At 36.8% G+C, this 144,179-nt stretch overlaps 4 protein-coding genes across 5 annotated transcripts; 1 reads left to right on the top strand and 3 right to left on the bottom strand.

Annotated features, from left to right (window-relative positions):
* The first annotated feature begins 1,087 nt into the window (after window positions 1-1,087).
* LOC129757170 (biogenesis of lysosome-related organelles complex 1 subunit 4) lies at window positions 1,088-1,886 on the top strand. The gene is made up of 2 exons (XM_055754301.1): window positions 1,088-1,334; window positions 1,405-1,886. The coding sequence occupies exons 1-2, from the start codon at window positions 1,275-1,277 to the stop codon at window positions 1,873-1,875; spliced, it is 531 nt and encodes a 176-aa protein (XP_055610276.1). The 5' UTR covers window positions 1,088-1,274; the 3' UTR covers window positions 1,876-1,886.
* A 28-nt stretch (window positions 1,887-1,914) lies between these two features.
* LOC129755822 (zinc finger protein 700-like) lies at window positions 1,915-4,003 on the bottom strand. Of its 2 annotated transcripts, none has more exons than XM_055752497.1 (2): window positions 3,651-4,003; window positions 1,915-3,580 (listed from the first exon to the last, which is right to left on the bottom strand). In XM_055752497.1, exons 1-2 carry the CDS (start codon window positions 3,920-3,922, stop codon window positions 2,353-2,355), a joined length of 1,500 nt encoding a protein of 499 aa, XP_055608472.1. In that variant the 5' UTR covers window positions 3,923-4,003; the 3' UTR covers window positions 1,915-2,352. The 2 variants fall into 2 exon arrangements, with proteins under 2 accessions (XP_055608472.1, XP_055608473.1); XM_055752498.1 differs by having other exon boundaries at window positions 3,647-3,774.
* A 3,110-nt stretch (window positions 4,004-7,113) lies between these two features.
* On the bottom strand, window positions 7,114-12,654 carry LOC129752501 (uncharacterized). Its single transcript, XM_055748275.1, has one exon. The coding sequence runs from the start codon at window positions 12,652-12,654 to the stop codon at window positions 7,114-7,116; it is 5,541 nt and encodes a 1,846-aa protein (XP_055604250.1).
* Window positions 12,655-38,341: 25,687 nt separating this feature from the next.
* LOC129755605 (uncharacterized) lies at window positions 38,342-102,027 on the bottom strand. Its single transcript, XM_055752177.1, has 4 exons — window positions 101,671-102,027; window positions 84,610-86,457; window positions 84,160-84,549; window positions 38,342-44,462 (listed from the first exon to the last, which is right to left on the bottom strand). The coding sequence occupies exons 1-4, from the start codon at window positions 101,921-101,923 to the stop codon at window positions 44,446-44,448; spliced, it is 2,508 nt and encodes an 835-aa protein (XP_055608152.1). The 5' UTR covers window positions 101,924-102,027; the 3' UTR covers window positions 38,342-44,445.
* Window positions 102,028-144,179: the final 42,152 nt, after the last annotated feature.

The raw sequence follows: 144,179 nt of genomic DNA, 5'->3' as shown, positions 1-144,179 counted from the left end.
GTTCACCACGTCGTCATCGTCCGCTTCCACGACACTCCAGCTTCCTTCGCGAATCAATACCATTTTCATGGCAAACGCCCAGGAACTATAGTTCTCACGTCCTCGGAGCCTTTCTGTAACCGGCAGACTAACGTGACTTGCTCCGGCCCTCGGAACAACTGCCACTCGATGAGAACTCTGGTCACTGGAAGTCATCTCTGCTTCAATGTTCAACACGTTTTAACTTCTTCAAACTTGACTTGAAAAAAATTTTCACTGTTACTTCCAGCAAACAAACCGCTATAGCAACGGTTGTTAGGTAACGTGAACTGGGTCCATAACCTATTAGCAAACAGGTTTATTCGAAGGTTGAACAACTAGTGAAGTTTTTTTTTTTTTTTTTTTTTCAGGGATTTTTAGTGAAGTTTATTAGAAAGCTTACGTGCTATTTATACAATTCTAATGTTTCATAGCTTACTATAATTTAACAGATTAATAATTAATGAAATACTGGAATTATTTTCTTACGCTTTCACATATCAAAATTTAAATACTTTATTATCGGTACAAAATACAACAAGTCTCTTACTTACTTACAGTTACTAACCGACATAATCCTTTATAACGTTCACGTTCACCTTGATCTTGATCAAGCTTGCTTTACAATAAGCGCCTGAATGTACCATACGATTTTTATACCGAAAATTCTTGTTCTGTGCTGAAGGTAGATAAACGCCTGTATTTAGGCATTGTGTGGATATTGGACGAGAAAAAACGTTTGTCGTAGCACGTTAGAATTCTGTTGATGTGTGAATGATTGCGTAGGTACATGGATATTCTACAGAACAGAATTTTGCTTGCCAGTTATATACCTACATGTCTTTATTCAGTCTATAATTTTTTCATGAAACATTTAGGTACCTATTATATTCTCACTAGTACCTACCTAAACTTGAATGTTAAGTAAAATTATAAACGTTAAATTATCAAAGTATGAAGTTTTCTTCTATTTTTTTAAGTGAATATAACAAGTTTCTCAATCATATTGGAAAGGTAGAATTATTGAATGTTTTTGACATTTGAGAGAATGACATCAAAGTGAATTTTTCATCTTTTACTGTACTGTTTTTGTTTCATCCATTTGCTGTGTTTTGTTCTGTTTTCTTTGTTGTAAAAGCAACGGAACGAAACTACGTCCAATAGAGAAGACTTAAAAAATAATCATATACTGCTGCCATGTAGTTATAATTACTGATATACAGTTTGCTTTAAAAAGTTAAAAACCAGCTCACAAAATGACTGAAGAACATGTTAACTATACGCGATGGAACGATGCATCCAATCTGCAAGCGGAGGTGAGTAAGAGTTTAATATTATCAATTCCTCTTGAGATTAATGATATTTTTTCGCATGGGTATCGTCAAGATTCAACCGATAACGGCTCGCATCGAAGACATGTTACTGCGGCTAGAGGAATTCGAAGCTCTACTTGAGCTAACGAAGGCACAACGCTCGGTTGCGGTGCAGCAGAACATCGGAACGATCGTCGCAATGAAGCCGGAGTTTGATGAGCTGTGCAGCAGAATCGATCAGCTGGAGCGTTTCGTTGCGATGGTGTCCAAGAATCTGGAGGCTGTGGAGAAGCAGGTTCAGATTGCCGAAGAAGAACTGGACATTCCGGATAAGACTATCAATGTGCTGCTGAAATCGTTGAATATTTTTAGCAAACCGAAGACGCTGGAAAGGCAAACCAATCGGAATGCTAGTGGGGTCTATCAGGCACCCACTATTTTCAAAACTAGCGATTATTTTGGGTCAAAGGAGGTTAAGGTTGTTGATGCTGCTGGTGGTATCATAAATGAAGAAGGTCAAGAACGTGGTGATAAGGAAAAGTGATGCTTTGTTGTAGGATGTAGAAACTACTTACAGTTAATATATATTTGTAATTACTTAATTTATTCTTTTTCATCTCTTCAACAAGGGTATTTATATAGAACATGGCGAAAATTTCTTGCAGAACTTCGATCTCGCCTCTCTAAATTTTTCATAGGTATTTATGAACTGTTCGTAATAACAGTGAACTTGCACTAAGATGCTTCTTTAGAGATCTGAGATTTTTGATTGTTGAACGACAATTTAGTTACACGTATTATATTTGTCCTTGAAAAAGCATCTGCATTATTGCCGTTTGTTGAATGGATTTTGATAAATTTTGATCTTCGAATATTCAGATTTGATGGTATAAAATTGCTTGAAAACTTTTTAACTATAAAAAGTAATAACATGAAATCAAGGAAATTCGGAAGATGAAATCACCCTTTGTTTTGTTTTCCTACGATTTACTGTTAAATGTCGTCATTTTCATCACACGTACTACTCGTCCGAATCTGCGGTATCAGTACTACTATCTGCCGAAATGACCACTTCCCCGGCAACGGTCGCTTCCGGCGGATGGCGCTTTTCCAGGTGCTTTTGAAGCAGACAATTGTCTCGGAACGCCTTGTCACAGCTATGGCAAGCAAACGGAAAGTTTCTGGTATGGGTCAGGTGATGCTTTCGTAGCGAGGATCGACTTCGGAAACCTTTTCCACACAGCTTGCAGACTGCACCCGGAAGCTTCTGGTGTATGTAACGATCGTGGTCTTCCAAATCGTACTTGGAGCGGAATCCTCTGTCACAGTTCGTACATTGATACTTCAGAACCTGGGATTTAAACTTAGCGCGTACTTCATGCTGAGTACCGTGATTTTTATTTTCGTGATTCTGTAGAGCCTCTAAAGTTTTGAAGCCCACAGGACAGAAGCTGCACACCTTGGGACGTTCGGATGTATCATGTAGTCCTAGGTGACGATTATATGCCGTTAAGGTAGTGAACGATTTATCACACAGAGTACAGCACGATTGTCCCTTTTGGGTGTGTTTTTCTGTGAGGTGAGCCATGAGATCGTCTGGTGTTTCAAATAGTTGGTTACAAATGTTACACTTCCGCCTGATAGCATCTTGCAATTTAATTTGGTTTTTAGGCTTAGGTTTAGCCTCTCGACCACGCTTCCCTGGAATGTTTGGCGGATACCTAAAAATTTTGACAATGGCTGATTTTTCTTTGGGATTGTCTGTAGCCTTTTCCAACTGCTTTGATTCCTCTGTTAAATTAATAGCATTTTTATTATCAGATTCCATTTCATCAGCCGAATCAACTTCGAATTCCATTTTCAAATCTTCTTCTGGAAATCCCTCAAAATTTGGGGATAATGGTTCGACCTCAAAGTTTAAGGTCAGAGACTGCTGACTATCCTTTTGCTCAAGCGGATTATCTTTTACTTCCGGTACCTTCTTTCCTATCGCATCGACTAGAAATTGGTACTCATATTCTGAGACGCGAACATCTTCAATCCAACTATCCAAAAGAGTCATTTTTTCGTGACATTCTTCGCAAATCCTGACGAATAGCTCGTCTTGGGAATACGTGGTTTTGCAAATATTTTGTAACATTTCTGACACTACGGAACCTTCCAAAAGGCCGTCATTCTTGGACATTTGGTCCCGAATTTCAAACCGGAGACACAGTCTACAGCAGTCAACATACTCAACTTTTCCTTTCCTGAAGGACACATATTTTAGAAAGATTAATAAAACGATTCAGATTATTCCAAAATCAATACATTACCAACCTGTGAAGAAAACGGTTCGGTTCGCAGTAGTTATCAAGAAGCACCATCTGGTACAGCTGCTTCCGGGAGGAAAGTTTTTTTGGTCGTGAGACTGAAGGTTTTTCCTTACCATCGAAATGCCACAAACAAATTTTTTCGCAAGTCTTGGCCTGAATGGTTATTCCGCTGCCCACTTCCAGGGCATTTTTCCACCGGGCTCGAAGGTTACCGTTCTCCGGAAAGGACACCAACTGGTTGCAGTTTCCCGCACAGGTCGGAACAGCACAGCGCATTTTGTCGAATGATTGTCCGCGCGATTTGGTCACCGCCGTGTTACGATGTGAGCAAACGTAAATAAACCCCCATCGCGAATATCGGTTCCGCCGCCCGTGCTTTGTTTACGAATGAAGCATGCAGGGAAGATTGCAAACACTGAACCAAATAGTCATCTTGAAATCAAATGAAAAACACCTATTTTCAAGCCAGGGCTGCGGAGAACAGAAAAGAAATTAAAAAAAAACGCTATTAAATCACCGACTATTGATCAGGTAACAAATTTTGTCTCTTTAGAATGATCATTGTTAACACTTTTTTAACACAGTGTTTAAGAGAGTTAAGCTTTGAACAGGTTTATAAATTTCATCAAACCGAGCCTTAGGGCTGTCCCAACGGTGTATGCAAAACACGGTTTTCGACCACGCTAAAACAGTCCGTCCGGCACCGGTGGCGTAAATTGCTGTTTTAGCACAGTTATCGATTTCAAAATTCCCAACAGTAGAGCACCTGCAACGGTTCAGGTCTAAATATTGGTTTTAGGTATACCAGTTTTAGCAAAATTTTAAATTTTGGAATCGGCTAAAACACGCCCTCCCCACCGGTGTGATAGCAAATTTAAAACGGGTACACTTTTATTGCAGACACTCAATATTGAGAAGAAAAAACTCGTTTTAATTGAAAAATTGCTAAGTTTTGAGTTTTACACCGTCATTATTCTACCAGGATTTCATTAACTTAAAGTCTTTTTAATAAAGTTTGTTCGAAACAAGTAGAAATGGATTGACGATTGAATACTTTTCTTTTTCCAATTGACTTCGACCGATTTCTTCCAGGCCGTAACGAAACCCCCTGTCGAACTGGATCGGTTTTGACCATTTTGACTAGTTTCAACTTGCTTCATTGACAACGTCCTGACTAGTTTCGACCAAAACATTGGCTCATTGAACAACTACCAGTTGGCAGAAACCAGTTGAAACCGATTTTTATCTATGATTGAACGAAGCTTAAAAAGCCAAAATAACTATACGCAGCGAGAAAAAAAGCTTAATTGAAACAAAAAAAACATTTTTCTTTTAAAAATGACTCATTTTGGGGTGCTGATTCCAAATATTAATTTAGTTTACCAGTTCTTGTTTATAGGTAAAAATTCATTAAACATATTTGTGCTTTTGTTTGGGCAAACTAAACAGATTGGCAAACATGCTTCTTTCAAGAATTCTTGAGTAAAATTTTCATGATTATCAGTAGCTTGTAATGTTGCAGACGGCCTTTTTAGCCAGAAATTGAAAAGAAGTCAGTTTAGTCAATGTTATCGAACAATATATGGGATTTTATATTAAAACCATATTTCACGGTTTTAATATTGTTTGTGTAGATTATAAATATTGTTAACAACTTTTGACAAAAATCGGTCATTACACTGATATTAAAATTTTTTTAAAGTTTATTGTTGTTTTGCGTTTATTTCATTAAGCCTAGTCCACACTAGGCAACATGAACTGCGATTTTTGTTATGAGACAAACTTTGTTGTCTGTTGTTGTTGTTGGAAACCTGAGACGGTCTCAGTGTCTCCCGAAGAAAATGGGAGACGCTGAGACCGTCTCGAGACGAACCGTCTCCTAGTGTGGACTAGGCTTTAGGATGCTTCGGTTATTTTCGTTTTCTTATTCATATAACGCTTTGAACTCGAGAAACGCTGACTGGGCTCACAGTTCGTTGAGGCCAAAAGCTATTAATTAAAATATAAAGTCAAGAATAGTGTGACATAAATTTTTTATACTTGATACGGTTTTTTGTTAACATGTTTTCTCAATTTGTGTTACGTATTGACCGGTTTTGGCGGGAAAAAACATTCAAATAATTTCTCAAAAAGAAACAATTATTACACCCAATGCTACCCAAACATGTGTGAAAATAATCATCATTGGCTTAAATTTTCTCACCGTGAACCCCAAAACGTCTAAATCGGTCTGTCGTATATTTTGAAATCCTGTTCCAAATTTGCATGAATTTGGAACAAAGGCGTATAAGGGCTGTCCCAACGGTAGGTGCAAAACACGGTTTTCGACCACGCTAAAACATTTCGGCTGGCACCGGTGGCGTAAATTGCTGTTTTAGCACAGTTATCGATTTCAAAATTCCCAACAGTTATACGCCTTTGTTCCAAATTCAAGCAAATTTGGAACAGGATTTCAAAATATACGACAGATCGATTTAGACGTTTGGGGCTCACGGTGAGAAAATTTTAGCCAATGATGATTATTTTCACACATGTTTGGGTAGCATTGGGTGTAATAATTGTTTCTTTTTGAGAAGTTATTTGAATGTTTTTTCTCGCCAAAACCGGTCAAGACGTAACACAAATTGAGAAAACATATTAACAAAAACCGTATCAAGTATAAATAATTTATGTCACACTATTCTTGACTTCATATTTCAATAAATAGCTTTTGGCCTCAACGAATTAGTGAGCCCAGTCAGCGTTTCTCGAGTTCAAACGTTATATGAACTTTCATTTTCAATAACAGAAACATTCTAATGAAATTAATGCAAAACAACAATAAACTTTTAAAAAAAATTAAAAAAATTGAATATCCATGTGTTGCGAAGGCAACCAAAAAACAATTTCCGTTTTCGTAACGCGATTTATTATCGGTTAAAAAAATCCTGGTGGATACAATTTAAACGTTAGTTTTTTTATAATAATAGAAAAGCCTTTAGAAGGACTTACGTTTGTGGGTTTAGTGGTCGCTTCAATGCTATTTTACCCAGAATAAGAGCTGATTTCCACTTTTGAGAGGCCTATAATTTCAAATTATTTCAAGGATTAATTTAATGTTTCTTTTTTTACAGGTGTATTATTACCTCGATTGGCTCAAGTGGTCACTGGATTAAGTCCAGATTGCACCGGTCGCATTCAATGCGTGGATGTAGGAACGATTCTAACCTAGAATAAATTTACGGTTCTATCATCCCGTCTCACAGTACAATAATTATACCTACAGTGGTTCACAAATCCCAGGCGAGTTCAACTCGTATAGTTTAACCACTTAAGAGAATCTTATTAAATCTTACTTTTAAACAAACTGACTAAGAAACTTTATCAAAAACCACGTTGGTAGCTATCGCAAAAGTATTCGTCTTTCTTCTCTGATCCCAAACTTCTATTCACGCACGTCATCAACGAAGTGAAGCTTACAGGTGCATCTAGTTGGATTTGTTGAGTTGTGTTGGTTCGCAAGGTGAATTGTCGCACAAGGTATGTACGCGACACTCCCCCGCAGTGGGTGGACCCTGGTCCACGTCATTACCGTTTGCACCGACGTCCAACACCGCTAACTTTACCGCTGGTCTCGTCAGGATCCCACCTACAGTTTGTACAACCGCTGAACGAATTTGCCCATCAGTCGATGGGTTGGTTGCGATGATGCGCCCTTTAGGCCAGCAGTTCCTAGGTGAATTTGGATCAGCTACTACAACGATGTCACCAATCTTCAAAGGATCGGTAGATGTAATCCATTTTGTTCTACGGGTTATCTCCGGAAGATATTCTGCTACAAAACGTTTCCAGAAGGAGTTGGCTATAATTTGAGAAGTCATCCAAGCCTTACGAACAGCCATTCCGGTGTCGTCGTTTAGTATTAACGGTTTGCATCCAGAAGAAGAGCTTTGAAGAAAACTGTTTGGTGTCAGCGCCGGGGAGGCTTCGTCATCAACTGGCACGTAAGTCAGCGGCCTCGAATTGAGAATATTCTCAATTTCTATAAGTGCGTTTCGCAATATTTCATCACTTGGAAGACGTTGCTTTGGAAGGACGTTTGCCAACACCCTCTTCACAGTCTGGATCAGCCGTTCCCAGCTTCCGCCCATATGGGGAGAGGCCGGAGGATTGAATGACCATTTTGTGTCTGCAGAAGTGAACGCAATAATCATCTGTTCCTGATTTACATTTGCATATGCCTGTTTCAGCTCCTTGCTAGCACCTACGAAATTAGTGCCACAGTCGCTTATTATTTCTATTGGAGTGCCCCGTCTAGCAATAATATTCCGAATGGCCATGATACATGAAGCGGTATTAAGTGTGTGGGCAACCTCGATATGTACACCACGAGTCGTCAGGCATGTTGCCAAAACGCCCCATCGTTTTTCTACACGTCGTCCAACAGAGACTTCCATTGGACCGAAATAGTCAACCCCCATGTAAGAAAATGGCCGGGTATACGCGGCAAGGCGAGTTGAAGGAAGGTCGGCCATACGAGGCGGTTTTGGTTTCGCAGATTGGTTTTTGCAAAATTGGCAATACTGTCTAACATGATAATAGGCTGATCGAATTTTAGGAATATAGAACTTAGTTCGTATTTCATTTATAACTGCTTGGTGCATTTGATGATGGTATTTTTCGTGGATGCCAAGAATTATCAATAATGTAACGCGGTGTTTTCTAGGGAGTATAATTGGGTGCTTACCTGATTCATCCAAGAATTCACAGGCACTCAAACGACCGCGTACACGCATTATGCTGAACTCATCCAAATATGGTTCAATTTTGTATAATGAACTCGATTTCGGGATTTTGCCATCGACCTTCAGGATACCCCATTCGTCAGCAAAAACCTCGCGTTGTGTATTTTGAATCAAATAATTCGAGGCAACTTGCAGCTCTTCAGAGTTTACGGGTCCAATATAACATGTTTTTCGAATATTAGAAGGAAACCGTTGAATGTATGCTGTCATTCGTAGCAATTTACTCCAGTTTGTGTATCTAGTAGGCGGTATGATCCACTTGACATCACCACAGCTATGATGCAGTACACTGGGACGCAGTTCTTCATTCGTAGTTGCGAGTTCCGGCATGATTGGCCATTTTTCTTCAGGTAGCAGTAGATATCGTGGCCCACAGAACCATTGGCTGGAATCTTCAAGACTAGGAGCGCGCTTCCACTTTGTGGCCTCGTCCGCGACATTTAGCTTAGTGGGAACCCACTTCCACTCGGCAACATTTGTATCTTCTAGAAGTTCACTTACGCGATTAGCGACAAACATGGAATAACGCCGATGATCGGAATTCAGCCAGCATAAAACATCGCGAGCATCCGTCCAGAAGAATCTTCTTGAAATTTTATAGCTGTGACCTTTTTCGATGCTTTTTGCCAAGCGTGAACCTATGATAGCTGCTTGCAGTTCGGAACGGGGTATCGATAGAAATTTCAAAGGAGCGACACGACTTTTCGCTCCGATCAATGAGCACTCCACGTTGCCATTCTCTTCGAACCGAAAGTAGCTGACAGCAGCGAAACCGTTCTCGCTCGCATCCACAAATGTATGCAGTTGTATTCTATTGCTGGATCGTTCAGATGTTTGGAGCCGATAGCATCGGGGAATTTTTAACGTTTCGAGTGTTGGAAGAAATTGTAGCCAGGTTTTCCATTTTTCGTACTCTTTATCACCAATTGGATCGTTCCAATCAATGCCGGATCTCCAGACATCCTGAAGCAGGATTTTTAAAAACATTAAAAAGTGTGCGATTAGTCCTAAAGGATCATAAATGGACATTAGAGTACTAAGGAGTTCTCGTTTAGAAGGACCTTTGCCACCTTGTAGAATTTCAATGTTCCTCTTGGTAAAGATTTTGTACGAGAATACGTCTAATGTGGTTGACCACCACATTCCAAGGACCTTCTCCCCAGCGATATCAGTTGCAATATCCATGTTTTTTTCTGGAACCAGCTCAGCACCCAGGGACTCAAGAACGTAGGCAGAATTCGAAATCCAGTTCCGCATTTCGAACCCAGCTTCGGAGTGAATGAGATGCACTTGTTTCGCCAATTTTGTGGCTTCCTCTTCGGTTTCCACGGAAAAAAACATATCGTCGACGTAATGGCTACTTTTGATTACCGCTACTGCTTTGGGGTAAGTTGTTTGAAAACGATCAGCGTGTTTGTTCTTGACGAACTGAGCGCAACTGGGAGAGCATGTTGCTCCGAATGACATAACCTGCAGCATGTACGTGTCGGGGTAAGTCTGGTTGTTGTCATCGCACCAAAAAAACCTCTGACAATGTTGGTCGTCTTCATTCATGAGCACCTGGTGGAACATCTCGCGGATGTCACCTCCTACTGCCACCAGGTGCTCCCGAAACTTAAATAGAACTCCAGGCAATTCTGTTAATTGATCGGGACCTTTCATCAGAACGGAATTTAAAGAGGTTCCATTGGCTGCCGCTGCTGCATCCCATACGATCCTTAACTTACCGGGTTTATTTGGATTAAACACCGGAAAAATCGGTAAGTACCACACTCGGGCTCGGTGAGTTTCAATCTCAGCAGGACCCAATTTACGGGCGTATCCTTTTTCAACGTAGTCTTGCATTTTTACCTTCAGTGCGTCCGCAAGTTTAGTATCTCGTGCTATTCTGCGCTTCAAACAATCGTAACGCCTAAGCGCCATACCACGGCTGTCCGGCAAACGAACATCGTCGTACTTCCAGAGTAAACTCATTTGATAGCGTCCGTTTCGAAATGTCATTGAAGATTCCATCATTTCCAGGGCGCGTTCATCTTCTCTAGACATGGGCAACTTTTTCAGTTCAACTATTTCCAAATTTTCGAGGGAAAAGAAATTTTTTACCGCATTTTGTAAACCACCAAGTGAATCGTCGGTAGAACAATTATGGAAACTCGAATGAGATGCATAAAGTGCTGATGGTTTTGTTGAACTGGTTCTGCCAAAGACAGACCAGCCTAAACGCGTTTTCGATGCTACGGGTTCGCCTTCTACACCTTCTCTGCTATCCAAAACGTGACTCGCTCTTATGTTGTTCAAACCAATTAATAGCCCGGGTCGAACGTTTAGGTATGAGTCAACCGGCAGGCCGGATAGGTAGTGATGTTGCAAGACTAGCTGATTGAAGTCAAGTGACTGTGGAGGAAGTTTGAGCTGCTTAACTGTATGAACATCCGAAAGCCGAAGTAATTTTTGTTCATTCCGAATACCTGATATTTGAACTGACACTAGGCGTGATGCATCCTCATACCGACTGGTACCTGCGGTCCAATACAAACACAGTGGACTAGAAGGTCCTTCCAAACGTAATTCCTGAGCCAAATCTTCCTCAAGGAGTGTCAAAGACGAGCCATCGTCTAGAAAGGCATGCGTTCGAATTCGGGTTCCGTTGTTGTGTAGTGTTACAGGTACATAGCGGAACAAAACTTGATCCACGGTGCTACTGTGTTTATTAAGATGAACGTTGGTGAAATCTTTTCGAGAATCATCTGGAGTGGTCGTTGATTTCGGTACCATTGTTTGGTTGGAGCGATCGTTATGGAGCAGATAATGGTGTTTGCATATGCATCCCTGTACACCGCATGGTGTGTTCCGTCGGCAAAATCCACTATGTTTTTTCAAGCATCGTCGACACAGGCTACCCTCCCGCACAGCGGTCCACCTGGAGGCCTTATCCATTTCTAGGAAAACTTGACACTTTTCTACTGACTGACACTCATCCGAACAGATTGTGCAGTAACTCGCGGGGGTTGGTTTCTTATGTTGATTCGGAATAGACTTTACATTTTGCTCTGGGGATGACTCACGGTGCGCGTGCAAATATCCATCTTCTTTACGATGCCTTCTAGACTTATCGGGAACACCAATGGGAAGTGTGACCGTAACTGTGCTTGCTGCCTCTCCTAATTTATACAACCACTCATTGAAGTCATGCAAAGTAACCCGTTCCATATTTTGGCGATAAACCGCCCAAGTTAGTTTTATCATTGGGGGTAGACGGTCTACCAACTCTTGAAGCAGGGTTACGTTGTATAGATGGTCATCGAGCTTACAAGCTTTAACTGTGGCTACCAAATTCCGTACTTCAATGGCTAAATCTACTAAAGTTTGCAATTTTTCTGCCTTTGGCGCTGGCAAAACTTGGATTTTCTGGATCAACGTTCGCACGATTATTTCTGGACGACCGTACAGCATTTTCAACGTAGAAATTATGCTGTTTAAGTTCGACGGATGCATCAATTGACTGCGAACGGATTCCCTTGCTTTTCCTCCTAAGCAACGTTGTAGGCGTGTGAGATTTTCTTCGGACGTGTAACCACACATTCTTGTGGTATTCTCGAATGTAGCCAAGAACAATGGCCATTCCTCCGGATCACCGTTGAACGATGGCAGTTCTTTAGGGATGGCTTGGCGTGCTGCGACTTGACTACGGTTGAGGAGCAACGGGTCGAAGCTGTGGCGATGCGTTTCTGGAGGAGCGACATCGTATGGAGAAGAATGGTGAGCCGGAGCCCCTGGATGTGAGATCGATATCTTTTCCGGGGGAGCACCGCCAGCCGCTTTCATTAGGATTTCAAATCGCTTTTGCAGGTACTTTTGCTCTAACCGCTGCTCTTCTTCGAGTAGCTGTAATTGTAGTTTGACTGCTTCCGAATTTCCCGACTGCTGGCTGGCTTTCGAATATATAGAAGAATCGTCATCTTCTTGCTCCACGTCAATCACTTCTTGAGTACTCGTACTCTGACTGGCACGCGCATTGCTGCTCGGTTTCAGCGTTGGATTTTCTCCGGTACAGGCTTGGCAGCTCCATGGGCGATTTTCGACATCCTGGGAAACACCTACGCACTCAAAGTGATTCCAGCTTTTGCAATGATCGCATTGCACCATTCTGCTGTTATCGGCGGATTTACATACGGCGCAGTTGTGTTTCTTCGATTTATTCCTCTTTCCATAACCGGGTGCCATCTTGCTCTTTTCCGGTAAACGATTTTTTTAATATGTTGCGAAGGCAACCAAAAAACAATTTCCGTTTTCGTAACGCGATTTATTATCGGTTAAAAAAATCCTGGTGGATACAATTTAAACGTTAGTTTTTTTATAATAATAGAAAAGCCTTTAGAAGGACTTACGTTTGTGGGTTTAGTGGTCGCTTCAATGCTATTTTACCCAGAATAAGAGCTGATTTCCACTTTTGAGTGGCCTATAATTTCAAATTATTTCAAGGATTAATTTAATGTTTCTTTTTTTACAGGTGTATTATTACCTCGATTGGCTCAAGTGGTCACTGGATTAAGTCCAGATTGCACCGGTCGCATTCAATGCGTGGATGTAGGAACGATTCTAACCTAGAATAAATTTACGGTTCTATCATCCCGTCTCACAGTACAATAATTATACCTACAGTGGTTCACAAATCCCTGGCGAGTTCAACTCGTATAGTTTAACCACTTAAGAGAATCTTATTAAATCTTACTTTTAAACAAACTGACTAAGAAACTTTATCAAAAACCACGTTGGTAGCTATCGCAAAAGTATTCGTCTTTCTTCTCTGATCCCAAACTTCTATTCACGCACGTCATCAACGAAGTGAAGCTTACAGGTGCATCTAGTTGGATTTGTTGAGTTGTGTTGGTTCGCAAGGTGAATTGTCGCACAAGGTATGTACGCGACACCATGTAATGACCGATTTTTGTCAAAACCATGAAATATGATATATTGTTCGATAACATTGACTAAACTGACATGATTCTTAGAAAAAACTCCTTTCAATTTCTGGCTAAAAAGCCGCGTCTGCTACATTACAAACAACTGATAATCATGAAAATTCTACTTAAGAATACATAAAAGGAGCATGTTTGCCAATCTGTTTAGTTGGCCCAAACAAAAGCACAAATATGTTGAATGAATTTTTACCTATAAACAAGAACTGGTAAACTAAATTAATATTTGGAATCAACACCCCAAAATGAGTCAATTTTTAAAAGAAAAAGGTTTTTTTTGTTTCAATGAAGCTTTTTTCTCGCTGCGTATAGGCATTTTGGCTTTTTAAGCTTCTTTCAATCATAGATAAAAATCGGTTTCAACTGGTTTCTGCCAACTGGTAGTTGTTCAATGAGCCAAAGTTTTGGTCGAAACTAGTCAGGTCGTTGTCAATGAAGCAAGCTGAAACTAGTCAAAATAGTAAAAACCGATTCAGCTCGACATGGGGTTTCGTTACGGCCTGGAAGAAATCGGTCGAAGTCAATTGGAAAAAGAAAGGTATTCAATCGTCAATCAATTTCTACTTGTTTCGAACAAACTTTATTAAAAAGACTTTAAGTTAATGAAATCCTGGTAGAATTATGACGGTGTAAAACTCAAAACTTAGCAATTTTTCAATTAAAATGAGTTTTTTCTTTTCAATTATTGAGTGTCTGCAATAAAAGTGTACCCGTTTTAAATTTGCTATCACACCGGTGGGGAGCCCGTGTTTTAGCCGATTCCTAAATTTAAAATTTTGCTAAAACTGGTATACCTAAAACCAATATTTAGACCTGAACCGTTGCAGGTGCTCTAACTGTTGGGAATTTTGAAATCGATAACTGTGCTAAAACAGCAATTTACGCCACCGGTGCCATCCGGACTGTTTTAGCGTAGTCGAAAACCGTGTTTTGCATCTACCGTTGGGACAGCCCTTAGGTATAATGTAGATTATCGTTTTTTTGGATTCAATTTTTTGCAGTCCTATGTTAACACATTTATGTTTATTTATTAAGGATATATGGGCCAAGCCCGTCATCCGAACTACGTAAACTGGATCGGTGTACTGCTTCGTGTAAAAGATATTGCTGCGCATTTTGAATTGTTTACTTTCAGCTTGGTTCTGATTATAAACTCAGAGAATACATTAAAAACATTCTGAAGTTTTCTACAATCTTCTATCCTTTTTACTGGCAAAAATAGTTTCACATCATCTGCGTAAATCAAAACGAAAGCATCCGAAAGGGAGTCCGGCAAATTATTCATAAGAAGAATGAAAAGCAAAGGTCCCAAGTGACTGCCTTGAGGCACTCCGGAAGACGTTTCAAAGGGTGCCGAGCACACAGAATTTACAGACACGTACTGTTGTCTATTCACCAAATAAGACTCGATCCAAGGTAGGATGTTACCTCCAATACCGATTCGCGCTGATGCATCCAAAATTTCGTTGATTCCTGCTACATCAAAGGCCTTCGACATGTCGGTGTAGATGCAGTCCACTTGGAATCCCTTGACCATCCAATCTAATACGCGAGTGGTGAACTCGCAAAGATTTGTGACCACCGATCTTTTTCTGAAGAATCCGTGCTGATGGGGCGAAATTCTATTCTCTACCGCTGGATATAGCCGATGATAAACCAACTTCTCAAAAAATTTTGGCAAAGCAGATAATATTGCTACACCCCTGTAATTTTCTGCAATATTTCTGGATCCCTTTTTGTGGATGGGAGTAACTCGCGACAATTTCCAAACAAACGGGAATAATCCCGAATGTAACGATGAATTGAACAGAAGAGCCAAAGGACGTGCCAACTCATTGCAGAAAGCCTTTAAAAATCTGTTTGGTATTCCGTCAGGACCAGATGATTTACCTGCATCTAGCCTTTTCAAACCTGCCTCTATTTCCTCTAAGTTCAAACAAATATCGTGTTTAACAGGATCGATGGGCATCATTATTCGACCGGAAGCTTCCGTTGTTTGATAGTTCGTTTTGAAAAACTCAGCAAAAAGCTGCGCTGTACTTTGTGAGTCCGTCGACATATTGTGTTGATACTTCACGTTCGTTAATTTTCTTTTATTCTTCTTTTTCGAGTTGACAAATTTCCAAAATTGCTTTGGGTTGGACTTAATTTCCCGTTCGACTCTCGCAATGTAAGCCGAGTAAGCCTCTCGGTGGGCCTCTTTGAAAAGGCCGAAGATCACTTTATAATTTTCATGATCATCCTGTAAATGGCTTCTCTTCATTCGATTGTATGACTTCTTTTTCTGTTTGTACAAAGCAATGAGATTTCTATCAAACCATTCGGGAAATTCCCGCTCTGAAAATGTGCGCAATGTTATGAAGATCAACACATTATAATCTTCAAAGCCTATCCCTGGCATACCATCAATGCAAATATTTTGAAAAGCACTGACTGATTTCAAATATTGAACGATATAAATCATTTCGTTAATATAATAGCCCATATTTCTGGCGTAAGTATCAGCCGTTATGAAAATTTCTTGCCATTCGATTCTGCTGAGTTCATGTGAAACAGCACTTTCATCAATTAATTTCCAATTTAATTGCTTGAGCATTCCTACCTCTTGTTCCATTGATGCCGTCACGTCCAGTGTTATCTCCATGGCGCTATGATGTCTTTCGTTTCTTAGTAGCGGTTCGGCAAGCGACATTTGACAGTTGGAGGTGTCGTTAACAAAAACAAGATCGAGAAATCGATTGTTTTCGTTCGGAAGATTACAAACTTGAAGAAGACCAGCAGCCGTGAGATCATCAACAAAGATTGACTCGAAATCGTTCAGGTTTTCCGGTAAGAGAAAAACATTGTCGTTACAAATAGTCCACTCATTCCAATCCAAATTTGGCAGGTTGAAATCGCCAACGAAAAAAAATGTGCTTTCGAGAAAAACGCGTTTGAAGTTTTTGCTCTTGCTTTCTTGAAGTATTAGATAGGATGAGATAAAGGCCTATAACTTCTACAGTTTTGCTTCAATGGGGTGAGTTTTTTTGAGAGCTAGTTGCAACTCCCACTAAGGGATGGCGCTTATCAAAATGGTTCCTTTCGATGAAATTTTGTATGGAAAAATTGAGAGTTACCTTTTTTAAATTTTTTTGACGATACTGGCACACTTTTTGAAAAGTTCCAAGGGTTCCTGCACATTTTCCGGATTTTATGCACCCGGTGCTGGTATCAAACGAGGTGGTGAAAGTTGTTTAAATCGCGAAAAACTATCGGTGAGAGCGTTATTTTTTTTTGTTTTGATTTTCTTTCCTAGGGCCAGCACGGCTGCCAGTTGTGAAATCTTTTTGTGTTTCGTGGAATTTCCTCAATTTAACACATCAACGTAACAATAAAAATGCATTTGAAAGCTTTGTATTTTGTTTGTAAATATTGTTTTTAGTTAATCGTAAAGGCTTATTTCAAGCTATATTTTGACAAATCTGTGGTAGTACTGTTAAGGGGGTTCGTAAATTGAGTATTCCCAATCGAAAGGTTTCATAATAAACAATTTATTTGCTGCCGATTTTACAAAACATCTCTTACAGGTAAATTTGACATTAACCAAAATATCTATCGGGAATTCTATGACTCCCAATTATAAATTTTATATTAACTTTTACGATGTGTCAAATTATAAACTCTTTAGGTTCTCTTAAAATTTACAGGTAGATCATATTAAAAGCTTCAAATCTATTTTGTATTAAAACCATTTATGTAATTTGCTTTAATAATATTAATTTTAAAAAAATGTATGGTTCAAAAAAATACATAATAATGCTAAAAAAATACCTTTAACATTACAAACTGATCACCAAGCCAATTCGATGTCAAAACGTAGTATTATTGTAATTTTTCCGATTTTTGGGTGTTTTTTATCGGTACTGTAATTGTTGTTATTAGGTCTGTAGGGCTAGGAGATGTTTGTTTGAGGTACTTTATAAATGTTTAAATGGTTTACGAGCAAAACGAGAGAGTTGGGATTAGTTGCAGCAACCCTTATTGATAAAACGCTATTTCGACTAACAAATTTACGAAAATATATTTCTCATATTTTTAAAAGGGTTTCAATAAATAATTTGGCAACCTTTTTGCTCCTATATCTGTTTTTTCGAGTTATGCTTTAAACCTCGCCCACACTTGGCAACTTGAACTGTGATCTCGGTTGCTAAGACTTGTTTATGTTTACATCTGAACTGATAGGTGCATGTCTCAAGTTTCCCGACATGTTTGGCAGATTTACTACTCCCTACAGAAATTGCAATTCATGTTGATGAGAGTGGACGAGGCTTAATTCTCCGACCGAGTATACTCTAACATTTTCGCGTGATTAATAAACAAGCAAAAAAAACTAAATTTTGGTTCGAAATACATTTCTTACTCTTATACAAATAATTATTTCTATTTATTTATTATTGAACTGATTTACTGTGTTTTTCACAAATCACAAAAAACGTTACACTAAATATCACCTGTATCATCACCTCCTTCGGCTCCGTTTGTTTTTACAGAGGTTATTTTTTTTCGTATCCTACCACTCGGCCACCTCTAGCGGATCGTTCACGAAATTCCGTGCATGCTGCTGCGACCGCGGTCGAATTGCAAAAGATTTGGCGACATATTGGAACCGGTCATCAGTAATTTGCAACTTCTTTCCCCTGTAGGAAGAGGGAAGGCCTGAAGCTGCATGGTATTCTTTCGAGCGGAAGTTCTTTGCCTGGATGCAATCGGGTGTAAATTGTTTTGCTTCCTCAGGGCCCGACCACGGAAGATACTTCAATCCATATGTTTGGTCTGAAAGGAGAAAAGCGCCTCAGTAAAGAGTTATATGTATTCTTTACTGGGGCTATTCCTTAAATGGTTACCTGGTTTAGTCGCTGGTCACTTGAAGATAACTTCCCCGAAGGCCCGGTAAAACCGTTCCAATTTTTCAAACGATCACGTTTTCTCGAGCCGCACTGATGTTTTTTTTTCCTTTCTATTTTATTATTGATCTTTATTGATGACGGATGACGGCGACAAGTGTCATTAATAAACACGTTTATTTAAATACACAATCATAATTGAGATAGCTAGACGAACACAAGAATGAGGAGTACCGTTAAAAGAAAGTAATGTGTTCATTTAAATATACCACTAAAATTTTAACCGAACTCTTGATAGATCTTCCGGGTTTTTCTGAAGGAGAACAATAATAACTATCTATTCTCTCGTACATTGCCTCTAATGAGACTGATATAAATATTAGCCGTTATTTTTTCAGCTGGGTTTTTCTTCTTGATGATTTCCATTCTGATAGATGAGCCATTTTAACACACTTTCTCTTCATCCACTAAATGTAATGTTCGAATAATGTGATAATTTTGAATTTGCGCGGATTGTAAAAATAATCATCCAGATCCAAATATTTGCCGATAATATGTGATACAATTTTGCAAAATTTGTGATACGATTTATCAGTGTAAACAGCTTTTTGGTTTTGAAGAAATCCAAGCTTCACTTCAAAACTACAAGAAAAAAAAGGTTTGAAGAACCTCTTGTATGATTTCAAAGTAGTTGATGAATTCCCAGCCACAGTACAACCACTGTGGCTAAGTTCAAAGGAATTCATCGATTACTCCGGTACGTGAGATTGTTTTTGACAATTTTTGAAAAATAAAAAATTATTCTAATATTTGTAACAATTCAGACTTTTTGTCAAAATAAAGATCTGAAAAATATATTAACTAAACGTTTTGTTAATACAATCCGATAAAATATTCCTTCGAGATATTGAGATTTAAACTTTACTTATATTTATTTTTACAAATTTTTGTAATATTCCGTCTCACGACATAAATTGATGAAAGTAATTCTTTCAAATAGCTCGGGCCATGGCAACCGTTTCTCCGGTTAAAGTTTAACTTTTTCGATGTATTTTTTTAACAAAAATATTTTATCATGAAAATTCCATGCAAATTGGATCCGTTCAGACGAAATGTGAAAAAACGGGTTGAAAACAAATGTAAAAAAAATCTTCTATTTTAAATTCTTAAACATTTAGCTTTCTGTGAATTTACGTTTAGGAAAGAAAATGCCCGTTAAATTTTTGGTTTCGAATTGGGATTTAAGTTTTTTTTACCTTCCTGAAACTGAATTTTGAGTTCAATTTCTTGACCTTGCAGCTTTGTGTAGCAGTTTGTAATTGTGTGGAGTGTTTCAAGGTAAGCGTGTAAAATTAAAACAGAAAATCAAGGTCATAACAAAAGGGAGAAAATTTTCTCTCTTCTGCAGATTCCCTCTCTTCACTGAGAGAGGGTACTAGTGGCGGTTCCAAGCGGTCGTAATTTGCAGGCGCTTGCCGACACAGGCCATTGATTTGAAAATTTGACACAACATTCTTGAAATGTTTTACAATAAGAAAATAAAAAAATAAAAAAAATCGATTTTTTGAAAATGTTAGACCCTACCCCCCCCCTTAAGCGAAAAAAAAAGAGATATCTCGCATTTGGTCCACAATGTGTTAATTTGATTGCGAAACTCATTTACGAGCTTAATTATATTCGGAACCTGAATTCACAGTTTGAAATTTGGATATGTAATCGAATTTCAACACGCTTTCTCGAAAATTTACAATGAAATACACTAATCTCGATTCAAGAATCGAAAAAAGGAGATAATTGGAATTTTTTTGTTCTTAGATTGCTTTCAAGCCATTTACGTTACAAATGAAGCCATCCTTAGCAAAAGTTTCAAAATTTTGACTTTTTTAGACAGTATAACTTTTTTTTTTCTTTTTTGATAGGAGTTTAAACCGTTAGGGTCATTCTTCCTCGCGTATTACTTAAGTAACTTTGGGCTGGAACAAATATTAATTTCTTCTTTTGTCACCACCCCCCTTCGAAATTTCCAAGAAAAAAACCCGAAGGGAGGAATAAATGAAGTTGAAGAATCTTATGTAAATTTAAAAAAATCAAACATCCGAAAGATTACAACACTAAAAATCAAATTTAGGATATTGGGTGTTATTTCCCTTTTTGTATTCTTGATTTTATTGAATTTTTCGATATAACATTACTTGATTTATGGGTTTTGTGCAATTTTAGAGTATGCAATTTTGTTGCTTACAAGCTTTCGTGTAACTTATTCCAATTTATTTGTTTTTCGCAAAAGTCCCCCAAAAAGTCTCAGCAAATTTTTAGTTTAAAACTTACTTTATAAAGAAAATTTTATTTCAAAATATTAGAGACACATGTTCGGTACTAGATCTGATATCTTTATGAGGAAAACCCGAAGAAAAAATGGTCTTTTTTCAAAAACCGAACCTATGTGCCACCTGTAAACATCATTTTTCTGAGCCGCTGCCATATAACAGTTTTTTTTTCTTACACCCTAAACTACTAGGTATTTAAAGGTTGCGTCCCCAGAATCCTAGACATAGTGCAATTTCGAGAATTTGATTCACATTTCTAGTTGCCGGATGTTCACTCGATGAACGATCAATATTAACTGGTTTTTCTAACAAATAATATTTGACAAATTTTAAAATATAAAGATGTCCACATGGAAATTGAAAAAACACCCTTCTCCCTCCTAAGTTGTCAAACTGGTATGTGGACGGCCCCTGATAATTATTAATAGTAAACACTTAAAGTGTTTAGTGGCTGATCCTCTCTGGAGCCACCATAAGTTAAATGTACGGAAAAAATGTTTTACTCCATAGATGCCAAGCTGCATAAACTTTTTTCGAGAACGCGCGTAAAACTTGCGTTAAAGTTTACTTTCATTTCGAAATTAATTTTAAAATATATAAACAAAAACAGGGACTATTTTCACAATATCACAGGCGTAGAGAAAAAAAAACTCACAGATTTGATTTTCAATGCTTTATTGCATCCAAGTTTCACACTCAGCCGGAATCGTTTTTTTGATTTTGCTTTTTTTACTTGTGTTTACTTTACTTCAATATTATACTTGATATTAGTTACAATAACAGTTACTGGTTTGATTTTGTTGTGTTCTCGGTTTGTTCATTATTTTTTGTTACTGTTCAATTTGTTCCATTTTGGTTTTTTTCTCTCTTGAATCAATAGAATCGGCTTATACATACACAATACGATTGGTTTTTTTCTGTTTGGATGTTTAGTTCTCATTCTCGATCTATATGGTACGATTTACTATTTATCTGTTTTTATTTTAGATTTTTCACCACCTAATTGTTTTTTGTTCTCTGTATTAGTCCTGCTTACCACCTATATATCTGTATGTATATATAGAACATTTAGGGTTTTCTTTGATTTTTTTTCTTCATTATTTTATGTTTCTCTCTTAGGTTCACAATTAATTACGCTTACAGTTTAGGTTGGTTGATTTGCGTCATTCGTCAACTACACATTTAAACTTCCTTTTTTGAGTTATATCCCACTCTCGGTTTTGATATTGTTTACAATGATTTTTTTTTTGTTTTTAATCATCTACGTTCTGTGTTTTATCGCCGCATTTGCCGAACTTGTTTCGAACTGGATTTACTTCCCAGGGGTGGTCCAACGATTTTTTTTTAATTTTAGATTTTTGCCTTCAATTGCATCATCAATTGTTTGGGGTGGAATTTTGAGCTTGTGATTGGGGCGGGCTTCGGGAGTTTTGGTTCGCTCTTTCTCTTTCTCGAAGTAAACCAGTTTCGAGTTTTACTTAATTCATCTAACGACTTATCGTGGTAATTTTTCTCAAATAAAAAAAACAAGCCGACCAGACCGGCTGGCGTTTCTTGTTTTCATCTTCTTAGCCATTGAATGTTCTTCCTTCTCTCTTTAATTTTTTATTCAATAATTTGATCATCTAATCAGTTGTTTGTAAATTTACTTGTTTGCCCTCCTTATCCGTACCATTTTTCATTTTTGTTTGTTTCTAGTAATAGATGTATAGATTCTATAGAAGTTAGTATAAACCTAGAGTGGTTAGTGTTTAGAGCTCATTGCTGAATTTTGTATCGCTTTTCGTAGTATTTTCGTTAATAAAATGTTGCATTTTTGTAAAGTTTGTTCTTATTTTTTTTTGTTTGGAAAAAATCAATCATAGCAAGAAGTGTTTGTTGTTTATTCTCTATGACCATTTTGTTTTGCTTTGTTTATCTTGAGAGATGATTGTATAAGACTGATCTCGAATCCTAGCATATCGATTCAATTAGTAGTTCACATAAACTTGTTTCTTTTATACATTCATGTGTAGAACAAGTAGTGGGGGGAAATTTTCTTGTTTGATTTTTAGTCGCTTATATTTTAATTTTCTTCTTCTTACAGACACCTTCATTCTCGATATACGTATTGTAATAATAATGTCAAGTCTTTTTCCTTTTTTATTTCACTGTTTTATCTCCCTCTAGGTAATTTTATATATTCTTATAGTGTTTCGACTTTCTTTGATACGATTCTCTAGTTCGGTTCGGTACTCGAATGAAATTATTATCCAGCTTAGTTGTACCACTAGGTTTTCCGGTTTTGATACTGCTTTAAACTATTCTACTACCACAGCTAATGGTATCCAGAAGTATATTGAGTTTGTTGCTCAGTTAGTTGCTTTTGCTTTTCCACCGGATAACGTTGACACTAAAGTACTTGAAATTCAGTTACACCAATACACAATTTTTTTGTTTCCTATACTGTTAGTTTCACCATTTCTACCAATAGATAATTGTTCTTAACTACCATTTTCTCCTTTTTTTTGTTTTATCTCATTTGTTTGTCTCGTCGCTAGTCTAAATAAAAACCTAATTGATTTAAGTTTCAATAATTTTGCTAACGGTTTTTTTGTATTAAAAAAATCTTTCACAATCGATTTTATTCCTTTGCCGATATATATTTTCTTTTATCACCTCAATACTTTAACCTAAACTTACTGGGTAAACATTCGAAAAAAGTGTGTGTTTGGGTGTGATTCTGTATCACGTTTTTTTTCTAATCGTAAACGACACCACCACTCTGGAATAAGATATCTCGAAAAATCATGGCCGAAAATAAACACTACGCTACACACATCTCTGTGTCACTGTTTGTTGTTGCTTAAGAATATACCTTGATTCCATTTCTTTTAGTTTGTTCTTATTTGCTCCAAATACAACCGCTAGTTGTAGGTTTTCTACTATTGTTTTCAACTTTTCTATTGGTTTTTGTTTGTTTTTTTTTTAAGATTTCAACTAGTTGTAACGTTTTACTTTGTTCCGATTTTTGGGATAAAGTTTTATGTTTGCTATCTTCTCTACATTTTTTCTACAACTTTTGATTTCAGTTCGTTTGGTTTGCTCTCTTTTGATTCGAATACTTTACCGTAATTTCTTTTTTTTTACTTTTTACGGTTTCTTGATTTCATTTTTCTATATTCGGTTAACATCGATTTCAATATTTTTTTCTACAAGATTTTACCACAGTTTACGCTCTAGAAGGGATGGGGCTGATTTTGGCATTAGGATGTTCAATATTGAATGTGGAACGTGATCGATTTTGCAAATATTTGAAATTTGAGGACTTGTCATCCTCAGCACAGCTGTGAAGGTGCTAACTAATCTCATCAACTTAGTAGGGTCAACAACCTCCTCAATTTGCAAAGGAATCATAGAGACTTAGATTTAGCCTCGTCAATTGATCAAGTTCCTGCGACTTTCTCATACCACAGTCAGAGTAGGAAATTTACGGTGTGGTAGATGTCATGTCTTGTCAATACTTCAAATTCGGCATCTGATATGAAATACTAGCACACTCTCATACCTACTAGTATCCTACCTTCGTCGTCAACATCAAAATTGTATATGTTAGCAATGAAGTTTTCATCGTTGAATATTACTTGAAGACCTCTTAAAGCGTCTTCAGACGGAGTTTACTAAAATCAGCCTAAAACTAAAACCAATGATTATTTTAGTTTGCTTTCTGCGGAAAATCTTTCATGTTAATCTAACAATACAACTTTTTGACAAGCAGCTCTAACAAGTTTGAGTCAGCCATACACTCTGACGGTTCTACCGGAAGTGTCGAGCAGAGCTGCAAGAGAACCGGTTCCAGTGAGCAAGGCTGAAGTCCTGGGAGGATATCACCGCAAGCCGTAAGGACTTCAACGACTAGCAAAGCTACCATCAACAGGGAACCCTTTTCGGAATCATTCCGTGGATCGAGCTCACCCTACAGATACAGCGGCGCGGAAGAATGTTTCAGCCAGAGGTGTCAACACCAATAGAGAAAGGCCACATATTGGGTAAGATCGTCGGTTGAGAAATGAAATTAAAGAACAAATAAAAATAATAAAATACATGTCGATGGTTTGAGTTGACATCCATATCTGAAAACCGCTCAGCACTAATGATGCGCGAGCGCTCAAGAGCCGCTCATTTGAACCGGCTCATTGATTTGAGCGAACGATTCGGAGCCGCTCATTGAAATGAACCGTTATGCCCATCTCTACTCAGCACGCATAACCTACCTTTTATACATTCAAATCCCTTCGCGTCCAAAGAGAAAAAACTCGTGCATTAAACTCCTTCCATTTCTCTCTCCCTCTCGGGCAGACGCTATAAAAACAGCGTACGCAATCCGATTGGATTCATCTCATGACGGATTCTGTGCTCGACCGTTGAGCAGACAAGTTCAGTCCTGCTTTTTGAGCTTCAAGTGGCATAAGTTGTGTTCCCCTACCGTCGCCCAAGATGGGCAAAATGAAGAAGAGTAATAACTCCATACGGAAGAAAGCGGATGATACCGAGGGTGGCAAGCAATCGTCGGACTGTGCCCCTCCGAAACGGAAGCTTCCTCCAAGCCATGCTCGCTCGAGAAGCGACCGCTCATCGCGTGGATCCGAGAGTATGGAATCTGCTAGTGAGACCAGTGCATCTCATTTCACTCCTAGCGTGGCCCATTCCTGTTCCTCAGCGACCAAGCCTGACGGAAACCCAACCGCATCAATCAACCAACCTGAAATCAAAGTGAAACTCCCGCCACTGGTAGTGAAGGATGTTTCACTTAACAAACTGGTTAGCTTGCTAGCCACCGTCAACGCCCAAGCTGAATACAAGCTCACGTCAATTGGCATCAAAGTTCTGCTACATGTCAAAGATGAATTTGATCGGGTCACAAAGGTTCTGAAGGATTCCAAAACGGAGTTCTTCACCCATGACATCCCCGGCGAAAAACCGTTCAAGGTGGTCATCAGGGGTCTTCCAAACATCGAAACCGAGGTGATTGCGGCTGAAATCAAGAATCGCTACAAGCTGGTTCCCATCGGAATTTTTCGTATAATACGGAAGAATGAAAGCTCCCGAAAACATCCGGATTGTCTCTTTCTGGTACATTTTCAGAAAGGGACAGTTACGCTGAACGCCCTACAAGCTGTCCGATCGCTTTTTTCGATCATCGTCCAGTGGAAACCGTACCGTGGTGGGCATCGTGATGTCACCCAGTGCCAGCGGTGCTTAAGTTTTGGTCATGGTACCCGAAACTGTTTCATCGCACCTAGATGCAGTATCTGTGCCCTAAAACACTCAACATCCACCTGGCCTGTGGCGGAAGCAGCTGAATTCAAGTGTGTTAACTGCGGAGGGGCTCATCAGGGTTCGGACCGCCAATGCCCAAAACGCGAGGAATACAAACAGATCCGAAAGTATGCATCAAACAACCACCAGCCAGGCCGAAACAGGATTCGAGCTCCCCCGGCGTTCACTGACGTGAATTTTCCTGCTCTGCCAACGAGTGGTTCGGTCCCCAAGCCATCTGCCCAACCTCTCGTTGGTTCATCTTCCCCCCCCCCTCCCTGGATTCCAATGGCAAGCAACTCCATCAAACAACCAATCCGATCTGTTCTCTGCGGACGAACTGATGGAAATCTTCGTCAACATGACTAGTGCCCTACGCAACTATCGAAGCAAACCCGAGCAGATCCAAGTGCTCGGAAAATTTATCATCAAATATGGCGTCTAAACCACTAACCATCTTTACTTGGAACGCTCGCTCTATAAGAGCGAAAACCATCGAGCTTGCCGATTTTCTTCGTAAGCATAACATCGATGTGGGCCTCTTGACAGAAACCCACCTGAAGTCAGGAGACAGCTTCTGGTTGCCAGAACACAACATCATCCGACTTGATCGCACCAGCTCCAGCGGGGGTGGTGTTGCGATCATCATAAGAAAAAGTATCCGGTACCTTATCCTGCCACACTTCCGCTCCACTGTGATAGAGTCCTTCGGTGTGGAACTACAGTCATCATCCGGTATTATTCAAGTCATCGTTGTGTACTGCCCCCGTCAGTGTACAGCCAGCAACGACTTAGCAGCCCAATTCAAGCGAGACTTGACGGCCATCACTCGCAACAGCTCCCGTTTCGTTGTGGGTGGCGATCTGAACGCTCGTCAAGAAGCATGGCGCAACTACCAGCAAAACCAAAACGGGCGACTGCTGTTCGACCACTCCCAGCACGGACTGTACACGGTGCAGTTCCCAGACGAGCCCACTTTCATCTCTCCGGCGGGAAATCCCTCCACGCTGGACTTTTTCCTAACGAACATCGAACTATCCAAGTCGGTGACCTACAACGACCTCAGCTCCGATCACCAACCGGTGGTGGCAGAAGTCGATTCTAACGTTACTCCGTCCCCGAGATCTCAGCGCAAGGACTACCATCATGTGAACTGGGTTCACTTCAGCCGTATGGTGGACCGAAACATCGACGAGAACCCACGGTTGAACTCCGAAGAGGACATCGACCTGGCAATCGCGGGACTACAACGAGCCATATCCGTGGCTGACGAGGCTCTGGTACGGCGTGTTCCTGTGAGGGGTAAGTTTGTAACCATTGATTCCCATACCCAGTTGCTTATTAGATTGCGGAATTTGCGTAGATCTTAATCTTAAACAACCTGAGGACCTGCGTACACTCGGAGTATTCGAGCGACGAGTGTTAAGAACCATCTTTGGCGGCGTACAGGAGAACGGAGTGTGGAGGCGAAGGATGAACCACGAGCTCGCGCGACTCTACGGCGAACCCAGTATCCAGAAGGTGGTTAAGGCTGGCCGGATACGCTGGGCGGGACATGTTGCGAGAATGCCGGACGACTGTCCTGCAAAACAGGTGTTCGCTACGAATCCGGTAGGAACAAGACGAGCGGGGGCGCAACGAGCGAGGTGGTTAGACCTAGTGGAGCGTGATCTGGCGAACGTGGGGTGCCCGAGAAATTGGAGAACGGTTGCTATGAACCGAGTGAATTTTAGGAATTATGTTCGTCAAGTTATGTCGTGAGACGGAATACTATGTAAATAAAAAAATAAAAATAAAATAAATAATCTATAACGACATATGACCGATCTTAATAGGCAAATATCCTCCAGGATGACTGCACTCCGAAACGATAGCAAATGCCATAGGCGACCATATTCTTACATCGCATTTGCTTGGCTCTAACGTCCAAAGCCCGCTAGAATCTCAGGTTGCGCAATGCGTCCACAATTCCGATTCCTTCCCTTGTGTCGTCCCTCTATCAGACAAAATATCTGCTGACCAGATTTGCTCAGCGCTGAAGTTTTCCAAAAATATGAAGGCCCCTGGGTTTGATGGTATCTTTAACCTAATTCTTAAAAAGCTCTGCAACAAAGTATACCAATGTACCAAACAAAGTATACTTTATGCGGATGACACCGCAATTGCCGTTAAGGGAAGAAAGCCCCGTGAAATCACAAACAAACTGCAACGATCCCTAAACACCTTTGCAAACTATGCCAAAACATGGAAAATCAAAATCAATGCCTCCAAGACCCCAAGCAATCATGTTTCTCCACAAACAATCCCCAAAACTTAAACCTCCATCCAATTGCACGGTAATCATGGACGGCACAAGGGTCCAATGGTCCACTGAGGTCGTTTACTTAGGACTAATGTTTGACGAAAAACTGCTGGGGAACCAGGATTTCAGGAAAAGACTCGCGCGCGAGTTTTCTGAATTTATGAAAGGTAGTGGGATTTCCGGATAAGTGGCGCCTCTGCATCTCCGTTGGTCATCCATATGGCCGCCAGCACATTGCATCCAGTATCCTGCGAAGCCGGCCGTACCTCGAGGACATAGGCTCACTCCAACCGCATCCTTTTTCGTCGAGCAAGCCGTTCCTCAGCAAAAAGGTACACGGAGCGAAGCCTGTTAGATTTCCTTTTGGGTCCGGATGTCCGGTGCTCGGACTCTCATGTGGTGTACTTTGAAGCGACAACCGACCAGCGACGATTCGCCAGACGGGCACCGCAAAGTTAAGTGGCGCTGATTGTTTCGCCTTAGCAAGTGCAACATCAGTTGATTTTGGATGTCCGGTGTCCGAGCCTGCTGGTAAATCTCAAGTTACCCTCACAACCAACGATGCTGCGGTGGATGGATAATGGCGTTAAAGAACTTGAGCGGGCAAGAAGAAGCGGGACACCCCGTGCGGTGTGCTTCAGATGATGACCGGACATGTGAGTTTTTCCGTTGCTATGATCCAGTTAATACATGCGAAATTAATATGCTAAGTTGTCTTGTTGTGGTCAGCCTTTCATTTATGTGGAGTCGATTTGAAGCCCTTTCACTCTGTCTATGTTTAGCTCGTTATCAGAAAACTTGTTACAGCTGGATCCGGAAGTCCAGTTGCAAGGAACCTGTCCGTCATTCGGAGGTGTAACAAGGAGAACAGGCACGTAGGCGCACACGATAACGATGACAGTTTAATCGTTAACGAATCATATTTTTCCATCACGTTGTGCTAAGAATAAACATATTCAGTTTGGAGTTTCATTAGTGGCGCATTCCAGTAAATTGAGCCTTTCTGTGTCTTACGCTCCGGATCCGAATTAAATAAAGAACTCAACATTGGCGCCCAACTTAAAAAACCCACATGTTATCTTTTTATGATGGAGTTAAGTTGATTTTGCTGCAATATCAGTTCAGTTTGATGCAGCTGTGTTTAAAGTTACACAATTATTTATTATTTTCCTTGGGCTTTTAAGACTTATACATCCTTAGATTCATTTAGTAACGAACCGTCTACGAACTACGGATTGTCATCATAAGGCATACATCCCATGCCAAGAGGATAGTTCCTACAAAAAACCTGCTGGAGAGCTTGTCTTGTATTCTGGTAGATGCGATTATGATTCAGTTGCTGCTGCGTTATATTCGACAGATTGGGAATCTCTGCAGGCTGCCGAAAACGTGGAATCTGCTTTTAATTCATTTTATGAACAACTATATTCTATTTTAAAACAAAATGTATCTTTAAACGTACACATCGTTTCAAAACAAACGAGAACGCATGGTGGAACTCTGATTTAAGGCGACTACGAAACCAGCTACGTAAAGTTCGCAAAAGTTTTAAAAAGGAACCGCACAGATGCTCTTAAATGCCACTTGAGGTACTTGGAAAATGAATTCAAACATCTAAATAGCCCGGCAACATATTTCTCGACTCAAAAAAAAAACCTTATACGAGATCCATAATCATTTTTGGAGCCATTGAATGCCAGAAAATGAAACGCCCCCTTGCCCGTAGATGTTAGCTTCAACGGTGGTGCTGCCTTGCACCATGCTGAATCGGTCAATCAATTGTTCGAGTACTTTTTCCAAAATGTGTATAGTTCTGCCGGTATTGATACAGACTGCAACTACCTCACATCGTTTCAATGAAAAGTCGATCCTTCTAAAGGTTCTGGTCCAGATACCATTGTGAAACATTGTGCTGCATCTTAATCCGTCCCGATCTGCAGTATCCTTAACCGATCGGTAACTGAAAGATAGTTTAATAATGCATGGAAAGTTGCAAACATTTCTCCGATTCACAAATCTGGAAATGCTCTCAGCGTGTGAAATTACCGACCAATATCGGTTTTAAATTCAATATCAAAGATCCTCGAAATTCTGATGCACGAGTGAGTGTATGCCGCTGTTAAACCTTTGATCTCGAAATATCAATATGGATTCGTCAAGAAAAGGTCAACAGTTACTAATTTGATGTGACTTTGTCAAAGCTTTCGACCGTGTGCCGCACAACATACTGGTTGGAAAGCTGAATCGACTAGGATTCCCGGCTTGGGCACTCGAGTGGATTGCGTCACTAACCGGCCGTCAGGCTTTCACCAGAATACGAAACACGCGCTCACGAATGTTTACCACAACGTCTGGAGTTCCTCAAGGGAACCATCTCAGACCCCCGCTGTTTATAATCTTCGTGAATGACCTATGCTCAACACTTCATTCCGATACACTCCGTTTTGCCGACGATCTGAAGATTTTCCGAAAGATCCGTAACACTGTTGGCTGACCGGCCCTTAAAGCTGACATCGCTAGGAATGCTAATAAACGTAAAAAAGTGCAAGATTATAAAAATTTCTCGTGCAAAAAGAACAATCCATTTTGACTTTAAACTATACGGAGTTAGGGTGGAGGATGTGAAATCTATTCTCGACCTAGGAGTGAAGATCGACAACAGGCTGACATTTACTGAACATGTCGCACTTACTACTGGATTCGCTGCTCTCGAATTCCTGCATCAGAACACCAACGATTATGATGATGTTCACACATTGAAAGCCATATAATGTGCTTCAGTATCATGGAGAACGTCGTCCAGGTGTGGGCTCCAGCTCAGACCACACAATGCCACCGTCTTGAACGAGTTCAACGATGTTTCTTAAGATATGCTCTACGTAGTCTTCTCTGGAATGATCTGATCCAACTCCCGCCGAGTGAGGAAAGGTGTGCTTTTATATGCCTAACCTACAATATACAACGTGTTCATATTTATGTACCAACGAGAATACTTCGACAACGCCAGTTGTTTAATTTTAATATGTGTAAACGTCGTTTTAAAATAGGTCTAAGCAGAATTTTGTAGTTTTGAAGTCATCAGTGTGTGCGGTAACTAAACCAAAGACGAAATTATTAAATATATAAAGTAGTACAGTTAGGAGTTAGGAGTTAGAGTAAGAGGTTCCGTACCTTGCAAAGAGATCTTCAAAGCTCCACAATCAACATTAAACACCTTCTGCTACATTTTCGCGGATTTGGGAAGTATTTGGAAGAAACAACCATAACAACGGGACAGTGGAGTAAGGGGACCATTTCACATTGGTGTGATCGTACACACAGGCACACACAAGACAAACATCCATCGAGGAGGTTTTCTAATTAGTATATGTTCGGTATTGTGTATGTGCTTCACCACGAACGGGGTTTTTCTTCTTCGATAAACATTAGCTTGCTTGTTTGCTTATTTGCTCATGAGTTTCAGTTTTTTTTCTTCAGAGAGATGAATAACGTGTGTATGTGTGTGTGACTTTTGCTTGTTTTTTCGGTGCATTTGTTTTCCTTTTTCAACGCACGAACTAGAGAGAAAGATGACATCCGATCAGTTTGCTTTCTGTTTACCATTTGGGGAACCTTGAGCAAGTTTGATTCGAGTTTCTTACTTATGTAGGGTGCACCGTTTCCGACTTATTTGTCTATTGTTTTTTTTATCTTCTTCATCTACTTCTGGTCAGCATAATTCCACAACACGTTAGCAAATCCTGATTTTATTCCCTACCAGTTTAGTTGTTACTTTGAACCCGGTTCTATTGGTTAGTTTATTTTCTACGGTGTTTAAACGCTTCTATTTATTAACTGCTAGTGTATGGGTGTGTGATTCTTCTATGCACGGTTGTTAGTAAGTACTCTAAACGGTAAAATTGTGTTAGTGAAAAGTGGTTCTGGTCATCAGTACTACTGCGCTTTGAATAGCATCAACCAACCCTAGTGTTTGTTAGTTCTGTTGTTTTTTTTCTGTTCTGTTCTGCATGCACTTTGTAAAAAGGTACAGATAGCCTAAGTAGAAGATCTAACACTATTCAGAAGGTGTGTATGTAATAGTGATAGAATATTGGTAGTTGGTATCAGTAATGTTAAACCTGTGTAGTTTTGTTTGTTTGTTGGTTTGTAGTTGTTGTTTCTTTCTTTCCTTCTTCTTGTTCAAAAGGGTGGTGCAAAAGTTGCTCCAAAGAGCGGAGCTTGGGGTTAAAGAGCCATCCAAAAGTGTTCGCTATTTTGTTCATCAGCTATATATTTATTAGAACGTTGTAGTTAAGTAGGTGTGTATGTGTGTATGTGTATTTTGTAAGGGTGAAACAATGTTAGTGAGAGTGCTTGTGGACTAAAAGTGAGTAGTGATTTCCTGTTGAAGGTTTATCATATTATACTGTGGTTTACGTTGCTATTGTAAATTCTTCTTGATACTGTAGTAGTGTAAAGTTGTGAGGTTTTACTAAAAAAAAACACTTGTTCTTGTAAGTTTGTTGCATTCAGTAATATCTTTTACCTAAAACAATTTCTTAAAATGGTAGTTATTGTCCGGGACTGAACGATAATCGTAAAATAATATTGAGATAAAAAAATGGATCAAACTTATTCTAAACATTTTCTACCCTTTCCAGATTAACAAATTGTTGTTAATGGACAATAAATAAATGATTATAAACTACCAAAAATACGTTTTAAATAATAACCAAACTGCTAGTGTTGTATCAAGTATGTTATCTGTTTTAAATTTATGTGGATGTTTTTCTTCTTCTACTATTTCGATCAAGCCTAGATACTGTATATGGTTTCGATATCAGCTGAGGTTTCTACTAACTTAATTTTTTGACCTTAAATTTTTTTCCTAAAGACTGGATCCAGCCAGATTCTTTTCTCCCGTCGACAATTTTTTTCTCTCTTTTCTTATTTTGTGAAGCGGACCGAAAATGTTTTATAAGGACTGGGACTACATTTCTGTATGCTATCAACTACGATTCGGTGCTATGTGAGTTTTAATTTTTTTAATCTTGCTTAATTTGACCCTTCTTTTTGATCTACCGAATCCATGAGAGAAAATGACACATGCTCCACATCTAAAAAAAATAAAAAATATCAAATAAAAGCTTAATACATTAAAAAGACATTTTTATCTTAAGGAAATAAATTCACACTTCATAAAAATGGAGTTAATGTTTTTCCATCCCAAATCTGACTGAACGACTTTCAGAATTCTGTATTGTATTTCAAACTTAAATGGCTGGAACAAATTCAAAATTCTCTAGCCACTCAAAGTTGAACAAGATTAGAGAATGATAAAAATTAATGCAAAAAACTAATAAATTGGACAAAAGCTTGCATGCAACAAATTTGTTTGAAAGTTCGATTTTAATATCCAAAACAAACTTTACACTTTATCTATTTCCCCTTTCGAAATTTTCGATTCAGGGGTGTTCATAAAAGAAGAACATCATTTTGCTCTGGCCTAATTTTGAAAAAAAAAAACGCAGAAATCTAACCAGAAACAACCGAAATAAGAGTCACTCTGACATTGAACTTAAATAAATAATCTATAAACACAACTTATTTAGATAAAAAAAAATCAAGTGTCGTAGTCAGAACTCAGATTCCAAATCAGATTCAGAAAATGAATTTAAAATAAAAATATCACTCACAATCAACATCAAAACCCATAACAAGTAATCGGGTTCGAACTTTATATTCAAAATTTAGATTAAAAAATCAGAGAATGTCAATTCAGAATTTAGAAAATTTAGAAATCAGAATTCAGTTTCAGTTAAGTTCAGTTATCAGGACTAAAAGACATCTTTTATCATTTCAAACCCAAAACTCAGAACTTGGATGAGGATTCAGAAAATCGAGTTCAGAATGCAGAATTTAAATTTGGGATACAGAACTGCAATCCAAAATCAGAATTTAGAACTTATATCCACTTATCAGACAGAATTATATTGAAATTTCCGAGCTTAGGTTAAGTTTTCAGAATTTTGAGATAAAATGAAGTTTAGATTTGAAATTCTTATTTTGTAATCGGAATTCGGATTTCAGAATTCATGATTCAAAATCAGATTGAGATATCCGAGTTCAGAAACCGAAATTCAATTTCAGTCATCAGAGTTGAGTTTTAGCATTCCAATTAAAAATTCCTATTTCATTATTCTGACTCAGAATTCAGATTTCAGAATTTAATGTTTTTATTCAGATTTCAGAATTCAAAACTCAGACTCACATTCAAAAATTCAGAGATCAGAGTTCAGGTTCAACATTCAGATGCTGAGCTTGGTTTCAGAATTAAGGAATTTGAGTTCAAGCCAAATTAATTGCCAAAAAAGTCAGACCAAGCAGCTAATTTTTTGCTTAACTCACAAATATCTCTAATAATTATAAATTCAATTCTTTAAGGCAGGCTTTAAGGCTTTCAGGTCATTTGAATAAAAATCACAGATAATAATTTAAACACCGATTTTCAATAGAACCCACTAAGGCCGGAACAAATATGAAGTCCTTCTTTTGTCACCCCCCTCCCCTTCGATTTTCTTTTTGAAAATTCCGGAGGGGGAATAAATGAATTATTTTATTGAAAAATTGATAAATTCTTTTATGAAAATATACTGCAAGCTTTTGTCCAACTTGTTCCAATTTATTGAAAATTTGAATTATTTTTTGTATCCTCCTCTTGTGCTGCGTCAACTTCAAGTGACAAAAGAAGGATTTGAAGTTTGTTCCGTCTTGAATTGAAAGATTCTAAGTTAAGGCTCCAGAATTCTTCTAGCACGTATCCGTGCCGGACAAATCCAGACAATTTTAAGTAAAAACTTGATTTGATTTTCAAATTTACGACCATAAATCTGGGCAATATCCGGGCAATTTTAGTCAAAAACAAGAAATTACACAACAAAATCAAAAAAGAAAATTGATAAAAAAAATTCTCTTCAAAATTCATCGACAGATTTTCAGTCGTATTTTAGGATCCTTTCCTGATTATTTTTATAAAAATTGCTGAAAAAATTCTTTTTGGATGCATAAATGAAAAAAAAACATCACAACTGTTTTTTTTTGTTCGATTCGCCAAAAAAGTGAATAAAGCCGGGCAAAATCTGGACATTTTCAATGAACTCTGGACAACCGGGCCGTGTCGGACTGTTCCCAAATTTTGCATTAAATATCCGGCAAACTCGGATAAAACCGGGCAATCTGGTAACCTTATCCTAAATGCTCTTGACACTTTAGGAACCACGAAGAAAATTTTGCCCGGAATCACTAAAATTAGAAACTCGATATCTCAGAAACCACTTGACTAAATTGTACTTATTGAGTATCACTTATTCACCCAAAATGTTGTGTTCTTTTTTGTCTAATAAAATTTCTTTTTCAATTTATAACATTTAAATTATTCTAGGTGTGTCACACTCGCGGCGAATTGAAAATCGAGATATCCCGGATTTGGTCCGCAATGAAATTTAAAAGGGGAAACAACGAAATTCGAAGTTTTGAATTGCCGTTTTTGATTTTGTACAATAAAGTTTTAATTTACAACTTAAGAGCTATTCTTCTAAATATCGCACACTCCCTGAAAGTTGGTGATAAAAACTCATCTTTGTTTTCGACTTTTTCGAATTATTTTTTGGAGTATCTGGAGACGAGAGATTGCCAGTTGCACCTGAAGAGTATCTTACTAAAATTCCATCCCCATTTATCCCCATTGCCTATTAGGACGTGGCCGGCGCCTTTATTGACCATTTTTCAAAAGGCAGAGCATCAGCACTGCTAATCTCAAGCACCATTCTTTGCACAAAATTGACGGCCTCTGATACGTCAGCGATCATTTGATTTGAGGGTTAACCCCCCTCATAATGGTCCAAAAACTGTTAAGGAAAATGTACTTGTACAAACTCAAAATTAAATTTTTAATCAAGTTTTGATGAACGACTAAAGTGAATCTAGAGTAACAATCTCGACTCAGAACTAAGGCCAAAACTTAAAAATGTTATCCCAGGCCCACAATTCTAGATAATAATAATAATAATAATATTTATTAGACCTTTTAACCTTGAGAGGTCATTCGGGTCTGATTTCGGTAATACATTTTTTTACAATTGTCTTAATAGTTGTGTTCGTTTTAGATAATCAATTAGGTTGGATTCACGATGTCGGTTGTTTGAAATTCTACTACAGAATTTCAAAAATTTTCTCACTTGCTGATAGATATTTAAAGACTGTATTCGAAAAACGCTGTCAGAAGTTATTCACAAATGAAGTTGGTGCATGAATTTAGGGGTTTAACCCCCCCCCCCCCCCCCCCATGAAGATTTAGTAAAATTTTCGAAGTAGTAAAGAGAAATTACTTGATCTTAAAAGGTGTTAGATAAGTGTTAACAAGAAAGTCAGAAATTTTTCTCGCTTCCGGCGGAAATTTGCCTTAAGTCACCCTGGGTTTGAGACATATTATTTTATGACATTCCTACATATGTCTATGCCGTTCATGAAAAGAAATTAATTTTTAATTGTAAATTTCGATTTGCAATTCAATCAACCTTTTGCATTGAAACCCTAAACTTGACATACAAAAACCCTATCTCGTGTTTAGAATGAGTTTTTAATCAGAAGTGTTATCAAACAAATGCAGAATTTGAAACATTTTAACTTCAAAATGAGTTCATCCCATACTAGTTTTATACATCAACAAGTTGGAAGCCATGTATCGTGGATCACGATGGTCATCAGAATAAGCAAATTAAAATTTCAAATCTAGTTCCCCTTTTTTTTTACTAAAAATTTTGATTTACAAAAAATTGTGCTGATATGAAATATACCTTAAGAGACTAATTTCAGGCTCAAATATGTTTTGAGTTTCTCTTCCTTCTAAATGCTCAACATCACATTCAAAACGTTTTGATAAATTACACAAGGCCACAAGGCAACTAAATTTTTAATAAGAAAAACATAATTTCCACCACCATGTTCCACCATGTCCTTTTCAGAACCCAATATTCCAATTGATAGCGACATAATATTCAGATCTTGAAATTTTTAACTTTCAAATCTTAGATTGAAGATTAATATAAATTTGTCAAATTTTCAATAAATTAAATAATGTTTTTAAATCGATCATGATTTTTTTATTTATCTTATCCGAAGTAGCAACTTTAAAGTTAAATTTTAATGCGCTATGTTAACTAAGTTTGTGTTATCGTTGTGCTTTGAATATTTACGACAAAATTTGGAATTCAATATTTTTATTTTTATTTTATAAGTTTCTTATTGATCATTTCCCACTCTGTTATTTGACAGCATAATTGAACATGTTGTACGGAAAATATATAAAGTTATTATTTTGAACTTCAAAACTTTTTTAACCTTTTCTTCTAAATACTGGACGAGTTTTAAGGCTTTTATCTTTGACTTTGATCACTGTCAGCCTTTAAATAAAATTAAAAAATTTCTTCTTTTTATCAAACAAAATTCAATTATCAACTATTGAATAGATTTTCTTAAATTCAAAATGTTTTTTTTCTAATCGAGAATTCACATTTCTTATCGTGATAATTTTTCACAAATTCAAGATACTACAGCGGATTTTCCATTGAAAATTAAAGGAAGCAATGTGAAATAAGATGAATAATAAATAACAATCATTATAATTCCTCTTACAATTTTTAACCATGGTTAATTTTTAACGTGATCTGAAATTTATTTGAGAACTCAGATATTTCTTTTCAAATCTGATGTTATATTTTATATATTCTAAATCTGTGCAATAAAAATTGATTCAGGAATATTGATTTCAAATTTGAAATCTAGACTAATTGGAATTTATTTTCAAGCAAATTTCTAGTTAAGAGTAAGTAACATCATTTTGAATGATTTTTCAATGACTTACCAAAAATAGCATTGATTTGAATCATTCATTCTTATTCGTTTTGAAAATGTTGATAAATTTTATTAGTAAAATTTATTATTTTTTGAATTTGTGTGATAATTATAAGTATGAAAATGGTTTAGAAATCAATTTCCTTATTTCTTGCGTATTTTTGGTATTGTTATTATTTTTGGCTAAATTTGAATTTCGAAACCCCCCCCCCCCCCCCATGGACGAGTCCTTCGCACGGGCCTGCTTTGAATTAGGAAAAAATGGTGAGATTGGTGATGTTAATTGATTTTTACCAACTAAAATGTAAAAAAGACCCAATCCATCATGGATTTTCGATGAAATTGAAGGAAATAGCTTTACAGAAAACCATCACAGAATTTTTCGGTAAAATCAATTTTTTTCTGAAAAACACAGAATTTTTTTCGGCAACCTTGCCTGTGACCGGATTGTGGAATCTGTATCCAGTTTATTATTCTTGATTTTCAGTTCGGCGTTCATCAATGGGACAAAATCCTGATTCGAATCTTGGTTTTGCGTTTAAAACTAAAATTAGATTCATTTTCCATCTTCGAAACTGATCATGCTGGAACTTTAAGTAAATATTTAAAATAACACACAAATTTTAAGATTTGGATTTGAAATTTTAATTTACTTTTTATTTTCATGAATTTTCATTCATATTCACAAAGTAGTTGAGTTAATGAATAATTGAAGAAAAACAGTCATATAGAAGATCAAAGATTCAAAATTAAAATAAGAGATTTCTAGCTAAGGACTGTCTTGTTCATGTTTCTGGAAACATTTTGTCACTAACCCCCCATGAGGCGGTTCCTCCTACAGCTCTGCCAGCGATTGTGAAATTTGAAGTGCATGGAAAATTATAGTTATTAAAAATTAATAATGATTTAAGGTGGATATGAATACTTAGTTTAACTGGCGAATGTGGGATGTCCAAGAAATTCGAGAACGGTTGCCATGGACCGAGTAAATTTAAGGAATTATTTTCGTCAAGTTATGTCGTGTGACGGAATAATACGAAATAATATGAACAGTCAAACAAGCTTATCTAAGCTGTGCTTAAAATCGTAAACTCTCCGAAAGAGGTCTTACGAGATTTTCGTATTTGGTCCAAAATGTGTAAAGCTACAAAAAAAATCGAGATTTGGAGCTCAAAAGTGCCATTCTGACCATGACAAGCGGGCACGAATTACAGGCAAGGTTTCCGAAATCACAGAAAAATCTATAATTTCTCAGATTTTTGAGCAAATTTTCATCACAGATTATGTGTTACAAAACATTGAATTTTTTAGGTATTCACAGATTTCACAGATTTTTTTAAATTTTGTACGTATTCCCAAAGTTATATTTTTTTTTTCATTAAAAATTTTGAATTTTTAACTTTGTTTTGAAAAAATATGATAAGATTGATAAAGTTTATTGATTTTTCTCATTTCTCTCAAATGTAAAAAACACTCAATTTTTCAAGACTTTCCAAAGGAATTTATACTATTTCCGTCTAAGAAAACCATCACAGGATTTCTGGGTAAAATCACAGAAATTCAGAATTTTTTTCGCAAAAACACAGAATTTTTTGATTACAGGGTCTGCAAGAAAAAGGTGAATTTGATTTGAATTGGATATATCTTTCTTCTGCTGACCCGTTAAACCCATTTGAGTATTGAGTCAACTTTCACAAATTTATAGACCTGCATGTTGAAGATACCCAAGTAACCAAAAGACATATAACGACTTTAACAGAAGCATTTAAAGTTCACATTTGGCTGAGTAAAGGGTGCCCTAAAGAATTGAAAATATTTTCCCTTCCAAAGCTTGTTCCGAACTCTCAACGAACTTTAAAAGTTAAAATTGGCAATTCAGCAACAGTTGGGCGTTTCATGTACTTTTGACAATTAGGAAGGACACCGGATTTTACGAGCCGTTATTCAGCTTTTATGTTCCATACGGTTTCCATTTGTAACTTTTTGGCACCTTGGGTGATGCAGATGAATTCAGTAAAGTAAGTGAAACATCTTTAAATTTATACTTTTATAATTCCTGCAGAAAAACTGAATAGCCTTTTTCAGCTTGATTGACTTTAAAAAGTATCCATAATCCAAGCAACCAAAAGCCACACATTTACTTGAATCAAGGCATTCAAAGTTACATATTGGCTGACAAAGAGAATCAACTGCCCAATTCTCTTGAGTGAACTTTATGTACTCATTAAAGAACTTAAAAGTTGCAGTAGAGATGGATATGTACATTGTATGCGGTCCAATTCCCTTAAGTGAACAATATGTACTCATTAACGAACTTGAAAGTTGCAAAAACGATTTATATGTACTTTGTAAGGGACTTAAGTCACATAATGGGCACAAAAGTACTCAAAACGGGATTTTTTAAGTCACAAAAAGTGCATTGAGGTGCTTTCTTCCTGACTGGCTGGCAGTCTGTTTGGGCGGGTGCGCCTGCAGATATGCTTCAAAATCATATCACCACTTCGAGTTTTAGTTTCAGTTAGAACAACATCTAGACGTGGTTTTCTGGTAGCGTGTTCAACTCTCACCACGAAGGTAGGGGATCGATCCCCAAGCCGGGCAAGTTTTTTTTTCAATCTGCGCAAATCCCTTAAGTGAACTTTATGTACTAATTAATGAACTTGAAAGCTGCAAAAGTAATTTATATGTACGTTGTATGGGACTTAAGTCGCGTAAAGGGCACAAAAGTGCTCAAAACGGGATTGACTAAGTCACATGAAGGGCACAAAAACTCAAAACAGGAGTTACTAAGTCCCAAAAAGTGCATTGAGGTGCTTTCAAGGACAAATCATCACATCGAGTTTTAGTTTAGTTAGAACAACATCTAGGCGTGGTCTTGTGGTAGCGTGTTCGATTCTCACCACGAAGGTCGGGGTTCGAATCCCAAGCCGGGCAAGTTTTTTATCAATAAGTAATTTGGTAATTGAGTGACCATTCTGATGCAATATATGTAGGAAATGTAGGAAAGAAGAAATTGCGCAATTTGTCGAGTTTGGAATCCGGTGCGTGGCATCATGGCGGAACCATGTACTGAACATAGTAAGTAATCAAGAGGAGGTGATATGAACCGATGCCAAGGATGCAATTGAGATAGAGAAAGGATTTTTTGCTCATTTTACGATTTTATGGAAGCTGAATTAAACGGCCCCTTGAAGCTGAATAGAAGGTCATTAAGACTTGTTTTGGAACTTGAGAGTATCAATAAGAACTTAAAGTTTGAGCTGTATAGAACGTACTTCATATTAATCATGGGGCTGAGTATCTGTTTTATGGGACTTTTCGTTGCTTGAGAAGAACTCAAATTTGCAGCTGTCTGCCATGCTAGAGATATCATTAAGAAGGGTGATAAAGCATCTTAAAGCTCGTTGTTTGAAGCTTTTAGTTACTTGGATACCTTTGTTAGGGTTTTCTGTTCAGTAAAAATATGATTTTTTTGTCCATTGAACATCAAGACAAAATTCAATTTTGTCTTTTTCAGAAATCTTGATTATTTTTTGAAACTGGAGGACACTCATCTTTGAATGCAACTCTCAATGATTGAACTTTTGCTCGCAATTTGCATTTCTCAATTCAAATTTCCAATTAAAAAAACGCTTAAGCCATTTCTTCGCTTGGCCCTCGTTGACAGAACCCTGATAAAATACCTATGATTCTAAAATTCTAGAATGATCTAAAATTCGAAATTTTAATATTAGAACCTTTTCCAACGTCAAAATAATAACGAACTAATCCACGTTTTCGTTTTGATGAATGAATCGAATCTCCAATATTCATAAACAAAAAATTCCACCATCTGCCGTAAATTCTTTCCAAGTCAACGTTCTCGTTTCCGGACTTCGACTTGTCCCAATCGGAGAAGAGCAAACCGGAAGATCGACCAGAAAGTTTTACACCCTCGAATAAATTTTCTCAAGCATTTGAATGGGCTTCAGCAAAGTTGAGAAGAACGATGAAACAAACCCAATGAAACTAGGCGAGCGAGCGTCATTTCTGTTTTTTTTTTGCTGTTTTCATTTCTGTGTCAGTCTTCCATCTGCCCGAGTCGAGTGTCGATTCGGTTCAAAACTACAAAAAAAGTTTTTCCTTTATCGGCATCATCTTGTGTCCAAAAGAAAGATTCGAAAGCTGTTCCCCCGAAACCGGAAGTGGAGCCCCGAGTTCGTTTCTTCTACGGTGTGTGTGGTCACCAGGTCACGCAAAATAGTTTTCCGTGCTTCCATTCAGGAAAATATATTTATCATTCCCCTGATGGCTGTGGGAGGAAATCGAGTTTCCTTTCTAAAGCACAACACTTGAGAAGCGAAGAAAAAAATAGAAAAGTTTCAACTCGACCACGAGAAGTTGAAGGAGGTCCGGGACACCGAAATTCGGAAAACACACAGTCCGCTTCACCAGGAAACTGTGTTTAATCAGTTTCCGGTAGGAAAACTGTTCAGTCACTCGAAGCGGCGAGAAGAAACTGAACGTCGTCGGTCGTTGGTTTCATGGTTGCCGAAAAAAAGCCAAACCAAGACCAAGTTTCGAATGTTGATAGTTCTTCTTGGAGAAAGAAAGAACTTTCGACTGTTTTCCCCCCATTTGCATGATGACTTGCTGTTTAGTCAAACGGTTTCGGTTGTTGGTTGCTGGCCGAATTCATTCAAAGATTCAGTGGCAAAGTTTGAGTGTCTTTTCCCCGCAGTTTTCGATTCGGTGAAACTGATAAAACTGTTGAGCAATTCAAATTGGAAGCATTTTTCTCTTGATACTTGACTGTGGCTTTTGTTTTCCTAATTTAAAATTTATGATTTTCCCTTGAACTGAACCTTAACTTGTGGCATATATATTTTTTTGTTTTTGTATTTAGTGGGTTCAGTTCTGATTTATGAGGTCCAAACCGAGTTGAGACTTGACTAAAAAGTCCGCCCATACTGCTTCACCATTATGTTTTCAAATAACTATGGTTTACATTTCTAGTTAAATTTTGCTTAGTAAAATTAAACATAGTCATTAAAAATCAAGCTATGCTTTGTCAATATTATAATTAAGAATCCTATTTGTTAACTGAAAAACCAGAATGTTCCAAATTCACCACAAATTCATGGCATTTGTTTGCCCTTCTAATTATTTTCCAACGCATGAGCAACCATCTAATTTACTCTAATTACAGAACTTTTTTTTTGAATGGTCGCTTAGAAACTTTCATATTTGTACCTTACCATCTGTGTGTAATTAGAGGCTGGTCGGGAAAAATACGCCCTTTTTGATCTTTGACTGTGTTACTAATTGAGGCCTATTTTGTCGAATCTAATTAAATCTAACTAAACATTCAAAGGGTTCCATATGACAATTTCTAATTACTCAAGGTTTCCATGCTCAATTCACATCAAGTGTAGACAACTGCGAATGCTACAGAATTTATAAAGCTTGAAAAAATCGCCTGAAGATAGGCAACGAACTGTCAATCCATTCGAATTAAAAGCTTCGGAAAAATGCATAGAATTTAATCATTGAAATTACTTTCAAAAGTTTGCCCCTATTTGATGTGCTGTGCTGTATCACATTTTCTCTCATGGAATAAGTTTTCATTTCAAAGCTGCAACCGGGAAAACATTCTGGATGAAATGACACATCAGCGATCTCTATACAGTTTCAGTTTCCGAATCAGATAATACAAATTAAAATAAAAACTCTCTCCTATCTCTCCTTTTCTGGTGGCACCGGGTTGTCCTTGCAGTAGCTAGTGAGCTCCTAAATAATTAACCATAAACCTGGACGTTCAAACTTTGCGCCAACTTCATCATCGCCATCATCATCACCATCATCGACATCAGCAAACAGCATCATCACTCTCGTTCAAATTAAAAGGGCTGCCCCACTTGTCCACGTGTAGTTCGGGAAGGATTTTTTTTCCTTCTGTTGATTCAACCTTAGGCACCGGAACTAAAAGCCTGCCGGCAGCTAGCTGCTGGAAATCGTTCCTCTCGGGGGTTTGTTTTTGCAAATGTTAGATCCTGCATCCTTGAATCGGTTAGGAAAAATTTTCCCTTCCATCTGCAACCCTGGAGTTAGGCAGCATTTTTTTGTTACTTTCGGAAAATTGCCGTTGTCGTTCCCGGATTTTTTTGTTGCAGAATAGTTTGTTGCTGATGATGCTGCTTGGCGATCTAAAAAATGACTTTTCACTCTTTCACTTTTTTTCTATCGAACTCTCTCTCTCTATGTGTGGGTTGGTGGGTGGTCGGTAAACTAGCCCTTTTGACCATCGTCATCGTCGTCATCATCCTCCATCAGCTGTTCGCGGTCCAGTTGATTCTTTAGTGCCGTAGCGTTCCTGTAATTAGAAAAAGGGTAGAAAGAGGGGAAAAAGTTGGTTAAAAATTTCTGAGATGTCGAGGTGAAGGAGAAAAAAAAAGTGGAACTGGAGCTTAATTAGTTCGTATTTATATGGTTGCTGGCTAGATTAATTGAGGAGAGCAGTGGTATAAAAATAGTTTGCTATAAGAGATTTTTTTTGCTTTCTATATGTAGGTAATTGAGGGGAAAATGTTTTGCAATTTACAAAGTTCAATTCATAAGGGATCCCGTAAAAACTCTTCTGTAATTATAAGTTATTAAATAAATGTCAAATTTAGGATTTTGACCATCGACAGTTCATCATTGCTTAAACATTTTCAATCTAAATTTTCATTAGAGTCAACTCCTGTAGTTAAACGAGCTTGTAGACGAAACAAGAGAGCCTGGACAAACTCCTAAGCCGATGAGGGAGAACGAGACAGACAGAACTGATCAGCTCAAACGTTGGACTGAGCATTTCGAACAACTCTTCCGAGTTGAGCGCATGGTATCGATTGCATCCCTGATGAAATGCTGAAAGCCGACCCTGCCTTGTCAGTACAAATGTTGCACCGTTTTTTCGCTGACATCTGGGATACTGCAGCATTTCCGGCCGACTGGATGCAGAGTATCCTCGTAAAGGTCCCGGAGAAAGGACCTAACAGAGTGTGGTAATCGGCGAGGTATAACGTTGGTCTGGGACAACCCGCAAAGTACTCTGCAAAGTGATCCTGAACAGGATCCAGGAGAAAATCGACTCTACCTTCCGACGGCAACAAGCTGGATTACTATCCGGACGATCATGTGTGGACCACATCACAACGCTACAAATCATACTGGAACAAATCGACGAATTCCATGACTCTCTTCTGTTGGTGTTCGTTGATTTCGAAAAAGCATTCGACCGACTGAACATGGATCATCTTAAATCTGGACGTACTGTTTATTATACCATAGCGCTCCTAGTTGTCGGATCTGGAATGTTTTGACAGTACTTTGTTTTGGAATGTTTCTTCTATCTGTGCTGAAAATTTCATCACAATTCGTTTTGTTTCAAAAAAGTTACACGTTATTGAAGCCGCGAGACGAAAATTGATTTTGGACACCCATGTTAAAAACCCTACGGGATTTCGAAATCCCGTGCTCAGCGTTTTCAAACGTTTCCGCGAGATGCATACTATCGATCGGCAGGTTCATACCAAGCTTCATAGAAGAACTAAGGTAAGCAACCAAACCGGACATTGAATCGAAATGTAGTAGCCAAAGGACGTGCCCGGAAATTATACAATAAGGTTCTAACGTAGTACGACGGAGGCATCATCATGGATGACGAAACGTACGTGAAGCCACTGATCGGGTTGATGTACCCAGCAAGTTAAAGTTCGTTTATGCTGATAAATTTGCAATAAAGTGTTTGATCAGGCAAGGTACTGGCAGCTGCGGACGGAAAACCTTGGTTTTTGTGACAAACAAGACCATGGACTCCAAGATGTACAAGAAGGAGTGCCTGAGAAAACGTATTCTTCCGAAAATTAGATCTCACAAAGGACCAATAAACTTTTGGCCAGATTTTGCAAGATGTCACAAAATCAAAAAGGTACTACAGTGGTATCGGGACAACGGGGTAGATTTCGTCGAAAAGGACGTCAACCCACCCAACTGCCCTCAATTTCGCCCTATCGAAAAATATTGGGCAATTTCCAAGCAGAAGATGAAGAAGAGTGGTAGGACGACTCGGGATGCAACAGAGATGAAGAGATGATGGAACAAAATGGCCGCTGAGGTCAGCGAACAGGATGTCCTAACTATGATGAGTGGTATTCGACGAAAAGTTCGAAATTTCATGAAAACCAATCTACCTTTTTAGTACAACACATTTTTATTTCGTTTGATCCATGCTTTATAGGTGGGGACGATAAAAAATTTTAGTATTAGTTCGTTGTATCCATCCCGTTGTTTATAAACGATTGTGACGTAACGCGAGGCCATCACGAAGTCAAGTATTAGGCTCCAAATGTAGCCATTGAAACTTATTAGGACGAATAAGCCTTATTACTGTTAAAGTCAGAAAACCTTGTAATTTAATGACCTTGGTTTATTATTTAGAACTCATAGCGACGCTGTGCTACGCGTCAGAATGGATAAGCGTAAATAAAAGGGTGCTTTGATTGTGATTTTTTAAATAAAATGAAACGTTGCATGTCGTCGATGAATGGCGACTTTAACGTAGAGAACAAAAAAGATATTTACTAATACCTACATATTAAATACACAGACATTTTTTTTTGACTATTACGTGTCACTGAAACTGCAACCTTTAAAATAAATCAACCTGTAACTAACAAAACCTATAATTTTAAATTGTTTTCCTTGAAAGTTAACGGAGATTCATTTATTATTACAGCTAATGTTTTGTAAAAAAAGTTGTACACTGAAAATTAAATGTCACGTAATTTGTTTTTCGACCTGTAAAATTACGGTAAATGTCCTGCTCCTTTTTGTTACAGGACATTTGCGTAATTTTACAGGAAATAATTTTTGCTGTGTACGGAAGTAACAAGCAATGATACCAAAAAAAAAAACGTCGAGACGCTCATGAATGTTTGTGACGTAGCAATCAAAACATTGATAAAACTGATTCTCACACTCGTGCAATGGTAGTCTTGTCCCCACCTGTAGCTAAACCACAAGGAGCCTGCATCAGTTACTCTATCAAAGATTTTGGAAGAAATTTCCTTGAAATCCAAACTGTATTTCCGTGCAATAGCTATTGGAAAATCGAACATTACACAGTGTAGCATTTTGCATCTCAAGTTACGCTTCTTGAGCATGAAACAGTAAACAAAAAACAATCAGTTAATAAGCATCAACCAACTACACAGCAAAAATTATTTGCTGTAAAATTACGGCAATATCCTGTAACAAAAGGAAGCAGGACATTTACTGTAATCTTGCAAGTCGAAAAAAAATCGCGTGATATTTATTTTTAAATAAACCGTTTATTTTACAGTAGGTACTGTAAAATTTTGGTGAATGGAATTGTTTAGGTGAATTGCTTGCTTGTTTAATTTTGATTATCCAGAAATATAACCAGAACCACCGGTCGAAAGGTGGCAAAACTCGTATGCAGGTCATCGAAGGAACACCATGGTGAAACAACTTTTTGGCCGGCCACGACGGATTTGTCTATCACCGGACCCGAACTAAACAAAATCGTTCGCGCGATTCTCTTGACGTTTCTTTTATAATACCTTAATGGAATGCACGTAATTTTCAGTTTATTGGTTTAAAATTAAACAGTAATTCATTGAAAATTACAGCAAATGCCCTGTAACAAAAAGGAGCATGACATCTACAGTAGTTTTACAGGTCACAAAAAAGGTACGTGTTTTCATTTACGTGACACGTAATTTTTTTTACCTGTAAAATTATGGCAAACGCCATTTTTTTTTGTTACAGGACATTTTCTGTAATATCAAATGATTTTCATTTAATTTTGAAAAAATTGTTGAAAATTATGTTTTTTTTAATTACAGGTTCTATTAATTTAGAAGAAATCATTTTCAAAGACACGTAATAGTCAATTTTTTCTGTGTAGTAACAATCGATCAATAAAGGCCCATTTTCACTTCTCGTGAAAACGAACGAAACGAATGAAAATTTTTATTTCATCAAAAACTCAACAACGCGACTTAACATGTTTTCGTAACATGGTGGGATCGATAAGGAATGGTTGAAATATGGAAATCCAACTGGTCTTGTTGAAATGATGAAATTTCCGCGGTGAAAACCGGGGGAAACGGAATAAGAACAGTTCTAGAAGGTTAGGGAATTGGCGGAATTTTGTTTTCATAACTCGTACTCGAATATACTTCCATGGTAAATTTGTTTCATTTCTGCTCGATTAGTTTTTTTTGCTTTTCAAATTCAAATTCAAAATTATAATTTATTTGTTCTAAATTACAAACATACATTTGAAAATTGTTCACAATATTACTATGTCACAAACTACATTTTCTTAGAAGTATCTTATCTGAACTAACTCGAAACTTTTCTAAACCTTGCTTAAAGTTTTGGAATCAGATTTTGTACGAACTCTAACTTTTGTGGAGATTGCTTGAAGTGTGTTCATTTTTGAGCGACGCACACAGGGGTAAAACATGAAAAAGGCGATCAAAACTATTTTCCGCCAGAACTGTGCGTTTTAGACCTATAGTGTCTTCGAAACAAATGACCAGCATTACAAGGGCTAAAAAATTAGTTTTTTGAAAAATTGATTAATCCACCTAGTAGTGAGTTAGAAAAACTAACTTTTTTAATATCCATTTTAGAGCTGTATTGTCTGAGAAAAGTTTTTAGCTTGTACCAATTCTAGCAACTTTGCTTAAGAAGTCATAGCTGTAACATTAATCGTTTCAAAGTTATGACAATTTTTAGAAAAATAACACCAATTTTCAGTTTTTTCAACATAACTTTTTTGTGCGTGATTTTTCATAAATAATATGTTCTAGAGAGTTTTGAAGACAGAAAAGTTGTACACTTTTGCTGAATATACTGTATAGAAATTTTGAAGTTTAAACGAGATATCTTAAAAATACTTAACAAAGATAGTCATTTTGAACTGGTTATATCTCCTGAGTTCGGACGAGTTCGGTTACATATTTTGCTGTTTTAGAATTAGACAAGTATAGCCTTTCAAACAATATACAATTCAAAGTGGCCAATTGTGACCTTTATAGTGTAAATGTCAATAGAAGTGAGCAGAAAGTGAAGTTTTTATACTAATTTGAGCATAACTATTACTATTAGGCTGCAACATGTAGGATTTCTAAAAGTAGGCCTACTTGAACCACTTGGACTTGAGATGGTAGATGGGCTCAAATTAGTATAAAAACTTCATTTTTATCTCACTTCTATTGACATTTACACAATGAAGATCAAAATTGGCCACTTTGAATTATATATTGTTTGGAACGCGATACTTCTCTGATTGCAAAACTGTAAAATATGTAACCGAACTCGTCCGAACTCAGCAGATATAACCAGTTCAAAATGACTGCTTTTGTTAAGTATTTTTAAGATATCTCATTTAAACTTCAAAAGTTCTATACATTATATTCAGCAAAAGTGTACAACTTTTCTGTCTTCAAAACTCTCTAGAACATATTTTATATGAAAAATCACGCGCAAAAAAGTTATGTTGAAAAAACTGAAAATTGGTGTTATTTTTCTAAAAATTGTCATAACTTTGAAAGGATTCATGATACAGCTATGACTTCTTAAGCAAAGTTGCTAGAATTGGTACAAGCTAAAAACTTTTCTCAGACAATACAGCTCTAAAATGGATATTAAAAAAGTTAGTTTTTCTAACTCACTACTAGGTGGATTATTCAATTTTTCAAAAAACTAATTTTTTAGCCCTTGTAATGCTGGTCATTTGTTTCGAAGACACTATAGGTCTAAAACGCACAGTTTTGGCGGAAAATAGTTTTGATCGCCTTTTTCATGTTTTACCCCTGTGTGCGACGGCTCCTACTTCTTCCCGAAGTGTAAGTGTGCCCTTCCTCATCGGTACCATTTGTCGAACTTCCGTGAGATCCCTTTGAGAGCTGCCTTTTCAAACACGCTTTTCCACTTTCGGCTTCTACCATATCCGTATCAACGTCTGATTCACTGGATGACCTTCGAGATTCCGATTGGATCATGTTGAGTGACGGACCTGATTCTGGTTTCTTCTGCATCGTAGATTTGAGAACTTCCGAATAACTGCACTCATCTTCCGCTCCCAGCTCGTTTTTATCCAAAGATACTTTCTCGTCTGGAATTTTCTCCATTTGTTTGTTCGGAATGACGCTTGATTTGGCTTTGTTCTTATTTTGAGGGCACTCAACCTTGAGGTGGCCCTCACACTTGCAAAGGAAACACTTTTGCTTTATGCCTTCATAATAAAGCCGTCCCCTTCGATTGAGGAAGTAGCGATATGTTGGGTTTTTTTTACGTCAATATAGATACCTCGGACACTAGTGAAAAGATCTAGTTTAAGATCGACATATTTTGACAAAGCTGCGGTTATGTCGGAATTGGTAACCTCCGGTGGTAAAGACCCTTTCATACTTTGTGATGCCTCCAGCCACACCCATCTTCAACGTAACAGTTTCTCCAGTCGAATATTCAAAACTGTGATCCTGTGGATTTTGCGCCACCGCATCTTTGAAAGCTTCCCGCATAAGCAATGATTATAACCAAACGTTACCTGAAGAAGTCAAACGACGATTTGATGAAGCGTAAAAAAACGTTTAGCAAACGGTTATTGATATAGTAAAATACATTCCTTGAATCGTGAATTTTGATTTGATGTTATTTTAAATATGTCGTTAGGTTATGTAATTGTTAAGAACTGTTAAGACACTTGTATGGAAGAACCGTTCTTCAAACAGTTTAGATATCGTCCAAAAATCGATCATGGAAACCATAATTTGATATTCAAACTGTAAATGTTAAAGTAATTCTTGAAGTTATTTTATAAATAAACACTTTCAATAAAAGTCGTAACACGATTTGTCGTAAATATCGTCCAACGTAATGCGTACGTTATTCGGAACCGTACGTGAATAACACGCACACATATGAACACATTTTGGAGTTTTCGGATTGAAAAAAACTAAAAGTTTCCGGGTTATCATTTTATTTGCATAATCATTATCTTATTGCATACCTTATACATTATGAATGAAAATTCCACACATTAATTTATTCCTCCATCAGGGGTCGGATGTCCGTTTCTGATAGCTTCCACAGTCCATTTACTTGTGCCGAAATTAGCAGCAATAACAGCAATAGCCTGAAAGAAAAAATAAAATTGTTCTCATTATTCTACTATATCTAAGATACTTTCACTAATTTAGTTTTTGCTACTTATAGTTTCGTTGGAATGATGAAAAAACAATGAAATTTATGACCTACCTGTTACAAAAAAAACAGCCCGATGCTCCTCGCCGCGGTGTTGAAACTTTGACCTGCATCGCACCGCCAAAACCGCCTCCTGGCTACTTGATTTTATCATCGTTTGGAAAAATAGACGGATTCGGAAGATTTAACCGGCAAAATCTCCGAAATTGATGGCACTTCTTTGCAAATTTCGTCACTTTGTTTCCGTCGAGAAGCAAAACAAAACCGCGGCAAACATGGCTGGCGTGGCGAAGGGCTGCAAACAATCAGTGGTGCCAAGTGAAAAGATTTTTCAAAAACACATTTTTTATCATTAAGATTTTTTGAATCATAATTTATATTAGTTAAAGATACATGAGTTTAAAACAAGATAAGCAAGTATTGAGTCGAGGTAAAAATGCCTAAAAAAAGTTGATTTTATTAAATAACTTTTTTGGAGTGCAGTCTGCCATATCAATATAGACTTAAAATTCAGACAATGTTGCCCGACCTCAATCAAATACTGCTTAAAATGCTTTTTGTAGGGTGGAAAAAAAGTTTTCAAAATGACAACGGAAGTGGGAAAGAGAATTTCAGCAATGTTTTCGTGAACATATTTGCATTATAAATATGTTATGGCATCTCAGCATCTCAGTCAGTTTTTCCGAGATTTACGTCGTTGAATTTACTCTATACAGTCGCATAAGAATATAAAAAAAAAATTAATGATTTCATAAATTTCAACTGAAATTTTGCAAAATCGTTTGGCATCTCTGATACGCATTCCGTTCATTTTCGACGTGCGTTTGACAGAAAGCATTGACGCTATGGATAACGGTTCGGGATCATTTTTACAATTAGAGAAAAATTGAAATAAATCGTGTAGACCATTGGTTCACCTTCCCAGATACCATCACTTTTTCACATGAACGTTCATGTTTCGTTTTAAACGTTGTCGAAGTAAAGTTTAATATAACAGCTACTTTTTCAGAGACAATCACTATTTCTGGAGCTGTACATGAATCGTATAGACTGTTTGAGCTATAGTTTTTTAGTATGCGGGTTCTTCCGATTTGAACTTTATGAAAAGTGAGCGTTCTTCTGCTATCTTGTATGTCGATTCCATAAGATAGCTTATCTGCTGCAAACGCTTTTACAAATCGGGGCACTTCGTACAAACTTGGTCCTGGTGCTCCATCCGGGAATAGAAACGATAACGTATTTTTAACTAAACTGTCGGCCATCGTAGAACAAGTAGTCGATCAGCTTCAAGGTTAGGGTACTCAGAACCGCACTTTATTGTTGAAGAGCTCATGAGATATAGTTGTTATCTCGACAACGTCTGATCATCAACTGAAATTTGAACAACGATCGAGAAAATGCACTTCAAAGTGGCTGTGTAGCATAACTGTTCATATATATTGTATATATTTTTTAAAGAGTTTTGACTAAGTATGAAGGGGAGATAAGAGCATAACGAGCACGCGAGGCGAAGTGGACATCTCATTTTCTATAGTAGTACACACTACGGTTGTATTTATTTCGTTCGAAACCAAGATCCTCCGTGTTACAGGAAAATTGTTTAAATGACACTGGAACTGTCAAAAAAACAAGATGTTTTCCTTGGTTACAGGGAGATAACTACCCGATCAGAAGAGAAAAGCAAAATTATATGATCTATCAAAATGAGATATATGAAAGTCCATGTAAGCATAACTAAATCTTATCACCCCTTGATAGGATTATATCAAGATTATAACTCAATCAGATAGGATTTAGACAACAGGAACAGATTAGTTTTTCAATTATTTAATTTATATTGAGAGAAAAATTTTCATTTCGTCCGTGGCGTGGATTGGATTATAAACATATAAAATAACAAAGAGAATAAATATTTACAGTACCGTTCATAATTGTACAGAAATTGGAAGCTAGCACACTGTCAGTTCGACTTTGAACTTCCATAACTTTTTACTCTGATGATACTTTTAGATCAAGTTTTTTGCGTTAGATAGATCATTTATCACACTATTATAACACAAAATTTAGTTTGGGTGGCCTGAGAAACAGTAATTCTACGAAAATCGGACTTTTTTCATTCAAACTACAATATCTCTGAAACTACGCTACATTTTTTGCAGAATATTGCACCTCGCGTAACTTTTGATCTCATCGATAGAACTTTTCGAAAACTTCAGACATGCTAGCTTTATATTTCAACAATCACTCTGCAAAATTCCAATTAAAAAATGTAGCGTAGTTTCAGAGATATTCTAGTTTGAATGAGAAAAGTGCAAAAAGTCCGATTTTCGTAGAATTACTGTTTCTCAGGCCACACAAACTCCAAAAAGCTCGAATTTTGTGATATAATAGTCAATAGTGTGATAGTTGATCTATCTAACGCAAAAAATTTGATCTAAAAATATCATCAGAGTAAAAAGTTATGGAAGTTCAAAGTCGAAGTGACAATGCGCGTGCTTCCAATTTCTATACAATTATGAACGGTACTGTACGTTCCTTCAATCTAAACAAAGAAAAATTTTGAAATATCCCAATTCCATGTAATTTACGAGCGAAAAGCTATCCTGAGCCTGCAGGAGTACGTCTAATCTCCCTGTAACTCACGGTAGAAATCTGGTTCGAGCCTACAGATTCATTTGACAGTTGTTTTATTGAGCTGTTTTTCTTTCCAAAATCGTTTTCAGCTTTTGAAAATACACGACGACATCGTCCCGATCACAGGATAAAAGATTAAGTGTGTGCGTATTTTCGTAAATAAATTTTAAATTTATATGAGATTAGTTTTGTTGTTCCTATAGAATTATGTTTCATCAAAAAAATCAATCTTCTGTTGTATTTTAAAGAAATATTAAAAAAAACCAATATGCTTCTCAAGTGAATAAAAAATTGAAATTTTCAAGCACCGAAAAATGAGCTCTCAGGATCGATAAATCATCTTATTCAGCTAAAATAATTTGTTTTAAAGTTATTCAAAGTCGATGATTTTTTTTTTGAAAAAAACATGCTTCGAAAAAAGGGTTTAAATCAATTATTAAGAGCTCGAAAAATAAAATTACTTAAATAACCTGAAGTTAGAAGCTATGTGTTGCATATATGAAGTATAAAGATAAAAAAAACGCAAAATGTGGTGTAAAAACCTTAAGTTTTAATAAACAAACCGCTAAAGCTGTTCCAGACACAGTAGAAAGTTTTCGAAAAGTGAATTGGAAAGTTGACGTAGTTTGTGACATTTTGGCATTTTGTGATTTATAAAATATGAAACACATAATTTTTGACGGCTATTCAAATGTAGCTGTTTTTCGAACTTTTTACCAATCTGAATTTTCTGAAACTATTTTAGCACCAACATTAGTCTTTACACTGGATTTAACGCAAGTTTTCGCAAAAAAAACTGTATGCACAAGAAAGGGAATTTCATACCTGTTCTAGTGATATAAGGAGTGTATTCGAAAAAAATGCAACACTTTGTTTTGTGAGTAATTTATGAATGCACATTTTTGTAATGTTCTGTCAAGTGATTTTAAAAAAAAGAGTCCAATGAAGAAGTTTTTTGACTTTAATAGTTGGGCAACACGCAGCGCATTTTTTGATAACGTTTTCTGTTTCCTGTAGGTTGACCTTCAAAATTGCTCAAAATTTTGAATTTGGTCGAAGTTATAACAAATTTAGCCGCTTGTCCTCCTTCGGCACAAAAACTACATATTTGACTTTTTATTACTCCACCACAGTTTTTGCGTAATGGAATGATTCCAGATCCAACTTAAACACAGTATAAATTTCGTGGGACCTATTGAAGTACTTTTTTCTGAGGGATTTTCATCCTATTGGATGATTTATCCCATCAGCTATTACAGTACTTTGCAGAGAAAACGGTCGCATTTGGAGGCAGTCTTCTTTGTATTTTTAGCCATTCATCGTGTCAATTGTTATGAAACACTGACTTATTTGCAGTTTCTACAAATGGCGCCCTCAAGTACTAGACATTATATTTTTCAATTTTTTCTCCTTGTTTATCTCACGGAAATACGGGCGAGACTTGTAAACGAAAAGTTTCTGGTTGGAAACCTGCTAGACGACCTCTAAAGAGCTCGTTTTGCTGTCCATTACGAAGTTTTTCAAAATATCTCCCCACTAGCAGTCCAAATATTTTGCGCACGATTTGACCACCTCATTTTGTTTATCTTACTGCTGGGCAGCATTTCTACCTTGTAGAAATAAAATTAGACCTGTTTATGAGTCAGCTTTTTGAACCAGTTAAAATAATTCAACTTTTTTCATCACTTCCCCTATTAATATTTTCGGATTAAGTTAGAAAAAACCTCTCAAATTTATTAACTTCATGGAAGCAATCATCTTCGCTTTTATTCAAACTTAAGCTGGTTTCTCTAGGACTTCTTAAACAACTGGCCAATGTAAACTTTGGTCGAATAGTTGATTTCCAGCTGTTTTGAGTCTCCCAATGGGACTTCTCTGGATTTTCCTCGATCCTGCCCAAAAAAATTTGTCAATTTATTTCAGCATTTGGCGATATCTCAAAAACTACTCGTTAGATTATCATCAAATTTTGTACACGTACACATTTCACAACTAGCTAGATTCACAGGAATTTTCATCAATTTCGATCCATGCATTCAAAAGATATTCACAAAACAAAGTGTTGCACTTTTTTCGAATACACTCATTAATATTTTTTCTATATTTTCAACTTACAATAAACAAATTTTGTATTTTCAACCTTTAGTTTTGAAGGCCTAATTTCTGTGCCTTCTTTCATATTTATCGAAGATCGACACCAGAACGACAAGAGAAAAATTTGTACCAACCGATTCATTTCTTTTCGCCAGAAGTGGGTTTTGAATGAAAGGGAGGAGAAAACGATGTTGAATGATTTCAACAACATTGAAGAAAAAAAGGAAAGGACTACAAACCTGAATCCAGCAAAGGAACAGAAATTCAGGTGAAGGATGTAAAACCATAAGACTTAGGAAAAAAAACAAGCGCGTGGGTGTGGGAGGCAAAAGTTTCGAGTGATCTTCAAAGCAGTTTGTATTTTTAACCTCTTGTTGCCCCAAAAACCACGGAAGTCGGATGGACGGAAAAATCCGTCTGGCAAGGGGAAACCTTCAGGTGAGTTTTGTTTGCTGATCAAAAGGATAAATTGAAATTATGTTTTCGTTCCTGGTATCGGGCTGCAATCTGTTACCAGGGTTTTTCCTGGGTTTCTTCGAGGGAAATTGTATTTTTGTGTTGTGTTAAAGTTGACACTCGAGTCGAGAGCAGTGAATTCTAATGGAATTGAAATATTCTGTTTGGTTTATTCCGTTTTCAAACTATGACGATCGCATAGTGAACCAATTCCTCAAAATAATTTAATTTTATGAGCTTTCTGTAAGCAAAAATGTCACAGACAACAAATAATTCTACGAATCCAACTTTATAGCCTTCAGCAGTGTAAATACTTGACTGGTGAAACATATTCCACTCGTCAAACTTTTGTCCGGAACTTGTCACCGGGAGTCATTTAATTTTATGATCCTGGGGCGACATACAGGCAACGACTCTTTTCCAGCAGGACATGACGTGTTACGTGTTTCGAAAACATTCTTCCTGTCTGCTTGTTTTTTTTTGGAAATTGGGCCCAGTTCCAATTCCGGTTCTTGTCTCTTGGCGAATTGATATGCAAGAGGGAAAACTCATTTTCCAAAACTTATTTTGATTACGCTATGTCAAACAGTTCAATAAAAAATAACTGCAAGGCTTTAATCTATTTTATTTGAGCAAGGTTCGACAAATAATTTAATTGAAATCCCTTTTGAATTTTATCAACTGTTTAGGTCTTCAGGACGTTCCATAGAGAGAATATTTTTTAACTCAAGAAAACCCAGATTTTAACAATTCCAAATCCTGTCCACATTATTGAACATTATCTCGAGTCCATCATGAGATTAAACGTGAAAATTTTACATCCAAGCTGTGAAATAAACGATAAACCACCTTTTCAACCATCGTCGGTCGCTACCGGAAAAGCAAACGTAAAATAACTTGATCCCCATTCGACGTTTCGCCAGAACCGACTCATAAAACAAACCTTTTATGTGCGCTGCTTGCTAGCTAGTTCACTCCGATAGGATGAAAGAATCCCTGAATGAAGTACACGCTAATTAATTAATTGCAAACCGGGCCTGAGCTCAAGCCCAAGCTCCAAACCAGACCAGACCAGACCCTAACTACAAGGTAGATATCTGAAGGAAGGTGCCTTTTGCCTACAACCTATCTCTGATGCTTCTCGCTGGGGAATTTTCATAACAGCATCACAGTCTCGCTCGCTGATGGTTTGTGTCCCTCTTGGGTTCGACTTCCTAGCTCACGTGGGAGTTTCCTCGCTAGCATCATCTAACAGTTGATAAAGAGATTGCCGTCAGTCAACAAATCCATCCTTCCAGGCGAACGGTTTCTTGTACCTTGGACCAAGTGAGGAGAGGGGTGGGGTAATCAGGAGCTAGTGCCTTTAAGGTTAGGAAGCTGCTGCAGCTTGAATCGTTACACCGTAAAATTAAACCACTCAAAAACATCAATGATAATCAAAATAGTCAAATTTTGACAGTTTTTACAATGTTTTTACATCGTTTTCAACCCTCTACTGAATACGAGCCCACATATGGGTTACAAGTTTTTTTTTTGAACATTTTTTAAGTTTATTTCTTAAAGACCAATAAAATTACATAGTTTTCAAATTTTCTTAAACTTTAGAAAAATAGTTTTTTACAATTTTTAGAAGTTTGAATTGATTAGAATATTCTTACTCATTCAACGACTTTCTTCGAAACTGCAAAACGATTTAAGTTATGCTTTATCTCTAATACTCTCTTGAGTGTCATTATTACACTGTTGGAAGTTTGGCGGTTTGTAACTCTATTCGGATGCATCCAAAAAAAAACTTGAATCCCTCAATGAATTCTTGAAATCTTTAATTTTGGATCATTACTTTTTCATGGACGCACCCTGAACGCCCAGAAAAAAAAAACTCCCTAATAAGACCTTTAGTGTCAATTTTACACTCCTTGCTTAAAACCGCTGTATCTCTCTTGTTTCTCAACTGATTTTAACCTAAATTGCCTAAATTTGTCTAATTTCGATACCGACGGGTGAGCATAAACAAAAACATAAACGCAATCGTCCGCGAAAATTTTGTGAATTTACTTTTAGTTTTTCATTTATCATATTTTTGTGAAGTATCGCATCGCTCATTTTATAACACCACTAGAATCGATATGAAATAAGCTTTCTGGTGAAAATCTTGCGTTAATATACTCAATATCCAGCGTAAAGTTGAATTTAAGTTCAAGAAAATCTGAGAAATTGTAAATTGACAAAAAGTTAGAAAACAGCTACATTTTAAAATTCGTCAAAAGTTCTGTGTTTTGTATTATGACAATCTAAAAATGACAAAATGTGCCAAATTACAAAATTTATCTGGTGTGACTTAAAAAATTTTGATGGCTCATTGATTGAAAAAACGGTTTTTACAACACTTTTTTACATTTTTGGTGGTAATGATCTTAAAAAAAATAAATATCCTTAGGTGCAACGGATAGTTTCTTACTTCAACTTTCTTGGACACTAAGTGAATTTTTTTGAGTATTTCGTAGCATATTTTCCGGATTTTTTCCTCAGACTTTTAATAACGGAAAAATTAAGTGTCGTAGCTTAATATTGTCTGCGATTTTGTAACAACTTGTTGGGAAACAAGAGAGATATAGAGGTTTTAACCAGGAGTGTAAAATTTCACTACAGGGACTGTAACGGGTACGAATTTCTGAGACGGATGAGAATTTAAAATATCAAAGATTCCAATTGATTTAAATTTGCCTCGAAATTTCGTCTAATGTTCTGATTCTGTCTTGGTACATTTCGTACCTGAAAATATGAATACATTTTTCGAAAAAGATACAACCAGCTCAACAACGGGATTCGCAATTCTGATTCAGTACAACTGCACGTTAACCAATTTTGGTAATTTTGACGAAATTTTGAAGCAAATCTAAATCAAATGGAATCTTTTATATTTTAAATCCTCATCCGTCTCAGAAATTCTTACCCGTTACAGTCCGTGGAGTGTAAAGTCCAGTCGGTGAGCCTTTGTATCTTTCTCGAAAAATCTATGATATTTACGGGTTATGTTCTTCGCTTCATTGATTCCCATGTTTCTCGAAAAATTTCGATCATCTTTAAAAATTTGAAAATTCCTGTATTTTAAGAATAGGAAAAAAATGAAAAAAAAACGTCTATACTTTTTTCTATATTTTATCAGAATTCCAAATAAATCGCAGGCTCTAAAAATTTTGATCATATAGTTAAAACCTGTATTTTAAAAATCATTGAAATCTTGGAGAAAAATTGCACATTAGAGTGCCCCGAATGACCCGACTTTTGAAAAAGTTATACGCTGTAGGCTACAATTTATCCTAGTCTTAGTGCAAGATCTCATGTCAAATTTGGGCCAGTTCGGATCACGGAAAGGTCGCTCAACGAGTCTGAATTTTGTATGGGATTTTGAGACATTTTGTTCGGTATAAACATGAAAAACCAGTTTTTTATCAAAAACATTGGTTTGCTTCGGCCGATTTCTTTTAAAAAAAGTTTTTCTTAAGGCCCGAATTATGACAAATATTTCATCCGAAGACTGCAAATAGATTCGAGTTGAAATAAAAAAGTTATTAGGCTTTAAAAATGGGCTTACTTTTTAAGGGTGATATTCATCACGCGTTCGAACGCCCCGACTCATTAACAGTGATGAATACCATCCTTAAAAAAGTTAGCCCATTTTCGAAGCCTAATCACTTTTTTTATCTGAATTCGAATCAAATCAAAGTTATTGATGAAAACCTGGTATTTCATGTTTCTCCCGAACAAAATGTCTGAAAATCCCATACAAACTTCAGGCTCGTTGAGCGACTCCTTTTCGTGATCCGGTCTGGCCCAAACTAGACATGAGATCATGCACTAGGCCTAGGATCCATTTTAGCCTGCAGCGCATAACATTTTACAGGTTTTGAATTTCCCATACAAATTTGGGGCAGTCTAGTGACTAGTGCAAATTAAATAAATTATTCATTGAATTTTAACCTATTTTCATGAGTCGTCTCGAAAACAAAAGCAGTTAACAAAAAACTGCATGACTGGAAATAAAATTAGATCTTAGATCTTTGCACCTTGAAAAATGTGTATTGTATTGCCTTGTGAATTCATGGAGTAGATGGTTAAAACAGTATCAGAACACAAAATCGTTTTAATAATTATTTTTTAAGGTCCTCTTCGGTAGGTACATTGATAACTAGCATGATCTATATAAACACGAACACAAAGAGGTTGGCAAAATTAATAATCAAACTTATTTGATTTGAGTATAAATAAGTTCTTTTTAGGGTAGCCTTCAATTTCTTAAAAAAAAAACTCATTCTATACTTAAATAAAATCAGCCCAATCTTCCAAACTCTTCTACAAATTCCAAGATTCTATCTTTTTTTATGAAAATCAATAAAATTTCCCAAAAAAAGGAAGCGATAAAAATTTTTCGTATCAAATTTGCTTCATGGAAACTTGAACCAAAATTATGGTTTTAGCTTGAAATTTGGCAAAAAATAACTGCAGAAATAATTTGTTGCATATATAGAATGTTGTGCAAATTTTTTAGATGAAGATCAGGTACATGTTTCTTTAACAGCAAATATTTTTCAAAAAGAATCAATGCCATAATGAAAATCTTGTGGATGATTTTTTAATTAAAATTAAGGATTTTTACATAAAACAAAACTTAGAAAATTAACTCAAATTCTAATTAATATTTGAGATTTTCAGCTGAATTTTATGTATAAAATAATTTTGATTAAAAAAATTTTAATCTGGAAATTGGATTGACAAGTAAATTTTTAAGTTAATGTTCTCTTGAATTCCTCAAACATTTTGAGTTGATAGAAAACCTCATTTACAAGCTAAATCTTTCTTTGAATTTTGAATCCGCATTCCAAATCTGAATTCAAAAATTGAGCTTTGAATCCGTTTATCAATTTCTATACGATTTCTGAAATGTACAATAAAATACGATTTCCGAATCTTAATTCCTGATCAGAATTATATAAACCAAGTTTTAGAGCCTTCATTCACGAATTTATGTTGAATATCATTTCATTATTTCAATTATTTATTTTGAATCTGTATTGTGAATCCACAAATTGTCTAAGTACCTAGTAAAATTCGAGAATGCATCAGAAAGTGCACTGAACAATTGAATCATATAATCATGAGAAATACGGATTGTTGAGCAGAATGATGTACACCGCTAAATGCTAAACGTTTAGTTCACGAATAAAGCCTAGATCGCCCCATTTTCCCCATAATTTAAACGATATTTTGTTGAAGTGATAATTGTTATTGGTTTAAACATGATGAGGCACTTCTCGTCGATTCAACAGTAGCTTTTAAATCAATCTCGTTTATTACAAGGACTTTCTAAAATAGTTCATGAATTTGGGAGAAATTGGTTCGATTGAGGCTTTTCTCAGCAACTTAGCGATGAACAATACTCATCATAAAATATATCAGGAAGTTTTACCACAGAGAACAGACGTACAAGCTCGAACAAAAAATAATCAGTAATGTGTGTAAGAATTTCAAAGCTATCACCAGAAAAATACGTTAAAAATTGTCTGGAAACAGTACCATCTGTTGCGCCGTTTAAAATTTACAAATCAACTTTTAAAGCGTTCAGTTTTCTTAACGGCGTAATCGTAAATGAACTCATGAATAAATTGACCAATATATCAATAAAACGAACGTTTTCAATTTATTGGCTTAATAAAAGCAATTAGAGTTACTTTTAACTTGGCAAAATTTTACTTTTTTTTTTTATTTTAGTACTACTGCGGTAGCCAAATCAACTGAAAACTTTTGGATCAAACTTTCGCACTTCTTGAACGGTTATCGAAGTCAGAGAAAGCATCGGCTATGTCTAGTCAAATAAGAACATTCTTGACGATCATTCTCTCCCAGCAGGTCTGATTCTTGGCATCTCAAAGGATTTCACTGACGTTTCACATTTGCATCCCATTGTTCAAAATTTAGTACTTGTTGCAAGTTTGAAAAAAATAGCGGATAAATTTTAGGAATTTTAGGAAATATTTTTAATGCAACATAACGAATGTGCTTCAAAACTCCAACAGCGCTTTTCTTGAAACATGTCTAGTAGCTCATACGTCCTGTTCAGACCTGTTTTAAATTTTGTTATTTTTTTCAGTCACCCTTATTCTGCGCCGCGCGTGACTTGATGATTGTCACCTCACCTCGGAGTCACCGTGAGATTTGTCACCTTATTCCCGGAGTCGATCCGGGTAAAGTGACAGAGGTTCATTCTAGGTGAGCGACCGAATGAACTCATGTGTCAAGTTTGCTCGGTTTGTTTTTATTTCGTTCGCGATTCCAAATGTTAAAATTAAATTTAAAATCAAAATGTACAAATATCGGTACGCAAACGGTCACTAACGGCGTGCAAAGTTTAAGCAAGCAGCTGGAATAACTTTTTGAGCTGCGAACAAAGCGAATCGGACAGAATTTGGTCTTATATGTTTGGTTCCTGGAGCGGCTTGGAAAAAAACATCCAACAAAATAGCGGAAATCGACGGCTGCTGCCCCAATAAACTGGTCCTTTGCATACAGATCAACACATGGGATACGACACCTCGACGTCGATAAACAATGGTTCAGTACAGGACTTCAAAGCTGTAACATTAATTTGTTCGAAAACAATATTACCGGATGAAAGTGAAAAATCCCCTCGCGACGGGAATTGGATAAGTTGAAGTGAAGTGCAAAAATGTGTTTTTTTTTAATCTCGTTGCATGTAAATGAAGTTGTATAAAATGAAATTATAACCTTTTTCAATTTTATATGTTTGAATTTATTTCCAACGTCTACCTAGTAAACTTTTTTTTTGCTGCACAAATGATTGAAAAAATCAAAAATTGAAGTGATTTTGGTTTTGATTGACTCTTAAACTATCATACTTTAGTGTAATTAAACGTTTAGAGCCTAATTATTCCGTTTTGCATAAATTTTCCTTTAAATTTTTATCCCGTCACCACCTGAAAAGGTACCGACAATTGTCACCTAAAATTGTCACCCGAATGCGACGATTCTCACCCACGGTGACTACGAGAATAGGGTAAGAACTCACAAAGTTCATCCGAAGTGACTATAGTACTATCGTCACGTCACTCGAGGCGCAGAATAAGGGCCAGTTTGTTTTACCAGTTCTCTTTGATGTGTTTGGAGACATCTGGTGCTCCAGCCAAAAAACAAAAAACTATTTCGAAAAGGGCGTTGGAATTTTTACACAAGTTTCGTGGGTTAGCTTGTACGTCTGTTTTCTGTGGTTTGACTCCTGATTCCACGCTGATGCACAATTAGTATGATGCATGATTCAATCAGTTTTGTGCGTTTTCTGATGTATTCTCAATTGTTACAAAGTTTTTTTTCTGAGTATATGGCATGATTCTAGGGGAAATTGGGACAATTGGGTTGCTCTCATTAAGGGGGGAGTAGGGTCTAACGGGTAAAAAAAACACCATTTTCACGAATTGTTTTTAGAGCTATCTCAACAAATGAATTCAAATTTTTTGCATTATACAAAACATTTAGTATTTTTTTCGTAGAAAGATATTGAAAAATGAGCCGGTGACGGAGCACTTTCGAGGATGCCTTTTAGAAAACAGGATTTGTAGTGGACACTGTATCTCAGCACAGAATCATCTGAAGTAATAAAATCAGAGCAAAATATTTTTAATAGATGTTTTTCTGGACTTCAACGATTAAAATTAACTGAAATTTTTTTGGAATTTTTGTGGCTGTTTGAAGTAAAAACTACGATTTTTCACGAAAAAATCCGCCAATTTTTATCTGTAAAATCTCCCCAAAGTAAAAAAAAAATCGTTGGGGTTTGGTAGTTTATATGTAGAAAATATGTTCCAAATTTGAAAAGAAATCGGTGAAGTAGTTTTAAAATGACGATGTCCACGGACTTTAAAAATGTGCTTTCGAGAAAAACGCGTTTGAAGTTTCTGCTCTCTCTCTTGCAGTATTAGATAAGAGGAGATAAAGTATAATTTCTACAGTTTTGCTTCGATTGACTTGAAAATTGGACACAACATTCTTGAAATGTTTTACAATAAGAAAATAAAAAAATAAAAAATCGATTTTTTGAAAGTGTTAGACCCTACTCCCCCCTTAACTGAGTTGTGAACGATGCTTATCAGTAGATTTAACAGTAAGTGTAACACCTGATTTGATTTTATTTACCTTCGCTGATGCTTTCTCATATGTTACAACGATTTTTTGGTACATATCGCCTGATTTTTGGGGAAGTTGGGATGATTGAAGCCCTTCTCGTCACCTAAACGCTAAGCGGTGTACACCATTCGATTAAGCAATGAATTTTACATCTGCTTCTTTCATTTTTGTGCGTTTTCTGATGCATTGTCTTTTGTTTTTGTTTGTTGTTTTTCAACATATCGCTTGATTTTAGGAGAAATTGGGGTTATTGCGACTAATATCGTAAGCTGAGCACTAAGCAGTATACACCATTCGATTCAGCGACAAATTTTACACTAAATCACTTGGTTTTTGTATTTCGTTTATGGATTGATCGATTAAATTTATACACAAATTTTAAAGGGCTAGGGGGATATTTAGTTATTTCTATTTATCTAGTGCAAAACAGCAATACGATCAGCTTGAGGATGAATAAATCTACCAAAAAATGAAAAATTGTTGGATTTTACTTCGTTTGGCTGCATTTCTATTAAAATTTCTTGAATTTAGGGGAAAAGAGGCAAAATGAGTCAATTTTTCTTAGTAAAAACAAAAATGGAGTACACTAATCGATTCAGCCGACATTCTTACATAAACAAGATTTGGCTTTTACGTTGCAAGGTAGATTGCTACAAACGGAATTCTACCTCTACACCCAAAAAAATAGTGGAAATCGGGCAAAATGAGGCGTTCAGAGTCATTTTAACAGAAAGCGGCGTAGACCATTCGATTCCTCGTGTTTTTTTTGCATAAAGAATTATAGTTTTCCAGAATTTAGTACAGTTTAGGCGATCGTCGCGTAGTCTTTTCGTTTGCAATTTTTTTCAATTCAGCATTAGCCTTTTATATAAAGAGTTCTAAATCATTATCATTCTAGTAGAAGACTGACTCATCCGTAACTAGATCAGTTTTAAAATGTGATGTCCTGTAGAAAATTTACGATGCTTGAATTTAATATGAATACAATCTACACTTATCCTCGCAATAAATTGAAGCCAATATCTTCATTTTTATTTGCGATTGAATATTATAAATCTGATTCTGTTCAAAAATCTGAATGATGATTTTGACTTCCAAATAGGCGTGATATTTCAAGTAATGTTTCATACCGAATTTTAAAAGGAATTTTTGTAACATTGATTGTGTAGTTCGGCCTTATGAGAATTGTTTTGAAAAACTTTATCTGGTTCTCTATCTGGATTCCAAATGAATTTTGAGTTTGCAGTTCTTAGTTCACAACTCTAAATTCCCAATCCTTCCATCCTTATTTTGAATTCTTAACCTGCTTTTGATTTTCATTTTTATATGTTCTACTTGTGACTAAATTCAACAAAAGTGATGCCAAGTATGAACCAAATAGAATGGCGAAGTTGTACTAGCTACAAATTTGCACGGGAATTCATCTCATTCATCCGCAAATTGACGACAATTAGAACGACCGAATCAATCTCACACTCACCTTAGACGTCCCGGCGTCAACCACAATAGTTGCTGATTTGCTTCTATCTTGCAAGGCAAGTGAAAACTTTCACCTGACCCGATCTGCGAAGACACTCCTTGTGGGAGCTTTGAATTAATTGCTTCAATTACCAGTGAGGCAAGCTTTTTGGCTCCGCTTTCTTGATTAGACCATTCAACCGAAAAGTCAATTTGCGTTTTGCGTAATCAATTTTCCACATCAACGCTACGTCCTTTGGAATAGGAAGGTAGATCTGAAAGTCCGCTGTCCGGAGTTAGGAAAGGGAAACTGCCGCTGCTCCTTCTTCAGGCTCAGGCTTCTAGTTCAACAATTCAACGATATCTTCTCAAAAACGGCTGCGACGACTGGACTTAGGCACGCCTGGCAGCTTCCGGCCGGTTTGTGTCCATTCATCCGCAGATGATAAAAGCCAACAAGAAATTGAGACACGGGTTAGAGAGAAGGTACGCTCTCTGTGTAATTATTTGAATTGGGTCCCTTATCGGGGCCTCGATGGGGCAACATTTCTCAACTTGATTTGAATCCGGCGCTGCCTATCCTCAGGGGGGTTGTCGTTGCGTCGTTGGGATGGTTTGCCAACTGGGCAAGGTTAGACTGAATGAATGGCGGTGGAATTGTGTACGCTTATATAAAAACAAATTAAACTATAAAAAATTCTAAATTTTAAAAGTTCTATAACCTTTGACGTAACATTTGAAGTACGTTAAAATGTAAAATGTTAGGAGATAAAATTGAAAACTTGTCTACAGCATTTTTATTGCAGGTAGATTTTTTTTTAAAGGAGCTAAGGAAGGTTTAAATTTTCAACTTTGTTTGACCGATTACAAACCACATAATCTGAGCAAGTTTACCATAAAGGGTGTCCAGGATGAAATGACCACACTAAGAAATTGCTCTTACTTTTTAACCGTTGGGTAGAATTCAATGAAAATTTGGGTGGATTTAGTTCATAGTGCATTGTTTACATCCTGCAAGTTCTGATCTGAAAGATTTTACTATGTATGTATTTGCTTATAAATTCCTATTTCTCAAATGTGCAATACAATTTCTTACGTTAAACGCAACATTTTGTTTCAATATACGAGAGACCAGAACGACCTTTGAGGTTTAAGGATCATTATTGGATTTTTTAATGTTTTAAGATTTAAAAAATATATAAAAGCGAATTTTATCATCACGTATACGGGCCAGAAAAATCCGGTTAATATCTATCTATATATATAAAAATGAATTTCTGTCTGTCTGTCTGTATGTCTGTCTGTCTGTCTGTTCCCTATAGACTCGGAAACTACTGAACCGATTTGCGTGAAACTTGGCAGGTGGGGGTATTGGAGGCAGGGGAAGGTTCCTATTGTGGTTTGAGACCCCTCCCTCTCTCATGAAGCGGGGGAGGGGCCTCCCAAACAAAAGACAATTTTTTGCATAACTCGAGAACCCATCAAGCAAATGGTATCATATTTGGCATGGGGTGGTATTTGGGAACGAGGAATATTTCTATGAATATAAGGTACCCCTCCCTCCTTTCAGTGGCGTGATAGAAAGGGGGGAGGGGGGCTACCTTACAATTTTTCATATAACTCGAGAACTAATCAAGATATTGGATCCAAATTTGGCATGTGAAGGTATTTGGATACGAAAAATATTTCAATGATTATTTGAGACCCCTCCCTCTTTCCAGATGAAAGGGGGAGGGGCCTTTTTCATATTTTTTTATATAGTTCAAAAACTAATAAAGCAATTTGAACCAAATTTGGCATGGGAGGGTATTTGGATACGAAAAATATTTCTATGATAATTTGAGACCCCTCCCTCTTTCCAGTAGGGAGATATAAAGGGGGAGGGGCCTCTTTTATAGTTTTCAACATAACTAAGAAAGTAATTAAGCAAATGGAACCAAACTTGGCATGGGCGGGTATTTGGGAACGTGACATGTTCTAATGATTGTTTGAGACTCCTTCCTTCTTACAGCGGGGTGGAAGGAAAGAGGGAGGGGAGTTTCATACAATTTTTACTGCATAACTCAAGAACTAAAACAGCAAATGGAACCAAATTTGGCATGGAACGATATTTGGGTACGAGAAATGCTATTATGAATATTTGGTATCCCTCACTCTTTCGAAGAGGTGGATGAAAAGGGGGAGGCGAGGTCTCCCTTACAATTTTCAGTATAACTGGAGAGCTGATCAAGCAAATTGAACCATATTTGACATGTGAGTGTATTTGGATACGAGAAATGTTTCTATTATAAATTGAAGCCGTACCTTTTAAGCGGTAAGATATAAAGGAAGAAGGGGGGGTTTCCATTTTTTCCATAACTCGAGAATTAATCGAGCCAATGAAACCAAATTTGGCATCAAAAAGTATTTGAGTACGAAAAATACTTTTATGAATATTTAGTTATCACCCCTCTATTAAAAGAAGAGAACGGAAAGGGGGATGGTACTCCCTTTCAAGTTTATACAAAACTCAAAAATTTACTACGTAAATAAAACCAAATTTGGCATGGCATGGAATATAGGAAGGGAAGAGGGAAGCTTACATTTAACTTTTATTTTACAAAATCCGAGAAATGGACAATACTTAACATGGAAAATCATTTTGGTATGACTCTATGATTATTTGACACATCATCCTCCTTTCAGTGAGAAGGTACATGAGAGGAGGGAGGTGAGCCCAATACAATTTTGTTAGCATATGTTCTCAATTTATGCTTACGAAGCCAACAAATGGAAACAAATATGGCATGGAAAGGTACTTGGTTACGAGATATGTTTCTACGATTGTTATAGACTCTTATGCTTTACAGTGTAGAGAGGGAAAGAAAGAAAGGGGCTCCATACAATTTATGTTGTAAAGCTTAAATACTTATCAACCAATGGAACTATATTTGATATAAGAGGATTTTTGGGAACGAAAAAAATATTTATTAAAGATTACAATCTCCATTCAGCAGGGGGTGAAGGGAAAGACAGGGGGGGCTTTCTAATCAGTTTTTTAGCATAAATCCAGAACATATCAAGCAAAAACAACCATACTTTATAAGTTAGATTATTTACGAACGATTAATTTGGGACCCTTCTTTTTTAGGGCGAAACTTAAGGAAACAGATGAAAATTATCAGATCTTTAAAACAAATTTATAGATCAAGATTCAGAATATAAGTTATGGTTTGTGTTGCAATTTGAAACTCCAGCTGAAGCTCTCATTTTATAGTGGTTGCTTATTAATTTCGTCATAATTTGATTTAAAATAATACCAAAAACAATAAAAATTTGAATAATTTCTGAAAATATCATTTGATTCTGAAAGGTGTAGCAAAGCACACCGGGTCAGCTAGTGTATATATAAAAATGAATTTCTGTCTGTCTGTCTGTCTGTCTGTCTTTCTGTCTGTTCCCTATAGACTCAAAAACTACTGAACCGATTTACGCGAAACTTAGCGGGTGGGGGTATTGGAGGCTGGGGAAGGTTCCTATTATGGTTTGAGACCCCTCCCCATAACATGAAGAGAGGAGGGGCCTCCCAAACAAAAAAAAAATTCTGCATAACTCGAGAACCAATCAAGCAAATGGTATCGAATTTGACTTGGGGTGGTATTTGGGAATGAGGAATATTTCAATGAATATAAGGTACCCCTTCCTGCTCTCAGTGAGGTGATAGAAAGGAGGGAGGGGGGCTACCTTACAATTTTTCATATAACTCGAAAACTAATCAAGGTATTGGAACCAAATTTGGCATGGGAAGGTATTTGGATACGAAAAATATGTCTATGATTATTTGAAGCTCCTCCCTCTTTCCAATAGGGAGAGATAAAGGGGGGAGGGGCCTTCTTTTTAATTTTTTACATGACTCAAAAACTAGTCAAGCAAATGGAACCAAATTTGGCATGGGCGGATATTTGGGAACGTGACATGTTCTAATGATTGTTCAAGACCCCTTCCTTATTCCAGCGGGGAGAAAGGAAAGAGGGAGGGAAGTTTCATACAATTTTTATTGCACAACTCAAGAACTATAACAGCTAATCGAACGAAATTTAGCATGGAACGATATTTTGGTACGAGAAATGCTTCTATGAATCCCTCACTCCTTAAAAAAGGTGGATGAAAAGGGGGAGAAGAGGTCTCCCTTACAATTTTCAGTATAACTGGAGTTTCTATTATAACTTTAAGCCCCACCTTTTTTCTGTGGAAAGATATAAAGGGGAAAAGGGGAACATTTGGTAAGTATTTGAGTACAAAAAATACTTTTATGAATATTAAGTTCACACCCCTCCAATCAATGGGAAGAATGGAAGGAGGGTGGTTCTTGCTTTCAAGTTTATGTATAACTCAAAAATTCACAACGCAAATAAAACCAAATTTGGCGTTGGATGATATTTCAAAACAAGATTTTTTTCTATGTGAAACAATTCTTGCCGTAGGAGGATAGAATTGGAAAATAGCAGAGAAAGAGGAAAGCTCATATTTATTTTTTTTTACAAAATTCGAGAAATGTACAAAACATGAAAAATCATTTTGGTATGATTCTATGATTATCTGACACAATATCCTCCATTCAGTGAGAAGGTACATAGGAGGAGGGAGGTGAGCCCAATACAATTTCGTTTGTATAAGTTATTAATTTATGCTAACGAAGCCAACAAATGGAAACAAATATAGCATGTAAAGATACTTAATTACGAGATATGTTTCAACGATTGTTATAGACCCTTACGCTTTACAGTGTAGAGAGGAGAAGAAAGGAGGGGGTTCCATATAAATTGTGTTGTAAAGCTTTAAAACTTATCAAGCATTGGAACAATATTTGATACAAGAAGATTTTTGGGAACGAAAAAAATGGGTATGATTATTGAGGATCACGATCTCCATTCAGCAGGGGGGAAGGGAAGGACAAGGGGGGGCTCTCTTATCAGTTTTTTGGCATAAATTCAGAACATATTAAGCAAAAACAACCATATTTTATCAGTTGGATTGTTTGCGTATGATTAATTTGAGACCCTCCTTTTTTAGGGCGAAGCTTAAAGAAACAGATTAAAATTATCAGAGCTTTAACACAAATTTATAGATCAAGATTCAGAATATTAGTTTAAGTTATTTTTATGTTGCAACTTCAGCTGTCATTATTTAGTGGTTGCTTATGAATTATGTTATAATTTGGTTGAAAATAATGCCAACAAAACAATAAAATTTGAATAAATTCTGAAAATGTCATTCGATTGAAAGGTGTAGCACCGAGTCAGCTAGTTTTATATAAAAACCTGGCAAACTCCAAACATTTGATTTTAAAATTGACGACCCAAAATCCGGGCAATATCCGGGCAAATTTAGTCAAAATCCAAAAATTGCTCAACAAAAAGCAGGGAAAATACTTGAAAAAACATTTTTTCATCAAAACTCATCGATTCTAGGCTTCCAAAAAACCCTTTTACGATTATTTTTATAAAACTTGCTCAAAAATTTTCGTTTTGAAGGCATAAATAAATAGTTTTTACAACACATTTTTTTTTTGTTGGATTTACCAAATAAAGTGAATAAATCCGGGCAAAATCCGGGCAAAATCCGGGCAAAATCCGGGCAATGATTTCAGTTCAGCAAGTCTTTGAGTATTTTTTTTATTAAAGATTTTAACTCAATCAACAACTTAAATTAAAATTTTCATGAAAATTTTGGAAAAATTCTAGTGATTTACAGATTTGAGAAAAATTAACAAAAAAACTTCAATACCTTTTTTCTCAGAAGTCAAAATCACACTACGTCTTAGAGAAAGTTGATGATGGAGTTAAAATAAGGTTGCCAGATTGTTCGGTTTTGTCCGAGTTTGCCTGGATATTTAATACAAAATTTGGGAAATTAAACAAAAAAAACAAACAAATTTTGATGTAATTTTCTTTAATTATGCTTCCAAAACGAAATTTTCTGAGCAAGTTTTGTAAAAATAATAATGATACGTTTGTGGAATATCATTTGAAGTTTATCGATTAAATTTGATGAAAAACTTTTTTTAAATTTTTTTTTGATTTTTGATAAGTAATTTCTGGATTTTGAGAAAATTTGCCCGGATATTGGAAGGATTTATGGTAATTAATTTTGAAATCAAATGCCCAGATTTTGCCTGCTTTTTATATAAAATTGCCCGGATCTGTCCGGCCCGGATACGTGCTGAAAAAAATATGGCTATCTCAATTCAAAACCTTTATTTTCAAAATTTTTGGCATGTTCTACCGTTTTGCTAAAAAAGAGCACAAAATTATTAAACGAATTTTACCAATTTTTGAATTCAAGAGCTGATAGAAAAACACTAATAGCATATTGGAACAGCGCCCCAAGATTGATCAACAGGCCGGGCTTCAACCAGACCGAACTGAGCACCATGCAAAAATTTAGAAACAACAAAATTTTATTCTAGTGTAATTCACATGCCAGATCAAAAAGGCGAATATGATTGACAGAAATGAATTCTCTGGTTTATAAACTATCTATCAATTCTGGTTCATAAAATTCAAAGATTTCGTTTCCCAATAAAAATATATGCGCTTAAAGTTCAAATGTCTCGAAAAAACGCTGATGGCGTTCAGTTCGGCCTGGTCAAATCCCGACCTTTTAGTTCTTACATTTTTTGCACCTCGGAAAAATGTAAATTTTGTTGCCTTGTGTAATCAACTTTGCCGAAGACCGCGAGTAGTTTTGACTTCTGGAAAAAAGATAAAGAAGTTTTATTTTTGCTCATTTTTCACTATTCTTAACCTTCCCATGCCGTTCGCAAAATATCCGTTTCGGGGAAATTTGAGTTGTAGTTTGATTTCTTTCTCCTGGCTGTAAATGTTAACCGATTTTGATGATATTATATTCATTGTGTAGGTAATATGTTCTTATTACTCAAAATTTTAAAATAAAGTCGATATGTATTACCAAGTTATCAGAAACTGGTTCAGAAAGTAAAAAGTCCGAAAAATCAATTTTATTTTTAAAATGCTCATAACTATTGACAGCTTTTCTGTATTTAAGTGTTTCATTGATGTTTGAAATCGCCAAGAATCCATCTATCCGACAGTGTATAGATATGTTGGGGTCCAATGAAAGTTTTGACCGCTATCTCAGATCTTCCGGTAGAAAAAAATCTAACTTTAAAAAACGAAATCCAATTTTTGCTTTGCTTAGCTGTATTTCATTTCCCAATGAACCGATTTTCAAAACTGAAATTTCAATTTTTTGACGTTAATTTGATCATTATTTTCATAGAACATACTTGGTCCGTCAAAATTCCAAGTTCTTCAGTATATTGGAATGATGATAAAGAGATTTTAAATGTGCGCTTCGGGTCATATTGACCCGAACGGCATGGGAAGGTTAAAAAGAAGAATTTTGAAGATATTAAAAAAAAACCAAATAAATTCTTAGTCATTTCTTATAGTTTAAGTCAAAATGGTTCATTAAAATTGTGTTTTCAGTAAAGCTATAAAATAAGTTTAAAACTTCAATATCAAAATCTTAAAACGCTCTTGTGTTGCCAGATTTAGATTTTTTTTTAATTTAATTTTTTTGAATTGTAAAATTTCTATTTTTTAAAGCATTGTATATCTGAAATTAGAATTTAGAAAATTGCGAATGCTTAGTCAAATAAACAGTACTGTAATCCGGGGTAAGATTGATCACTTTTTTTCAATATTTTCGATTATTTTTTATATTAAGGGGAATGTGGCGTGTTTCATATTTTTTTTAAAAACATAACTGAACTTTTATGAAAGTAAAACGTGGTTGTAGAAATTTACTAGATTGTTTACATTTTATTTGAAAATCGATTTCGTCTCTGTTTAGAATTTGATGATTTTGGGTAACATTGATCAGTCTCTATTTTGACGGTTTTACGAGCTTTTTTTTATCATAAAGTATACAAAACACCTTCATAATATTTACAAAGGCTAGTTTAACAATTGCTAAGGCAGTTCGGAATATTGAGGATATTTTAATCAAAATGAAACAAATAAAATAATTAAATAAACAAATAAAATAAACAGCAGTTAGATCAAGCAAAATTCGTGGAGACCTAAATTTCCCCTGCATAATCGAAAACGCTATTTTTTAACAAATTGCGGAGCAAGTATGGGAATTTTCGTTCTTTCATTTCTGCGAATGAGCTACTCATAGAGACATGACACAAATAATATAAAATTAATCAGGAAACTCTACAAAATTGAACACAACTCTTTCGGTGGCTCAAAGATACTTTTGGTCCAGTGAATTCTGAGATATAGAATGCTGAATTTCGGTGTTCCTTGGTTTAGATTTTTCGGGGTGAAAAAAAAATATCGCTATCCTTAATGCTTTAAGGCCGAACAAGAATTACAATCAAAACATGGACAATGATGCTGCATAAATTAAGAGGCTAAATTTTTTAACATTACTTATAAAATGTTTACTACAAAAAAAACTAAATTTTGCCTTCAGTCAATTCCCTAGGCCCTCGCACTATTTCCCTTTTATTTTTTTCTTCAAACTTTACCATTTGAAAGAGTTTCTAGTTCTATGTCCTAGACTGGCTTACTTTTGAAAAATGTCCGTATTTTTAAAGTATCACTAATTTTCCTCAAACTACAACACAAACTACACCAAAAGTACACATTTACTAAGGAAAAAAGGTGAACTCTCACATAAATCAACCGGTTTGCTTCGCTTTGATTTCATCAGGAAGAGTGTTTGTTTACGAGCCTTCCAAAAATAGATATTTCAAGATTATGAAATTACATTTTTATTTACATTTGAAATTTTCAAAACCAAACCAAGTTTTTCCCTATTTAAACTCAACTTATAGGTTTTCAAAGGTAGACAAAAGTGAGACTTTAAACTTAGTTTGTGATGATTATGTGGAAAAATTTCATGTTGATCAAAGTTACCCCGGTTCACGGTACCTAATAAAAAGATTCAAAATCTGCTTTTGTTTTAAATTTAGGTTGGTTTGTTTACCAGTTTCTCAAAGATTGATTTTACTCAAAACTAGATAATATTAAAACTTTCAAACGCCATATGACCAAAAATAGAGGTGATAAACAAAATCTGACAAAAGATTCGAATTTAAAACGTAAAAATCTTCCAAAAAAAGTTATCAAAACATAGGCACAAAAATGCTGTTTCCCTGTTTTATTGTATGAATTTTCACAGCACTTTTCGAAAGTTGCCACTCATTCGAGCAGCAATTCAGAACCTCAAGATGTGTTAGCTTCGATATTACGATTAAACTTCACCCAAACAGCGTCATTTTTCCCAAATTAATTGCAAAACCGGTAACACCCGTTTTTTCACTGAAAGAGCAATTCAAATCTCGTTCTTCCGTAGAATTTCAATGGGCGTTATATAAAATGGGAAGAAAAAAAACTCAGGATAAAAGAACTTTATCCCGCATTTCAAGCCGCCTGGCGGCAATCCTTTATGGCTCCATTTGACGATGTCTCTTCACTATTTACACAAAGAAAAGCTAACGACTGAGCTGCAATAGTGCTGCCCCTTAATCACCGTAACGCTTCGATTACTTCCATTCACTTTCTGGCTGATGCCGTCTTTGGATTTCCACCACCCCCATCTCCTCCTAGTGGGTCCCCTCAAAGCGCGACGGGACATCCGCGGGTCCTGAACCGAAACACGACTTTCCATTTTCCTCGAATAATCGTTGCTGCCATCATTCGCCGTTTCTCGACGGTAGGCGGCTTTCGGTAAACACTCATCTCATAAATTCTTACCTCGTTCCCTACAAAGGATTTGATTCGACTTCCGTTTTCCGTCTGGCTCTTCTTCCGGTGCCCACTTGTTGTTAAAATCAACGAAGAGGGTGGAAGGGAAAAAGGGGGAGGCCAAAGGAAATCCACTTTAAGCCAGTCACACGCCCCATTTAGTGAGCCACAGACAGGCCCGACTCCCTCGCTGGGGTAATGACAATTACACAATAATCGTACACTTGAGCGCATTCGCAGATCTTCAAGACCACCTCATCGTCAAAGTCGTCGTCGTCGTCGTTGGTCTGTGGAGTTGGATGCTGCTGACGGTGCCAGATGAAAAGGACCTACTTGGCGTTCAATTCATGGTTCAACCCGATTCTGGCCTACCCACAACTGTGAACGCGGGTGAATCCGGTTGATTGGTACCTTCGAAGATGACGACGGCGACTACAACATTTCGTTCAGTTCGAAGCTCGACAAATATCTAAGTGGACCATCGATGCTGAAACGGAACGGAAAGATTCGAATAAGGCGCATTGAGGGGCTGAGTTCCGTCTGGTTGATGACCACCGTCGATGGATTTTCAAGGATTTGAAGATTGAAAAGAGTCGATATTAGGATCACTTATAAGTTTTTTTTAACTCAAGTTCATTATAAAAATTCAAATTCCAGGAAAGATTAACAGAAACTTTTATTGTTTTTATAGATCCAATCTCTTATCAATGAGCTTCCATGAACCTGTGAAACATGATCCCTTATATTTGACATCTATTCACAATTCATTGACTGAGAGAAATAACTTTTGTCGTCCAGAGCCAAACATTTTCCGAAATTATTTTTAACACGTTCGTCGCCATGCTCATTTTGTAGTTTTACTAGCCAGGCCCAAAGAAATTTTCAGAGAGAGAAAGCAAAGAGGGAGAACTCCCATATTTGAAACGTGTGGCGAAGCTGAGCGGTGAACTCAAGTAAGAGAGCGTCACACGCTTTTTGATGTGACGGGGCCCCCCAGGAAATACACCCGTCACCCGAATATGGGTGCCGTGGCGACGAACGTGTTAATCATCCATCGGCATTACAAACGTGTGTATTTTAAAAACTATTCAACTGAACTGATCGAAAACCTTTCTATGGAGGAAATGTAGGTGTTAATATGACATTTAATGTAAAAATATAAAAAAAATATCAATGATTTTAAGAAATACTCTAACTTTTTCATAAAATCTCTTTTTAATCTTTGCACACTTTTGTCAGCCATGTATTGATTTATTTTTTTACCACAGAAGCCAAACCTTTGCAAAATCATGATATTTTACACAAACTCACCTGGAAAAAGCAATTGGAAACTGGTTGGAACCTTTTCGTGAGTAGGCATCTCGAAGAATTTGATCTCTTAAATCCGGTTTTAACATATTTTTTTTTGTCCATCAGAACACATCTGTCATATTGCGTAAAAACCGGATGCACAGATTGCGATCTTTGGAACTGATCATTATTAGTTATTTACTTGGTGTCTACTAGTCAGGCAACAATTTTTGCCTGCCGAAAATGGATTTTTTGCATTATTTAAAGAGTCTGCATTCAGTTATCCCCAAAACCATAGACTTTTTACCATATTTAAGATCAAGGGTTGCCCTCCGATGGTTGGTTTGAACTTCGAGTGGCTCCTTATACTTCTTAACCGTTTGGTCTGAAAAAAAAATCAGAAAAAATCAACAGTTCATGAGCTTTCAAGTCAACAACGAAGAATTTTCGAGGCGCAAAATGCGTAAAAGGAGCAAATTTGTGCAAAATTATATCCGAGCTCTATTAACTTAGCTATTACCAGAATAAAGTGCCCGGATACTAAATGATCATAGCCTTAATGAGAGCGATTGAAATTTTTGGCGGTATCCGGTGGGCTCAGTTAACCCTTGTTGTTGAAGGCACGAGAATGAAACCGAGTCCACATCTGTTTTGGATTTCTCTTGTCATGCAGCCATTAGAATTTGAGCTTGAGCCTCAAAAGGATACTGGACTAGCTCTGTATCAAGTTCTTTAAAGAGACCTTGAGGACCTCTTCTCAACCATATCGTAAGGCGATGAAATATTATAACTTTTTGAAATAGAGGTACATTAACCCATAATGAATGTTTTTAAAACAAGTCGAAAAAAGGAAGAGTTGAGTTAAGGAAAAAAGGAGTTTGTATTGCACAAAGAAGTGTGAAACAAGTTGGCGAAAGTCATAAGAGTGATGATTGTAGATTAAAAAAATTGTAGTTATGAGGAACCTTGGGGGCTGGCACCACTGATTTGCCGTTGTGAGTTGAAGAAATGCCTAATTTCTTGCAATCGGACAAACGTATCTCAGCTTATGATCCTCGCGATTCCAAAATCTCCTCGTTTGTCCTGGTTAAGACTCTGGGATGCGAAAAAATGGTACGATTTCAGTCACAAACTATTTCCACAGCAATGGCATACCGAACGATTAAATTGTCTTCTTTGGTTGCTGCTATTTTGATTTATTGATTGTTATTGGTTTTGCTTTCCCAAGTGTGCGTTTGACAGATACACTCCTAATTATAAACACTCATTCTTCGGTAGGTTTTTTACTCAAATGGTCGAACTAAACGCACTAAACAAAATAGCTACACGAACTTTAATTATAATTCTAGAAAGTTTCCTTTCTGTGGAAAAGGAAGGACAGATTTTTTGTCGATTTTTACAATGGGGTTTTGGTTCCCGGGTTTTCATTTGAGATTTTGTAAGGAAAAACGTGAAAATTTGCTCGGATAATGTCACTATTTTGGTTTTTATGTTTTGAATATTTTGTTCTGACACAATACAAATGAAAAATTAATAATATTAATAATAATGTTTATTTTGACCCTTTAGCCATAGAGAACAGAGGTCGGGTCTAGAACAAAAATGAGCCGAAAACGTGTGTAAGAATTTGAATTCTAATTCTTTAGTATTTAGTTCAAATATCGCTCAGCAAATAGCCACTAGATGGTGCTGATTGCTAAATGGACGAAAAATAAACGAACTGCCCCGTTACTCAATGGGGGTGCCAGGAGTTTTTTGAAAAACCGCTTTAAGTGTTATGCAAACTAATCCTTAACTTCCTAAAACGCAAACAATATCGTAAGAAAGTTAATTTTAAGTTGGATTTATATTTTTAATTGGAATTTATGTGAAATCAATGAGGATTTTTGAGTTATTTAAGACAGTAACAAAATCCAAAATGTCACACAATTAAGAGCTCCAGGAAGTATTCGGGCCGATCAAACCCGGTCATTTTTACCAAAAATCTTTGCAAAATCTGCGAAATTCAAAATGTTCATATAAAAATATGGGCAAATCAGTCCAAATCCCGGTATTTTTATTAAATTTCAGGAGTTGCAAAATCTAGACATGAAATTTTTTTTCCCGAGGCACCACAGTGGCATTGATTTTATTTATAGATTAAAAAAATGGTTATAAGTTCAATTTGATGAAGCAAGCTCAAAAAAATTGTTATTTGACGCGAATTCTTATATCGTTAGTTGGAGCTTTGGCTTTGATTTCGCCAAAATGGTGAATATATCTGGGTAAAACCGATCTATTTTCTCGAAATCTAGGCAACCCTCAAACCTTGCTTTCCTAATTTTTTTCCTCAAAAATCCGCGTAAACTCATAAATTGAAATAGCCAATCTGGTATCATTACACTAGATACCAACTCTTAAGAGGAATTTCTGCTGTCCTGAATTCCAATGTTTTGGCATTAGGAAATGCTAAAATTCATTAGTTTCTAGTAAAACTAATCATTAGTTACTGATAAACTAACACATTTTTATGAAAAAAAAAAAACACTATTTTTGATTCAATTTGTTATCCAATCAAAGTTTTTTTTTTAATTTTTCCTAGATATTGTAGTTTCGAAGGGTTATAATTCTCCAAATTTCAGACAATTTATTACAAAATTTAACGTTGCGTGGCATTTAAGTTTACTTTCATCTAAAAAACGAGAGCCCATAGAAGAAAAAACCAAAGACACCTCCAAATTAGTCGTAATGAGGTATTGAATTATGTGCATCTCGGGTAAATTTGGCAGACCTTTGTTATTTGCCTCTGTAAAATGTATAAGGGAAATTTGTGATTAATTGTTGATAATTATAGTTCATCAAGTTGGATAAAGTTTGCATAGTAAAATGCAAACAAAAACGTTGGATCGACAGTTTTTCAACTGCCGATCAAGTTAGTAAGTAAACCATTTGAAACTTTGCCGTTTCTATACATACATGATAAAACTTTTTATTTAATTTAAATTCATAAGTTCATGGATTGTTCGATGGATGTTATTAAATAACAAATAACCATTCAAAAACGTTCAGACAGCACTAGCCACAAAAAGTCAAAAACTGATCTTAATCGGTTCGCTTTTTTATTTCCACTATTTACTTACTTGATACTGACCTAAGATATTCCCAGTTCTTCAACTCATTACCTTGGAAACTGAACGCAACACAGACATCAGACTTTGAAAAATTGGAGCATTTATATGATAAGAAAAACAATTAACTTACATATATTTCTAAGAAAAACATTTTTCCATAAATGAAATGTACAACATATGAAAGCTTTTATTAAGAGCTTTCATTTGAACCGTTCAAAATGTTTACACACTAAAATGATATATGATAAAAATTAGAAAATAAACATTTTATTTTTCAAAAGTGAAAAACTTAAAGGCCTTGCCAAAAAAAGCCCCGCATTTCCCCATACTCTTTTTTATTTCAAAATCTAGTTTAAGGTCCTTAAAATTACAATGAAAGAGTTTCCATGCACCTTGAAGTACCGTTTTTAGAGTTATAGTAAAAAAAAAAGCTGAAAATATCATTCAAATGGGTAATTTTTACTCATTAATGAGTATAAATTTAACAAAGCTGTTTCTGCTTTGTCAAAAAAAAATCTTTTCTCATGATTAATCAATCATTTCACATATTTTTCTCTTGAGTTTCACGAAATGTTTTGATAATATTTATCATTTGTTTATCAATTACTCTAAAAAACGGATTTCAAAATAAATAAATAGTTGGGTCAAAAATAACACCAACCATCCTACTATATAAGTTTTTTTTTCAAAATAATTTTCGATTAATATTATTTAAAATGGGTAAAAAATAACGGTTGGCATTCTTATAAAGATTTGAGCTCCAGCCCGAACTCTGTTCTGTATGATTCAACATAAATATAATTCAAGTCACAGTGAAATATGAAGCTTACTGGAAATTTTTCAATCTACAACTTTGTCTAAGACAGTAGGAGAAGAAATTGAATAGTTATAACCCCTCAAACATAGCTTTTCTTTATTTTTTCTCATGAAAAGAAACTAGCAACACTGACAGATTTTCCGTAGAATTTTCAGGAATATTATTTTATCAATAAAGTTATTGATTTTATAGCATTGAAGTTCTGGTGAAATGATCTTCATAAGATACTCTAAAATTTGCAAAAAAATATGGTTACCAGAAGTTAAAAGTTACCTGATGCTATGATTTTTCATAAATGAAACTTAAATCAGGTAGAATTGTATTTTTTTCTTGACGTTTTGATTTTAAACAAATATAAACTAATAATTAAGTTTAGGCATTTTCAATGGTATAGCTTACTGCGATCGAACAAATCCATGCCTTTTTTTCGAAAGAGTAATCCTTATAAGCAGCATTCGAAACTCTCTTAACCACGCGCTCGATTCCTTAGCTATGCCATCTCAAGTTTGGTTCTTCCATTATGCTGACTTTGAATTGCTCGGTTAAATCAGATGTTAATTAAAAGGCGAGTAACTACACCAATCGATCATAATTTCAAAAGTGTTAGCCGTCTCATTGAACATTGGAGTTTTCCTTAGTCTGGCAGAATTATCGCCTTGGAACAGAGAGATGAATGACTTGAAGGAGTTAAAATCCAACCAAAAAAAATTTAAAAAATCCTTGGGACATGTTATTTTATTTTCTCACAGATTAAATTCTATTTACGAGAAAATCGCAGTCCCTTTTTCGTTTGTTCGCGAGAATTGTGCTGAGAAAATGAACTATGGTGATCTTTTCATGATTGTTTCACGTAAAATGTTTTTCGATATTTTAATTACTGAAGCATAAATAAAATATGCCACAAGATATCCAAGATAGCGAGCGGCTGGTTAAGATGGTTTCACTGGCTTCAGAAAAGGTTTACACGTTTGAAATAAGACATGAATTGAATTGGAAATCGATTTTAAATGCCAAACTTAATTCAAAATATGATTTGAACAAGTTAAAAAAACAGCTCCACCCAATTTCAGTTTAATTTTTGCAAAACCATTGCATCTGGTGACTTTCGTCAGAACATTTTAAGACTCTAAAATCAATTACTTTGTTGTTAAATTACATTTTTGAAAATTGGACGGAAAATCTGTTAGTGTTGCTAGTTTTTTTTTCATGAAACTAACACCGCTTTGACGCCTTTGGCAAAGTTGTAGCCAGAGAATTTTCCAGTCAGCTCCATAAATTGGAATTTCATTTGCATTTCGTGAGAATAGCATATTCAAAAAAAATAAAAAAGTGACATTTTTCGAACAAATTTCTGGGTTTTTCTACACAACCTTTCAATTGAAAACCCAAAATATCATTTTTAAAATCTGCAAAAAATCTGCTGCTTGTTTTGATCACACAAGCAACTATTCAGACTTCAGGGTTTAGGATTACCATATTGACAGATGACGTCGTTCTATTTTCTATTCTCTGTGAAGAAACAATTTATTTCGATAAAGTTGAAGTAGTGGAGGAATGCGCATTACGAAAATTGTACCTGGTAAATGTGAAGGTTTTGAGGATACTTTTCACCAATCAGATGTTTTCCAAATTTCATCTGTGCCAAATTTCATATTGATAGAACTCGTTTTATCTAATAAAAAAAATTAAAATAATTTAAATTAATAATCATGTCGTTTTGACTCTCAGAGATCTAACTCATCAACAAGAGGATTTATTACCATAGCTTCGTGAGTTTGAAGACACACTTCACAGGTGGATTGTAAGATACGTAACCTGTGAGGAGTCTTCAAAATCATCGTGGTGGTTTGCGGTGGTGAGCAGGAGTTCCAAGTAAAAGCTTGCGATACTAGCGGCGCGACAAAGCCTGAGGCCTCAGTTTAAATTTTAGGGAAATTGGGTATTCTTTACTGTGCGATTCCTCTAGAAACAGAAATCGGGTCTAATGAAGTCACCGAATTTACTGAATACCCAATATGTATTGGATTTACACCTTCACCTTCTTGAGTGTTTTAAAATGGTAATTCATTATTTCAGTCGTTGGCTAAAGTCACAAACAATTTTTGTCCATGCAAATTGAATTAATTTGATCGTTTATGAAGGTTATGCTATTTTTTCACCCTAATATCACCTCTGCCCTGAAAAGCCAACAATTGCACTTTATCTTCGCTCAAATGGGCCTCTATTCATCGCTCGTTCTACGGTCAACTTTCAACTTGGTGGACTGCCATTTCCCAATCGTCGAGTCCTTCTCGGGGACCCAACACAATCGAGAAGTAGACAATTTTCCCGAGAATCTGGTCGGTTGGCCGTTTGGTCCAGAACGAACGAGATGAAATGAGCAATAAAACGAGGCTGCTCGGCGTTGCCAGCAATACAAGTCTTCTCAAAACACCGGAAGGATTCGATGACAACCACGTACCGCGATTCCAATTACTTTGTTTTCCTATCGCATTTTCTTCTTGGCCCGTGCCTTTTCTTCCGTTCACACACACACTTTCTGTGTATGCCAGTTTATCGGTTCTGATTGCTTTTTTTGCTGTTCTCTATATTGTTCGACCTTTTCTTGGAAAAATTGTTCACTAAAGGAAACGTCTGGAAAGATTTTTTTTCTCTTTATCGCAACATCTCTATTGTCTGCCCGGCACCTTTCCACACTGCACTGTGTTGAATTTAAAGACGTTCGGGATGTTTATGAGTTTTCTACTCGGTGTTAAACATTCTGACAATTATTGGTTGTGAGCTTTATATATATAATTTCACTATGGATACCACAGGCACTTAAACGTAAATACATTATAATTTTTTTAACTGGTATACTTAATGCGTAAAAAACCGTGTTAATTTCCGAAACCCGTGTTAATTCTCGAAAACTATGTAAAAAAATGTAGTACCTGTTTGCAAAATAATTCAGAGTACGAAACTTACCGGAATATCCTATTGTAAGCACCTCGACCGGCAGCGAACCACGCCGCCGGGATAGAATGTTCTCAACATCGGCCCGCCGCCGGAACCGTTGCCAGGCGGACGATGAGGAACCACTTCCGGAAGACATCGAAGGTGGATCCGTCGTCGGGACCGGAGCATCTTCCGACAGGATCGGACTAAGAATCTCCGCTCCACCGGACGAACGTCTCCGCATGGCCTTTTTGGCGCTTCGTCGCTTGAGGCCGAAAGTGTTCCGGATCACGACACTGTTGGAACTGTTGTCACAGGGTACAGAGCCGCGTCGCTGCATGCTGTACACCGGCCCGATACTGTTCGGAATACTTGCGGTCACCTCGATCGGTTGGGTTCCGTTTGGTTGGTCTTTTGAATCTGTATAGGGGAAATTTGATTTAGTACTGTGGTAAAGGTTTTCAAAGATTAAGGACTCACGCATCGTGGTGATGAACTCAGCCGGCATGGAACCCCGTCGCAGATCGCTCGTTTTAATAACAAACGAAACACTCAGCTCCGGTTCCGAGGGTTTCGGCGGAAGAGCTACGGTAACAGGTGCGGAACCACGCCGCCGGCTGAGGCTTCGTTTCAGCATCGAAGGGTCGAGATTCTCCTTCTGGCCCCCGAGAGAGAGCTTCGGTATTTTGGCCTTGTCGGCCGACGTGGACGAATCCGTTTCGCGTTTGAAGCTTTCCTTCTTGATCGAAAGGATACCTCGAGATTCACTGTTTGGTTCCGGATGGGAGTTGGAAGAGCTGCTGCTAGAGTTGGACTCGAGCAGAGCCTCTGGACAGGCTCCTAGTTCGGCCTGCGAAGACATGTACCGGGTTCGAACGTACGGCTGTAGCGGTGGGAAGGTTTGTTGGCGGATAAGGTGCTTGGAAGTGCCAACGGTGAGCAGATTAGCGGTGTTTCCTACACTAACGGCTCCGTGAAGCACAAGATTCAGTCGATCACCGCAGGCCCCATCCGTCATCGATGCTATGCTGCAGTCGGGAAGAAGATTCTCGGCGCTGAGCGGGCGTTCCCGATCAGCTGTGCTCCCGGTGGAAGATCCGCGTGCTCCCCGATGAAGACTGTCGCTGTCGGAAGAGAATATCGAAAGCGAATCGTTCTCAAACTTGTGCTCGTCGCTTTCCTGGATCGAATCCGGAGGTGGGTTGAAGTCTCGGTGGTCTCGTGCTGGAAGCACTATTTTCGGTATGCTATGAACGGGTACGGAGAATCGACGCTCGCTGTGAATGTTACCGAATACGGGTATCTGTAGCGAACTGCGTCGTTTGAAGGTCGGTATGTTGGGAATAAGCACTTCTGAGCTGTCCGAAAAATCGTTCAATGGTTCATCCGGATCATCGGGTTCATCCTCCTCCAACAACTCGGCATCTGATATTTCGGTACGAGTTTCCTCATTCAACTCAGCCTGTAGTTTGCATTCCCACTGATTTTGATTGTACTTTAGGTGATGCATCATATTGTGTGAGAGTTTGGTTTTCAAGAAACGGTGCCACTCATCCATCAACGGCGTAACGACAAACTTGAAGAAGCCCGTTTGGATTTTGGGTACGGAAGTGGAGTGTCGATCGCACAGCGATGTCACTGGCAAATTCAGCTGCCTTTCGTAGTCTCCCTGTCGGAAGAACTCCTCGCACACCTTCAAACTCCACTTTTTACTAATGTCCCACGGTCGGCAGGGATTCGAAATGTCGGCACACTTCAGAGCAATCTGCAGGATAAAGTGCCGATGCTCCTTCTCCCGCATGTCCAAACTGTCCCGGGTCAAGTACTCCCGGAACTTGGCGATGAACTCCTGCTGCCGGGTGATGTCCGTCGCAAGGATGAGAGAGCTGATTTGCTTTTCCAGTTCCGGCCGGATACCCTGTATCTGTTCCGCGACGCCACTCTCCAGCAGACAGCCGATGGCCGAACGCCAGTGATGGTTCTCTAGCACCGATGTGTTCTCGTAAAGGGCCGCCAAATGATTCGAAGTCGCTATCAAGAACGGCTGATTGACTCCCGGATGATCTAAATCATGCGTTACGGCACCAATTAACGATGCCATTATTTCCAGTGGGCTCAAATTCTCCAGGATGCGTTTCTCCTGCAGGAAACAGTGCATTGCTTGTGTTACGTCAGTCGCGTGGATTGAATTGTGATACGGATTCGTGCTGTGGTAGCCCTCTTCAATTAAACTAAACAATTTCCATACTCTAACTACGTCTAGATTGAAGTGGTCCAAAAGGCCGTACCAATGGAACAAATGAACACATAAGACAGGCAGTGAGCGTCCTGAAAAAAGAAAGATGAAGATAAAATTAATTGATAGGTTCCTATAGTTTTAAACATGGATTTATGGTTCTATATTAGCCCCGACAGGGGGTTGAAGTGGAAACGAAAGCGTTCAGCTAGCAGATCCTTCTTAGCGAACACATAAGAAAGTTTTGAAAAATAAGGATGGAGCAGATTTTTTTCATAATTCTGTTAGGTAATTTTATGTAATAGGTACAAACTTCAGAAGAATTCAATTTTTTTTTTCGCAGAAATCATGTTTTTATCCTAAAGTCGTACATCAAGATGATCGATGAAAGCCCAAATGAGCTTGACCAAGCAGCTTTTTCCGGTGCCGGTGAGAGGAACGACGATTGCACTTTTCACTGGAGTCTAGGAGTTAATCTAGCAATATGGACGAGACAAGAGAGGTCTGTGGAACCATATCGTCGAACGCGAGTGTCAGCATGACATATGAAGGGGGAATGCAAGCTAAGTGGATTTGGTCGAGAATGTTAAAAAAATCGTCCAACGAATACAAAACACTGACAGAGCAGGTTGAATGCACTATAAATGTTGGTAGCCATAGGATTTTCTAATTGCAAGAATCGTGCTACTATGGGTCCATGGGTGCAATTGGTCGACTCTAGATACTATGTACCCCTACGCCATAAAGTCCACCTTGGGCCCCTGGCCATAATTCCCATGCTAATCTGCAACGAAAGCTGCACCTGTGATGGAAGACCAAGTCCGCGCTTAAGCGCTCATCGGCTACTTAGTCAAAACTCCAACATATCCCACAAGTCTCACTCCCGAGGGGAGAAGAAGTCTCAGCAGTTCGTTGTAATCGATGTTCCACAGTATCGGGCCAAGAATCGATCCTTCTGAAACCCCTGCCGAGACACTCACTGTTTCCAGTCCCCCACTGGTCATATACAGTAGTTGGCGGCTACGGAAGTAACACTCCACCATCTTACAGATATATGCTGGAATCCTCATACGTATGAGAGACGACACAATCGCTGCCCAACTGATGCTGTTGAAGGCGTCCTTCAAGGGTGGCCACAGCGCAAAACCGGTCTCCTCTCCTCTTCTTCAGCCTGGATTCGTCTGCCCTTTCGATGACTAGTCGAATTTTGCTGCGGCCTTTCCGAAAACCAAACAGTGGATTTGGAATACCCGCGGAGCAAAGTGGCTTTCGACGGCGGGTGAGCCAATTAAATTGGTGAAGGTTGAGGCCTTCGTTGTTATTCATCCTAAGTCTAGCGTAAACTCCCTAGTCTGTACTTTGACATGAACGAATTTAGGATTAACGACACATACAAGGCTATGATAAATCCAGGAAAGTCCTACAGGTAGATCTTGAAGCGGATTGTCTTCATCGGTTGACCGTACGAATTTGGAACACAGATTAGCTACACAGGAAAAGTGGAAGGGGAGGGCAATAGCCTCGCATCTACAGATGCGAGCACCGATTTCACTTCTGTAGATGAGGTACCAAACGATACAAGCAAAAGTATTCGTGAGAAGTCATCAAACCGGCTACAGGAACGGCCTATCTCGGATTACCGTTCAAGACGAAGTATATGCAAGCCTTCGAATATAAGATCGACCGAGCCCACTTGCCCCGTAAAAACAAAGTCATGATAGACGGTAACGAGCTGGATGTAGTAGGTACAGTATATAGAGCTATCTTGACACGCTGATGACCACAGACAACGACACCAGCTGTGATTTTGCATACTACGGACTCTACAAGCACCTGGGGTCGAGAAGACTAAGTGTTCGTACAAAGTGTAGCCTGTAGGGAAGTACATGACGCCTTAGCTAAGGAAGACCTGTTTACATCCGGAGTATTCCAGCAAAGAGTTTTAGCTCTGGGAAGTTGTTCCATAGTGGAAGCGTGTTTACAGACTTCCCACCTGCGAATTAACGGCCAAGAGAACAACATATCATACTTGATGGACATGAAGTCACGATGAAAGACGCCTTGCCAGGTCTCGAATTGTTACAAGAGGCGGAATTCGGGCCTCGAATCGCAGGAAGCGGCGAAGAAGATCTGTCAGATCCTGATAAAGCATGGATCATCTAAAATCTGGACGCATTAAGGGTCTTTCTCGGAGCTATGTAGAAGGAATAAAAATGTTTTGTACTCAAAATGTAGGGTTTTAATTATTCCGATGTTATTTTGATGAAATTTCGAACCTTTCGTCCAGTACCACTCATCATAGTTTGGACCTCCTATTCGCTAACCTCAGCGGCCATTTTGTGCCACAATCACTTCATCTCTGTTGCATCCCGAGTCGTCCTTCCATTCTTCTCCATCTTCTGCTTGACATTGCACAAATTTTTTTTTCGATAGAGTGGAATTGAGGGCAGTTGGGTTAGTTGATGTCCTTTTCAACAAAATCTACCCCGTTGTACCACTGTAGTACAGTACCTCTTTGCTGTAGTGGCAGTACTGGTCCTTTGTGAGATCTAATGTACGGAAAAAACGTTCTTCAGGCACTCCTCCTTGTACATTTCGGAGCCCATGGTCTTGTTTCTCACAAAAGAACGTCTGACTATGTCCATTCGGACCCACGGAACTCACATACGGATGGATGGAGAAGCACTCAATTTACATAAGCACGTGGTTACTTAAACGAAAAAATTGGCTCGGTCCGAGATGTGCTAAAAAAGTTGCATGTGAGCTGGTCTACGTTCGTTTAAGGTCCAGAGGTCTTAAAATCAAGACGAGAAGCACAATACGACTGCAAAAAGTTGTGCGTGGAAGTTGTACGACCATTAGTTGCGTGATGGATAATGAGACGTATATCAAGGCAGACTTCAAGCAGATTCTTTGCGACCAAGGATAAGTTTGATGGTCCCGAGGACTCAAGGAAGGATTGATCAATCCGGGATCGATCTTTGAGAGATCGATCTCTTTTTGGACTCAGATTTTTTTGTCAAAACAAAACAACGGACCTACGGAGTGAAATTTGGTATTTTTTTAGTAAAAAAAAGACAAAACCAGGCATCTCAAAAACTTGCCAGATGAGGTGATGATAAGTGGAAATGCAAAAAAACGGGTGGAAACATTTCAAAAGGCATCAACCGCAGCTGGCAGAGATGACAATTTGCCTGATTTTTAAGGATTTGCCTGACAACTTGATAAGCTATTGAATTTCCATGATTTTTGAAAATATACCTGATTTTGCCTGATTTTTGTGAACGTGATGAAAATGGGTAGTAAGGAACTGAATTAAGTATATATGGTACCATCCTTAATTTAGAACCTTTTAGAGGAACGTAAGTTCATGAGGTTTTCTTTCTATATATATATATATATATATATATATATATATATATATATATATATATATATATATATATATATATATATATATATATATATATATATATATATATATATATATATATATATATATATATATATATATATATATATATATATATATATATATATATCTATATATATAAAAATGAATTTCTGTCTGTCTGTCTGTCTGTATGTCTGTTTGTCTGTCTGTCTGTCTGTCTGTTCCCTATAGACTCAGAAACTACTGAACCGATTTGCGTGAAACTTGGCAGGTGGGGGTATTGGAGGCAGGGGAAGGTTCCTATTATGGTTCGAGACCCCTCCCTCTCTCATTAAGGGAGGGAGGGGCCTCCCAAACAAAAGACAATTTTTTGCATAACTCGAGCACCCATCAAACAAATGGTATCAAATTTGACATGGGGTGGTATTTGAGTACGAGGAATATTTCAATGAATATTAGGTACCCCTCCCTCCTCTCAATGAGGTGATAGGAAGGGGGGAGGGGGGCTACCTTACAGTTTTTCATATAACTCGAAAATGAATCAAGATATTGGAGCCAAATTTGGCACGGGAAGGTATTTGGATACGAAAAATATTTCAATGAATATTTGAGACCCCTCCCTCTTTCCAGTAGAAAGGGGGAGGGGGCCTCTGTCATATTTTTTTACATAACTCAAAAACTAATAAAGCAAATGGAACCAAATTTGGCATGGGAGGATATTTGGATACGAAAAATATTTCAATTATTATTTGAGACCCCTCCCTCTTTACAGTAGGGAAATATACAGGGGGGAGGGGGCCTCTTTTTAATTTGACATAACTCAAAAACTAATTAAGCAAATTGAACCAAATTTTGCATGGGCAGGTATTTGGGGACGTGACATGTTCTAATGATTGTTTGAGACCCCTTCCGCAGCGGGGAGAAAGGAAAGAGGGAGGGAAGTTTCATACAATTTTTATTGCATAACTCAAGAACTACAACAACAAATGGAACCAAATTTGGCATGGAACCTTCAAAGAGGTGGATGAAAAGGGGGAGAAGAGGTCTCCCTTACAATTTTCAGTATTATTAGAGAGCTGATCGAGCAAATTGAACCATATTAGGCATGTGCGGGTATTTGGATACGAGAAATGTTTATATGGTAAATTGAAGCCCCACCCTTTTTCAGCGGAAAGATATAGGGAGGGAAAGGGGGGCTTCCATACAATTTTTTGCATAACTCGAGAAATAAGTTTTAAAGTTAGTTTCAAAAAGTATTTGAGTACAAAAAAAACCCCCTCCATTCAATGGGGAGAATGGAAGAATTGCTTTCAAGTTTATGCATAACTCAAGAATTTACAAAGCAAATAAAACCAAATCTGGCATGAGAAGGTATTTGAATACGAGAAATTTTTCTATGTCAAAAAATTCCTTTCTTGCAGTGGAATGATAGAATTGGGAATAAAGGAAGGGAAGAGGAAAGCTTACATTTAACTTTTTTTTTTACAAATTCCGATAAATGAACAAAACTTAACATCGAAAATCATTTTTGTATGATTCTATGATTATCTGACACACCATCCTCCTGTCAGTGAGTAGGTACATAGGGAGGTGAGGTGAGCCCAATACAATTTTGTTAGCAGAAGTTCTCAATTTATTCTAACGAAGCTAACAAATGGAAACAAATATGGTATGGAACGGTACTTGGTTACGAGATATGTTTCTACAATTGTTATAGACCTTTACGCTTTACAGCGTAGAGGGGAGAAGAAAGGAGGAGGTTCCATATATATAAGCTTAAAAACTTATCAACCAATGGAACTATATTTGATACAAGAGGATTTTTGGGAACGAAAAAAATGGGTTTGATTATTGAAGATCACGATCTCCATTCAGCAGGGGGGGAAGGGGAGGACAGGGGGGGGCTCCCTGATCAGTTTTAAGCATAACTCCAGAACATATCAAGCAAAAACAACCATTTATTTATAAGTTGGATTGTTTGCGTAAGATTTATTTGAGACCCTCCTTTTTTAAGGTCGCGAAGCTTAAAGAAACAGATTAAAATTATCAGATCTTCAACACAAATTTTTAGATCAAGATTCAGAATATGAGTTTAAGTTATTTTTGTGTTGCAATTTGAAACTCCAGCTGCAGCTTTCATTTTATAACGGTTGCTTATGAATTATGTTATAATTTGGTTTAAAATAATGCCAACAAAACAATAAAAATTTGATTAAATTCTGAAAATATCATTCGATTTTGAAAGGTGTAGCAAAGCACACCGGGTCAGCTAGTATATATATATATATATATATATATATATATATATATATATATATATATATATATATATATATATATATATATATATATATATATATATATATATATATATATATATATATATATATATATATATATATATATATATATATATATATATATATATATATATATATATATATATATATATATATATATATATATATATATATATATATATATATATATATATATATATATATATATATATATATATATATATATATATATATATATATATATATATATATATATATATATATATATATATATATATATATATATATATATATATATATATATATATATATATATATATATATATATATATATATATATATATATATATATATATATATATATATATATATATATATATATATATATATATATATATATATATATATATATATATATATATATATATATATATATATATATATATATATATATATATATATATATATATATATATATATATATATATATATATATATATATATATATATATATATATATATATATATATATATATATATATATATATATATATATATATATATATATATATATATATATATATATATATATATATATATATATATATATATATAGGGGAAAGTCGGGTAAAACGGACACCCTAAGGTAGAATCGCAATAGAAAATCAGATATTGCTTTTTTCATCGCAGTTTTCGTGCAGATGGGCAGTTTAGATTGTTTGCTATCGCATTAATCAACGGAATTAATAAATTTCCTTCATCAAGACTGTTTTTATAGCCATCTAAAACATGCTTGCAAATTACACTTTTCAAAAATGGTCGGGTAAAACGGACACTGCTCAGAAAAGGTACATTATGTCGCAAAAATTGATGTTAAAGTAGATATTTTTGTGAGTTGGGTATTTGGAAACGCTTTAAACCCAAAATGGAACCAACTGGTTCGAGTCCAGAAGCTAAACAGTGTGGTTTCGGAATTCCGTATTTTATGGGCGCTTTTTTTAACCGGAGATCCTATTTTTACAGTTTTTATGGCCTGTTTTCCATGCCGAGTGCTTTTCGATCGACAATTGCTCTTGCCAAAGTCTTTCGAAGGCATATGGAGGATTAAACCGATGAAAAATTCAAAATACCTGTAGAAACTTATGTGTCCGTTCTACCCGACCTTGAGGTGTCCGTCTTACCCGCCTTAGCGACTATTTTTTCAAAACGTTTGTTGTTCAAGCCCTTTGACGGAAACTCGCTGATTTTCCTCCAGATGGTTAAAAAGAAGCCTAATGAACACTCTACCTTTGAAAACGGTTGAAGTTTTAGAAAATTTAGTGAGTTATGAACTATTAAATGAGGAGAAAAAATTACATCAAATAATGTATCCTCGAAGTTTTTGTTCGTTTTGTTTACTATTATGAGACCTTGCTTGCTACAAATAAACAAAGGGTCTCGAAAGTGTTGATACACTTAGGTCGAATTCACAGTGAGCGCGGTTCGAAGTGCGAAGCGAATTTCCAATTCGCGCGAAAAACCGCTTCTCATTGAAACACGTTGAAAAAAACATCGACCGGCCACAGTGCAAGCGAATTTTCGTGCGAACACCTGGCTGGATCGCGCGAATTCATCCTGTTCATCCGGACATACACTGAAAATATTCTCTCGGATATTTTTTATCGTAAAATGATTTATCAAAAAAAAATTTTTCAAAACTTTATTTATTTAATTATCATTGCCGTTTCTGTTTTGGTAATGAAAAATGCACGGTGTTTTAGCGCGGATTTTCGAAACAAACGCGGTTTCAGTCTTTTTCTATTGAAACAAAAAATAAATGGCAATAAACGACCGGTGGCATGAAAGCCCCACAATATGTGTATAGGGTGAAGGGGCTGAACGGATAGAAGTTGGAATTTGTTATCCGACGCCATCTTGAAATCCAATATGGCCCCTTTCACTCAATTTTAAAATGCTGGAAGTGACTGAAAAGCTCATGAAACTCCCACAATATGGGTATTGGATGAAAGTACTCAATAAGTAGAAGTCGAATTTGGCTGTCCGACGCCATTTTGAAATACAAGATGGCGGTTTCCGCTTAATTCAAAATGCAATAAATAACTGAAAATCGTAAGGTCCATCCACAATATAAGAAATCAGTAAAAGGGATAAAAAAGTAGATGAAAAATTACTGACAAAAATTTAACAAAAATTTTGAGAGAACTGCAAAAAAGCACTGAAAAGAATAAACAAAAATATAACAAGTGTTATAAAACTAAAGTAATATTGACAAAAATAATACAGAACTGTGGGAAAATATGAATAACTATTACTAAAATTAAAAAATATGACAAAAAAATAGTGACAAATGACAAAACTTTGAATAAAACACGCCAAATGTGGTTAAATAATTAAGCCAAAAAATATGACAAATATTACAAAATGAGACAAAAATATGAGAAAAAAATCACAGAAATGGCAAAACTATGACAAATGAGAAAAAAAAATTTATGATAAAATTATAATCAAAATTTGATAATGAAATGACCTGACAGAACTAATATAAGGACCAATATTTGACAATAAATTTACAAAAATGACAAAATAATAACAACAAATTTACAATAAAATCACAAAAATCTGACAAAAAATAAGGCAAAATGGCTAGAATATGATAAAGTTTTGAAAAAAATATGACAAAAATTTGTCAAAAATAATGACAATAATCTAACAAAATTATGAAAAATGAGATAAAAATATAACAAAATACTTTCAAATATATGTAAGAAAAATGACAAAATGATGACAAATACGACATAAAAATCACAAAATTAAAAAAAAAAAGACAAATCCAAACATATAATAATAATAATAATAGTAATTTATTAATGATGAATATGTAAAAAATATATCGCAAATACGACGAAAAAATGACACAATCTATAAAAATCTATGGGCTTGTGATATGTGTAACTCAGTTGGCATGTTAGTTCCCTCCTAAGCCAATGTCCGTGAGTTCAAATACAAGAGTAATCATCGAATGCATTTGTACTGGAAAAGACTTTCAGTATGAAGAGAAGGTGGTAAAACGAATATAATCGAACGAAAAAAGACAAAACTATAAAAAAAAATTACAATCAAATGAACAAAAAATCTGGCAGAACTATGGCAAAAATATGACAAACGAAAACATGACAAAATTATGACAAAAATTAAAATAAAATGACAAAAATCTTACAGTACTATGACAACCTTTGTCAATTGTCATAGTTTTGTTTTATCATAGTTTTGTAACATTTTTTCATACTTTTGTTGCATATATTTTTATCACATTTGTAAGATTTTGGTCATAGTATTGCCAGATTTATGTTATTTTATTTCAAAATTTTGTCATACAGACCCCGCTTGATTTTGGCAACATCCGAGCAAAAACCGTTCGTTTTTGGCAACATCCAAAAAAGACGTTTTTTTGTCTTTTTTTTATTTTTTATTTCCATTTTAAACAAATAAAAATTAATGTAAAACGTAATATTAGCATGAAATTTTTTCATTCGGCTTAATTATGATAGTTTTAAACAGTAAAAACATGAATTTTTCCATGTTTAATGCTCATAACTAATATAATTGAGTCAAAATGAAAAATTGTATGCTAATATAAGGTTTTACATAAATTTTGACTAATTTGAATTAAAAATCAAAAATGAAAAAGTGACAAAAAAAAACCGTTCGATTTTGGCAACATAAAATTTTCGGTCGTGTTGCCAAAAACGAACGGGGTCTGTATTTGTAATTTTTGATTAGTTATTATATTTGTCATATTTTTATTTCATTTTTCATATTTTCCATAATGTTGTCAAATATTTGTCAAAGTTTTTAATTTCGAGTTTTGGCATTATTACTAATTTGTTGTTATTATTCAGTCAACTTTTATTAATTTTTGTCAGTTTTTTTTTTTAATTTGGTCATGGCTTTGCCATTTCAATGTCAAATTTATCATAGATTTGGTATATTTTTCTAATATTTTTGTAATATTTTTATCACCATTGCCATATTTTTATTAAAGTTTTGTCAGCGTTTCGTAATATTTGTTATTATTATATTGTATTTTTTTTTCAAAATTTTGTTATATTTATGTCATAGTTTTAGAAGATTTTTTTTGCGATTTTCAGTCATTAAAATTATTTTAAAGTTGAACGGAAGCCGCCGTATTGGATTTTAAGATGGCGTTTCATAGCGTCAGACTGCAAAATTCGACTGTTACTAATTGATTGAGTTTCCGGAATTAACGCGGATTGGTTTTTTTTTGCGCGGTGCGTATCCCTCGCTCACAGTTTTGTTAATTTGCAAAGATTTTTTCACATGTGATTAATTTTTGCAACACCGAAGGTTTTTTTCAGTGTTGAACCGCTTCGCAATTCGCGTGCACTGTGGCCGGCCTTCAAAAGCGAACTTGCGAAATTCATCCGGTGAATGAATATTTCGCTTCGCAGTTCGCTTCGCGCTCACTGTGTTCGTACCCTTAGGCGAACATATTCCCATCGTTATATACTTGCCAAACATTGTAATTTTCGAAATATCGAAAGTGTCCGTTTTACCCGCTGTGTCCGTCTTACCCGACTTTCCCCTATATATATATACCATCACATAAAATCTTAGTCTTGTTAAAAAAAGAGGTAGGTATCAGGAGAGCTAAGCAGCTTTCTTCACCAGAAAGTCGTAGACCTTGATGCCAAACCTTCGACAATTTGGGAATCAATTTAAAACGAATAATCTGCAGTATATCCGAAGGCGCGAGAATACCTAGGCAGGATAGATGGATTCGAAAAAACTTTTTAATTCTTGCTTAGCACTCCTAAAACAATCTTCAAAAGCAACAAGACATAGGCGCGGTATTTAAACCTAATTACATGGACTCTTGGGAGTAAAAAGGATAGGAAATTATCCTTGAGCTATGCAATCCTTGTACCCTTCCATTATTCTATCCTAAACCATCCTAAAATTCCATGTAGCAAAGTAGAAATGTGGAATGTAGACACTAGCCGGCAACACAGAGCATCCCCCCGGAAGAAGGCAAAGGAAAAGTGCATTCGCGTACACAGCTGTAAAATCACTGGCTTAAGCAGTTGACACCAGTCCTCAGACCAATTCAACTGTCAAGAAAACCGTTAATAAATAAATTGAAAAAACGCTCTTTTAAAGATCGATCCTTTAAACTCGTTTTTTTCGGTGACCCTTCAACTGGATCGGGCTTGGAGATCGATCTTTTCGTAAAGATCGAACAATTCTAACCCTATCACCGTTGTTGTGGTCACTGATCGTGGACTTTTTTTTTTTTTTCTATTTTGATAGGAGTTTAACCAAACTGATCGTGGACGATTTCCTAAACAAACTTGAATCTACGGGATTCGAAGTTATTGGCTTTGCTGATGACGTAGTTATTACAGTTCGGGAAAACATGAGAATGTGTTGTCTAATAGAATGCAATCTGCACTTAACTATGCACTATTCTGGTGCAGGGAAGAGAGACTGAACATTAGCCCTTCCAAAACTACTGTGATAACATTGGGTGGTATGAATAAGGTTTAGCAATTGCTACGGTAGCTTTTACTTAGCTCGAAATCAATCAAAGCAAAAGTCCAAAGCATTTGCTTAGTTTGGTATGAATAAACATTTGCTTAGCGGATGTGTACTAAAATCTTAGAACATAGCTTTTGCTTCGAAAAATAGAGCTATCCAACCAGCAGAATCTGAAGTTTTCTAAAGTAAAATGAAAGAAGACGATCAAAAATTGAAAAGTACGGCTAAAGTAGCCTTGAAGTCGACGAAGTGGGTGGTGGGTGTAAGAACGACCGGATTTTTTTGTTAATGCGTGCTCGTATGTTGATGTTTAAAGAAAAATGAATACATATTCGAATATTGTCAAACAAAAAATGGCCTAACTTCAATATTTATCATAAGCTCTCCCACATGTATTCGGATCGGGATAATCCGATGTATAAAAAAAATGGGCAATAGGCGCGCATTTTAATTTAGATTTTTTTTAAATCTTAGGATTATAAAAAATTATATAAAAATGAGATATCTGTAAAATGTTTTTAAATTATTACCATTTATTTCTTACTTTGAGCCAATTGGGGCTTCTTCCACTATAGCCGGATTTTTTTTAAATTTGAAATATTTATTAATTGATTTGTTTATTGTCATCTTAGACGAATGATTTTATACAACGACAGGAATATGAAAAAAGTTGGGTTATCAGTTCAACTTTCCTTTATACATGTTGAAAATACCTTTTTGAATTGTTTTGAAGTGAACTATTGCTAATTTGATAAGTTCATGACGTTATTAAAGAATTTTTCATTGGAAAAGTCTGCTACCGAGCATGCTTAGAAAATAAAGCAATTGCTATGAGATTTGTCGAGCAATTACTTCAGATTTGAGCTTTATTCATATCAAACTAGCTTGTTCTAAAAGTAAAAGCTCCTGACTGAGAAAATAGCTGTCAAAAAAACTTTATTCATAACAACCGAAGCAATTGCTTTAAGCGACTGCTCGACTGCTCGATTCAGTTTAGCAAAAGCAATTACTAAGCTTTTTTCATACCACCCATTCACTACGAGACAAAAAACTGCACTAAAACCTCTAACATTGAATGGGGAAGTGCTAAACTTCGAATCACAGGTGAAATATTTAGGAATCATACTAGACTCAAAACTATCATGGAACCCACAATTAGAGCATGTAATAGCCAAGGCTACAACAGCTCTATGGGTTTGCCTCGAAGGAGTAGGGAAAAAATGGGTACTAAGGCCGAAAATCATCCATTGGAATCATTGGATATTCACAGCTATAATAAGACTTAAAATCTCCTATGCCTCCTTAATATGGTGGACCAAAACTGTGCGAGCTACGGCCCGGAAGAAATAAGCGAAGCTTCAAAGAATAGCAACGCTAGCTATAATTGGCGCTATGAGAAGCACATTAAGCGAAGCTCTGAATGCACTACTAAATATTCTGCCACAACATCAATTTATTGAGTTAGAACCAGAACGAAGTGCCTTGAGACTCTCAAAAATCAAAACTCTCTATGAGGGGGATCTTACAGGACATCTAAAAATCCTGAATAAATTTAAAATAAACTCACTTATTTACTGTAAAGAATGATGACTGGATGGAGCCTGTTTTCAACCTAGACATACCATACAATGTAACTATCAACGATAGGGACGTGTGGGAGTCTGGTGGTCCTGCGGTACCTCCCGGATCGATTAAATTCTTTACTGATGGGTCAAAAATGGATAATAGACTGGGGCAGGGGTGTTCGGACCTCAGGACTCAGACTCAGGATCTCAATTCCTATGGAAAACTGGCCAACAGTATTCCAAGCAGAAGTTCAAGCATTTCTAGAATGCACTTTAGCCTGTTTGGAAAGAGGATACAGACAGGTACAAAAGTATCTATATATTTTCTGACAGCCAGGCCGCTCTCCGAGCACTAAGTACGTTCACATGTTACTCCAAGCTAGTATGGGAGTGTAAAGTTGCATTAAGAAACCTGGCCATACGGAACAGAGTATTCCTTTCTGCGAAGTATCGAGGAGTGCCTTAAATATGAAACTCAAGAACTGGGAAAGCACCACTATTGGCTCCAACTGGAGAACAGCAGAGGGAGCAGCTCAGGCGAAAAGATTCATTGAACCAAGCGCACGACTCTCCAAAAACATGTTGAACTTAAGTACTTACAAAGATCTCTTGACCGGACATTGTCCAACAAAACAACATCTTAAACGGATAAATATTATTCAAAACGACGACTGTCGGTTCTGCGGGTTCGAGAAAGAAACTGCAGAACATCTTCTATGCAACTGCTGCGCCCTCATAAATCCTAAGAAGGTTATATCATATATGTTTGATATCATAGCCGATTGGGAAAAGATGTTCAATCAGCAATCAACTGTTACTTCAATCAATAGTGCAGGGCAGTCCGATAGCATACAGTAACACGGGATAATTACTACAATAGATCAAGGACGAACAAGGACAAGGACGGAAATTTATTGTACGATCAGGTGAATCAAGTCCAATCAATTTCCTGCCTCTTCTGGAGTACCTCGAGGGAGCCACCTTGGACCCATCATATTCCTGATCTACTTCAACGACGTGCTGCTGCTTCTCGATGGACCAAAACTGGCGTATGCCGACGACTTGAAATTGTTTCAATCCATCAACAGCCCCGAAGATGTCAACGTCTTGCAGAGCCAGTTTAACATCTTCGCCGCCTGGTGTGATGTCAATTGCCTTCCCTTGAATCGCAACAAATGTACGGTAATTTCGTTTTCACGCAAGCGGCTACCGCTATCGGCTGATTATTTTCTTGGACATGAGACAAATGCACGAGTTAAGCATGTAAAAGACCTTGGTGTGATCCTGGACGAACGGCTGGATTTCAAGATCCACACAAACTACATCGTCGATAAAGCTTCCAGATGTCTGGGTCTTTTTTCCGCATGACAAAAGACTTTAAGGATATTTATTGTCTCAAGAGTCTTTACTGCAGCTTGGTTCGATCGTCCCTCGAATATGCCTCGGCTGTATGGTGCCCCTACTACCAAAATGGCTCGGAGCGTATCGAGGCCATCCAGAGACGTTTTTTGCGCTTCGCTCTCCGGAACCTGAACTGGCAAGACCCGTTCCGACTCCCCAGCTTCGAAAGCCGCTGCCGCCTTATCGTCATCGACACGCTGCAGGCCCGCTGACCGCAACACGGGCCTCTATTGTTGCCGATCTGCTTTCGTCTAGAACCGACTGCCCTGCACTGCTAGAAGCACTCCAACTCAGCGTGCGATCCCGAGGCTTGAGGAATCGTAATCTTCAGCTCTTTGCTCCTCTCCGACAGAATAACTACGGAGCTAATACAGCGCTAATTGGTGCAATAAGGACGTTTAACCGCTTCTCCGATCATTTTGATTTTGGCGTTTCGAGAGAATTATTCCGAAGCAGAATCCTTAGTGCTTTAAGTATAGTATAGGGTAAATTCCGTGTAATTGCAGTTTGTCTTTGATTATTAACCTATCATTTGGATCAATATGTGATCTGTTGATGAAAAATAAACAAATAACAAAACAATGTGGTGGAAAGAGAGGTGATGAGAAAGAAACTACTGGTCGCAGTGGGCTCTCCCCTACAAGGAAAAAAACCCAGGACGCCGAAGGTTTTGGAATTTGCCTAGAAGTTTCTGATTTGGCAATCCATTTGCACGTGCTGAAAGCGGACCACTTCGTTCGTCACCGTCTTCACTATGCATGAGCAAGTGCATCTGTAAACGCGCATCCAGAGGCGGCTCCTTCCTTTCCTCAAGCCTCACGATGGTCCGATGCTTCAAGGAGGTTCTCCAAGGAGTAGATTTGTGGTCGAAAGAGCTCTGAAGTCAAGCAGAATTTTATGGCTCTAATTAGGGATATGGATCCAGCATTCGTTCAAGGTTCGAGTTATACAGGTGAAATGAAATTAATGAATGATGCCAAAACAAGCTACTGTTGTTTCTTTATACTCCCTGAATATTTGGTGGCAACTTTGTAAGTGCAGATTTGCAGTGGCAAACCATCTAACAAATAAATCAGATATTGCACTTACCACCAGTGACCGTTTCTAGGGTGAAAGCGTTGAATCGCCAGTTGCCGACGCGATCCAGGATGCACTGCACCTGACCGTGCAGGATATCGTCCAGGATGGCTTGATCCAGCGCCAAACTTCGGGTGTTGAGCTTCTTCCTGCGCCGTTTGTGCATCGTCAGGAAGCGTCCGGTACAGGCATGGCGTCTCCGAGGATTCTCCAGATGTTCGTCGGCAATCAGGGCCGCAAACAAGGGCCGATCCTGGTCGGACATTCGCCTTGCCGACGGATGATATGGGATGGTCGTCACGGTGGCCGCGGTCTGCGTCGTAAAAGCAACCGTCGTCGTCGTACCTGTCGTCGGTATCGTGTTGGAAGTTGTAGCTGCAAGGAAAAAAAGAGAGAAAAACAAGAAATCAACATCCCAAGCTTCAAGAGTTTTAAATTAGCTCATCTATCAACTTGAAAACAAGCGCTCAGCCTGATTTCTGAGACTGACGAAACAGATTCAACACTCATTACGCTGAAAAATAGGACCACATTAGGAGCAAATTAATGGCGGAAGCAAAGTATCCAGCAGAGTGTCGGAAATTAATCCCTACCCGAGCAAACTTTCCGGGCGAAATCAAAAGTGATAGGAATTTATCGCTCAACTTGAGTATCTTTGCTCCTTGTTTTTCGTTCGTTTTGGAGCGGAGCCCATACAGAGAAAGTTTTTATTTTTGGGGTTGGAGGGACCGGGATCGGTATAATAATCCGCTCTAATCCCACCACACGCCCGTACCGTACTGAGCTGACGGTAAATTATTTCTCAACCAAATGAAAATTAAAGGTCAGCCTGATTCAGTTAGTCGCCAAGTTGAACAGTCGATTCCGATACCCACAGAAGCAGAAGCAGATTAGAGGGAAGCTACACCGGTTGGTATGACACAACTGCGGAAGCAACAGAAACAGCAAAAGCCATCGGCCAAGGTCTCTAATCCCTGGAAATTGGATTCGCCGGGGCTAAGACGTGAGCAACTTATACTTGGCTTGAATGTGAGTGAACTTGTTGCTGCTACAGAAACAAACTTTTGCAGGAAAGGTTACGATTTTGGGAAAATTGAGATTTTCGCGGCGGCAGCCAGACTTAGGCCCAGAAACAAGCTGCGAAATTGAGTGGGATTTGCTCAATCTACCTTTCGAATTTTGTGTAATTTGTTCGGTTGTAACCGAATTTAGCACCATCGCTGCCGACCGCCCCGGTTGGAAAGTGACCGGGATGAAATGATACTATCGCAGCTAATAAATTCGGTAGGTAGCGATGGGCTCACATCGGTTCGGATGAAATTTTAATAGGAATTGTAGGAAAACTTTTGGGATAGCAGTGATTGGAAACTTTTTATCATTCCGTTTGTTAGAAAGCGTGTTTTGAACTCCTTTTAAGTCGTATACATAAGTCCGATTATTAAGATCACATCCCGAGCAAACTTTTATGGTAAAATTATAGCAAATTTGGCTATTACGTTCTGAGAGGCAAATGTGCTTTCATTTTGTCATGATATAATGTGCTACACAGTACAAATGAGAGCACATATGTTTATACTTCGTTACCAAAGTGATACCAAATTTTGCAAAAATTGAGACCCTAACAACACTACATTCTCCGAGAGCTTGGAGAGCACAATGATACCAATACAAGGCATCACATATTTTTCAGTGATAGCAAAATTTAACAAGGCTCTAAATTTTTCGAAAAATTACACCCAATTTTGCTTTTTGTTTGCTGTCGATACCTAAATGTGGTCTCAGTGTGCTTTCGAATACAAATATATAACGCCTTAATTACGTCTATTTTAGCTCTAGTACAAAACATAACAGCAAAAGATGCTATCATTTTGCTGTTGTCATTTTATTGGTATATCAGTTTGCTATCAATTTGGGCCTCAAAATCTCTAAATGCAAAAGTTTCAGTGTTCTTCCAGTTTACAGTTTCGAGTTCTACATGTTCTCACTGATTTACTATTTGGCGGCATGGTAGTGGTAAATATACTCCAAACATTCCCTAGCAATCGTTAACATGATGCTTTTCGTTGATCATAATCTGGTTCGAAGGACCATATTTTGTTGCTTTCAATAGCAACAGAGTATTTTTTTGGACTGGAACATAAACGTGCTCATTCTTAAAACATCAAACTAGTGGAGTGAATTCTACTTTGATTCAATTAGACTAATAGTCATATTTTCGATACGATTTTGGCCCCATAGGCCTTCTTATTTCGGTACAGAGATCATTATTTGGATTTTAGGTAGTCATTTAAAAAAATAATTAATAAAATATATAAAAAACTTTTTTTTTTCGCTAGAAAATCTCTTTTAATAAGACAAAGCCTTAGTATTATTCGTGGATACTGAACAATACTTTGCAATGACTATTTGTTGGTGAATGGAAGAAATTACGAAAACTGGGTAATAGCTGCTTTCGAGCTTGGCAGAACAAGCAGAAAGTAAGGACCTAAACGAGGAAAGAACTAACCATCCCTGGATTTTCCACCCTCAATCCCAAAACGCATCATTTCAAAGTTTCGATTGGACAGAAATGACACTATTTTAAACTAACTCGTGAACCAAAAAAAATACGAATTGTATAACCTGAAGTCGATCAAACAATTTTCTTTCAATAGTGAAGCCTTTTTGTTGGACAAAAGTCTTAAAACCCTTTTTTTTTTAATTTAAATTTGTCTAACTACATTACACTTTACATTACATACATATTTGTTACGAATAAAGAACTTTGTCATGATTGTTTTAAAATCTCGTATTCCAATTTTTCCCGGGAAAAGAATCGTCGAATTGTTCAATTCCCGTGAACGTTAAAATGGCCGGAAATCGACACTAGGATGGCTCAGATTTGTATGGGATTATATCTAACTTTTTTTTTCAACGCAGACCCTTTCTCCAGATTGGTGAATTTGGGTGAAAAAATTACTTTAAGAAAAAGTCCCGGCTCTTTTGGCTTAAGCACTAGCTGGCGTAATCGACTTCAGATTTAAAAGGAGATTCTCGGCAAAATTTATTAAAAGTTAGCATACTTTCACTCTTTATGATCTTGAATATGCCTCCAGTAAACTTAAGGTTGCCAAAATTTTTCCCGAGCGTATACAGGCCGGATAAATCCGGGATATTTTATCTAAATCATGGAAAATTCCGGGCATTTGATATCAAAATATTACACCCAAAATCCGGGCATTATTCGGTCAATTTTGGACAAAACCAAGAAACTTTGCAACAAAAATCGAAACACATCAGCAGATTTGAATCGTATTTGATTATTTTGATAAAACTTGCCAAAAAAAATATCGTTTTGGATGCAAAAATAAAAAAACAATTTAATGATTCAACTTGAATTTTCTGTCTGAAGCCAGGCCTTAGCCTATTTTCAACGAAATCACCCGAGCCGGACCGGACTTTTTTCAAATTTTGATCCATTCAAGCCATCCTAAGGAAAAAAGAAAGATTGCTTCAACAGAAATCTTTCAATACTTTAACTTCTCCATTTAGAAGAAATTTCAACGAAGATCCATGCAGTTCAACAGGGCCAACGCACTTGGCTAGAGACGAAAGTTGACAAATTTTGACATTGCGCTAGTGTTCACTAGCCCAAATAATCGACTGAAATCCAGTTGGTTTCTTTCATACATCTTGTAGACATCGGGTAGAAAATAATGAAGCAGGCAACACCCAAAATTGGGTAAGTAGACCCAAAAAAAAAAAAACAGACAACGGCACAACTGCCGAGCATTCGAAGGTTTTTTGCTCCCTATCACGGAGAAACAAGAATAGTTTTCGGCTACATTCAATCATATTGATGATTGATTCTCAACTATATTTATTAAATATTCAACTATATTTGTATGATTGATTTTATGAACTCAACTGTAAATATGATAGCTTCAACTACAGTTGTATGATTGATTCAACCATAAATATAATGAATTCAACAGTATATACTGATTGATGTCGATCATTCACCTAAATATATTGTTGATTCAACTATACAGCTACGATTGGTTTAACTATAAATATGATTGAATCAATTATACTTCTAAGATTGATTTTAAGCATTCAACTACAGTACCGTTCATAATTGTATAGAAATTGGAAGCAAGCGCACTGTCACTTCGACTTTGAACTTCCATAACTTTTTACTCTAATGATATTTTTAGATCAAATTTTTTGCGTTAGATAGATCAACTATCACACTATTATATCACAAAATTTGAGCTTTCTGGAGTTTGTGTAGCCTGAGAAACAGTAATTTAACGAAAATCGGACTTTTTGGACTTTTCTCATTCAAACTGCAATATCTCTGGAACTACGCTACATTTTTTATTGAAATTTTGCACAGTGATTGTTGAAATATGAAACTAGCATGTCTGAAGTTTTCGAAAAGTTCTTTCGATGAGTTACGCGAGGTGCAATATTTCAGGCATGAACCTTGAAATGCGATTTCTATAGAATTTTGGACGATTTATGAGAACAATATCATTGCCTCCACCAATCAGACAAAAAATGTCTGGCAAAAGCAATGAAGAAAAGAAAAAATGGAATAAATGGTTCATTTGTGTTTTGAAATCAGAATCTCGCGATATTGTTGTGATTTTTCGGTTGAAATAGATTAACTGGTTGTTAAACAGAGAATTTGATTTTCCTATGAAAACATTCGTCCAAAATTCTATAGAAATCGCAATTCAAGGTTCATGCCTGAAATATTGCACCTCGCGTAACTTTTGATTTCATCGATAGAACTTTTTGAAAACTTCAGACATGCTAGTTTTATATTTCATCAATCACTGTGCAAAATTTTAATAAAAAATGTTGCGTTGTTTCAGAGATATTGCAGTTCGAATGAGAAAAGTCCAAAAAGTCCGATTTTCGTAAAATTACTGTTTCAAAGGCCACACAAACTCGAGAGAGCTCAAATTTTGTGTGATAATAGTGTGATAGTTGATCTATCTAACGCAAAAATTTGATCAAAAACTATCATCAGATTAAAAAGTAATGGAAGTTCAAATTCACTTCGACAGTGCGCTTGCTTCCATTTTCTATACAATTATGAACGGTACTGTATATTTTAAAGTTGCTTTTTTGTATTTTTCCTGCATTTATTTTTATTTTGGTTTTATACATATTTTGTTATTTGTAAGCACGAAAAAACATTATGTTAACAACGAATAATATGTTAACCCAGCAAACATTTTGGTAGGTACATATATTTCTCAACAACTTTGTTATACGTTTCTTATTCATTATAGAATGATCCAATGAAACTCGAAAAAACAGCAATTACCAAAGTAGAGGCAATATACATACATATTTTCAACTTCTAGCTAAAGCGATAAGAGTATACGATTTGGACGATATTCGACACCATATTCATACATTTTGAAAGAATGCAAGAGAGCACAAGTTTTTTCTGTCAACGCATATTTGCTGCCTCTGTTATTGGGCAATTCTTGAAGAGAAAAAAAAGGAACGAAATCGTCTTCCAAATCTGCAAATATGTCGGACTTTTTATCACATCCGATTTTAACCATATAATCCGACTTCGAGTAAGGATTTTTACGACCTTTTACTTGCGTTAGTTGGAATTACGATTCACAGTAACGTTTTTAATGACTTGAGTTATCATTTTTAATGCGATTTTATGTTTGCTGGGAATGCTTTGTTCGGGTTAGCGGTCAGCACATCGATGGTCCAGCAATTTCTGGTTCCCGATGAAACACAAATCGGTGCCATCCAACCGGGATGACTACCACCGATTCCTCCAGCGGTATCGTTTCCTTCGCTTGCAATTCAGTTGCTGCCGCATCTGGCTAAAATTAACCGGGAGGCGAAAACAAATTTTGTCACAATTTTATTTAAACAAGCAAATGTGCTATCAAATTATACTTCCTTTGCAATTATCTCCTGTTTTGCCATTGATAAACACGAGCTGCTTGCTGCTGAGGGCACACGTAGCACACGTTGAATCAATTATACCATTACAATTGAATCTATCATATTTATAGTTCAATGTGAGAAGTCAACTAGAAATGAATAGTTGAATCTATTATATTTATAGTTGAATGGCTGAAATCAACCATACAATTGTAGTTGAATCTATCATATTAATAGTTGAATGTGAGTGATCAACTAGAAATGTATAGTTGAATATATTATAAATATAATGAACGCAAAAAATCATTCATACAATTTCAGTTGAATCTATCATATTTACAATTGAATCAATTATACCATTATAGTAGAATCTTTTTTTTTTTATCCATATCTGATTACGTAAGATCAATCATTAGTTTGCAGTTAAGTTTATTACAGAGTTGAATGCAAAAAAAATCAACTACGCTTTGGTGATTGGTATAACCAGCTGAAATAATTGAGCGATATATGAATTTTATTGAACGTAATTTGGATGTAAACGTTCCATTGAATTCAATAGAAGATATTGATTTGGCTGTAGAAAATTTGACAACTTCAATAGTCAATGCTAGAGCCGCTTCAATACCTAAAGTTAAACATAAATTCAATCAACCTTTAATTGATGATGATCTTCAGTTTTTGATACGACTGAAAAACATTCGTCGACGCCAATATCAACGTACTAGGGATCCTTATTTGAAATTTATTTATTGCGACCTTCAAAAAGAGATCAAACGTCGTTTAAATTTCATTCGTAATGAAAACTTTGCCAAAGCAGTAGAGGACATAAAACCCTACTCAAAGCCTTTTTGGAAATTAACTAAAATTCTGAAAAAGCCCCAGAAGCCAATTCCTACTTTGAAAGACGGGGATAAACTTCTTTTAACGAATGCAGAAAAAGCTCAAAAATTAGCCCAACAATTTGAGTCTGCTCATGATTTTAATTTAAACGTTGTAAGTCCAATTGATGCTCAAATTTCCCTTGAATTTGATGATATTATTTCTAAACAAAATGTATTTGAAAGTACTCATGAGACAAATATTGATGAACTTAAATTGATTTGCAAAAAATTTAAAAATATGAAAGCCCCAGGGGAAGATGGGATTTTCTATATTCTTATTAAAAAGTTGCCTGAAAGCACTTTAAATTTTTTAGTTAAAATCTTCAATAAATGTTTTCACTTGGCTTATTTTCCAAATAAATGGAAAAATGCCAAAGTAACTCCAATTTTAAAACCTGGAAAAAGTGCTTCAGAGCCTTCAAGTTATCGACCAATTAGTTTGCTTCCTTCTTTAAGTAAACTATTTGAGAGAGTTATTTTGAATAGAATGATGATTCACATTAATCAGAATTCTATTTTCCCTGATGAACAATTTGGTTTTCGTCAGGGACATTCTACTACACATCAACTTTTGAGTGTAACTAATATGATTAACGCTAGCAAATCTGAAGGTTATTCAACTGGTGTTGCTCTTCTTGATATTGAAAAAGCTTTTGACAGTGTTTGGCACAAAGGTTTAGTAGCTAAATTAGCTCGATTTGATTTTCCTTTATATCTCACCAAAATTATTCAAAATTATTTAACTAGCCGAACCTTACAAGTAAGCTATCAAAATTCATGCTCTGAAAGGACACCCATTAGAGCTGGTGTCCCTCAGGGTAGTATACTTGGGCCAATCTTATACAATATTTTTACTTCTTATCTTCCTGATGTACCAGAAGGAAAAGGTAGAAGATTATTTGCTGATGATACTTTGCTTTCAGCCAAAGGTCGAAATTTACGGGTGGTACGCAGTAGATTGCAACAAAATTTAAATTCCTTTTTGAATTACTTGAAAATGTGGAAAATTTCTCCTAACGCTTCCAAAACTCAACTTATTTTATTTCCCCATAAGCGCGACGAGGAAGAAGGCCATCCAGAGGATTCAGAACAAGGTTCTGAAAATGATTTTGCGGCTTCCACCTTGGCACAGCACCGAAGATCTTCATCGGATTGCGGGCATTGAATCGATCGAAGAGATGGCCAACAAAATCATCTCCAACTTCAGAGGCAAATCGATGCAGTCTTCCATCGCAGAGATTCGTTCTCTCTATAATTAGTTTTAATTTAGGATAGTCTTAGTTTTTAGTAGTAAGTTTAAAATATTTTTTGACATTACAGGATGTTCTCCTACATAAAAATACTTGATTGCACTCAGCAAAATTAATGCAAATAAATAAATTATAGTGATTAATAAACTATAGGGCTCTGGACAGTTCATCATTGAACTGAACACCTAATTTAATGTAATAATGTAATATAAATGTAATGATGAATTGGTACAAATAAAGACATATTTAAAAAAAAAAAAAAACAGCTGAAATAATTAGAACAATGGTTGTCTTTTTTCTCCGTGATTAGTTGTTTGCCTATCTCAGATAATTTAAGGAAGGGAAACGATACACATTCATTCATCGAAAACGCACACTGAAGAAGATAGTAAGTTGCTATCGAAATACCGATACCAAATCTCCGAGTTGGACAAATCTTGGCTATTTTATATTAAAACCTGGCAAAATCCGGGCAGTTGATTTCAAATTGGTCAACCAAAAATCCGGGCAAATTGGTCGAAATCCAAAACAATTGAATAAAATTTAATAAAACAATATTTTTGTATTATTTTGAAAGTGTGCTTATAATTTCTGGAACAGTCTATAGCACTACGGGAAGATTGAGAATCGGAATTGTAGGGCAAGAGATGAAATAACCACTACCCGATGGTTGGGTGTATGGGAATTCAAGTTGCACATTGTCTACCATTCGCCAGCCAGAAAAATCATCTTCAAGTCACAAGATCAATAACTCATTTTTTTTTCTAAAATTTGTTGTATTGCTCCATTTGGCACACTTTTCTAGAACAGAGATAAATGTTGAGATTCCAGATTACGGGATATTGCTGAGAGATCAATTCTCGTCATTTTCCCCTATTGATAGACTAATACAAAATATGTTGTCAGATTCAGCGAATAATCCAAACGGACTTGTATTTAAAAATAATTTGACCTACAATTTCATTTCCACCGGCAATCTTGGAAGGAAACCTCATTCGCGTCTTGATCAAATCAAACTTACCAACCGGACGAAGGCAGCAGCAGAATGAATGCTGGCAAAAACTTTAGAAGAAAGAAAAAACTTCAATCTCAATCCAACTTCGTCTTTCAGCTTTTTTGCGCGCAGTCGACTTTCCGCTTCCGACATTTTTCAGCACCATTTTTTTTTGCTTTCGCCATAAGGCGCCCTCCAGTCGCTTTCGAAACTGGTCCAATCGTAATTGAATGATTTTGTTTCCGCCAATTTTAAGGAACGGGGGGACCGGAATGTGGTGCAGCTTTTTCGCAGATGGCGCTGCCTGCCTTCCGGAGGGCACCAAGTGTGGTCGTCCTAGGTCCTAGGCCTAGAAACCTAGCCAAGCCGAGCTTGTTCGACCAGCCGGCCATCCCAATAACTAGCAGCCAGGAATGTTTGGACAGGATTTAATAATCCGATTATGAGCCTGGGCTGCGTTGCGTTGCTTTCGTTGGTTTGGCCGGGAGTGCAAACATTTGGTCGTCCAGCCCATGATTTGGTGGAATGTTTTCTTTTGGGGCGGCAGTTTGAGTTCGTGTTGGTCCTGCAGAAATTTCGATGAAGCTTTTCGAAGGGCGGTTTCCATTGCTTTTCGGTTTGGCTGTGAACTTTATTTAATGGACTGTTATTTCCAAATGAAATAGTTTTGGACTCCGTCCCATTCGGGAACATAGTTATGTGGTCAAATAACGGTGGGCAGGAAACAAATTTTGAAAGCGATGTTGCGATTTTATATGAATTTGGTTGAACTCAAACCTGTATATGGGATGAATTAAGCGTGCGTTACTTATTTTGTACTTACAATATAGTTAGCGGAATGGATTGACAAAATGTATGCGGTGCCATATGAAAAGATATCATTACAAATTTTTCTAACATGTAAAGTCAAAAACATGGTTTTATTTCATTCAACAAATTTGATTTGACTTTTGCTTTGAAAAATATCTAAGATTCAATTTGATTTAAAACTTCTTTAAAAACTTGCCAAAATTCCGGTGTTTTACAGAATAAGTAAAAGTAAACAAAAAGAAAACTTTTATAAATTGTTTATGCAGATTTCAAAATTTCTTGCGGTTATCGGAAAAGTCGATCATTGTTTCAAAACCTTTATTTTCATCTTTTTGTAGTGTTTTCCAGTTTTATAAAAAAAAATGCAGAAATATCTTAAATGATTTTTACCTATTTACAAGAGTAATTTCAAAAACTGAAAGAAAAAACTCATTGCACAAATATGAATGAAAATCGTCTCTTTATCTCCTTGCACCTACAAAAAAAAGTGAATTTTGCGGCCATTTGTAAATTATCAAAACCCTTTTGAAAATGAGTTGAACAAAAAACAAAAAATTGAATTGAGACGGAAATTAATTTTTTTGAGAAATATTTTTTTATGAGCATGACATTTGTAATGGCATAAACTGAGGTGGCCCGATTGCCCGGTTTTATCCAGGTTTGCCCGGATATTTGATACATAATTTGGGAAAAGTCCGATCCGACCCGGTTTCCCGGGTTTCATTGAAAACGGATTTTGCCCGGATTTATTCACTTTATTTGCCAAATAAAAAAAAACAAATTTGGCTGAAATTTGTTTTATTTCTGGATTTCGACCAAATTTGCCCGGATTTTTGGTTGACCAATTTGAAATCAACTGCCCGGATTTTGCCAGGTTTTAATATAAAATAGCCGAGGTTTGTCCGACTCGGAGATTTGGAAGCGGCACCGGTACCGGTATTTCGATAGCAACTTACTATCTTCTTCAGTTTGCGTTTTCGATTAATGAATGTGTATCGTTTCCCTTCCTTAAATTATCTGAGATAGGCAAACAACTAATCACGGAGAAAAAAGACGACCGTTGCTCTAATTATTTCAGCTGGTTATACCAATCATCAAAGCGTAGTTGATTTTTTTTGCATCCAACTCTGTAATAAACTTAACTGCAAACTAATGATTGTTCTTACGTAATCCGATATGGATAAAATAGATTCAACTATAATAGTATAATTGATTCAATTGTTAATATGATAGATTCAACTTTCATTAAATTTATGATAGATTCAATTATACATTTCTGGTTGATCACTCATATTCAACTATAAATATGATAGATTCAACTACAATTGTATGATTGATTTGAGGCATTCAACTATAAATATAATAGATTCAACTATTGATTTCTAGTTGACTTCTCACATTGAACTATAGATATGATAGATTCAATTGTAATGGTATAATTGATTCAACTGTAAATATGATAGATTCAACTACAGATGAATGATTGATTTTAGGCATTAAATCATAAATATAATAAATTGAACTATGAATTCATGGTTGAACTCTCACATTCAACTTTAAATATGATAGTTTCAACTGTAATGGTATAATTGATTAAGCTGTAAATATGATAGATTCAACGCAAGGCCGGATTAAGGGGGGGGCAAAGGGGGCAATTGCCCCGGGCCCCCCGGTTCAGGGGGGCCCCCCGAGGGAAAAAAAGTTTAACATTACTTAAATTATACTATTTCAATTTCTACAAATCTATGGAAAGAAATCAAGACTAGAAAATCGGAATGAAAACTTGGAATATAACAAGGGGCCTCCGTGAAATAATATCTAGAAAAGTTTTTCAAGTTAAAGGGGCCCCCTAGAGTAAGTAGTGAAAAAATTCTCCCGCATTTTGCGGTCTGAGAATATTAAAACTTTGGTATTGAATTTCAAAATTTTCAATTCAAAATCTGGACAAATATATTGTAAACTAAATTCGAAAAAATAATGAAGTATATGAGGCAAAACACCTTCATTTTTCTTTTTTTTTTATCGATATATGTTAGCTCACAGTGCTAAGAGAGAACAGATAAGCTTTATGATGAACATATCAGAATTTTACTCGGGCAGTATCCAGGTTTATACCGGGTATTATTATAAATTTTCACTTTTCAATCAATAGGTATTATTGAACTTTCCGTTGGTTTATAAATTCTAAACCGTTTCCCTTTCATCCATTTTCAACTGATTTAACCCAAAATTTTACTACTGAAGTAAATATTCTGAATTCAGTATATCATTTTCCAAATGATCATTCTCAAATTATCATAAAAACGATCTAAAAGTTGAGTTTCCAATATCATTGAGTAATTTTCTTAACATGAATATTTCTATGTATTCAATCTTATCTTTATCCAGATTCAATTCATTGAGATTTTCAGGTCTTGTGGTGTTCTTCAGCTACTGAAGTTCAGTTTTATGGTTTTTCTGAATTTTGAGAACTCAGGATCTTTGTTTAAGGTAGTACACTCATTTGGATTCCCTTTTTCAATGATAACTGATTCTGTGATTTAAATATTTAATCTCTATTCCGATTTTATTTTCAATCGATCATTTTTGCACTTTCACCTCTTGAGCTTTGAGGGCATCCAATTAAATTTTTGTAACATTTAGAATAACAATTTGATAACCTTTTTTTTATCTGATGAGAATCATATTCATAACATTTTTTTTTGTGTTTCAAAGATATAAAATTGAAGTTCATATGTGGTGAAATTTCTGCTTTGGCTCTGATTGTAACTTTGAATCTTTTTATCAAACTTAATTAATATTTTTTTCTCAAAACTTGATTTGAATTTATGGTTTAGATTTGAGGCACTGAATTCTGGTTCGGAATATAACCTGATTTTTATTCCTGAATTCTTAAACTCTTGTATCTGTACATCTATGGAATTTGAGTTTAATTATTTTGTTTATTTTTTTGAATTTTGTCTTCTATGTTTTAAATCTTCATTATACTTCCCAATTGTCATGAGGTAAATATTTCCCGATGAAACAAAAATGAGAAATAAATTTTGCAATTTTCAGCTCATATCAGAGCATTCATTTTTTTTTTTTAAATTTCTAAACTCTTCCGCGATGTTTGCACGTGATTAATTCACAATTTTTATTTGAAGGTACCAAAAACTATCTTCTAGGCAGACAACATGGTTATTTGAAGACAGTATGCTGAATTCATCTCCAGTTCTTTTACACGTTTGAAATGTTTTGTATTCTCTGGGCATTTGAAAAAAAAATCGTATCATAGGGGCCCCCCGAGAAAAATTGCCCCGGGCCCCCCGATGGCTTAATCCGGCCCTGATTCAACGACAAATGTATGATTGATTCTAAGCATAGAATTATAGATATAGTAAATTAAACTATATTTTTATGATTGATTGTGTGATACTTGAATAATTACTGCACATCCAAACACTACATGTTCATAAGTGTAGCTAGTGTTCCCTCAGCAGCAGGTAGCTCGTGTTTATCAATGGCAAAACAGGGGATAATTAGCTAAGGAAGTATATTTGGATTTGGATAGCACATTTCCTTGTTTAAATAAAATTGTAACAAAATTTTTCTTTCCTTCAGGTTAATTCTAGCCAGATGCGACCGCAACTCAATTGCAAGCGAAGGAAGCAATGCCGCTGGAGGAATCGGTAGTAGACATCCCGGTTGGGTGGCACCGATTTGTGTTTCATCGGGAAGCAGAAATAGCAGGACAATGCCAAAACAATTGATGTGCTGACCGCTAACCTGAACAAAGCATTTTCATATTATTCGTTCCTCATGGATAAAGTTTTCTCATCCTACCCTATGTTTTAAAATTTAAAATTCTAAAACTTGATAACGTAAATACTACTCATTATTTCCAATAACATTATAGCAACAAATTGGAGAGCCAACGTTGTGGCTTGCAACAACCAGGGACGATGATGCCTAAAAAAACTGATCCTCTGCCGCGAAGAACAACGATGGTTGGTTTCGACACTCTCTGGCGCACCTTGACCACTTTCAGTGTAAAATATTAACCACCCGCGCCCACACAGAGCCCCCATATGTATACGCACATTTATTTCACTCCGTTTAACTAATAGCCAATTACAGCTGCTCAAATTTCGAAGTAATAATGCAGCAGGGCACGTGTGTTTGGATAAATTTTCCCGGTTCTCCCCTAATAATGCCGGGGGAGGCTGCAAACCGCAGCAGAGGTTCGTCAAAGATTCGGAGAAAAAACTGCAGCATTTTTGGCTCACCCCCTGTTAGCCGGGTTGCGTTATATGAATGGTTATCCGCTGAAGTTCGTCTCTGATGTGGTCTGCAAAGTGAATTAATTTTATCGAGGCTCATAATTATGAGTGTTGGTTTCGCTGGTCAGCTGCAATTTTGAGGGTGGGGTTTTCTGCATTTATTTTTTTTTTTAGAAAACAGGAATGAAGAGACTGTACTAATTGATGAAAAACGGTAACTTGATTGAGGATTATTTAAGGTATTCCCTATCTAGCGCTTACCAAGAAAAAAAATCTGTAGGATAATGATCATCATAATTATTTTTACTTAATTTTATGATTTTATGTGTAGTTTACCCGAAATAACTCATGTAGTTTTTAAAGGCAAGAGCAAGGGCGCATTGAACACTAAACATATCGACACCTTGTATATACCTAAGTATTTATACCGCCGGGGGAAAAGGACCCCTAACACTTTTTGCACTGAAACTCTCTTGTTTCTAAACCAATTTCTACAACGTTTATGGATTTGGAAAGCTTGTAGCGTGACTCAAATATGTTTTCCAGACAATATTCAGCTAAAATTATTTATTTCAAAGTTATTCAAAGACTAAAAAAAATCTAAAATACATGCATCGGGAGAAAGACTGTAAGTCAGTTAGGCTGGAAAAAATATCAATTTATTCTTTTGTCAACCCCCCTCCCCCCAAATTTTGAAAAAACTCGAAGGGGAGAATAAATAAAGTTTAGATGTATTAAAAGTAAATTTCGAAAAAAAAATTCAAGTATTCGAATGATTACAGAACCAAAAAACAAATTTTGGAAGATAGAAGTTATTTCACCATTTGTATTCTTGATTTCATTAAAATTTAAGATAAAAATTTCCTTGATTTATAGGTTTTGTACAATGATGTATTAGCAATTATCCTCTACCCCCTCGCGATGATCCAAATTCGAGTGATAGAAGAAGGATTCGAAACTGGTTTCGGCCATTTGAAAAAGCTGAAGTAAGAAGCTATGTATATGTTGTACATATGCAAATATTTTTTAAACATCTCTTTAGATCGTGGCCACAAAAAATGAAACAAAGTGGAGTTAAAACCGTATTTTTTAATGAATCAACCGCCAAAGCTGTTTCAGTCATAGCAGATTTTTTTTGAAAAGTGAATTAAAAAGTTGACGTTATTTGTGACATTTTGGCATCTTTAGATTTATAAATACATAATACTGGACGGCTATTAAAAGTAGCTGTTTTCGAATTTTTTTATCAATCTGCATTTTTGAGACTATTCTAACACCTACATTCGGCTTTACACTGGATTTTCAGAATGTTGACAAAAAAAATTAAGCAATAGAACTGTATGCACAAGAAAGGAAATTTCATTCAAGTTATAGTGATGTGATGTAATTATATTGGCGGTGCAATGCTTGACAAAAATATGATAAATATTTTTCTGGAAGTAAGTCCCGAAATTTTGCACTAACGCTTGCTTTTTTTCTCATTTTCTTACACTTGTTTCTGATTCGGCCTCTGGAAAAAGACGGAATTGGCTTTGGAAGCTCAGATTTTTAAGGCAGCTTCTGCTGATTGTTTGCTTTGATTTGGCCTTCCGGTGGAAAAAGACGTAATGGCTTAGGAAGCGCAGATTTTTAGAACTGATGTTTAAGACTGTTGCTGCTGTTTGTTTCGGTTTGGCTTCCCGGTGGAAATAGACGAAATGGTTAGGAAGCGCATATTTTTAAGGCTGCTTCTGCTGATTGTTTACTTTGATTTGGCCTTCCGGTGAAAAAAGACGGAATGGCTTTGGAAGCGCAGATTTTCAGGCAGCTTCTGCTAATTGTTTGTTTTGATTTGGCTATCCGGTGGGAAAAAACGGAATGGCTTAGGAAGCGCAGATTTTCAGGCAGCTTTTGCTGATTGTTGGCTTTGATTTGGCGTAAAAAAATTGAATTGACTTAGGAAGCGCAGATTTTTAAGGCTGCTTCTACTGATTGTTTGCTTTGATTTGGCTTTCCGGTGAAAAAAGATGGAATTGGCTTTGGAAGTGCATATTTTTAAGACTGCTGTTGCTGATTGTTTGTGATGATTTGGCCTTTCGGTGGAAAAAGGCGTAATGGCTTAGGAAGCGCAGATTTTATTATTATTATTATTTTTATTATTATTATTAAGTTTTATTCATCGAACATTTTGTTTTAATGAATTATCTATACTAAGGATCTATACAAAACAATTAGATAACACGAAACAATGAAGACTGGCGTACTCGGTTGATGAATCGGCTAGATGGCTCCCCCAATTGATGTAGATGCTCAGCAATCTGGAACGTACGCATCATTGCACTCACTGGTTCATTATGTCCGTAAGATGTTCGGTGGGTTCGATTCGATAGCAAAGAGTGATGACGTAAAGTCCTCGAAGGAGCATTAAAGTTGATCATTCCTAGCAGGTTTGGCGATTGAATTTCTCCATTCAGTATTTTTGCGATGAATGATGCCTGTTGAGTTTTTCGGCGGCGTTCCAATGTTTCTAATCCCAGAAGCTGGCACCGGTCGGAATATGCGGGAAGGTTTTCAGGATTACGCCAGGGTAGATGTCGTAGAGCGAATCTAACAAAACGCTTTTGTACACGCTCGATTCGCAAAATCCAACATAACTGATAGGGAGCCCAAACAATTGCAGCATGTTCTGTAACTGACCGGACAAGTGCGCAGTAGAGTGACTTCAAGCACAATGGGTCTCTGAACTCTCGTGCTACTTTGGAGATGAAGCCAAGCTGACGATTCGCCTTTCTTATAACTGAAGTTCGTTGACTATCGAACGTAAGCTGAGCATCGAGGATAACTCCAAGGTCGTCAACTTCAAATACCCTGTCAAGGCGCTGGTTATCGATGTTATAATCATATAAAATTGGCGTTTTCTTTCTATGGAATGTTATAACGGAGCACTTGGAGACGCTGACTGATAGCTTATTAAGTCTACACCATTCACCAAAGTGATCTAGTAAAGATTGAAGGTGTGCACAATCGACAGTGGATTCAACTGGAACGAATAGTTTCAGATCATCAGCATATCCTATTTTGGTTCCAATTTCCAAGCTAAGGATCAAGTCGTTGAAAAACAGAACAAACAGTAAAGGTCCCAAATTGCCCCCTTGCGGCACGCCAGATCGGTTAGTAAATGGAAATGATATGCTATCACCAAATTTAATCCTAATACACCGCTCAGTGAGGAATGATTTCAACCAAGAGATCATGTTGTCATGAATACCGAGCTTAGCTAGCTTAGCGAGTAAGATTCCGTGATCAATCGTATCGAATGCCGCTTTGATATCGGTGTATATAGCATCGACCTGTTTTTTTCTTTCCATTTGGTTCAGACAAAACGAAGTGTACTCTAAAAGATTGGTACTCACCGATCTGCCAGGCATAAACCCATGCTGTTCAGCGGCAATATAATGTGAGGAAGCGCGTAAGAGGGCTTGACTTACAACAATTTCAAAAAGCTTGGATCCTGCCGATAAACTCGTAATGCCTCGATATTGCTTCACATTTCTTCGTTCGCCATTTTTGAAGACAGGAAACATGAAGGAATTTTTCCAATAGTCCGGGAATTTACGTTGTTGAAATGATCGGTTATAGATTTGGGCTAGCGGCAACGAGAGAGCTTCGATGCATCGACTGTAAATAACAGCCGGAATTCCATCAGGTCCAGGAGCAAAAGAGCTTTTCAGTTTCCTTGCGGCATTTTCGATGAGCCTTTGATCTATCTCGAAGGTGTTGAAATCTATAGAATCCGCTGGGACGTGAAACGTGGCATCAGAGCACTCAGTTTCGGTAGAGACAGAGTCCAGGAAGACCGCCCGAAAATGCTCAGCAAATAAATTGCAACACGTGTCTGGAGAATCAGCAACAGCATCGTTGTAAAAGACTGAGGTAGGTAGGGAGCTCGATTTTCGTTTCGAATTTACGAAAGTCCAGAAACTTCGAGGGTTCTTACGTAAACCAGATTGTACTCGCAGAACGTGGTTTTTGTACAGTAATGCATTGAGTCTGCGGTAGGCTGTGCTTGCTGCTTTAAACTGTTGTTGAGAGTCTACCGTTCGATTTTTCCGAAGCCTTCGTAAACATGCATTTTTTTCGCGTCGAAGTTGTCGCAAACTGGGCGTGCTCCAAGCAGGTGTAACAGGACGTTTAAATCTGGGAACATGCGAATTCAACCAAGTACCAATCAAATTGCAGAAAGTTTCAGTCATAACGTCTACTGATGCGTTGCCGAAAACTGCATCCCAGTCAATGCTGTTCAAGTACTGTAAAAGCAGCGAAAAGTCCGTCTTTCGAAAATTTAACGGTCTACTCCTACGATCCGAAGTGTTTGGCGAGGAGTTACTTGCCAACACAGCAGCTGGTAAATCGAATGCGACAGGCGGGTGGTGCAAATCTACAGGTACCAGAATGTCAGGGGCATTTCTTATTTCAATTTGTTCGTCACTCAGGCCAAAAAACAAATCAAGTGTCCGTCCGAGATGATTCCTGATAGAGTTGAGTTGGATCAGATTTAACGAATCAGTTCCATCGATCAAGGATGCGGCGGCGGCGCTTAAGGCGGCAACATTCATTAGTTTAGCACCTGTTTCGCTTTCAGTCCACATCAAACGAGGTTGGCTATAATCGCCACATATCAAAACTGACTCATCAGCGGTAGCACGGTTACACAGTTCACGTATAGTGGCCACGTGGGACTCGATAATGTGAACACAATTACTTTTGTCAGGTGGCACGTAAACAGCACAGAAGAGTATGTTTTTTCCATTAATGGAAGCAGCAACACAGACTTGTTCCAGGTCAATCCCACATTCCGTGGTCACAAAGCTGCTTGGATGGCATTGTTTAATGGCAATCAAAACACCGCCAAAGCATTTTTTTGTACTGTTACGCGAGCTGCGGTCGCAACGGAAAACCGAGTAACCATTATCGAAAAGTTGGGCCGAGTTGAATGAGTCAGTCAAACCAGTTTCTGTCAGAATAATGACATCGTAGCTGCACTCGATGGTCGCAAGGTAAAAGTTTTCTGACTTGGTGCGTAAGCCTCGGACGTTCTGATAATAACACCAAGCTGTTTCATTCGTACGGGCAGATGAAATCCTTTTCAACACCCCCGACACGGGCCTACAAGTTAAAGATGCATGACTGGGTGAAATATTGAAATCAGACGGATACTTGCCACAGTATGGCAATTGGAAGTCTCCCCCTGAACCACCTGACTGATACACGGGACGACTTGAAGCAGGAACGATCGGTCGTTGGTGCTCAGAGAAAAGAACTTCCGAATTGCTTTGAGAGGTGCGTCCCGAGGTCCTAGTGAAATTCCCAGGAGTTGTGTCGACATCAAGATAAGTTTGTGCTAAACTACGGGCAGCATACGACGTATACGATGCAGTGCTAGAAGGCAGAGGTGCGTGACTCGGAGAAAAGCGTAAAACTGGAAAATACTTGCCGTGGCATGGCAATTGGAAGCCTCTCCCTGAACCACCTGACCGACAGACGGGACGACTTGCAGCAGGAACGGGCGGTCTTTGGTGGTCAGAGAAAAGAGCTTCCGAATTGCCTTGAGTGGTGCGTCCCGACGTCCAGTAGAAATTTGCAAGATTGGATTCGATATTAAAAGCGTCATTAGCAGCAGGCAGTAGCATAAAATTTTCATCCGTGTTGAATTGGGCGTCATAACGGTAGAAGTTAAACTGAATTAACGCGCTTGATGCGAGGCTGGAAGGCAGAGGTGCGTGACTCGGAGAAAAACATAAAACAGGAGAATACTTGCCATTGTATGGCAGTTGGAAGTCTCCCCCTGAACCACCTGACCGATAAACGGGACGACTTGCGGCAGAATCGAGCGGTCGTTGGTGGCCAGAGAAGAGAACTTCCGAACTGACATGATTGGTGCGTCCCGATGTCCAACTGTGCGGCGGTTGAAATTGATCACTGTTGAAGGCCACGAAACTGTCGGGAATTATAGTCCGTAAATTCCCGGAAGTATAATCCTTTGGGCCAGGATTCAGGATCTAATGCTTTTTGTTTGGAGTCTGGAGAAATGCCAACTTTGAATGATATGAACCGGTAAGAGCTCATATCACTGCCTCTGGAGACTAATTTTACAACGTTGGCTTCTTCTACCACTGACCATACTGACTGGACACTCGATTTCGTTTTCTGGATAATTTTTCTAACAGTACGCAATGTCGATTCCAGAGTGCGCATCGATCGATTTGAAGAAATGCTATCCCAGTTAGGAAATGCCACCCAACTTTAAAAATAAAACACGCAATTTCTACGATAAAATCGGGCTAAACAGGACAATTTTTCCTACAGGGCATTTTTTGTCAAATTTTTCAGGTTCGACACCTGCCGTCGGTATTGCGAACCTGCAAAATCTGATAACAAAAAATTAGACAGAAAATGGTTGAACTTTTGTTCTAAGTGTCATGTCAGTGTGGTCAGTGCTTCTACCCCAAGGTTGGCATGGACCATGGCCCGAACGGCGTCCTCAGTTACGTCCGGTTTGATCCGTGACAAATAAAGCCAAAACAGTTTTGAATTATCGTCGTCGCAAAGAGGGATGGTGACAATATCATCAGAAGCATTTTTCGACCCTAATTTGCAGGGCTCAGTTGATACAGCATCAGAAATCCGAGTTCGTTTCAGCGGGCGCCTCAGCTCAGGCGTGGGCGTCGATTTGTTCCACAACGGAGTTCGAATTGGACTCGGAGCAAGCTGCAGAATGTCTGATCTCAGTTCTGTTATCGCATTTGTGAGCTGTGCTATAGCGTTAGTTTCTGGTGGAGCGCTAAATGCCACTGAACGATAGCTCGAGTTTAAAACCAATGCAACGCAGTCATCACAAAACCAGAGGAAATTTTTTGATAACGTGTCCATTTGCCTTACCAAACTTTTTGTTAGGCCAGTGCACGTAATGTGGAATCGTTTGCTGCAAATTCCTCTGCAGGCCATATGCTCGATTCCTGTAATTTCCTCGTTGCATTTCGAGCAGTTGGATTCCATTGCGCCTGACAGGTATGCAATAAACTCGCTGCAGTAAGGTTATAATGCTTCACGCTAGATGTCGCTTCGGTTGGAAAAAATCGCGATGGGTTGTTTATATAAACATCCAAGGTAAACAAAACGTTCTTACAACACTCGGAACTTTAACGCGATATTTCACTCTTTCCTTCTTATGTCACGCAAGTACTCGATAATTACCGAGTTCTATTGAGAGTTATTCAAAAGAAGGTCTGAACATCAATAATTAAAACAGTTAAAAACACATAAAAACGGGTTATTTAGAAAACCTCTGAACAAATTGCTACACAAAATAAACAGAGTTGCCAAATATTTTAAGAACTGATGTTTAAGATTGTTGCTGCTGTTTGTTTCGGTTTGGCTGTCCGGTGGAAAAAGACGAAATGGCTTAGGAAGCGCAAATTTTTAAGGCCGCTTCTGCTGATTTTTTACTTTGATTTGGCCTTCTTGTGAAAAAAGACGGAATCGGCTAAGAAAGCGCAGATTTTTAAGGCTGCTTCTGCTGATTGTTAGCCTTTCCGTTGGAAAAGACGGAATTGGCTTAGGAGGTGCAAATTTTTAAGACTGATGTTGCTGATTGTTTGTAATGATTTAGCTTTCCTGTGGAAAATGACCGAATGGCTTTGGAAGCGCAGATTTTTAATACTGTTTCCGTTGTTTGTTTGTGTTGATTTGGCGTTCCGGTGGAAAAAGAAGGAATGGCTTTGGAAGCGCAGATTTTGAATGCTGCTGATGTTGATTGTCTGCTTCGATTTGGCCTTCCGGTGGAAAAAGACGGATTTAGCTAAGGAAGTACAGATTTTTAATGCTACTGCTGCTGATTATTTGTTTTGATTTGGCCTTCCGGTGGAAAAAGTCAGAATTGGCTTAAGGAGCGCAGATATTTAAGGCTGCTGCTTCTGATTTTTTATTTTGATTTGGATTTTTAAGGCTACTGCTGCTGATTGTTTGTATTGAAATGGCCTTCTGTTTGGGAAGGCTGTTTCTAAGAATACTATCGAATTATTCCGGCTCTGGTAAACAAAAACAGAGCGACAGGAAAAGCACAGATTGGGAAGGCTTTTGTGAAGAATATGGAGAAAGTAAATAAAATTTTAAGATTTGAAAAGCTTTTGCTGAGAATGGAATGTAGAATTAATATAAGGGATATTTAAAATATAAATTTTCGAATGTTAGGAAAACAAAAGTCTTTAAATAAAAGATTCTATTGAGAATAGAGTGGAGAATGAATGTAGAAATGAGAAGAAGGATATGCAGAAATTAAAGAAAATTTGTAGGATGGTGAATAAAGATGTGTAATATGGGATAAAAATTAAGAATATTTGGTAAATGAAATTTTGTTTTATAGAAAAAAAACAAAAGTCGAAAGAGTTTTAATTGAGAATAGGGGTGAGAAGGAATGTAGAAATGAGACAAAGAATATGCAGAAAATAAATCAAAATTCATTTAAAAAAAAAACAAATAAAATAATTGGCAACACTGAAGATGAATAAAATAAAATAAATTTCTATGGCAATGTTTGTTATTTTGACAACACTATGCAAAACAAACAAAAAAAATCAGTCATTGATCTATTGTTGGGAGTGATAGACGTGTCTGAGTGAATTTTTGAATTGAGAAATAGTATCCATTTCTTTCAGTAGACAACTTAAGGGGTTTATAACTATTATTATCACATGGATACAAAACCTGTTGGTGTTCGAATTGTTGCTTGGGTCGTTACCAGGTCCCAAATCGATTGTCTTAGATAATCAAATGGGCCACTTAAGCTATTAACAATTGCAACACCCAAGCCATTCAGGACCCATTTTACACGAATGGCCGCCTTCCAGAGGGTTAAGGGCCTTCATATTCTCTCGGCCGGGTGTCGTTCCATAATGGCGAACCCATCAGGGGGTCCAGGCCAAACAACAGCATTCCTAAGCCGGATAAACGCACCCCAAAAACCTTTCAGACGAACATAGTTTCCGGAAATAACGGCTTCTGCAGGAGGAAACGAAAACCCATTCGACAGCAACAGCAGCAGCAGCAGTAGATTCCATTAGGGGATCGTGTCAGTCATTCAAAGCACCATTCATTCTCGGTGACTGTTGAGCTTGTTGTTCAAACCGAGTGGGTATGTGTTATTTCGGAGCCCTGCTGGTCGCGCCAAACTAGATCTTGGCGAGGGGTAGCAGGTTCTTCTTAGTTACTTACTTACTGAGGTACTTTTCTCCTCCCATGTATAGGATTTTGGGTAACTTGGAGGAGCAGATGGAATGAAACACATTCGTCCCGAAAATGGCAAACGATGGCAAATAATGGCTTCCACAGCACAGCAGTAAGTCTGAAAATCCGGCCCTCTCGAGTGCACTTTCCCTCTACGAAAACCGAGAAAGGCGTTGGTTGAGGCTTTGAGAGCTGAAATTCCCGAATGCTTCGACGGCCGACCGAAGCAACTCAGCGGGAGGAATAAGGATGAACATCCTGAGCTTGCCGGAGTTTGCCGGATGGTATCTAGATGATTCCATCCATTCATCCATTGTTGTGAGTTTGGATGCGTATTTATGGTTTCGTGATGCATTTGCCACTCTCATTTCGGGCACTTAGTGGCGAATTCCGGCTGCGGGTAGTTAATGATTACGGTTTGTAAGATGTTTACAGCTTCCACTGTTAGGGGATTTTGAATTTTTTGTGCGCTTTTCGTAAGGCAAGTAGGTATGAAGGCAAAGTCAACAGTTTTATTCGGCTTTTTTCCACAAAAAATACAATAAAAGGGAAGAAGGCGAATTTGCAATCAAATGGAAGCAGCATGGAACATTTTTCGATAAGATAATATTTTTGAAAATCTCAAAATGTCTCAGATAAACATGAAAATTTGGTAGTAAAAAGTTATCGCACAAGTTCAAGTAAACAATAAGATACTAGAATATTACGTTTAAATACTTTGAGTTTCAACACATTGCGGAGCAAATACGAGATATCTAGTTTTTTCGCTTCCCAAAAGTGCGTTTCACTTAGAACTAAAATGTTATAAATTTTATAAATGCACTATATTCAACTAAAAATATTATATTTTCCAATAAATTTATTAATTCTTTTCCTGAATCAGGTTCGTCAAATTCAACTTCATCATTACATCCTCCTAAATAAGCAAAAACCACCAAAACGACTTCAAATTTATGGTGAGATCTCTAATTTGAAGTTTAAATTGCTCTAGCAGCACTTACACACGCACCAAGTTTGCCCACGGAGCACGATCGACCCACGTAACAACTGACGCAAACAATTTGAGCGACGATTGCCTCGAGGGGACAATCTACATAGGGGACCCACCCACAACATGTTCTAGCTGAAGGGGTGGCAAATTGGGTGGGGAGGGGATGATTTGCTACCTGTCACCCGCACCTGGCTGGCTGAATCAGTGCGGGTCGCGAAAATTCTCTCTTTCTGTTGTACTCGCATAATAGGGGGTGCGTATATCATCATCTCTTCATTCCGGTTTAAAATAAAGTTCATCATTTCGCCCCGACACGATGTTACGTGTTTCATCTACCTTTTTGAGTGTGGATGCTGTAGAAAAACCATACTGAAACCTTTCCCATACACCCACATTGAGAGGTTATCTTAAATTGAAAAATTCTACATTCCAAAAATAAACTTGAACTGTTTCATCCGACAGCTTATATTGAACAATCGTATTTTTAATCCATATTGAACGAAAATACATTGCTACTGTAGAGAAGTATTTTATTATGAGTGCACTTCCGCGGGATGAAACTTTCAACGGAGGCAGCAGTGTCAGAAAGCTTCGAAGATAAATTGAAAGGATAAAAGCCAAACAACGAATTCAAAAGCCTACACGTGATCGAGTTGACTCTGTCTGCCTGCTTGCGCGCTTTCCAGTGATTCAAGTATTCAAAACTGTTTGCCATGGAAAACAATCGAACCTGTTCCTGTTGCTGTCATTTTTACAAATCCTCAACCGCCTTCCCTTGGCATTGTCGCTGCGCCTGAAACTTTGTTCATCATCGGCATCAAAGAGTATGGAAATGATTGAAAACAATATCAATGCGTAATGAACCCTCAGGTAGAATGGAATAAACATTAAACTGAGCTTAACCATATAACATTTAAACCGTAGGGGAGAATGAGGATACTTGATCCCTGGGGATACTTGATTCCTTAGCTATATCTCGAGACTGGAATGTCTTACAAAGATCAAATGTGCTAGAAAAATGTGCCAAAATGAGCAAAATTACAATGCTTGTAGTTTAAATTTTTTTAACAAAATAATTGTTTGAGTAATTCAACTTTGTTTGAAAAATTTCACAAAATGTAACTTGAAGATCTTTTTTCATCACTTTAAAATGTTCCTTACATGGGAAAATTATGAAAAAAATATTTGTTCCAATGTATCAATCGTTAGAGCGTTAAATGAACTTTATAATGCCATATTTTCAAAGCAATGGAAAACTCTCAACTTTTTTCAGAAAAAGTTTTCTAAAATGTTGATTATGGGTACAATTGATCCCCTAGAGTTGGGTACAATTGATCCCCCTTCCAAACGGCATATTCTTCTTCTGAATTGATCGTTGTGATTGCTGATTACGAAATTACTAATATTTATCCAAAAACTAATATTTTTCAAACAATTGTCTGAAGAAAAGAGCAAAAATAATTAATTTTCTCTTAATTATAAAAAATAGCGCCTTTAAGTATGCAATGTATTAGCATTGAGACACAGTTATAGAATTTTCTTCTTATGTCTGCAATAAATTGTGAAATGAGAACAAACAAGACCAAAAAAGTCAATTAACATTCTATCTTGGGGTTTTGTTTGATTTTTATACAAGGATTAGGGCTTCCTGAATAAAAGATCAAGTCTTCTTCAATAGGGGATCAAGTCTCCCCTAACTTCAGAAAAATCGCATTTTTTTTACTCCCACGAAAATGCTTCTAGTCCATCAACGGGTTCAAGTATCGTTCTAATTTTTGGAGCATAGAAACTTGAAGTTACAAGCTGTCAGAAAATGTCAAAGACGGCGAGTTGCTAATTTTTTCCAAAATGATATGGTGAAAATAAGAAAAGGGGATCAAGTATCCCCACTCTCCCCTATCTGTTTTCTCTCCTCGTTCAGTGGTGCACTACGATAAAAACAAACACAAAAGATCACTATTGTATTACTATCTCACTCATTCACAGGCTCCCATTCACTGACAAAATTTTCGGAACTCTACCGTTCGATGGCAGTGCGACACTAATACAGTTGAACAAATCTAATAAATTTTAGGCTAATATTAAGCACCGCCTTAATTTTTTTTCGACATTTCCATATAAAAAGTTTTTTTTTCATTTTTTTAACATCTTTGTCAATCTAGTATTCCTGATGCACTCAATGCCATTATAAAATACTAGGACTTGAGTTAAAGTCGATTAAAAAAGAGAAAATTCTCTATTTTCTAAGTTCTCAGTTCGAAATATTGAATTCTCAATCCTAAAGATTTAATTTTTGTATTCTGAATTTTTCAATCATATTACACTCCAATTCCAATTCTCAATTGAAATTGTTCATTACAAGTTTTAAATTTTTAAATCTTAATTCGTAGTAAGTTTTCAATTATCACTTCTCAATTTCCAATGCTCTATTTCCCATTTTTTTTATTAACATGATTTTCCGTCTCATGACATAATGTGATGAACATTCCTTAAATTCACTCTGTCCATGGCAACCGTTCTCCAATTTCTCGGACATCTCACATTCGCCAGATCACGTTTCACTTGGTATAACCACCTCGCTCTTTGCGCCCCCGCTCTTGTCCCTACCGTATTCGTAGCGAACACCTGTTTTGCAGGACAGTCGTCTGGCATTCTCGCAACATGTCCCGCCTAGCGTATCCGGCCAGCCTTCACCACCTTCTGGGTACTGGGTTCACAGTAGAGTAGCGCGAACTCGTTGTTCATTCTTTGCCTCCACACTATGTTCTCCTACACGCCGCCATAGATGGTCGCTCGAAAGCTTCGAGTATACGCAGGTCTTCTCCGAGCAATATCCATGTCTCGTACCCGTGGAGAACAACTGTTCTAAGGAGCGACATGAACAGCTCAGCACTCGTGCGAGTGCTAAGTCATCTCGACCGCAGTGGCTTGTGGAGTCCATAGTATTTAGGCACGACTTCCACCCGCCCGTCGAATAACACCTTCTAGCGCCACGTTGAACATCATGCAGGATAGATCGTGCTTCGAATGAACTCGACAATTCGCCCGAAATCCGCACAGCGCAGCGTTCTGTCCATCGTCGCCTTGACCAGACTGAGGTCAGCTTCCAAGAAAGGCCGTTTTTGTCAATGACTTTCCATAACTCGTCACGGTTGATCGTGTCGTATGCGGCCTCCAAGTTGATGAATGCTTATGCGTAGGGACTTGGTGTTAACGGCATTTTTGAAGGATTTGCCGTAATGTGAAGATTTGGTTCGCCATAGATCGTTCCTCCATGAAACCGGATTCATGACATACAACGAGTCTGTTTTCTCGGGATAGCACTTTGTAGGCGGCATTGAGGCAAGTGATCCCTCAATAGTTCTTACAGTCCAATTTATCATCCTTCTTGTAGATGGAGCATATTACCCCCTCCTTTCGCTCCTCCGGTAGTTGTTCTATGTCCCAAATCAGGACCAACAACTGGTGTAGGCAATCGGCTATCTGGTCTAGGCCCATGTTGATGAGTTCAGCTCCCAATCTTCTCAGCCGACTTGTTGCTATTCAGCTGGCGAATAGCTTCCTTAACTTCATTCATCGTTGGGAGTGGCTTCTCAGGGAGTTGGCTACGTCAGCGATGTATCTTCCGTCTTGGTCTCCTGTATGTGCGCTGTTCAGGTGTTCATCGAAGTGCTGCTTGCACTATTTGATCACCACACGATTGTCCTTCAGGATGCCTTCGTCTTATCCTGGCACATTTGGGCTTGCGGCACGAAGCTTTTGAGGGATGTGTGGAGCTTCTGATAGAACATTCGTATTTCCTGGGAACGATGCAGCTGCTCCAGCTTCTCGAGCTCCTCTACCGCCAGGCGGCGTTTCTTCTCCTGGAAAATTCGGACTCGTTGCCTCTTCCACTGTTGGTGATTTTCCTCGTTTCGACGGGTGCTTTTCTTCACTACTGCCGCCCGCGCGGCGTTCTCATAGTTCATCACCCTCCTACACTCCTCCCGTTGATTTCGTTCCACACACAACAGTCATCGAGAGGGGCTTCCTCTTGCTCGCCCTCTGTCGAAAGCGCTGCTTCGAGCGATTGCACGTAGTCTGCTGCGACCTCAGTTCCCTTCAGTCGTGCGATATTTAATCGAGACGGGCGGGGGTTTCGTATTTTGTTCTCTACGGAGAGTCTTGGGTGTATCTACACCATCATCAGATAGTGGTCCTACGCAATGTTGGCGCCTCGATAGGATCTGACGTCGATGATGTTCGAGAAGTACCGGCTGTCGATCAAATCGTGGTCGATCTGTGATTGCGTTTGGTACGGTGATCTCCAGTTGTACTTGTGTGGGAGGCGGTGCTGGAAAAAGGTACTACGTGGAGGCGGCGAAATCGACGAGTCTGAGGTTGTTTTTGTTGGTCAGCTGGTGCGCACTGAACCTTCCAACTGTCGGTTTGAATTCCTCCTCCTGGCCGACCTGAGCATTAAAATCCCCGATGACGATCTTGATATCATATTTTGGGCAGCGGTCGTATTCACGTTCCAGCTGCGCGTAAAATTCGTCCTTGTCGTCACCGGTACTTCCGAGGTGAGGTGCACGTTGATGATGCTGATGTTGCAGAACCGGCCCTTGATTCTCAACCGGCACATTCGTGGATCGATTGGCCACCACCCGATCACGCGCTTCTGCGTTTTCCCAATCACTATAAAACTGTTCCAAGCTCATGTGTGTAGCCGCAGCTCTCGTAGATTGTATGACCATCTCGGAATGTACGTACTTGTTTTAGTTGGTAACCACAGGTGGTAAATCCCGGTTTACGGATAAAATCCACCTTTGCCGCAGGCTTCGTTCCCACCTCGAACTGTTTAACACACTATCCTTAAATATTGGGTGGTCTTTTCGCGATAGTGCGCTTCAAGGCAATACGTATGGACGAAACCACTTTCAGCAATACCTTTCAATTCGAAGTTTGCCACTTTTATGCCCATCGTGTGCCAATCGAGAGCAGCGTATCCTAGACTAGCGCCTGTTACAGCACGAAGATATGATACTTGGCGGATAGGTTGGCGCCCAATGTCTCCCAGACCAACTGCACTATTTCGAAAATTTCTAGGCAAACCAGTAGCAAAGCTGGGCAATATTGTAAAGCTTAAATAAAAAATTTTTCTTCTTCTTCTGTTTTTTTAACAGCATATCCAAAACTTGTAAGCATCCTGGTAAATGAAAGAGTGCATCTTAAAGGGAATAAAGCGTGGAGTTTCCTGCCAAACGCTTAATGTGATTCAGTTGAATTGAAATTATACTCGCCTTCACTTGATGTTTTCACTATGTTGTACATTCGTTGATTGAATTAATTTAAATTATTCCAAAACGGCCCTAAAATTGGTATTTGTTTCTGTTGAAACTTACGGCTTCCTAACGGCATTCGGAACAGCAGCAAACGATTTCTGTTGCCACGAGCAGAACCAAAACATTGTTTGTTTTGGTTCTTCTTGCTATGTCCAATTCGCAATCGAGAACAATAGATCAAAGATTAGCAATGACAGGTGATGATGATAAATGAGAAATGAGTACTTTCTCGGTTAGGGAAGATGATAAGTGGATAGCTAGACAATAGCAATCGCTAATGAATTGTGTAGTTATGTAATGACTAGACTGACGAAACATGAATAGAGATAATTCTATTCCACCACTGAAACCTGCGGTGATTACTGCGTTTTCAAAAGTTTCAAATACGTAACAATAATTAAAATAGAGAAATGGTCATGTATCCGAGCATATTAAATTTTCAAATTTCAACGATCCAGGTAATTATATTATATTATAGGATCTACAAACAGAAATCGTTTGTGTTGATAGTTGGTATCTTGCTCTCAAAAACTGCGTTGACTGTGGCTGTTCTCAGTACAATCTAATTAATGTAGGTACTTCAACAGAATTTTCCCGGGAAATTGTGTATAAAATTCAATTGTCACATTGATCATCGCTTTATGTTGTTTGCCCGCTCTTTGCCATCATCGTTAGAAAGCTAGGTGTAAGGGGTAGTACCTACTAATCTTAATTAGTTTCCCGATGCTCCTGCTCCTGCAACAAATTGCAAATAACAACACGCGAAGCCGGGAGGAGGCATCCGAAATAACGAAGACGTTCGAAAGCCCCATCTTAGAAGCAGTAATAGTTCCTTCGTCTGGTCCTAGTACCTTTGCTTGGAGGTGGAGCAAGCTCGATCTCACTCATGGAAACAACTTTTCTTAAGAGACTTCGCATTCCTCCTTCCATTAAAACATATTTCCTCCAACCCAAACAGGGTGGTATTTCCCTCATAACATCGAAGTCGAACGAATTATGCAAAGAGCCCGTCATCATCTAGCTACAGCTAGCTAGTTGGAGCGTAGAGAACGAAATATTCATTTAAAATGGATACTTTTGTTCGTCCCGGTGTATTTGCTGCTCCTGGATGGTTCATTGTGAATACTTTCTGCACAGAGCGAGTGAATGAGCCCGTTCTGTTGCTTTTCTCAGTTAGGTGGGTAGTCAAAGAAAGTTCACGCGAAGGATGAAATCGAATTAGCTTAAGTGGATTTTGGTAACTCAAGAAAACGAAACGATGCCGGCGACCGACTGACGGTTTCCCTGGAAGTTAGCAGCGTTGCAGTTTCGCCGAAGTGCAGCCAAGGAAATATATCTACTTGAGAAGGAGTTAATAAATTGTTTTTGAGAGTATGAGCATTCGAGTTATCGAATTCGAATTGTCTCGAGAGGGTATGAATATTTCTGTTTTTTTTTCATTTGTTACTTTTGGGACATCCGTTCTTAAAATGTGTCTCCAAATTTAGACAAAATCGCTCCTCATTTGCTTGCTCTCCAAATTTGTTATCTCGACTTGCAGTCGCCAGTCTCCCCGGAGGCTCCAGTCCGAAATCGTCTGCATAATTGAGATAGTTTAACGCGGCAGCATTTTCAAATTAGTTTAATTGTATTTGCACCTCGCCAAACTGGCATTCCTAAACTTCTACAGTTCTTCTTCCACACACAAATAAGTTTCTTGTTAGCCGAGTGGCAGGATTATTTTTGACATTTTAATTAAGGAAATACGTTCATTAGTTGCATAATCAAAACTCATTCCTGCACTTGCCACCCATTTGACGTGATTTTGCCAGGGCAAGTTACATTCCGGGAAATGTTTTCAATTTGAAAAGACAATAAATTAATTTTGCAGCTCATTCATGTTGTCGAATGAGACTTATGGATTGTGTTTTTATTCGGCTTGTTCAGCTGAAAAACCAACACATTCCCAAAGCTGCCAACAATGAATGCAGGAGTGAAGGATGTTAACAATTAAAACGGTGTTGAGTTTCCTGCTCCGGAGCATCATAATCCATCACTTATTAAACCAATATGTAAGCTATTTCCAAACATTACAACATGGGTAGCCAAGCCTGTCTAATTAAAATCATATACGTTTCAACATTTCACTGAAGGATTGGGAAAATACACAAACCACATGTTGTCTATGAATCACTATCCTTTAAGCAGGTTCAATAATGAGGATTTATTTGGAATAATGTCTAATATGGTGATAATTTTTCTTAAAACATTAGGAAAAATTCTGTGTTTTCTAAAGAAACGTTATTTGGTATTTCAAAATTCTAAGTGGATATATTTGAACAATTCTATTGCAAAACTGGAACAATGAATGGTTTTCAGGCTTCGAATCCCACGTTATTATGTAGCAGGTAATTCGATTATGATGGCGAAGGCAGTGCTTGAAAATATCATTTTTCATTGATGATAACGTTTGTATCTACTCCTTCAACTCACCGCGGTCATAACTAATTGACTAAATATTTTGTCAAAAATGTCAAAAATGTAGATTGAAATCTAAAAACAAAAACAACCGGCCATGAAAAAAGCTACCTCAAAATGTAGCAGAGCTCGTCACTTTAACACTCGAGTTTGATAAATTCTAAGGCAATCAGCCTTTGGGATTTAAAACTATCTCCATTGCGATCGTACAAAATAAAAGTTTTGAAGGAAGTTGGCACGATTTCGAGGATTGATCGTTAGAACGCTTCTTGAGAATAATCCAAGATGAACCAAGTAGGTATACAAAAAAAGAGCACAATCCGTTATCTCCGTAAACACATTTTATTGTTGACATTTCAGCAATAAAGCGATGATTTTTTTAAAGGTTGTTGGTATCTAGTCAACACATTGCATTCATACGACAGTTCTAAGTGAAGCCATTTGAGGCCCTTGGAGCCAAAGGGGTATAAGTGCATAGAAGTTAATTTCGAGAAAACAGGCTTCAAAGTTGTTGTGTTTGGCAATTTTCCATATATTTTTCGAAAATTTGTAGTTTGCTCTCGAACGTAAAAGCATGTAAATAAAACTCGAAAAATCTGAAAAAATCACGAAATGTAGTTTGAAATATGAAGAATCGTTTGGCATTATTATCTCAAAATCGACCATTTTGTCTGTCACTTATACCCCTTTGGCTCTGAGGGCCTCATTTCAAACTTTAAAAGAAATTAGAAAAATGAAAACCATTTCTTACATGATCGAAGTTTTATAAATTGGTAGGCATAGCTCTGCAACTACTTCAAAATAACTTGTGTATACTGATACGCAGGGCCGTAGGAAGAACCGACTCATGGGAGGGGTTTTGGTGACTGATTTTTACCTATGATAGTTTGCCAAACAATGCACGAATACAAAAAAAATATAACAAATAATGTTTGTAACTATATGATTAGTCATTTTTAAGTACTTTGACATTAAAAGTTTTCGTATTATATCGTAACTTAAGAAAATTAGTCCTAAACCTAAAAGGTGAGCTAAATTAGCTTTCATCCATGGAATGTTTGTTGAATTTATTTAATAGTCTGGTAGATCAAGCTTAGTAGATTTGGGCATATTTAAAATAAGCTTTTTTTGGAGAGTCTACCTTTCCTTGAAAAAAATAATTTTATACTCAAATGAAGTCCAATATTCCAAACAATTTTGCAAATTCAAAGATTTTAACCTTTGATGAAAATTAATCAAATTTTCATTAAAAAAAAAGAGATAAAAATTTTCGGATTGGATTTTTTTGATGCAAATTTGAAACAAATTAATGAATTCAGTATGAAATTTGGCTTTAAAAAACTGCAATATCAACACATTGCGAACCAAATACGAGATATCACGATTTTTCGCTTGCCGCTAGTATGCTTCATTAAAAAGCATTATTTAAACGTTAGGAATCTAATAATGAAACCACACTCAACAAAATTTAACACAACACTTTCCGCTACTCAAATATTCATATGAAATTAGTAGAATTTTGTTTATTGGTCTCTGAAATTTAAAATGCCAAATTTTGGATTCCTTCATATGTAAATAATGTTAAACAATACACGATTACGAATACATAGATTTTTTGGGTGAAGATGTTTCTATAACAGCAAATATTTTTCATGAAGAATCAATCCCATAATGAAAATCCTGTGGATGATTTAAATAAAATTTGGGTTTTTTGGATGAAAGAAAAACGCAAAATTTACCTTTCATTTGTGATTTTCAATTGAATTGTTTTTACAAACTAATTTTGTTTAAAAAATGGAAATCTGAAAATTGAATTGACAAGCAATCTTAACACACTAAGGACCGCGAATTCGGCATTCTATATCTCAGAAACCCATGAATTAAATTTTACAAATTCAGCATTTTAAAGTTATTGCAAATGTTGGACTCAATTTTGTCGAATAATTTTTAACACAAAAATTAAATCAATTCGAGTTATACCAGGAAGTGTTGCACAATGTTGGCAAGCGAAAAAAAACGAGATATCTCGTATTTAGTCTGCAATATGTTAAGTTCTTGATCTCTTGAATTCCTCAATAATGTATGTTGAATGTAAAATTTATTTACAAGCTAAACCTTATCTTGAATTTTAAATCTGCAATATGAATCTGATTTTTGAACCTGAAACTACGCTTTGAAGCTGTCTCCGAATTTCCATACGATTTCTGAAATGTACAAAAAAATACGATTTCCGTATCTTATTCAAGATCAGAATTGTATGAGCCTAATTTTAGAGCCCTCATTCATAAATCAATTTTTCAAAATCTGTTGTTCAGGTTTTATGTAAATTAACTATTTAAAATATTTATTCTTAATCTGTATTGTGAATAAGAATTGAAATATGAATAAACAAAGATCTGAATCTGACTTTTCAATTTTGGTTTGCAATTTTGAAGCTTTAAATTTAATATGAAATGCAAAATCAAATTTGAACCAGGATTTTTCATTTCTTATTTCTTATGATTGTTTTAGTTGAAAATCAAGAATCCTGAACTGGATAGGTAATCCAAAATACAAAAAAGTAATGTAATTTTGGTTATGGGATATATGTAATCAAAATTTAACATGCAGACCTGAATTTCGATGAAAAAGTGAGAAAATTTTTAAAAAGTGTAGCAGAATTTTGGACTTGGGATGGATTTTTGAGGTTTTGGCATTAGTTTAAGTCTAGATTGTTACTATTGATTAACCTTACACTTTTATCATAATTTGGTTCTGAACTCTAAATTTTGAGTGTAGAGTAAAATACCTCGCCTTATGTTTTGGATCCTCATGGGGGGTGTTTAACCCCCAAAACTTCCCCCGTTCCTACGGCCATGCTGATACGTTTACTTTACTGGCCCAAAATTAAGGGGAGTTTCAAGCACTATTAATATATTTAAAAAAATGGGAGGAGTAAGCCTTGATTTTATTTTTAAGTATTGTTGGAATCGCAGGTCTCAGTGGTGGAATAGAGATCTCGTTTATTTGCTATCTCAGTAAGGTCCTAACATAGCTACACTCTAGACTAGCGATTGTTAATTCCACCAGCGATAGTCAATACGCGAATTGCCAATCGCGGTTTCAAAACCTCCCATAAATTTGCAGATTGAGAATGTTGAAGAGCATCGTCGATGGCGAGCTTCCCGCATCTCCAACAACTTCTTCCAGCCATCGGAAATCATCGCAATATGAACTCTTTGAGCGAGCTTCCCCTTCCATTCATGATCCCCGCCAGAAGGCTTTGTCCAGCTTGGCTCTGACGTCAGCAACAATGTGAGGCTGGCAACTGATCATCCCCAGAACAATCTTTCCAAAAATGCCAGGAATGCCTTTCCAGCACTTGAATTGGAGCTTATGCATGCTGACTTCAGCGTAGCACAACACCACGAGAGTAACCCTCTCAACGATCAAGTTCATCCAAGTTCGCTTCGGGGTAATCATCCAGCTGGATTGGATCACTTCTCCTCTGCGCTGACCAATCTCGGCTTTGGATCTCGGAAGTCGGCATCTAAAGTTACCCTTTCGGAACCCGTTTTGCCGTCTTCGAACTCCAGTGGCACCGCTGGATGGTCTCTGCACTGGTTGGCTCCTGTGGCTGACGAAGAAACAACATCGAAAAGCGGCAAAATTGTCACCCTACCCCACATTCCTCTAAATTTGTTTAAAACTACAATTGTATTTAAAATATTTATGAAAAGAACGTTTCTTCATGTTGGTATACCGGAATAGCAAATTTCAGGCAAGTATTAGGTAAACTTTTTCAGTTATCGTTGAATTTTTCAGGGAGTGCTTTCTGATCAAAGGTTTTCGGTAAAATTTTAAATTTATTTAAACTGAAGAACGAGGTTTTCGAATGCATGGCAACTTTTGCCTTTCTAAGTAAAGTTATGATTTGGGAGATCATTAATTATGGCTCTTAAACATACCTTTATAGGTACCTTTCGAATCAGCTAGACGAGTTCTGTGTATTGGTGTGTACTGGTGTGAATTTTTGAATCCAAAAAATAAAAAAAAATAGTCTAAAGCCTTATTTTATAGTAAATACCATAAAAATGATCACTCCAAAACGTATCCATTAGGTTTGCTAGCAACATCCAGCAACACGAACCCAACTGTAACACTTAAAAAAGATTGTATCTTATGTTACACGAATAGAAATGAACTATTATTGATCACTCATCATGATGATCAAAAATATGACGTCATATTTTTAGACACGATAAGCGATGGGCGCGTTCGCATTGTCCTCAACAAAATTGAATAAAATGTCTAAAGTGACAATAGGGACAAATATTTCAAAATAAACTTTAATGACAAAATCAATCAAATTGTCTGTATACCAGTTCAACTTTTGTCCAAAAGTGTTTTAAAAATTGGAGCTGAACCTCCATTTTATAAAATTCATAAAGTGAATTTCACCAACGGGTACAACTTTTTTTTCCGGGATCAAAGGGTACAACACCGAAATCATAGGAATTTGATTTTTATATCGTATGCTACGATAGCGATTGTAAGATCAATACTTCGCCCAACGCTATACTTGCTTGCAAGAACAAATTGCTCTGAGAAGAGGAAAACGACATAAGGAACGCAAACGATCCGTACATGGTTGCCACATGTAGGGGAGAATGAGGATACTTGATCCCTGGGGATACTTGATTCCTTAGCTATATCTCGAAACTGGAATGTCTTACAAAGATCAAATGTTCTAGAAAACTGTGCCAAAATGAGCAAAATAACAATGCATGTGTTTTAAAAATTTTTAACAAAATAATTGTTTGAGTTATTGAACTTTGTTTGAAAAATTTCACAAAATGTAACTTGAAGATCTTTTTTCATCACTTTAAAATGTTCCTTACATGGGAAAATTATGAAAAAAATATTTGTTCCAATGTATCAATCGTTCGAGCGTAAAATGAACTTCATAATGCCATATTTTCAAAGCAATGGAAAATTCTCAACTTTTTTCAGAATTTTTTTCTAAAATGTTGATTATGGATACAATTGATCCCCTAGAGTTGGGTACAATTGATCCCCCTTCCAAACGGCATATTCTTCGTCTGAATTGATCGTTATGATTGCTGATTACGAAGTTAATAATATTTATCCAAAAACTAATATTTATCGAACAATTGTCTGAAGAAAAGAGAAAAAATAATTAATTTTCTCCTAATTATAAAAAATAGCGCCTTTCAGTATGCAATGTTATTAGCGTTGAGACAAAGTTATAGAATTTTCTTCTTATGGCTGCTATGAATTGTGAAATGAGAACAAACATGACCAAAATAGTCAATAAACATTCTATCTTGGGTTTTGTTTGATTTTCATACAAGGATTAGGGCTTCCTGAATAAAAGATCAAGTCTCCTTCAATAGGGGATCAAGTCTCCCCCAACTTCAGTAAAATCGCAATTTTTTTACTCCCACGAAAATGCCTTGTAGTTCATCAAGGGGTTCAAGCATCGTTCTAATTTTTGTAGCATAGAAACTTGAAGTTACAAGCTGTCAGAAAATGTCAAAGACGGCGAGTTGCTAATTTTTCCAAAAAGATATGATGAAAATAAGAAAAGGGGATCAAGTATCCCCACTCTCCCCTATTTGTTTTCAACTGACAAAAATGTTTAAAAATGTTTATGATCTTTTGGTGTCAGATTTCGCAGATCCTGCGCGGTGCACTTGCACCCTTCTGTCACCAAACGAAAGAGGATTACCATTACCACTTTATTTTATAAACAGCTTTAAAATATCGAAATATTTTTTTTTACCTGTGTCTTCTATAGAATGTTAATCTATACTTTCAATTTCCAAAAAAAAAACAGGAAAAAATGAACAAAAATTTACATTGACGTCGAAAATGACAATATAGTAGTTTTTTGATTTTATCACCGTTCAATTTTTAGCTACTCACCAGTTTTTTTTTTGATAAAGGTGAAATTTTACTTGCCTTGACATAAAAACTTTTATCGAGAAAATAAGATTTCAAAAAGCTGAATTGTGCTAACTCACATATTTATTTAAAAAGGGTAAACTTTTTGTTTATTCTAGGGTGCAAAGAAACAAATTTAAAAATTATAAAGTTGAAAATTGACGATGATTCTAAAGACAGTTTTTGCGATGTCATTTGGTATAAGTTAGAACGACTGTTCGTTAGACTGCCTCAAATTTGTATGGGAAATTCAAAACCTGTGAAATGTTGTGCGCTGCAGGCTAAAATTGATGCTAGGCCTAGTACAAGATCTCATGCCAAATTTGGGCCAGATCGGACCACGGGAAGGGGTCGCTCAACGAGCCTGAATTTTGTATGGGATTTTAAGACATTTTGTTCGGGAGAAACATGGAAATCCAGTTTTTCATCAATAACTTTGGTTCCCGTCGGCCGATTTCTTTCAAAAACGGGTTTTCTCAAAGCCTGAATGATGACAAATATTTCATCCGAAGACTGCATATCGATAAGAGTTAAGATAAAAAAGTTATTAAGCTTCAAAAATGGGGTAACTTTTTTTACGGTGGTATTCATCACTGTTAATGAGGCGTCAATATGTTCGACCGCCCCGACTCATTAACAGTGATGAATACCACCCTTAAAAAAGTTAGCCCATTTTTGAAGCCTTATAACTTTTTTATCTTAACTCTTATCGATATGCTGTCTTCGGATGAAATATTTGTCATAGTTTAGGCTTTAAGAAAACCCATTTTTGAAAGAAATCGGCCGACAGGAACCAAAGTTATTGATAAAAAACTGGATTTCCATGTTTCTCTCGAACAAAATGTCTCAAAATCCCATACAAACTTCAGGCTCATTGAGCGACCCCTTCCCGTGGTCCGATCTGGCCCAAATTTGGCATGAGATCTTGTACTAGGCCCAGGATCAATTTTAGCCTGCAGCGAAAAACTTTTTTAAAAGTCGGATCATTTGGGGCAGTCTACTGTTCGTCCATAAAAAGCATTAGACTCTCTCAATGATACAATGAGTTTAACACTATTAACTTTATATATTATATACTTTGTCTTTGAGGAAAAATCGAAAGATTGCCATGGAGAAGAGTTTTATGAACTTAAGACGATTTTTTGTCCAAGATAAATTTTCATAAATATGCATCTAGATAATGATCAAAATTGGTTGATATAAACCTTATACACAACTTAATAAATCTTTTAGGACAATACAATTACTTATTTTTGCATTTCTTTAGTTTTGTGAAATTCATGGTTTTGTATGACAAAAATTCACAAAATTGACAAAATTGCAATAAAGAGCTGGATTGAGGAAATTGTCAAAATTGACAAATCGACAAAGTTGTATTCTCAATTTTTTTTTATCTTGATTATTTAGTGTTCCATACGCTGTAATTTAAAATAAAGAGTACATTAAGATTATACTTTCTCATTTTACTGGTTGTGCTAAACTTAAAAACTTATGCTACACAAAGTGTCGTGTCCTGTAATACGTCGTGTGTTATTTGTGTTAGATTATACTTATTTATATTATTTTTATAGAAACAAGATCACACAGGATATTCAAGATTCAGCCATTCAAAAATATAATATAATATAAAAATTTGAAAATTATGTTATTTATTTGTAATTTATGATTACTAAGAACACTTTTATCCTATATACAATTTCGAATCTTTAATTTGGCAATTCATTTTGGATTTACTGTGTTCGAAATTCTTTAGTCATACATTAATGATTTAGAAATCTATAAATCGTTTATCATTGCGTGACATATGTATCCGAACCAAGGTTGCCGAAAAAAAATCTGTGTTTTTACAAAAAAAAATTTAAATTCCGTGATTTGAACCTAAAATTCTGTGACGGTTTTCTGTGACGCTTTTTCTATGAAGTTCATAGGGAAATCATGTCAAAAAATATAAAATTTTGGAAATCTGCACAAAATTTAAAAAAATCTGTGAATTCTGTGAAAATTTTAAAAAATTCTGTGATCTGTGACACAGATTCTGTGACACAGATTCTGTGACGAAATTTTGCTCAAAATTCTGTAATAATACAGATTTTTCCTGTGATTTTGGCAACCTTGATCCAAACAGGTTGTAAGAAAGGCAACAAGCCACTGTCAAGTGTATCAAATCGGTTTTCTTATTGAACTCATCGCCCATTTTTTTTTTCTTTTAAAAGGGGGTCTTGGGTGAAAAGACAGGACCGTAAAATCTGTAATCTCTTCGCACGGAAAATCTACAGTATTTTCGACTCTGGCTAAATACCCTCGGGGTAGTTAAATAGTGCAAAAAGCAACGTCCATCATCTGAGCACTTCATTTGATCATATTGCAAGAATACCATCTTGAAAGCATCTGCGGTACTCTGGTACTCTGAACATTTTTATTTTGACGTTTCGAGAGATTTATCCCGGAGAAAAATCTTTAAAGTTTTTAGTTTAGTGTAGACCTTTGTATTTGTAGTGTCTTTGATTTTACATTTTTCTTGAGGACCAATGTGTTCTTTTAAAGTACAACAAATAAAACCTTAAACCTACTGCTGAAAGTGTCAGGCACGAGGCTTATTTTGTTTCTGGATGAGTTCTACTAAATGTTTTCGATACAACATCAAGAATCATCTATAGCAGTGGTTTTCAAAGTGGTCCCTACCGCCCCCTTGGGGGCGTTGAGAGCTTCCAGGGGGGGCGGTAAGCTAAATTTTAAAATTTGGGGGGCGTTGGAAGGGCTCAGGGGGGCGATGAGGTCGTAATTCACATTTTCACAAATCACAAAACAACGTTGATTTGAAATAACAACGAGTAGGTTCCATGCAAGAAAAATGAAATCACACTAAAGAGCTAAACTTCAGGTTCAATACTGAAATATCTTCTATTTCGCAGAGCTGCAAGCTATTTAATTTTCCTAAAAATGTAACTAAAAAAGAATTTTTTAAATTGTCACAGACTTTGTATTTTTGCATGTTGATCATGGTCTGAAAATTATTTTAGATTATACTGAAAAAGATTAATTTTTGATGGCAATGCTTGATAATCTTCTAAATGTATTGTCTCAATAAATTTGCTAAACAGAAAAAAAACTTCGAAAAATCTGTGTAAAAAGACGTTATCTGTGATGTAGTGATAGATTTGTTGGAAAGAAAATATGAAAGAATTTTTTGAGGTAAGCGATTTTTTATGTTAAGTTCTAATAGTTCATCTTTATTTCAATCGATTCAAAAAATATATTGTGCCATTTGCCATGGATAGACTTTTAACCTATTCGGTTATCACTAACATTGCCGGAATTCAGTTATAAGAATCTTATTTAAATTTTAAGACCCGTGAATGCTGCCTAACTTTGAACAGGACTCAAATTTAGATTACAAGAAATAGTACAAGAAATTTCACCGGCTTGATAGTAATTAATTTGTTTTCAAAATATAGAACTTTTTTTTTACCAAAATTCAAGATTTTATTAGATAGCAATGATAGATATGTATGTATCATTTGATATCAAAACAAACTAATCAATGAGTTTAAGTTTTTGTCCAGGAAACTTTACATAGAATTAAGTATTTACTGGAGGTTTAAAACAATATGAGACCCTTGGAGCCAAAAGGGTATAAGTGAAAAAAGCTCATTTTGAGAAAACACGGTTTTAAGTTTTTATGTTTGGTAATTTTCCATAAATTTTTCGAAAACTTGCATATTTCCTTCGAACAAAATAATATGTCAATAAAATTCTTAAAATTTGAAAAATCACAAAATATAGTTTGAAATATGAAGAATCGTTTAAATCAAAATCGACCATTTTTACACTTATTATACCCCCTACCACTTTGGCTCAGAGGGTCTCATATAAATTTGAATGAATTTTGTGTTATGCCAACAACATAAAGCCAAAAGCTTATGGTTTTCATCCAGATTATAATTTTTTTTAAAGGATTTTCTAAAAATTAGCCTAGGGGGGCGTTGAGCTTCAAAATTTTGCAAAAGGGGGCGGCGACTGAAAAAAGTTTGAAAACCACTGATCTATAGCCAACAGTGCCATATCGGGAATGGAAATCAAAAATTTATGATAACACTTGCGAAGCAAAACAAAACCTCCACAAAAAATAGACAGCACGTGTCGACCATTTCCGGTCAGAAACCGAAAAACTCCGGCAGAAGAACACACTCACAGAATTCCTTTCCTACATCATTCTCCTGACTGTTGGCTGTCAAAAAAGGGTTGTCGAAATCTGGGGGCCCGGTGAAAGGTAAAAAGCTTTCAGAACCTTCCCGAGCTCCCGCAAACGGAAGTCAAGGTGACGGTTCCGGAGATTCTGAACGAGTTGCTTCTCCCCGGGAAGAGGGAAAGCATCCGGCTGGCAACCCTAGAGAGAGAGCTGGTGTGTGGTTTTATCTTCGCAGCCATTGCCCTC

Source organism: Uranotaenia lowii, chromosome 3 (assembly GCF_029784155.1).
Source record: "Uranotaenia lowii strain MFRU-FL chromosome 3, ASM2978415v1, whole genome shotgun sequence".
Lineage (NCBI taxonomy): Eukaryota > Metazoa > Arthropoda > Insecta > Diptera > Culicidae > Uranotaenia > Uranotaenia lowii.
Note: the sequence above shows the minus strand (reverse complement) of the source record. Positions and strands in the feature narration are given on the sequence as shown.

Coding starts and splice junctions, on each gene's coding strand:
- LOC129757170 (XM_055754301.1), top strand. CDS start 1,275: ATGACTGAAGAACATGTTAACTATACGCGATGGAACGATGCATCCAAT. Junction 1,335..1,404: donor CATCCAATCTGCAAGCGGAG/GTGAGTAAGAGT, acceptor GGTATCGTCAAG/ATTCAACCGATAACGGCTCG.
- LOC129755822 (XM_055752497.1), bottom strand. CDS start 3,922: ATGCGCTGTGCTGTTCCGACCTGTGCGGGAAACTGCAACCAGTTGGTG. Junction 3,581..3,650: donor CCGAACCGTTTTCTTCACAG/GTTGGTAATGTA, acceptor TGTGTCCTTCAG/GAAAGGAAAAGTTGAGTATG.
- LOC129752501 (XM_055748275.1), bottom strand. CDS start 12,654: ATGGCACCCGGTTATGGAAAGAGGAATAAATCGAAGAAACACAACTGC.
- LOC129755605 (XM_055752177.1), bottom strand. CDS start 101,923: ATGTCCGACCAGGATCGGCCCTTGTTTGCGGCCCTGATTGCCGACGAA. Junction 86,458..101,670: donor CCTAGAAACGGTCACTGGTG/GTAAGTGCAATA, acceptor TTCTTTTTTCAG/GACGCTCACTGCCTGTCTTA. Junction 84,550..84,609: donor TGAGTTCATCACCACGATGC/GTGAGTCCTTAA, acceptor TCCCCTATACAG/ATTCAAAAGACCAACCAAAC.